Source organism: Phyllobates terribilis, unplaced genomic scaffold, assembly GCF_046119375.1.
Source record: "Phyllobates terribilis strain yellow unplaced genomic scaffold, ASM4611937v1 Scaffold_9__5_contigs__length_417890890, whole genome shotgun sequence".
NCBI classification, from domain to species: domain Eukaryota; kingdom Metazoa; phylum Chordata; class Amphibia; order Anura; family Dendrobatidae; genus Phyllobates; species Phyllobates terribilis.
In genome coordinates, this window is record NW_027362769.1 from 94694508 (window position 1) to 94838686 (window position 144179).

The window sequence follows — 144179 nt, forward strand, 5'->3', positions numbered from 1 at the left end:
CGCCATTTCAAAACTGTGCAGAAGGGTGCATAGGTCCCTGATGAGACCACTCCTCCAGCGTGATTTGCCCCACCTCTGAATCTCGTTGGCCCAGGCTATACGTCAGAACGTATTGCACCAGGGCTTGTCGGTGCTGCCACAGTCGCTGCAACATGTGCAGAGTTGAATTCCACCGGGTAGGCACATCGCATTTTAGCCGGTGAAGTGGCAGGCCCAACGACTTCTGTAGAGATGTAAGTCGCTGAGCTGCGGGATGCGAACGGCGGAAGTGAGCACACAGCGACCGTGCCCTCTGCAGAAGGCCATCTAGTCTGGGATAGTGGGCTAAAAATTGCTGGACAACCAGGTTCAACACGTGAGCCATACAAGGCACGTGTGTGACATTGCCCCGGCGAAGGGCCGAACCCAGGTTTGCAGCATTGTCGCACACGGCCTTCCCTGGTTTCAGGTCCAGTGGAGACAACCATTCATGAAATTGGTTCTCCAGAGCTGACCACAACTCCTCAGCTGTGTGACTCACATTTCCCAGACATTTCAATGTAAAAACCGCCTGATGACGTTGAGCCCTACTGCCAGCATAGTAAGGAGGTGTGCAGGATCCCTTCTGCGCAGTTAGAAAGCTTGTGGCATGACCAGACAGGCTTTGGGTGCAGGTGGAAGACCGAGAGGAGGTTGAGGAGGCAGAAGCAGTGGAGGAACTTTGACATAAAGAGGATTGACGCACAACTCGTGGGGACGGCAAGACTTGGACAGCAGCCCCTTGTCCTGCTGTCACCATAGTTACCCAGTGCCCAGTCAGCGACATGTAACGCCCCTGTCCATGCCTACTCGTCCAAGTGTCTGTGGTGAAATGCACCCTGTCACACACAGAGTTTCTCAAAGAAGCGGTGATGTTGTGTGCGACATGCTGGTGGAGCGCAGGCACACCTTTCTTTGAGAAGTAGTGCCGACTGGGCATCTGGTACTGGGGCACTGCGACGGACATAAGGTCTCGAAAATCCTCTGTGTCCACCAGGCGGAAAGGCAGCATTTCTGTAGCCAAGAGCTTGCAGATGGTGAAATTCAACCTCTTAGCTTTCTCATGGCTAGGAGGAAATGGTCTTTTACTTGTCCACATCTGAGGGACCGAGGGCTGGCTATTGTGCTTAGACGGGGTTGATAAGGGTGTCCCCGGCAAACTGCCGGTCTGTGAGGAAGATGCAGGCGGACATGTTAGGTTGCCTTGATCCAAAGGTGGTGCTATCGATGTCGGACAGCGCTCAACACCAGCTGGTGTTACCACCTCCAAAGAAAATGATGACCTGCCAATCACGCTGGCTGTTGCGGGTAAAGAGGTGGCAGGTCTGCGCCCCAAAACAGGTGTGACTGCTGTCCCCCCAGTCACAGAGGATGAAGAGGCCGCGGATGCACAAGATATGGCAGACGGTGATTGGCCCGGCCGGCTAGGCCGCATTGTAGCACACTGAGCTTCCCACTGCAACTTATGCTTCATGTCCATGTGCCGGTTCATGCATGAAGTACTCAAACTATGTATTTTTTGGCCTCTACTTAGCTTTTGCTGACAAATGTTACAGATAACACGAGTTGGGTCATCTTTATCGATCTGAAAAAATGCCCAGGCTATGTAAGGCTTAGCACCCATGCGACCTGAAGAGCCACCACGACTTGTGGTGAGAGGCAGAGTTGTGTTTGAGGATGCAGTTGTTGACGTGCTTCCAGTACTACGTGTCTGTCCAGGAAGGCGCAACCTGACCTCGTCGTCACTAGCATCTTCCTCCACCTCCTCTGCTGACCTCATCTCTTGGCTGACTGTGGGTTGACAGTAAGTGGGATCTCCGACCTCATCATCATCACCCTGTGCGTTATCACACCCGTCGTCCTCAGAGCCAACCTGTTCCTGCCCTGACAAAAAACTAAAGTTGTCGCTCCAATCAGGTATTTGAGTCTTATCATCGTCTTCCTCATTGTCTCCACCAACAGGAGTTACAGTTTGGGAATGAGGGTCTACATTATGGTCAGAACCTTCTGCGTCTGGTCCTGGATCCGACTCATAAAGATTCTGGGCATCAGTGCAGATCATTTCCTCGTCTGGATTCACAGAAGCGCTGGAGTCGACCTCTGATTCCCAGGCTATAGTATGAGTAAACAGCTCTGCAGACTCAACCATCTGTTCTACCTCATACTCAGACGGGCAGCTGGAGATTTGGGAGCTGTGAGGAAGCAAGTGCGATTTGGGTGACACCTTTGAGGACTGGAGTATTTGTGATGTTGAAGTTGATGTGGAGGAGAGCCCACTTAAAGGAGCACTTGATATCCGTTGAAGCACCTGCTGTTTTTGTGCCTCATCTGGAATTTGTAGCGATTGGCGTGGCCGTAAGAAAGGGATCTTATCACATTGTCCGCTAAAAGAAGTAGACATTTTAGTTTGGCTGGAAGATGGTCTTTCTTCTGCAGATGTTACTGTTGCTTTAACACCTACCCCACGGACACAACCTTTTTTCCCCTTCCCAACACGCCTATTCCCCTTTCCACCAGCAGCAGGCCTTTTTCCACTCATTTTGGTGGTTAACTAATTCACAACTCTGGAGTTGTTTGCACAAAAAAACAATGGATGGTAACTGAGCAGAGCTGAGTGGCCAAACTGTGGTATTAGGCCAAAACTATTGGCTGGGTTAGATGCAGAAAAAAATTATTTTGAATTTGCAACCTGATGGAGGTCAGTATAGATGGACTAATACAAATAGTCCCACACACTGCTAGAAGCCCAAATATTTTTTCAGAGGTACTGTAGATGCAGATAAAAATTATTTTTAATTTGCAACCTGATGGAGGTCAGTATAGATGGACTAATAGACCAAGTCCCACACATTGCTAGAAGCCCAAATATTTTTTCAGAGCTAGATGCAGAAAAAAATTATTTTTAATTTGCAACCTGATGGAGGTCAGTATAGATGGACTAATAGACCAAGTCCCACACACCGCTAGAAGCCCAACTATTTTTTCAGAGCTAGATGCAGAAAAAAATTATATTCAATTTGCAACCTGCTGGAGGTCAGTATAGAAGGACTCATACAACAAGTCCCACACACTGCTAGAAGCCCAAATATTTTTTCAGAGCTAAATGAAGAAAAAAATTATTTTTAATTTGCAACCTGATGGAGGTCAGTATAGATGGACTACTAGACCAAGTCCCACACACTGCTAGAAGCCCAAATATTTTTCAGAGCTAGATCCAGAAAATAATTATTTTTAATTTGCAACCTGATGGAGGTCAGTATAGATGGACTAATAGACCAAGTCCCACACACCGCTAGAAGCCCAAATATTTTTTCAGAGCTAGATGCAGAAAAAAATTATTTTTAATTTGCAACCTGATGGAGGTCAGTATAGATGGACTAATAGACCAAGTCCCACACACTGCTAGAAGCCCAAATATTTTTTCAGAGCTAGATGCAGAAAAAAATTATTTTTAATTTGCAACCTGATGGAGGTCAGTATAGATGGACTAATAGACCAAGTCCCACACACTGCTAGAAGCCCAAATATTTTTCAGAGCTAGATCCAGAAAATAATTATTTTTAATTTGCAACCTGATGGAGGTCAGTATAGATGGACTAATAGACCAAGTCCCACACACTGCTAGAAGCCCAAATATTTTTTCAGAGCTAGATGCAGAAAAAAATTATTTTTAATTTGCAACCTGATGGAGGTCAGTATAGATGGACTAATAGACCAAGTCCCACACACCGCTAGAAGCCCAACTATTTTTTCAGAGCTAGATGCAGAAAAAAATTATATTCAATTTGCAACCTGCTGGAGGTCAGTATAGAAGGACTAATAGAACAAGTCCCACACACTGCTAGAAGCCCAAATATTTTTTCAGAGCTAAATGAAGAAAAAAAATATTTTTAATTTGCAACCTGATGGAGGTCAGTATAGATGGACTAATAGACCAAGTCCCACACACTGCTAGAAGCCCAAATATTTTTTCAGAGCTAGATGCAGAAAAAAATTATATTCAGTTTGCAACCTGATGGAATTCAGTATAGATGGACTAATAGAATGATGCTATGCCCAAAAGATTTTACTTCACTAGGTGCAGTAAAAAAATTGGTATTCTATACACAGGTGTTATATCTTGCAACACAGATAGGCTACTCCACTGACTAACACACTCTGCAATAGGCCAAAAAGGATTAGCTTTGCTAGATTCAGCCAAATGCTGTGAAAAAAACTTGCACAGCACTGGCACAGACCTGCCTGGCAAAAACTGATAGGAACTCATGTAACCTAGTCCTGAAAAGGACTCCAATTACAATTAGTCTTTACTCCCACAATCTATCTATTTAAGAGCACAGACCTCCCTGATAAAAGTCGTAGGAAATGCTGTAACCTAGTCCTTAAAAGGACTGCAATCACAACTATTCCCTACTCCCAAGCTATCTGTATATTTGTGCGAAAATTGGCTTGAAATTAACAAGGTATAGCGCACACAGCAACAGCGGTGCCGTCTAACACGCAGCTGCAGCAGTGAGAAAATGGTGGCGACGGGGAAAATGGCTTGGTCTTATAGGGCAAGGACATGTGACATACACTGCCAATGACACATGCCCTTGCTTGTGTGAAAAAAAGCACTTCGCTCCGTGTGTGCGCTGCTGATAGGCTGACAGATTGCACCTCCCCACTGCAAATGCGGGAAAGAGAAAAAAAAATGGAGATCTTCATTGTTCCTGCAGAGATCCATCCCCTGCCCCTCCCCCCACCCCGCTGTACACTCAAACTGCGTATTAACATTAATTTTCATCATTACTGAGAAAAAATCCAGTTATGATTTTGGTGCACGAACAGTTATCGAACATAACCTCGAACAGCCGAATTTTTCTCAAATTGTTCGTGTTCGCCGAACGGCTCGAACACCGCCCAAAACAGCTCGAATTTGAGATTGGCGAACAGTTCGAATAGAACAACGCTCATCTCTAGCAGCTAGCTCTGAAAAAATATTTCGACTTGTAGCATTATGTGGGGCTTGTTCTATTAGTCCATCTATACTAACCTCCAAAAGGTTGCAAATTCAATATAATTTTTATCTGCATCTAGCTCTGGAAAAATATTTCGGCTTGTAGCAGTGTGTGGGACTTGTTCTATTAGTCCATCTTTACTAACCTCCACCAGGTTGCAAATTCAATATAATTTTTTTCTGCATCTAGCTCTGAAAAAATATTTCGGCTTGTAGCAGTGTGTGGGACTTGTTCTATTAGTCCATCTATACTAACCTCCACAAGGTTGCAAATTCAATATAATTTTTATCTGCATCTAGCTCTGAAAAAATATTTCGGCTTGTAGCAGTGTGTGGGACTTGTTCTATTAGTCCATCTATACTAACCTCCACCAGGTTGCAAATTCAATATAATTTTTATGTGCATCTAGCTCTGAAAAAATATTTCGGCTTGTAGCAGTGTGTGGGACTTGTTCTATTAGTCCATCTATACTAACCTCCACCAGGTTGCAAATTCAATATAATTTTTTCCTGCATCTAGCTCTGAAAAAATATTTCGGCTTGTAGCAGTGTGTGGGACTTGTTCTATTAGTCCATCTATACTAACCTCCACCAAGTTGCAAATTCAATATAATTTTTTTCTGCATCTAGCTCTGAAAAAATATTTTGGCTTGTTTCAGTGTGTGAGACTTGTTCTATTAGTCCATCTATACTAACCTCCACCAGGTTGCAAATTCAATATAATTTTTATCTGCATCTAGTTCTGAAAAAATATTTCGGCTTGTAGCAGTGTGTGGGACTTGTTCTATTAGTCCATCTTTACTAACCTCCACCAGGTTGCAAATTCAATATAATTTTTATCAGCATCTAGCTCTGAAAAAGATTTTGGCTTGTAGCAGTGTGTGCGACTTGTTCTATTAGTCCATCTATACTAACCTCCACCAGGTTGCAAATTCAATATAACTTTTATCCGCATCTAGCTCTGAAAAAATATTTCGGCTTGTAGCAGTGTGTGGGACTTGTTCTATTAGTCCATCTATACTAACCTCCACCAAGTTGCAAATTCAATATAATTTTTTCCTGCAACTAGCTCTGAAAAAATATTTCGGCTTGTAGCAGTGTGTGGGACTTGTTCTATTAGTCCATCTATACTAACCTCCACAAGGATGCAAATTCAATATAATTTTTATCTGCATCTAGCTCTGAAAAAATATTTCAGCTTGTAGCAGTGTGTGGGACTTGTTCTATTAGTCCATCTATACTAATCTCCACCAGGTTTCAAATTCAATATAATTTTTTTCTGCATCTAGCTCTGAAAAAATATTTCGGCTTGTAGCAGTGTGTGCGACTTGTTCTATTAGTCCATCTATACTAACCTCCACCAGGTTGCAAATTCAATATCATTTTTTTCTGCATCTAGCTCTGAAAAAATATTTCGGCTTATACCAGTGTGTGGGACTTGTTCTATTAGTCCATCTATACTAACCTCCACCAGGATGCAAATTCAATATAATTTTTTTCTGCATCTAGCTCTGAAAAAATATTTCAGCTTCTAGCAGTGTGTGGGACTTGTTCTATTAGTCCATCTATACTAACCTCCACCAGGTTGCAAATTCAATATAATTTTTATATGCATCTAGCTCTGAAAAAATATTTTGGCTTGTAGCAGTGTGTGGGACATGTTCTATTAGTCCATCTATACTAACCTCCACCAGGTTGCGAATTCAATATAATTTTTTCTGCATCTAGCTCTGAAAAAATATTTCGGCTTGAAGCAGTGTGTGGGACTTGTTCTATTAGTCCATCTATACTAACCTCCACAAGGTTGCAAATTCAATATAATTTTTATCTGCATCTAGCTCTGAAAAAATATTTTGGATTGTAGCAGTGTGTGGGACTTGTTCTATTAGTCCATCTATACTAACCTCCACCAGGTTGCAAATTCAATATAATTTTTATCTGCATCTAGCTCTGAAAAAATATTTAGGCTTGTAGCAGTGTGTGGGACTTGTTCTATTAGTCCATCTATACTAACATCCACCAAGTTGCAAATTCAATATCATTTTTTCCTGCATCTAGCTCTGAAAAAATATTTTGGCTTGTTTCAGTGTGTGAGACTTGTTCTATTAGTCCATCTATACTAACCTCCACCAGGTTGCAAATTCAATATGATTTTTATCTGCATCTAGCTCTGAAAAAATATTTTGGCTTGTAGCAGTGTGTGTGGGACTTGTTCTATTAGTTCATCTATACTAACCTCCACCAGGTTGCAAATTCAATATAATTTTTATCTGCATCTAGCTCTGAAAAAATATTTCGGCTTGTAGCAGTGTGTGGGAATTGTTCTATTAGTCCATCTATACTAACCTCCACCAGGTTGCAAATTCAATATAATTTTTTTCTGCATCTAGCTCTGAAAAAATATTTCGACTTGTAGCAGTGTGTGGGACTTGTACTATTAGTCGATCTATACTAACCTCCACCAGATTGCAAATTCAATATAATTTTTTTCTGCATCTAGCTCTCAAAAAATATTTTGGCTTGTAGCAGTGTGTGGGACTTGTTCTATTAGTCCATCTATACTAACCTCAACCAGGTTACAAATTCAATATAATTTTCATCTGTATCTAGCTCTGAAAAAATATTTCGACTTGTAGCATTATGTGGGACTTGTTCTATTAGTCCATCTATACTAACCTCCACCAGATTGCAAATTCAATATAATTTTTTTCTGCATCTAGCTCTGAAAAAATATTTCGGCTTGTAGCAGTGTGTGGGACTTGTTCTATTAGTCCATGTATACTAACCTCCACCAGGTTACAAATTCAATATAATTTTTATCTGCATCTAGCTCTGAAAAAATATTTCGGCTTGTAGCAGTGTGTGGGACATTTTCTATTAGTCCATCTATAATAACCTCCACCAGGTTGCAAATTCAATATAATTTTTTTCTTCATCTAGCTCTGAAAAAATATTTTGGCCTGCAGCAGTGTGTGGGACTTGTTCTAATAGTCCATCTAAACTAACCTCCACCAGGTTGCAAATTCAATACAATTTTTTTCTGCATCTAGCTCTGAAAAAATATTTCGGCTTGTATCAATGTGTGGGACTTGTTCTATTAGTCCATCTATACTAACCTCCACCATGTTGCAAATTCAATATAATTTTTTTTCTACATCTAGCTCTGAAAAAATATTTCGGCTTGTAGCAGTGTGTGGGTCTTGTTCTATTAGTCCATCTATACTAACCTCCACCAGATTGCAAATTCAATATAATTTTTTTCTGCATCTAGCTCTGAAAAAATATTTCGGCTTGTAGCAGTGTGTGGGACTTATTCTATTAGTCCATGTATACTAACCTCCACCAGGTTACAAATTCAATATAATTTTTATCTGCATCTAGCTCTGAAAAAATATTTCGGCTTGTAGCAGTGTGTGGGTCTTGTTCTATTAGTCCATCTATACTAACCTCCACCAGATTGCAAATTCAATATAATTTTTTTCTGCATCTAGCTCTGAAAAAATATTTCGGCTTGTAGCAGTGTGTGGGACTTATTCTATTAGTCCATGTATACTAACCTCCACCAGGTTACAAATTCAATATAATTTTTATCTGCATCTAGCTCTGAAAAAATATTTCGGCTTGTAGCAGTGTGTGGGACATTTTCTATTAGTCCATCTATAATAACCTCCACCATTTTGCAAATTCAATATAATTTTTTTCTTCATCTAGCTCTGAAAAAATATTTTGGCCTGCAGCAGTGTGTGGGACTTGTTCTATTAGTCCATCTAAACTAACCTCCACCATGTTGCAAATTCAATATAATTTTTTTCTGCATCTAGCTCTGAAAAAATATTTCGGCTTGTAGCAGTGTGTGGGTCTTGTTCTATTAGTCCATCTATACTAACCTCCACCAGGTTGCAAATTCAATATAATTTTGTTATGCATCTTGCTCTGAAAAAATATTTCGACTTGTAGCAGTGTGTGGAACTTATTCTATTAGTCCATCTATACTAACCTCCACCCGGTTGCAAATTCAATATAATTTTTATCTGCATCTAGCTCTGAAAAAATATTTATACTTGTAGCAGTGTGTGGGACTTGTTCTATTAGTCCATCTATACTTACCTCCACCATGTTGCAAATTCAATATAATTTTTTTCTGCATCTAGCTCTGAAAAAATATTTCGGCTTGTAGCAGTGTGTGGGACTTGTTCTATTAGTCCATCTATACTAACCTCCACCATGTTGCAAATTCAATATAATTTTTATCTGCATCTAGCACTGAAAAAATATTTTGGCTTGTAGCAGTGTGTGGGACTAGTTCTATTAGTCCATCTATACTAACCTCCACCAGGTTGCAAATTCAATATAATTTTTATCTGCATCTAGCTCTGAAAAAATATTTCGGCTTGTAGCAGTGTGTGGGACTTGTTCTATTAGTCCATCTATACTAACCTCCACCAGGTTGCAAATTCAATATAATTTTTCCTGCATCTAGCTCTGAAAAAATATTTCGGCTTGTATCAATGTGTGGGACTTGTTCTATTAGTCCATCTATACTAACCTCCACCATGTTGCAAATTCAATATGATTTTTTTCTGCATCTAGCTCTGAAAAAATACTTCGGCTTGTAGCAGTGTGTGGGTCGTGTTCTATTAGTCCATCTATACTAACCTCCACCAGGTTGCAAATTCAATAGAATTTTGTTATGCATCTTGCTCTGAAAAAATATTTCGACTTGTAGCAGTGTGTGGAACTTATTCTATTAGTCCATCTATACTAACCTCCACCCGGTTGCAAATTCAATATAATTTTTATCTGCATCTAGCTCTGAAAAAATATTTATACTTGTAGCATTGTGTGGGACTTGTTCTATTTGTCCATCTATACTTACCTCCACCATGTTGCAAATTCAATATAATTTTTTTCTGCATCTAGCTCTGAAAAAATATTTTGGCTTGTAGCAGTGTGTGGGACTTGTTCTATTAGTCCATCTATACTAACCTCCACCATGTTGCAAATTCAATATAATTTTTTTCTACATCTAGCTCTGAAAAAATATTTCGGCTTGTAGCAGTGTGTGGGTCTTGTTCTATTAGTCCATCTATACTAACCTCCACCAGATTGCAAATTCAATAGAATTTTTTTCTGCATCTAGCTCTGAAAAAATATTTCGGCTTGTAGCAGTGTGTGGGACTTATTCTATTAGTCCATGTATACTAACCTCCACCAGGTTACAAATTCAATATAATTTTTATCTGCATCTAGCTCTGAAAAAATATTTCGGCTTGTAGCAGTGTGTGGGTCTTGTTCTATTAGTCCATCTATACTAACCTCCACCAGATTGCAAATTCAATATAATTTTTTTCTGCATCTAGCTCTGAAAAAATATTTCGGCTTGTAGCAGTGTGTGGGACTTATTCTATTAGTCCATGTATACTAACCTCCACCAGGTTACAAATTCAATATAATTTTTATCTGCATCTAGCTCTGAAAAAATATTTCGGCTTGTAGCAGTGTGTGGGACATTTTCTATTAGTCCATCTATAATAACCTCCACCATTTTGCAAATTCAAAATAATTTTTTTCTTCATCTAGCTCTGAAAAAATATTTTGGCCTGCAGCAGTGTGTGGGACTTGTTCTATTAGTCCATCTAAACTAACCTCCACCATGTTGCAAATTCAATATAATTTTTTTCTGCATCTAGCTCTGAAAAAATATTTCGGCTTGTAGCAGTGTGTGGGTCTTGTTCTATTAGTCCATCTATACTAACCTCCACCAGGTTGCAAATTCAATATAATTTTGTTATGCATCTTGCTCTGAAAAAATATTTCGACTTGTAGCAGTGTGTGGAACTTATTCTATTAGTCCATCTATACTAACCTCCACCCGGTTGCAAATTCAATATAATTTTTATCTGCATCTAGCTCTGAAAAAATATTTATACTTGTAGCAGTGTGTGGGACTTGTTCTATTAGTCCATCTATACTTACCTCCACCATGTTGCAAATTCAATATAATTTTTTTCTGCATCTAGCTCTGAAAAAATATTTCGTCTTGTAGCAGTGTGTGGGACTTGTTCTATTAGTCCATCTATACTAACCTCCACCATGTTGCAAATTCAATATAATTTTTATCTGCATCTAGCACTGAAAAAATATTTTGGCTTGTAGCAGTGTGTGGGACTAGTTCTATTAGTCCATCTATACTAACCTCCACCAGGTTGCAAATTCAATATAATTTTTATCTGCATCTAGCTCTGAAAAAATATTTCGGCTTGTAACAGTGTGTGGGACTTGTTCTATTAGTCCATCTATACTAACCTCCACCAGGTTGCAAATTCAATATAATTTTTCCTGCATCTAGCTCTGAAAAAATATTTCGGCTTGTATCAATGTGTGGGACTTGTTCTATTAGTCCATCTATACTAACCTCCACCATGTTGCAAATTCAATATGATTTTTTTCTGCATCTAGCTCTGAAAAAATATTTCGGCTTGTAGCAGTGTGTGGGTCGTGTTCTATTAGTCCATCTATACTAACCTCCACCAGGTTGCAAATTCAATAGAATTTTGTTATGCATCTTGCTCTGAAAAAATATTTCGACTTGTAGCAGTGTGTGGAACTTATTCTATTAGTCCATCTATACTAACCTCCACCCGGTTGCAAATTCAATATAATTTTTATCTGCATCTAGCTCTGAAAAAATATTTATACTTGTAGCATTGTGTGGGACTTGTTCTATTAGTCCATCTATACTTACCTCCACCATGTTGCAAATTCAATATAATTTTTTTCTGCATCTAGCTCTGAAAAAATATTTCGGCTTGTAGCAGTGTGTGGGACTTGTTCTATTAGTCCATCTATACTAACCTCCACCATGTTGCAAATTCAATATAATTTTTATCTTCATCTAGCTCTGAAAAAATATTTTGGCTTGTAGCAGTGTGTGGGACTAGTTCTATTAGTCCATCTATACTAACCTCCACCAGGTTGCAAATTCAATATAATTTTTATCTGCATCTAGCTCTGAAAAAATATTTCGGATTGTAGCAGTGTGTGGGACTTGTTCTATTAGTCCATCTATACTAACCTCCACCAGGTTGCAAATTCAATATTTTTTTCTGCATCTAGCTCTGAAAAAATATTTCGGCTTGTAGCAGCGTGTGGGACTTGTTCTATTAGTCCATCTATACTTACCTCCACCAGATTGCAAATTCAATATAATTATTTTCTGCATCTAGCTGTGAAAAAATATTTCGGCTTGTAGCAGTGTGTGGGACTTGTTCTATTAGTCCTTCTATAGTAACCTCAACCAGGTTACAAATTCAATATAATTTTCATCTGCAGCTAGCTCTGAAAAAATATTTCGACTTGTAGCATTATGTGGGGCTTGTTCTATTAGTCCATCTATACTAACCTCCAAAAGGTTGCAAATTCAATATAATTTTTATCTGCATCTAGCTCTGGAAAAATATTTCGGCTTGTAGCAGTGTGTGGGACTTGTTCTATTAGTCCATCTTTACTAACCTCCACCAGGTTGCAAATTCAATATATATTTTTTCTGCATCTAGCTCTGAAAAAATATTTCAGCTTGTAGCAGTGTGTGGGACTTGTTCTATTAGTCCATCTATACTAACCTCCACAAGGTTGCAAATTCAATATAATTTTTATCTGCATCTAGCTCTGAAAAAATATTTCGGCTTGTAGCAGTGTGTGGGACTTGTTCTATTAGTCCATCTATACTAACCTCCACCAGGTTGCAAATTCAATATAATTTTTATCTGCATCTAGCTCTGAAAAAATATTTCGGCTTGTTTCAGTGTGTGAGACTTGTTCTATTAGTCCATCTATACTAACCTCCACCAGGTTTCAAATTCAATATAATTTTTATCTGCATCTAGTTCTGAAAAAATATTTCGGCTTGTAGCAGTGTGTGGGACTTGTGATATTAGTCCATCTTTACTAACCTCCACCAGGTTGCAAATTCAATATAATTTTTTTCTGCATCTAGCTCTGAAAAAATATTTCGGCTTGTAGCAGTGTGTGGGACTTGTTCTATTAGTCCATCTATACTAACCTCCACAAGCTTGCAAATTCAATATAATTTTTATCAGCATCTAGCTCTGAAAAAGATTTTGGCTTGTAGCAGTGTGTGCGACTTGTTCTATTAGTTCATCTATACTAACCTCCACCAGGTTGCAAATTCAATATAACTTTTATCCGCATCTAGCTCTGAAAAAATATTTCGGCTTGTAGCAGTGTGTGGGACTTGTTCTATTAGTCCATCTATACTAACCTCCACCAAGTTGCAAATTCAATATAATTTTTTCCTGCAACTAGCTCTGAAAAAATATTTCGGCTTGTAGCAGTGTGTGGGACTTGTTCTATTAGTCCATCTATACTAACCTCCACAAGGATGCAAATTCAATATAATTTTTATCTGCATCTAGCTCTGAAAAAATATTTCGGCTTGTAGCAGTGTGTGGGACTTGTTCTATTAGTCCATCTATACTAATCTCCACCAGGTTTCAAATTCAATATAATTTTTTTCTGCATCTAGCTCTGAAAAAATATTTCGGCTTGTAGCAGTGTGTGCGACTTGTTCTATTAGTCCATCTATACTAACCTCCACCAGGTTGCAAATTCAATATCATTTTTTTCTGCATCTAGCTCTGAAAAAATATTTCGGCTTATACCAGTGTGTGGGACTTGTTCTATTAGTCCATCTATACTAACCTCCACCAGGATGCAAATTCAATATAATTTTTTTCTGCATCTAGCTCTGAAAAAATATTTCAGCTTCTAGCAGTGTGTGGGACTTGTTCTATTAGTCCATCTATACTAACCTCCACCAGGTTGCAAATTCAATATAATTTTTATATGCATCTAGCTCTGAAAAAATATTTTGGCTTGTAGCAGTGTCTGGGACATGTTCTATTAGTCCATCTATACTAACCTCCACCAGGTTGCGAATTCAATATAATTTTTTCTGCATCTAGCTCTGAAAAAATATTTCGGCTTGAAACAGTGTGTGGGACTTGTTCTATTAGTCCATCTATACTAACATACACCAAGTTGCAAATTCAATATCATTTTTTCCTGCATCTAGCTCTGAAAAAATATTTTGGCTTGTTTCAGTGTGTGAGACTTGTTCTATTAGTCCATCTATACTAACCTCCACCAGGTTGCAAATTCAATATGATTTTTATCTGCATCTAGCTCTGAAAAAATATTTTGGCTTGTAGCAGTGTGTGTGGGACTTGTTCTATTAGTTCATCTATACTAACCTCCACCAGGTTGCAAATTCAATATAATTTTTATCTGCATCTAGCTCTGAAAAAATATTTCGGCTTGTAGCAGTGTGTGGGAATTGTTCTATTAGTCCATCTATACTAACCTCCACCAGGTTGCAAATTCAATATAATTTTTTTCTGCATCTAGCTCTGAAAAAATATTTCGACTTGTAGCAGTGTGTGGGACTTGTACTATTAGTCCATCTATACTAACCTCCACCAGATTGCAAATTCAATATAATTTTTTTCTTCATCTAGCTCTGAAAAAATATTTTGGCCTGCAGCAGTGTGTGGGACTTGTTCTATTAGTCCATCTAAACTAACCTCCACCAGGTTGCAAATTCAATATAATTTTTTTCTGCATCTAGCTCTGAAAAAATATTTCGGCTTGTATCAATGTGTGGGACTTGTTCTATTAGTCCATCTATACTATCCTCCACCATGTTGCAAATTCAATATAATTTTTTTCTGCATCTAGCTCTGAAAAAATATTTCGGCTTGTAGCAGTGTGTGGGTCTTGTTCTATTAGTCCATCTATACTAACCTCCACCAAATTGCAAATTCAATATAATTTTTTTCTGCATCTAGCTCTGAAAAAATATTTCGGCTTGTAGCAGTGTGTGGGACTTATTCTATTAGTCCATGTATACTAACCTCCACCAGGTTACAAATTCAATATAATTTTTATCTGCATCTAGCTCTGAAAAAATATTTCGGCTTGTAGCAGTGTGTGGGTCTTGTTCTATTAATCCATCTATACTAACCTCCACCAGATTGCAAATTCAATATAATTTTTTTCTGCATCTAGCTCTGAAAAAATATTTCGGCTTGTAGCAGTGTGTGGGACTTTTTCTATTAGTCCATGTATACTAACCTCCACCAGGTTACAAATTCAATATAATTTTTATCTGCATCTAGCTCTGAAAAAATATTTCGGCTTGTAGCAGTGTGTGGGACTATTTCTATTAGTCCATCTATAATAACCTCCACCAGGTTGCAAATTCAATATAATTTTTTTCTTCATCTAGCTCTGAAAAAATATTTTGGCCTGCAGCAGTGTGTGGGACTTGTTCTATTAGTCCATCTAAACTAACCTCCTCCAGGTTGCAAATTCAATATAATTTTTTTCTGCATCTAGCTCTGAAAAAATATTTCGGCTTGTATCAATGTGTGGGACTTGTTCTATTAGTCCATCTATACTAACCTCCACCATGTTGCAAATTCAATATAATTTTTTTCTGCATCTAGCTCTGAAAAAATATTTCGGCTTGTAGCAGTGTGTGGGTCTTGTTCTATTAGTCCATCTATACTAACCTCTACCAGGTTGCAAATTCAATATAATTTTGTTATGCATCTTGCTCTGAAAAAATATTTCGACTTGTAGCAGTGTGTGGAACTTATTCTATTAGTCCATCTATACTAACCTCCACCCGGTTGCAAATTCAATATAATTTTTATCTGCATCTAGCTCTGAAAAAATATATATACTTGTAGCAGTGTGTGGGACTTGTTCTATTAGTCCATCTATACTTACCTCCACCATTTTGCAAATTCAATATAATTTTTTTCTGCATCTAGCTCTGAAAAAATATTTCGGCTTGTAGCAGTGTGTGGGACTTGTTCTATTAGTCCATCTATACTAACCTCCACCATGTTGCAAATTCAATATAATTTTTATCTGCATCTAGCTCTGAAAAAATATTTTGGCTTGTAGCACTGTGTGGGACTAGTTCTATTAGTCCATCTATACTAACCTCCACCAGGTTGCAAATTCAATATAATTTTTATCTGCATCTAGCTCTGAAAAAATATTTCGGCTTGTAGCAGTATGTGGGACTTGTTCTATTAGTCCATCTATACTAACCTCCACCAAGTTGCAAATTCAATATAATTTTTTTCTGCATCTAGCTCTGAAAAAATATTTCGTCTTGTAACAGTGTGTGTGACTTGTTCTATTAGTTCATCTATACTAACCTCCACCAGGTTGCAAATTCAATATAATTTTTATCTGCATCTAGCTCTGAAAAAATATTTCGGCTTGTAGCAGTGTGTGGGAATTGTTCTATTAGTCCATCTATACTAACCTCCACCAGGATGCAAATTCAATATTTTTTTCTGCATCTAGCTCTGAAAAAATATTTCTTCTTGTAGCAGCGTGTGGGACTTGTTCTATTAGTCCATCTATACTTACCTCCACCAGATTGCAAATTCAATATAATTATTTTCTGCATCTAGCTGTGAAAAAATATTTCGGCTTGTAGCAGTGTGTGGGACTTGTTCTATTAGTCCATCTATACTAACCTCAACCAGGTTACAAATTCAATATAATTTTAATGTGCAGCTAGCTCTGAAAAAATATTTCGACTTGTAGCATTATGTGGGGCTTGTTCTATTAGTCCATCTATACTAACCTCCAAAAGGTTGCAAATTCAATATAATTTTTATCTGCATCTAGCTCTGGAAAAATATTTCGGCTTGTAGCAGTGTGTGGGACTTGTTCTATTAGTCCATCTTTACTAACCTCCACCAGGTTGCAAATTCAATATAAATTTTTTCTGCATCTAGCTCTGAAAAAATATTTCAGCTTGTAGCAGTGTGTGGGACTTGTTCTATTAGTCCATCTATACTAACCTCCACAAGGTTGCAAATTCAATATAATTTTTATCTGCATCTAGCTCTGAAAAAATATTTTGGCTTGTAGCAGTGTGTAGGACTTGTTCTATTAGTCCATCTATACTAACCTCCACCAGGTTGCAAATTCAATATAATTTTTATCTGCATCTAGCTCTGAAAAAATATTTCGGCTTGTAGCAGTGTGTGGGACTTGTTCTATTAGTCCATCTATACTAACCTCCACCAGGTTGCAAATTCAATATAATTTTTTCCTGCATCTAGCTCTGAAAAAATATTTCGGCTTGTAGCAGTGTATGGGACTTGTTCTATTAGTCCATCTATACTAACCTCCACCAAGTTGTAAATTCAATATAATTTTTTTCTGCATCTAGCTCTGAAAAAATATTTTGGCTTGTTTCAGTGTGTGAGACTTGTTCTATTAGTCCATCTATACTAACCTCCACCAGGTTGCAAATTCAATATAATTTTTATCTGCATCTAGTTCTGAAGAAATATTTCGGCTTGTAGCAGTGTGTGGGACTTGTTCTATTAGTCCATCTTTACTAACCTCCACCAGGTTGCAAATTCAATATAATTTTTATCTGCATCTAGCTCTGAAAAAATATTTCGGCTTGTAGCAGTGTGTAGGACTTGTTCTATTAGTCCATCTATACTAACCTCCACCAGGTTGCAAATTCAATATAATTTTTATCTGCATCTAGCTCTGAAAAAATATTTCGGCTTGTAGCAGTGTGTGGGACTTGTTCTATTAGTCCATCTATACTAACCTCCACCAGGTTGCAAATTCAATATAATTTTTTCCTGCATCTAGCTCTGAAAAAATATTTCGGCTTGTAGCAGTGTATGGGACTTGTTCTATTAGTCCATCTATACTAACCTCCACCAAGTTGTAAATTCAATATAATTTTTTTCTGCATCTAGCTCTGAAAAAATATTTTGGCTTGTTTCAGTGTGTGAGACTTGTTCTATTAGTCCATCTATACTAACCTCCACCAGGTTGCAAATTCAATATAATTTTTATCTGCATCTAGTTCTGAAGAAATATTTCGGCTTGTAGCAGTGTGTGGGACTTGTTCTATTAGTCCATCTTTACTAACCTCCACCAGGTTGCAAATTCAATATAATTTTTTTCTGCATCTAGCTCTGAAAAAATATTTCGGCTTGTAGCAGTGTTTGGGACTTGTTCTATTAGTCCATCTATACTAACCTCCACAAGGTTGCAAATTCAATAAAATTTTTATCAGCATCTAGCTCTGAAAAATATTTCGGCTTGTAGCAGTGTGTGCGACTTGTTCTATTAGTCCATCTATACTAACCTCCACCAGGTTGCAAATTCAATATAATTTTTATCCGCATCTAGCTCTGAAAAAATATTTCGGCTTGTAGCAGTGTGTGGGACTTGTTCTATTAGTCCATCTATACTAACCTCCACCAAGTTGCAAATTCAATATAATTTTTTCCTGCAACTAGCTCTGAAAAAATATTTCGGCTTGTAGGAGTGTGTGGGACTTGTTCTATTAGTCCATCTATACTAACCTCCACAAGGATGCAAATTCAATTTAATTTTTATCTGCATCTAGCTCTGAAAAAATATTTCGGCTTGTAGCAGTGTGTGCGACTTGTTCTATTAGTCCATCTATACTAACCTCCACCAGGTTGCAAATTCAATATCATTTTTTTCTGCATCTAGCTCTGAAAAAATATTTCAGCTTCTATCAGTGTGTGGGACTAGTTCTATTAGTCCATCTATACTAACCTCCACCAGGTTGCAAATTCAATATAATTTTTATATGCATCTAGCTCTGAAAAAATATTTTGGCTTGTAGCAGTGTGTGGGCCATGTTCTATTAGTCCATCTATACTAACCTCCACCAGGTTGCGAATTCAATATAATTTTTTCTGCATCTAGCTCTGAAAAAATATTTCGGCTTGTAGCAGTGTGTGGGACTTGTTCTATTAGTCCATCTATACTAACCTCCACAAGGTTGCAAATTCAATATAATTTTTATCTGCATCTAGCTCTGAAAAAATATTTTGGATTGTAGCAGTGTGTGGGACTTGTTCTATTAGTCCATCTATACTAACCTCCACCAGGTTGCAAATTCAATATAATTTTTATCTGCATCTAGCTCTGAAAAAATATTTCGGCTTGTAGCAGTGTGTGGGACTTGTTCTATTAGTCCATCTATACTAACCTCCACCAAGTTGCAAATTCAATATCATTTTTTCCTGCATCTAGCTCTGAAAAAATATTTTGGCTTGTTTCAGTGTGTGAGACTTGTTCTATTAGTCCATCTATACTAACCTCCACCAGGTTGCAAATTCAATATGATTTTTATCTGCATCTAGCTCTGAAAAAATATTTTGGCTTGTAGCAGTGTGTGTGGGACTTGTTCTATTAGTTCATCTATACTAACCTCCACCAGGTTGCAAATTCAATATAATTTTTATCTGCATCTAGCTCTGAAAAAATATTTCGGCTTGTAGCAGTGTGTGGGAATTGTTCTATTAGTCCATCTATACTAACCTCCACCAGGTTGCAAATTCAATATTTTTTTCTGCATCTAGCTCTGAAAAAATATTTCGAATTGTAGCAGTGTGTGGGACTTGTACTATTAGTCCATCTATACTAACCTCCACCAGATTGCAAATTCAATATAATTTTTTTCTGCATCTAGCTCTCAAAAAATATTTCGGCTTGTAGCAGTGTGTGGGACTTGTTCTATTAGTCCATCTATACTAACCTCAACCAGGTTACAAATTCAATATAATTTTCATCTGCATCTAGCTCTGAAAAAATATTTCGACTTGTAGCATTATGTGGGACTTGTTCTATTAGTCCATCTATACTAACCTCCACCAGATGGCAAATTCAATATAATTTTTTTCTGCATCTACCTCTGAAAAAATATTTCGGCTTGTAGCAGTGTGTGGGACTTATTCTATTAGTCCATGTATATTAACCTCCAACAGGTTACAAATTCAATATAATTTTTATCTGCATCTAGCTCTGAAAAAATATTTCGGCTTGTAGCAGTGTGTGGGACATTTTCTATTAGTCCATCTATAATAACCTCCACCAGGTTGCAAATTCAATATAATTTTTTTCTTCATCTAGCTCTGAAAAAATATTTTGGCCTGCAGCAGTGTGTGGGACTTGTTCTATTAGTCCATCTAAACTAACCTCCACCAGGTTGCAAATTCAATATAATTTTTTTCTGCATCTAGCTCTGAAAAAATATTTCGGCTTGTATCAATGTGTGGGACTTGTTCTATTAGTCCATCTATACTAACCTCCACCATGTTGCAAATTCAATATAATTTTTTTCTGCATCTAGCTCTGAAAAAATATTTTGGCTTGTAGCAGTGTGTGGGTCTTGTTCTATTAGTTCATCTATACTAACCTCCACCAGGTTGCAAATTCAATATAATTTTGTTATGCATCTTGCTCTGAAAAAATATTTCGACTTGTAGCAGTGTGTGGAACTTATTCTATTAGTCCATCTATACTAACCTCCACCCGGTTGCAAATTCAATATAATTTTTATCTGCATCTAGCTCTGAAAAAATATTTATACTTGTAGCAGTGTGTGGGACTTGTTCTATTAGTCCATCTATACTAACCTCCACCATGTTGCAAATTAAATATAATTTTTATCTGCATCTAGCTCTGAAAAAATATTTTGGCTTGTAGCAGTGTGTGGGACTAGTTCTATTAGTCCATCTATACTAACCTCCACCAGGTTGCAAATTCAATATAATTTTTATCTGCATCTAGCTCTGAAAAAATATTTCGGCTTGTAGCAGTGTGTGGGACTTGTTCTATTAGTCCATCTATACTAACCTCCACCATGTTGCAAATTCAATATAATTTTTATCTGCATCTACCTCTGAAAAAATATTTTGGCTTGTAGCAGTGTGTGGGACTAGTTCTATTAGTCCATCTATACTAACCTCCACCAGGTTGCAAATTCAATATAATTTTTATCTGCATCTAGCTCTGAAAAAATATTTCGGCTTGTAGCAGTGTGTGGGACTTGTTCTATTAGACCATTTATACTAACCTCCACCAGGTTGCAAATTCAATATAATTTTTCCTGCATCTAGCTCTGAAAAAATATTTCGGCTTGTATCAATGTGTGGGACTTGTTCTATTAGTCCATCTATACTAACCTCCACCATGTTGCAAATTCAATATAATTTTTTTCTGCATCTAGCTCAGAAAAAATATTTCGGCTTGTAGCAGTGTGTGGGACTTGTTCTATTAGTCCATCTATACTAACCTCCACCATGTTGCAAATTCAATATAATTTTTATCTGCATCTAGCTCTGAAAAAATATTTTGGCTTGTAGCAGTGTGTGGGACTAGTTCTATTAGTCCATCTATACTAACCTCCACCAGGTTGCAAATTCAATATAATTTTTATCTGCATCTAGCTCTGTAAAAATATTTCGGCTTGTAGCAGTGTGTGGGACTTGTTCTATTAGTCCATCTATACTAACCTCCACCAGGTTGCAAATTCAATATAATTTTTCCTGCATCTAGCTCTGAAAAAATATTTCGGCTTGTAGCAGTGTGTGGGACTTGTTCTATTAGTTCATCTATACTAACCTCCACCAAGTTGCAAATTCAATATAATTTTTTTCTTCATCTAGCTCTGAAAAAATATTTCGGCTTGTTTCAGTGTGTGAGACTTGTTCTATTAGTCCATCTATACTATCTTCCACCAGGTTGCAAATTCAATATAATTTTTATCTGCATCTAGCTCTGAAAAAATATTTCGGCTTGTAGCAGTGTGTGGGACTTGTTCTATTAGTTCATCTATACTAACCTCCACCAGGTTGCAAATTCAATATAATTTTTATCTGCATCTAGCTCTGAAAAAATATTTCGGCTTGTAGCAGTGTGTGGGACTTGTTCTATTAGTCCATGTATACTAACTTCCACCAGGTTGCAAATTCAATTTTTTTTTCTGCATCTAGCTCTGAAAAAATATTTCGGCTTGTAGCAGGGTGTGAGACTTGTTCTATTAGTCCATCTATACTAACCTCCACCAGGTTACAAATTCAATATAATTTTCATCTGCATCCAGCTCTGAAAAAATATTTCGGCTTGTAACAGTGTGTGGGACTTGTTCTATTAGTCCATCTATACTAACCTCCACCAGGTTGCAAATTCAATATAATTTTTTCCTGCATCTAGCTCTGAAAAAATATTTCGGCTTGTAGCAGTGTGTGGGACTTGTTCTATTAGTCCATTTATACTAACATCCACCAAGTTACAAATTCAAAATAATTTTTTTCTGCATCTAGCTCTGAAAAAATATTTCGCCTTGTTTCAGTGTGTGAGACTTGTTCTATTAGTCCATCTATACTAACTTCCACCAGGTTGCAAATTCAATATAATTTTTATCTGCATCTAGCTCTGAAAAAATATTTCGGCTTGTAGCAGTGTGTGGGACTTGTTCTATTAGTCCATGTATACTAACCTCCACCAGGTTGCAAATTCAATTTTTTTTTCTGCATCTAGCTCTGAAAAAATATTTCGGCTTGTAGCAGGGTGTGGGACTTGTTCTATTAGTCCATCTATACTAACCTCCACCAGGTTACAAATTCAATATAATTTTTATCTGCATCTAGCTCTGAAAAAATATTTCGGCTTGTAGCAGTGTGTGGGACATTTTCTATTAGTCCATCTATAATAACCTCCACCAGGTTGCAAATTCAATATAATTTTTTTCTTCATCTAGCTCTGAAAAAATATTTTGGCCTGTAGCAGTGTGTGGGACTTGTTCTATTAGTCCATCTATACTAACCTCCACCAGGTTGCAAATTCAATATAATTTTTTTCTGCATCTAGCTCTGAAAAAATATTTCGACTTGTAGCAGTGTGTGGGACTTGTTCTATTAGTCCATCTATACTAACCTTCACCAGGTTGCAAATTCAATATAATTTTTATCTGTATCTAGCTCTGAAAAAATATTTCGGCTTGTATCAATGTGTGGGACTTGTTCTATTAGTCCATCTATACTAACCTCCACCATGTTGCAAATTCAATATACCGTAATTTTTTTCTGCATCTAGCTCTGAAAAAATATTTTGGCTTGTAGCAGTGTGAGGGTCTTGTTCTATTAGTCCATCTATACTAACCTCCACCAGGTTGCAAATTCAATATAATTTTGTTATGCATCTTGCTCTGAAAAAATATTTCGGCTTGTAGCAGTGTGTGGAACTTATTCTATTAGTCCATCTATACTAACCTCCACCCGGTTGCAAATTCAATATAATTTTTATCTGCATCTAGCTCTGAAAAAATATTTATACTTGTAGCAGTGTGTGGGACTTGTTCTATTAGTCCATCTATACTTACCTCCACCATGTTGCAAATTCAATATAATTTTTTTCTGCATCTAGCTCTGAAAAAATATTTCGGCTTATAGCAGTGTGTGGGACTTGTTCTATTAGTCCATCTATACTAACCTCAACCAGGTTGCAAATTCAATATAATTTTTTTCTGCATCTAGCTCTGAAAAAATATTTTGGCTTGTAGCAGTGTGTGGGACTTTTTCTACTAGTCAATCTATAATAACCTCCACAAGGTTGCAAATTCAATATAATTTTTATCTGCATCTAGCTCTGAAAAAATATTTTGGCTTGTAGCAGTGTGTGGGACTAGTTCTATTAGTCCATCTATTCTAACCTCCACCAGGTTGCAAATTCAATATAATTTTTATCTGCATCTAGCTCTGAAAAAATATTTCGGCTTGTAGCAGTGTGTGGGACTTGTTCTATTAGTCCATCTATACTAACCTCCACCAAGTTGCAAATTCAATATAATTTTTTTCTGCATGTAGCTCTGAAAAAATGTTTCGGCTTGTTTCAGTGTGTGAGACTTGTTCTATTAGTCCATCTATACTAACTTCCACCAGTTTGCAAATTCAATATAATTTTTATCTGCATCTAGCTCTGAAAAAATATTTCGGCTTGTAGCAGTGTGTGGGACTTGTTCTATTAGTCCATGTATACTAACCTCCACCAGGTTGCAAATTCAATTTTTTTTCTGCATCTAGCTCTGAAAAAATATTTCGGCTTGTAGCAGGGTGTGGGACTTGTTCTATTAGTCCATCTATACTTGCCTCCACCAGGTTACAAATTCAATATAATTTTCATCTGCATCCAGCTCTGAAAAAATATTTCGGCTTGTAACAGTGTGTGGGACTTGTTCTATTCGTTCATCTACACTAACCTCCACCAGGTTGCAAATTCAATATAATTTTTTCCTGCATCTAGCTCTGAAAAAATATTTCGGCTTGTAGCAGTGTGTGGGACTTGTTCTATTAGTCCATCTATACTAACCTCCACCAAGTTGCAAATTCAATATAATTTTTTTCTGCATCTAGCTCTGAAAAAATATTTCGGCTTGTTTCAGTGTGTGAGACTTGTTCTATTAGTCCATCTATACTAACTTCCACCAGGTTGCAAATTCAATATAATTATAATCTGCATCTAGCTCTGAAAAAATATTTCGGCTTTTAGCAGTGTGTGGGACTTGTTCTATTAGTCCATCTATACTAACCTCCACCAGGTTGCAAATTCAATTTTTTTTTCTGCATCTAGCTCTGAAAAAATATTTCGGCTTGTAGCAGGGTGTGGGACTTGTTCTATTAGTCCATCTATACTAACCTCCACCAGGTTACAAATTCAATATAATTTTCATCTGCATCCAGCTCTGAAAAAATATTTCGGCTTGTAACAGTGTGTGGGACTTGTTCTATTAGTCCATCTATACTAACCTCCACCAGGTTGCAAATTCAATATAATTTTTTCCTGCATCTAGCTCTGAAAAAATATTTCGGCTTGTAGCAGTGTGTGGGACTTGTTCTATTAGTCCATCTATACTAACCTCCACCAAGTTGAAAATTCAATATAATTTTTTTCTGCATCTAGCTCTGAAAAAATATTTCGGCTTGTTTCAGTGTGCGAGACTTGTTCTATTAGTCCATCTATACTAACTTCCACAAGGTTGCAAATTCAATATAATTTTTATCTGCATCTAGCTCTGAAAAAATATTTCGGCTTGTAGCAGTGTGTGGGACATGTTCTATTAGTTCATCTATACTAACCTGCACCAGGTTGCAAATTCAAAATAATTTTTATCTGCATCTAGCTCTGAAAAAATATTTAGGCTTGTAGCAGTGTGTGGGACTTGTTCTATTAGTCCATGTATACTAACCTCCACCAGGTTGCAAATTCAATTTTTTTTTCTGCATCTAGCTCTGAAAAAATATTTCGGCTTGTAGCAGGGTGTGGGACTTGTTCTATTAGTCCATCTATACTAACCTCCACCAGGTTACAAATTCAATATAACTTTCATGTGCATCTAGCCCTGAAAAAATATTTCGGCTTGTAGCAGTATGTGGGACTTGTTTTATCAGTCCATCTATACTAACCTCCACCAGATTGCAAATTCAATATAATTTTTTTCTGCATCTAGCTCTGAAAAAATATTTCTTCTTCTAGCAGTGTGTGGGACTTGTTCTATTAGTCCATGTATACTAACCTCCACTAGGTTACAAATTCAATATAATTTTCATCTGCATCCATCTCTGAAAAAATATTTCGGCTTGTAGCAGTATGTGGGACTTGTTCTATTAGTCCATCTATACTAACCTCCACCAGGTTACAAATTCAATATAATATTTATCTGCATCTAGCTCTGAAAAAATATTTCGGCTTGTAGCCGTGTGTGGGACTTGTTCTATTAGTCCATCTATATTAACCTCCACCAGGTTGCAAATTCAATATAATTTTAATCTGCATCTAGCTCTGGAAAAATATTTCGGCTTGTAGCAGTGTGTGGTACTTGTTCTATTAGTCCATCTATACTAACCTCCACCAGGTTGCAAATTCAATATAATTTTTTTCTGCATCTAGCTCTGAAAAATATTTCAGCTTGTTTCAGTGTGTGAGACTTGTTCTATTAGTCCATCTATACTAACCTCCACCAGGTTGCAAATTCAATATAATTTTTATCTGCATCTAGCTCTGAAAAAATATTTCGGCTGGTAGCAGTGTGTGGGACTAGTTCTATTAGTTCATCAATATTAACCTCCACCGGGTTGCAAATTCAATATAATTTTTATCTGCATCTAGCTCTGAAAAAATATTTCGGCTTGTAGCAGTGTGTGGGACTTGTTCTATTAGTCCAACTATACTAACCTCCACCAGGTTGCAAATTTAATATTTTTTTCTGCATCTAGCTCTGAAAAAATATTTCGGCTTGTAGCAGTGTGTGGGACTAGTTCTATTAGTCCATCTATACTAACCTCCACCAGATTGCAAATTCAATATAATTTTTTTCTGCATCCAGCTCTGAAAAAATATAAAAATATTTCGGCTTGTAGCAGTGTGTGGGACTTGTTCTATTAGTCCATCTATACTAACCTCCACCAGGTTACAAATTCAATATAATTTTCATCTGCATCTAGCTCTGAAAAAATATTTCGGCTTATAGCAGTATGTGGGACTTGTTCTATTAGTCCATCTATACTAACCTCCACCAGATTACAAATTCAATATAATTTTTTTCTGCATCTAGCTCTGAAAAAATATTTCGGCTTGTAGCAGTGTGTGGGACATTTTCTATTAGTCCATCTATACTAACCTCCACCAGGTTACAAATTCAATATAATTTTTATATGCGTCTAGCTCTGAAAAAATATTTTGGCTTGTAGCAGTGTGTGGGACTTTTTCTTTTAGTCCATCTATTCTAACCTCCACCAGGTTGCAAATTCAATATAATTTTTTTCTACATCTAGCTCTGAAAACATATTTCAGCTTGTAGCAGTGTGTGGGACATGTTCTATTAGTCCATCTATACTAACCTCCACCAGGTTGCAAATTCAATATAATTTTTATCTGCATCTAGCTCTGAAAAAATATATCGGCTTGTAGCAGTGGGTGGGATTGTTCTATTAGTGCATCTATGCTAACCTCCACCAGATTACAAATTCAATATAATTTTTTTCTGCATCTAGCTCTGAAAAAATATTTCGGCTTGTAGCAGTGTGTGCGACTTGTTCTATTAGTCCATCTATACTAACCTCCAACAGGTTACAAATTCAATATAATTTTTTTCTGCATCTAGCTCTGAAAAAATATATCTGCTTGTAGCAGTGTGTGGGACTTGTTCTATTAGTGCATCTATACTAACCTCCACCAGATTACAAATTCAATATAATTTTTTTCTGCATCTAGCTCTGAAAAAATATTTCGGCTTGTAGCAGTGTGTGCGACTTGTTCTATTAGTCCATCTATACTAACCTCCACCAGGTTACAAATTCAATATAATTTTTAAATGCATCTAGCTCTGAAAAAATATTTCGGCTTGTAGCAGTGTGTGGGACTTTTTATATTAGTCCATCTATACTAACCTCCACCAGGTTGCAAATTCAATATCATTTTTTTCTACATCTAGCTCTGAAAAAATATTTCGGCTTGTAGCAGTGTGTGGGACATGTTCTATTAGTCCATCTATACTAACGTCCACCAGGTTGCAAATTCAATATAATTTTTATCTGCATCTAGCTCTGAAAAAATATATCGGCTTGTAGCAGTGTGTGGGACTTGTTCTATTAGTCCATCTATACTAACCTCCACCAGGTTACAAATTCAATATAATTTTTAAATGCATCTAGCTCTGAAAAAATATTATGGCTTGTAGCAGTGTGTGGAACTTTTTCTATTAGTCCATCTATACTAACCTCCACCAGGTTGCAAATTCAATATAATTTTTTTCTACATCTAGCTCTGAAAAAATATTTCGGCTTGTAGCAGTGTGTGGGACAAGTTCTATTAGTCCATCTATACTAACCTCCAACAGGTTGCAAATTCAATATAATTTTTTTCTTCATCTAGTTCTGAAAAAATATTTTGGCTTGTAGCAGTGTGTGGGACTTGTTCTATTAGTCCATCTATACTAACCTCCACCAGGTTGCAAATTCAATATAATTTTTATCTGCATCTAGCTCTGAAAAAATATATCGGCTTGTAGCAGTGTGTGGGACTTGTTCTATTAGTTCATCTATACTAACCTCCACCACGTTGCAAATTCAATTTTTTTTTCTGCATCTAGCTCTGAAAAAATATTTCGCCTTGTAGCAGTGTGTCGGACTTGTTCTATTAGTCCATCTATACTAACCTCCACCAGATTGCAAATTCAATATAATTTTTTCTGCATCTAGCTCTGAAAAAATATTTCAGCTTGTAGCAGTGTGTGGGACTTGTTCTATTAGTCCATCTATAGTAACCTCCACCAGGTTACAAATTCAATATAATTTTCATCTGCATCTAGCTCTGAAAAAATATTTCGGCTTGTAGCAGTATGTGGGACTTGTTCTATTAGTCCATCTATACTAACCTCCACCAGATTACAAATTCAATATAATTTTTTTCTGCATCTAGCTCTGAAAAAATATTTCAGCTTGTAGCAGTTTGTGGGACTTGTTCTATTAGTCCATCTATACTAACCTCCACCAGGTTGCAAATTCAATATAATTTTTTTCTTCATCTAGCTCTGAAAAAATATTTCGGCTTGTAGCAGTGTGTGGGACATGTTCTATTAGTCCATCTATACTAACTTCCACCAGGTTGCAAATTCAATATAATTTTTATCTGCATCTAGCTCTGAATAAATATTTCGGCTTGTAGCAGTGTGTGGGACTTGTTCTATTAGCCAATCTATACTAACCTCCACCAGATTACAAATTCAATATAATTTTTTTCTGCATCTAGCTCTGAAAAAATATTTCGGCTTGTAGCAGTGTGTGGGACTTGTTCTATTAGTCCATCTATAATAACCTCCACCAGGTTGCAAATTCAATATAATTTTTTCCTGCATCTAGCTCTGAAAAAATATTTTGGCTTGTAGCAGTGCGTGGGACTTGTTCTATTAGTCCATCTATACTAACCTCCACCAAGTTGAAAATTCAATATAATTTTTTTCTGCATCTAGCTCTGAAAAAATATTTCGGCTTGTTTCAGTGTGTGAGACTTGTTCTATTAGTCCATCTATACTAACTTCCACAAGGTTGCAAATTCAATATAATTTTTATCTGCATCTAGCTCTGAAAAAATATTTCGGCTTGTAGCAGTGTGTGGGACATGTTCTATTCGTTCATCTATACTAACCTGCACCAGGTTGCAAATTCAATATAATTTTTTTCTTCATCTAGCTCTGAAAAAATATTTCGGCTTGTAGCAGTGTGTGGGACTTGTTCTATTAGTCCATCTAAACTAACCTCCACCAGGTTACAAATTCAATATAATTTTTATATGCATCTAGCTCTGAAAAAATATTTCGGCTTGTAGCAGTGTGTGGGACTTTTTCTGTTAGTCCATCTATTCTAACCTCCACCAGGTTGCAAATTCAATATAATTTTTTTCTACATCTAGCTCTGAAAACATATTTCAGCTTGTAGCAGTGTGTGGGACATGTTCTATTAGTCCATCTATACTAACCTCCACCAGGTTGCAAATTCAATATAATTTTTATCTGCATCTAGCTCTGAAAAAATATATCGGCTTGTAGCAGTGGGTGGGACTTGTTCTATTAATGCATCTATGCTAACCTCCACCAGATTACAAATTCAATATAATTTTTTTCTGCATCTAGCTCTGAAAAAATATTTCGGCTTGTAGCAGTGTGTGCGACTTGTTCTATTAGTCCATCTATACTAACCTCCAACAGGTTACAAATTCAATATAATTTTTATCTGCATCTAGCTCTGAAAAAATATTTCGGCTTGTAGCAGTGTGTGGGACATGTTCTATTAGTCCATCTATACTAACCTCCACCAGGTTGCAAATTCAATTTTTTTTTCTGCATCTAGCTCTGAAAAAATATTTCGCCTTGTAGCAGTGTGTCAGACTTGTTCTATTAGTCCATCTATACTAACCTCCACCAGATTGCAAATTCAATATAATTTTTTTTGCATCTAGCTCTGAAAAAATATTTCGGCTTGTAGCAGTGGGTGGGACTTGTTCTATTAGTCCATCTATACTAACCTCCACCAGGTTACAAATTCAATATAATTTTCATCTGCATCTAGCTCTGAAAAAATATTTCGGCTTGTAGCAGTATGTGGGACTTGTTCTATTAGTCCATCTATACTAACCTCCACCAGATTACAAATTCAATATAATTTTTTTCTGCATCTAGCTCTGAAAAAATATTTCAGCTTGTAGCAGTTTGTGGGACTTGTTCTATTAGTCCATCTATACTAACCTCCACCAGGTTACAAATTCAATATAATTTTTATATGCATCTAGCTCTGAAAAAATATTTCGGCTTGTAGCAGTGTGTGGGACTTTTTCTATTAGTCCATCTATACTAACCTCCACCAGGTTGCAAATTCAATATAATTTTTTTCTACATCTAGCTCTGAAAAAATATTTCGGCTTGTAGCAGTGTGTGGGACATGTTCTAATAGTCCATCTATACTAACCTCCACCAGGTTGCAAATTCAATATAATTTTTTTCTTCATCTAGCTCTGAAAAAATATTTTGGCTTGTAGCAGTGTGTGGGACATGTTCTATTAGTCCATCTATACTAACTTCCACCAGGTTGCAAATTCAATATAATTTTTATCTGCATCTAGCTCTGAATAAATATTTCGGCTTGTAGCAGTGTGTGGGACTTGTTCTATTAGTCCATCTATACTAACCTCCACCAGATTACAAATTAAATATAATTTTTTTCTGCATCTAGCTCTGAAAAAATATTTCGGCTTGTAGCAGTGTGTGGGACTTGTTCTATTAGTCCATCTATACTAACCTCCACCAAGTTGAAAATTCAATATAATTTTTTTCTGCATCTAGCTCTGAAAAAATATTTTGGCTTGTTTCAGTGTGTGAGACTTGTTCTATTAGTCCATCTATACTAACTTCCACAAGGTTGCAAATTCAATATAATTTTTATCTGCATCTAGCTCTGAAAAAATATTTCGGCTTGTAGCAGTGTGTGGGACTTGTTCTACTAGTTCATCTATACTAACCTCCACCAAGTTGCAAATTCAATATAATTTTTTTCTGCATCTAGCTCTGAAAAAATATTTCGGCTTGTTTCATTGTGTGAGACTTGTTCTATTAGTCCATCTAAACTAACTTCCACCAGGTTGCAAATTCAATATAATTTTTATCTGCATCTAGCTCTGAAAAAATATTTCGGCTTGTAGCAGTGTGTGGGACATGTTCTATTAGTTCATCTATACTAACCTGCACCAGGTTGCAAATTCAATATAATTTTTATCTGCATCTAGCTCTGAAAAAATATTTCGGCTTGTAGCAGTGTGTGGGACTTGTTCTATTAGTCGATCTATACTAACCTCCACCAGGTTGCAAATTCAATATAATTTTAATCTGCATCTAGCTCTGAAAAAATATTTCGGCTTGTAGCAGTGTGTGGGACTTGTTCTATTAGTCCATCTATACTAACCTCCACCAGGTTGCAAATTCAATATAATTTTTTTCTGCATCTAGCTCTGAAAAATATTTCAGCTTGTTTCAGTGTGTGAGACTTGTTCTATTAGTCCATCTATACTAACCTCCACCAGGTTGCAAATTCAATATAATTTTTATCTGCATCTAGCTCTGAAAAAATATTTTGGCTGGTAGCAGTGTGTGGGACTAGTTCTATTAGTTCATCAATACTAACCTCCACCAGGTTGCAAATTCAATATAATTTTTATCTGCATCTAGCTCTGAATAAATATTTCGGCTTGTAGCAGTGTGTGGGACTTGTTCTATTACTCCAACTATACTAACCTCCACCAGGTTGCAAATGTAATATTTTTTTCTGCATCTAGCTCTGAAAAAATATTTCGGCTTGTAGCAGTGTGTGGGACTTGTTCTATTAGTCCATCTATACTAACCTCCACCAGATTGCAAATTCAAAATAATTTTTTTCTGCATCTAGCTCTGAAAAAATATTTCGGCTTGTAGCAGTGTGTGGGACTTGTTCTATTAGTCCATCTATACTAACCTCCACCAGGTTACAAATTCAATATAATTTTCATCTGCATCTAGCTCTGAAAAAATATTTCGGCTTGTAGCAGTATGAGGGACTTGTTCTATTAGTCCATCTATACTAACCTCCACCAGATTACAAATTCAATATAATTTTTTTCTGCATCTACCTCTGAAAAAATATTTCGGCTTGTAGCAGTGTGTGGGACTTGTTCTATTAGTCCATCTATACTAACCTCCACCAGGTTACAAATTCAACATAATTTTTATATGCATCTAGCTCTGAAAAAATATTTCGGCTTGTAGCAGTGTATGGGACTTTTTCTATTAGTCCATCTATTCTAACCTCCACCAGGTTGCAAATTCAATATAATTTTTTTCTACATCTAGCTCTGAAAACATATTTCAGCTTGTAGCAGTGTGTGGGACATGTTCTATTAGTCCATCTATACTAACCTCCACCAGGTTGCAAATTCAATATAATTTTTATCTGCATCTAGCTCTGAAAAAATATATCGGCTTGTAGCAGTGGGTGGGACTTGTTCTATTAGTGCATCTATGCTAATCTCCACCAGATTACAAATTCAATATAATTTTTTTCTGCATCTAGCTCTGAAAAAATATTTCGACTTGTAGCAGTGTGTACGACTTGTTCTATTAGTCCATCTATACTAACCTCCAACAGGTTACAAATTCAATATAATTTTTATCTGCATCTAGCTCTGAAAAAATATATCGGCTTGTAGCAGTGTGTGGGACATGTTCTATTAGTCCATCTATACTAACCTCCACCAGGTTGCAAAATTCAATTTTTTTTTCTACATCTAGCTCTGAAAAAATATTTCGCCTTGTAGCAGTGTGTCGGACTTGTTCTATTAGTCCATCTATACTAACCTCCACCAGATTGCAAATTCAATATAATTTTTTCTGCATCTAGCTCTGAAAAAATATTTCGGCTTCTAGCAGTGTGTGGGACTTGTTCTATTAGTCCATCTATACTAACCTCCACCAGGTTACAAATTCAATATAATTTTCATCTGCATCCATCTCTGAAAAAATATTTCGGCTTGTAGCAGTGTGTGGGACTTGTTCTATTAGTCCATCTATACTAACCTCCACCAGGTTGCAAATTCAATATAATTTTAATCTGCATCTAGCTCTGAAAAAATATTTCGGCTTGTAGCAGTGTGTGACTTGTTATATTAGTCCATCTATACTAACCTCCACCAGGTTGCAAATTCAATATAATTTTTTTCTGCATCTAGCTCTGAAAAATATTTCAGCTTGTTTCAGTGTGTGAGACTTGTTCTATTAGTCCATCTATACTAACCTCCACCAGGTTGCAAATTCAATATAATTATTATCTGCATCTAGCTCTGAAAAAATATTTCGGCTGGTAGCAGTGTGTGGGACTAGTTCTATTAGTTCATCAATACTAACCTCCACCAGGTTGCAAATTCAATATAATTTTTATCTGCATCTAGCTCTGAAAAAATATTTCGGCTTGTAGCAGTGTGTGGGACTTGTTCTATTAGTCCAACTATACTAACCTCCACCAGGTTGCAAATGTAATATTTTTTTCTGCATCTAGCTCTGAAAAAATATTGCAGCTTGTAGCAGTGTGTGGGACTTGTTCTATTAGTCCATCTATACTAACCTCCACCAGATTTCAAATTCAATATAATTTTTTTCTGCATCTAGCTCTGAAAAAATATTTCGGCTTGTAGCAGTATGTGGGACTTGTTCTATTAGTCCATCTATACTAACCTCCACCAGATTACAAATTCAATATAATTTTTTTCTGCATCTAGCTCTGAAAAAATATTTCGGCTTGTAGCAGTGTGTGGGACTTGTTCTATTAGTCCATCTATACTAACCTCCACCAGGTTACAAATTCAATATAATTTTTATATGCATCTAGCTCTGAAAAAATATTTCGGCTTGTAGCAGTGTGTGGGACTTTTTCTATTAGTCCATCTATTCTAACCTCCACCAGGTTGCAAATTCAATATAATTTTTTTCTACATCTAGCTCTGAAAACATATTTCAGCTTGTAGCAGTGTGTGGGACATGTTCTATTAGTCCATCTATACTAACCTCCACCAGGTTGCAAATTCAATATAATTTTTATCTGCATCTAGCTCTGAAAAAATATATCGCTTGTAGCAGTGGGTGGGACTTGTTCTATTAGTGCATCTATGCTAATCTCCACCAGATTACAAATTCAATAAATTTTTTTTCTGCATCTAGCTCTGAAAAAATATTTCGGCTTGTAGCAGTGTGTGCGACTTGTTTTATTAGTCCATCTATACTAACCTCCAACAGGTTACAAATTCAATATAATTTTATCTGCATCTAGCTCTGAAAAAATATATCGGCTTGTAGCAGTGTGTGGGACATGTTCTATTAGTCCATCTATACTAACCTCCACCAGGTTGCAAATTCAATTTTTTTTTCTACATCTAGCTCTGAAAAAATATTTCGCCTTGTAGCAGTGTGTCGGACTTGTTCTATTAGTCCATCTATACTAACCTCCACCAGATTGCAAATTCAATATAATTTTTTCTGCATCTAGCTCTGAAAAAATATTTCGGCTTGTATCAGTGGGTGGGACTTGTTCTATTAGTCCATCTATACTAACCTCCACCAGGTTACAAATTCAATATAATTTTCATCTGCATCTAGCTCTGAAAAAATATTTCGGCTTGTAGCAGTATGTGGGACTTGTTCTATTAGTCCATCTATACTAACCTCCACCAGATTACAAATTCAATATAATTTTTTTCTGCATCTAGCTCTGAAAAAATATTTCAGCTTGTAGCAGTTTGTGGGACTTGTTCTATTAGTCAATCTATACTAACCTCCACCAGGTTACAAATTCAATATAATTTTTATATGCATCTAGCTCTGAAAAAATATTTCGGCTTGTAGCAGTGTGTGGGACTTTTTCTATTAGTCCATCTATACTAACCTCCACCAGGTTGCAAATTCAATATAATTTTTTTCTACATCTAGCTCTGAAAAAATATTTCTGCTTGTAGCAGTGTGTGGGACATGTTCTAAAAGTCCATCTATACTAACCTCCACCAGGTTGCAAATTCAATATAATTTTTTTCTTCATCTAGCTCTGAAAAAATATTTCGGCTTGTAGCAGTGTGTGGGACTTGTTCTATTAGTCCATCTATACTAACCTCCACCAGATTACAAATTCAATATAATTTTTTTCTGCATCTAGCTCTGAAAAAATATTTCGGCTTGTAGCAGTGTGTGGGACTTGTTCTATTAGTCCATCTATACTAAACTCCACCAGGTTGCAAATTCAATATAATTTTTTCCTGCTTCTAGCTCTGAAAAAATATTTCGGCTTGTAGCAGTGTGTGAGACTTGTTCTATTAGTCCATCTATACTAACTTCCACAAGGTTGCAAATTCAATATCATTTTTATCTGCATCTAGCTCTGAAAAAATATTTTGGCTGGTAGCAGTGTGTGGGACTAGTTCTATTAGTTCATCAATACTAACCTCCACCAGGTTGCAAATTCAATATAATTTTTATCTGCATCTAGCTCTGAAAAAATATTTCGGCTTGTAGCAGTGTGTGGGACTTGTTCTATTACTCCAACTATACTAACCTCCACCAGGTTGCAAATGTAATATTTTTTTCTGCATCTAGCTCTGAAAAAATATTTCGGCTTGTAGCAGTGTGTGGGACTTGTTCTATTAGTCCATCTATACTAACCTCCACCAGATTGCAAATTCAATATAATTTTTTTCTGCATCTAGCTCTGAAAAAATATTTCGGCTTGTAGCAGTGTGTGGGACTTGTTCTATTAGTCCATCTATACTAACCTCCACCAGGTTACAAATTCAATATAATTTTCATCTGCATCTAGCTCTGAAAAAATATTTCGGCTTGTAGCAGTATGTGGGACTTGTTCTATTAGTCCATCTATACTAACCTCCACCAGATTACAAATTCAATATAATTTTTTTCTGCATCTAGCTCTGAAAAAATATTTCGGCTTGTAGCAGTGTGTGGGACTTGTTCTATTAGTCCATCTATACTAACCTCCACCAGGTTACAAATTCAACATAATTTTTATATGCATCTAGCTCTGAAAAAATATTTCGGCTTGTAGCAGTGTATGGGACTTTTTCTATTAGTCCATCTATTCTAACCTCCACCAGGTTGCAAATTCAATATAATTTTTTTCTACATCTAGCTCTGAAAACATATTTCAGCTTGTAGCAGTGTGTGGGACATGTTCTATTAGTCCATCTATATTAACCTCCACCAGGTTGCAAATTCAATATAATTTTTATCTGCATCTAGCTCTGAAAAAATATATCGGCTTGTAGCAGTGGGTGGGACTTGTTCTATTAGTGCATCTATGCTAATCTCCACCAGATTACAAATTCAATATAATTTTTTTCTGCATCTAGCTCTGAAAAAATATTTCGACTTGTAGCAGTGTGTGCGACTTGTTCTATTAGTCCATCTATACTAACCTCCAACAGGTTACAAATTCAATATAATTTTTATCTGCATCTAGCTCTGAAAAAATATATCGGCTTGTAGCAGTGTGTGGGACATGTTCTATTAGTCCATCTATACTAACCTCCACCAGGTTGCAAATTCAATTTTTTTTTCTACATCTAGCTCTGAAAAAATATTTCGCCTTGTAGCAGTGTGTCGGACTTGTTCTATTAGTCCATCTATACTAACCTCCACCAGATTGCAAATTCAATATAATTTTTTCTGCATCTAGCTCTGAAAAAATATTTCGGCTTCTAGCAGTGTGTGGGACTTGTTCTATTAGTCCATCTATACTAACCTCCACCAGGTTACAAATTCAATATAATTTTCATCTGCATCCATCTCTGAAAAAATATTTCGGCTTGTAGCAGTGTGTGGGACTTGTTCTATTAGTCCATCTATACTAACCTCCACCAGGTTGCAAATTCAATATAATTTTAATCTGCATCTAGCTCTGAAAAAATATTTCGGCTTGTAGCAGTGTGTGACTTGTTCTATTAGTCCATCTATACTAACCTCCACCAGGTTGCAAATTCAATATAATTTTTTTCTGCATCTAGCTCTGAAAAATATTTCAGCTTGTTTCAGTGTGTGAGACTTGTTCTATTAGTCCATCTATACTAACCTCCACCAGGTTGCAAATTCAATATAATTATTATCTGCATCTAGCTCTGAAAAAATATTTCGGCTGGTAGCAGTGTGTGGGACTAGTTCTATTAGTTCATCAATACTAACCTCCACCAGGTTGCAAATTCAATATAATTTTTATCTGCATCTAGCTCTGAAAAAATATTTCGGCTTGTAGCAGTGTGTGGGACTTGTTCTATTAGTCCAACTATACTAACCTCCACCAGGTTGCAAATGTAATATTTTTTTCTGCATCTAGCTCTGAAAAAATATTGCAGCTTGTAGCAGTGTGTGGGACTTGTTCTATTAGTCCATCTATACTAACCTCCACCAGATTTCAAATTCAATATAATTTTTTTCTGCATCTAGCTCTGAAAAAATATTTCGGCTTGTAGCAGTGTGTGGGACTTGTTCTATTAGTCCATCTATACTAACCTCCACCAGGTTACAAATTCAATATAATTTTCATCTGCATCTAGCTCTGAAAAAATATTTCGGCTTGTAGCAGTATGTGGGACTTGTTCTATTAGTCCATCTATACTAACCTCCACCAGATTACAAATTCAATATAATTTTTTTCTGCATCTAGCTCTGAAAAAATATTTCGGCTTGTAGCAGTGTGTGGGACTTGTTCTATTAGTCCATCTATACTAACCTCCACCAGGTTACAAATTCAATATAATTTTTATATGCATCTAGCTCTGAAAAAATATTTCGGCTTGTAGCAGTGTGTGGGACTTTTTCTATTAGTCCATCTATTCTAACCTCCACCAGGTTGCAAATTCAATATAATTTTTTTCTACATCTAGCTCTGAAAACATATTTCAGCTTGTAGCAGTGTATGGGACATGTTCTATTAGTCCATCTATACTAACCTCCACCAGGTTGCAAATTCAATATAATTTTTATCTGCATCTAGCTCTGAAAAAATATATCGCTTGTAGCAGTGGGTGGGACTTGTTCTATTAGTGCATCTATGCTAATCTCCACCAGATTACAAATTCAATAATTTTTTTTTCTGCATCTAGCTCTGAAAAAATATTTCGGCTTGTAGCAGTGTGTGCGACTTGTTTTATTAGTCCATCTATACTAACCTCCAACAGGTTACAAATTCAATATAATTTTATCTGCATCTAGCTCTGAAAAAATATATCGGCTTGTAGCAGTGTGTGGGACATGTTCTATTAGTCCATCTATACTAACCTCCACCAGGTTGCAAATTCAATTTTTTTTTCTACATCTAGCTCTGAAAAAATATTTCGCCTTGTAGCAGTGTGTCGGACTTGTTCTATTAGTCCATCTATACTAACCTCCACCAGATTGCAAATTCAATATAATTTTTTCTGCATCTAGCTCTGAAAAAATATTTCGGCTTGTATCAGTGGGTGGGACTTGTTCTATTAGTCCATCTATACTAACCTCCACCAGGTTACAAATTCAATATAATTTTCATCTGCATCTAGCTCTGAAAAAATATTTCGGCTTGTAGCAGTGTGTGGGACTTGTTCTATTAGTCCATCTATACTAACCTCCACCAGATTACAAATTCAATATAATTTTTTTCTGCATCTAGCTCTGAAAAAATATTTCAGCTTGTAGTAGTTTGTGGGACTTGTTCTATTAGTCAATCTATACTAACCTCCACCAGGTTACAAATTCAATATAATTTTTATATGCATCTAGCTCTGAAAAAATATTTCGGCTTGTAGCAGTGTGTGGGACTTTTTCTATTAGTCCATCTATACTAACCTCCACCAGGTTGCAAATTCAATATAATTTTTTTCTACATCTAGCTCTGAAAAAATATTTCTGCTTGTAGCAGTGTGTGGGACATGTTCTAATAGTCCATCTATACTAACCTCCACCAGGTTGCAAATTCAATATAATTTTTTTCTTCATCTAGCTCTGAAAAAATATTTCGGCTTGTAGCAGTGTGTGGGACATGTTCTATTAGTCCATCTATACTAACCTCCACCAGGTTGCAAATTCAATTTTTTTTTCTACATCTAGCTCTGAAAAAATATTTCGCCTTGTAGCAGTGTGTCGGACTTGTTCTATTAGTCCATCTATACTAACCTCCACCAGATTGCAAATTCAATATAATTTTTTCTGCATCTAGCTCTGAAAAAATATTTCGGCTTGTATCAGTGGGTGGGACTTGTTCTATTAGTCCATCTATACTAACCTCCACCAGGTTACAAATTCAATATAATTTTCATCTGCATCTAGCTCTGAAAAAATATTTCGGCTTGTAGCAGTATGTGGGACTTGTTCTATTAGTCCATCTATACTAACCTCCACCAGATTACAAATTCAATATAATTTTTTTCTGCATCTAGCTCTGAAAAAATATTTCAGCTTGTAGCAGTTTGTGGGACTTGTTCTATTAGTCAATCTATACTAACCTCCACCAGGTTACAAATTCAATATAATTTTTATATGCATCTAGCTCTGAAAAAATATTTCGGCTTGTAGCAGTGTGTGGGACTTTTTCTATTAGTCCATCTATACTAACCTCCACCAGGTTGCAAATTCAATATAATTTTTTTCTACATCTAGCTCTGAAAAAATATTTCTGCTTGTAGCAGTGTGTGGGACATGTTCTAATAGTCCATCTATACTAACCTCCACCAGGTTGCAAATTCAATATAATTTTTTTCTTCATCTAGCTCTGAAAAAATATTTCGGCTTGTAGCAGTGTGTGGGACTTGTTCTATTAGTCCATCTATACTAACCTCCACCAGATTACAAATTCAATATAATTTTTTTCTGCATCTAGCTCTGAAAAAATATTTCGGCTTGTAGCAGTGTGTGGGACTTGTTCTATTAGTCCATCTATACTAAACTCCACCAGGTTGCAAATTCAATATAATTTTTTCCTGCTTCTAGCTCTGAAAAAATATTTCGGCTTGTAGCAGTGTGTGGGACTTGTTCTATTAATCCATCTATACTAACCTCCACCAAGTTGAAAATTCAATATAATTTTTTTCTGCATCTAGCTCTGAAAAAATATTTCGGCTTGTTTCAGTGTGTGAGACTTGTTCTATTAGTCCATCTATACTAACTTCCACAAGGTTGCAAATTCAATATAATTTTTATCTGCATCTAGCTCTGAAAAAATATTTCGGCTTGTAGCAGTGTGTGGGACTTGTTCTATTAGTTCATCTATATTAACCTCCACCAAGTTGCAAATTCAATATAATTTTTTTCTACATCTAGCTCTGAAAAAATATTTCGGCTTGTTTCATTGTGTGAGACTTGTTCTATTAGTCCATCTAAACTAACTTCCACCAGGTTGCAAATTCAATATAATTTTTATCTGCATCTAGCTCTGAAAAAATATTTCGGCTTGTAGCAGTGTATGGGACATGTTCTATTAGTTCATCTATACTAACCTGCACCAGGTTGCAAATTCAATATAATTTTTATCTGCATCTAGCTCTGAAAAAATATTTAGGCTTGTAGCAGTGTGTGGGACTTGTTCTATTAGTCCATGTATACTAACCTCCACCAGGTTGCAAATTCAATTTTTTTTTCTTCATCTAGCTCTGAAAAAATATTTTGGCTTGTAGCAGGGTGTGGGACTTGTTCTATTAGTCCATCTATACTAACCTCCACCAGGTTACAAATTCAATATAACTTATATCTGCATCCAGCCCTGAAAAAATATTTCGGCTTGTAGCAGTATGTGGGACTTGTTTTATTAGTCCATCTATACTAACCTCCACCAGATTGCAAATTCAATATAATTTTTTTCTGCATCTAGCTCTGAAAAAATATTTCGGCTTCTAGCAGTGTGTGGGACTTGTTCTATTAGTCCATGTATACTAACCTCCACCAGGTTACAAATTCAATATAATTTTCATCTGCATCCATCTCTGAAAAAATATTTCGGCTTGTAGCAGTGTGTGGGACTTGTTCTATTAGTCAATCTATACTAACCTCCACCAGGTTGCAAATTCAATATAATTTTAATCTGCATCTAGCTCTGAAAAAATATTTCGGCTTGTAGCAGTGTGTGGGACTTGTTCTATTAGTCGATCTATACTAACCTCCACCAGGTTGCAAATTCAATATAATTTTTTTCTGCATCTAGCTCTGAAAAATATTTCAGTTTGTTTCAGTGTGTGAGACTTGTTCTATTAGTCCATCTATACTAACCTCCACCAGGTTGCAAATTCAATATAATTTTTATCTGCATCTAGCTCTGAAAAAATATTTCGGCTGGTAGCAGTGTGTGGGACTAGTTCTATTAGTTCATCAATACTAACCTCCACCAGGTTGCAAATTCAATATAATTTTTATCTGCATCTAGCTCTGAAAAAATATTTCGGCTTGTAGCAGTGTGTGGGACTTGTTCTATTAGTCCAACTATACTAACCTCCACCAGGTTGCAAATGTAATATTTTTTTCTGCATCTAGCTCTGAAAAAATATTTTGGCTTGTAGCAGTGTGTGGGACTTGTTCTATTAGTCCATCTATACTAACCTCCACCAGATTGCAAATTCAATATAATTTTTTTCTGCATCTAGCTCTGAAAAAATATTTCGGCTTGTAGCAGTGTGTGGGACTTGTTCTATTAGTCCATCTATACTAACCTCCACCAGGTTACAAATTCAATATAATTTTCATCTGCATCTAGCTCTGAAAAAATATTTCGGCTTGTAGCAGTATGTGGGACTTGTTCTATTAGTCCATCTATACTTACCTCCACCAGATTACAAATTCAATATAATTTTTTTCTGCATCTAGCTCTGAAAAAATATTTCGGCTTGTAGCAGTGTGTGGGACATGTTCTATTAGTCCATCTATACTAACCTCCACCAGGTTACAAATTCAATATAATTTTTATATGCATCTAGCTCTGAAAAAATATTTCGGCTTGTAGCAGTGTGTGGGACTTTTTCTATTAGTCCATCTATTCTAACCTCCACCAGGTTGCAAATTCAATATAATTTTTTTCTACATCTAGCTCTGAAAACATATTTCAGCTTGTAGCAGTGCGTGGGACATGTTATATTAGTCCATCTAAACTAACCTCCACCAGGTTGCAAATTCAATATAATTTTTATCTGCATCTAGCTCTGAAAAAATATATCGGCTTGTAGCAGTGGGTGGGACTTGTTCTATTAGTGCATCTATGCTAATCTCCACCAGATTACAAATTCAATATAATTTTTTTCTGCATCTAGCTCTGAAAAAATATTTCGGCTTGTAGCAGTGTGTGCGACTTGTTCTATTAGTCCATCTATACTAACCTCCAACAGGTTACAAATTCAATATAATTTTTATCTGCATCTAGCTCTGAAAAAATATATCGGCTTGTAGCAGTGTGTGGGACATGTTCTATTAGTCGATCTATACTAACCTCCACCAGGTTGCAAATTCAATTTTTTTTTCTACATCTAGCTCTGAAAAAATATTTCGCCTTGTAGCAGTGTGTCGGACTTGTTCTATTAGTCCATCTATACTAACCTCCACCAGATTGCAAATTCAATATAATTTTTTCTGCATCTAGCTCTGAAAAAATATTTCGGCTTGTATCAGTGGGTGGGACTTGTTCTATTAGTCCATGTATACTAACCTCCACCAGGTTACAAATTCAATATAATTTTCATCTGCATCTAGCTCTGAAAAAATATTTCGGCTTGTAGCAGTTTGTGGGACTTGTTCTATTAGTCAATCTATACTAACCTCCACCAGGTTACAAATTCAATATAATTTTTATATGCATCTAGCTCTGAAAAAATATTTCGGCTTGTAGCAGTGTGTGGGACTTTTTCTATTAGTCCATCTATACTAACCTCCACCAGGTTGCAAATTCAATATAATTTTTTTCTACATCTAGCTCTGAAAAAATATTTCTGCTTTTAGCAGTGTGTGGGACATGTTCTAATAGTCCATCTATACTAAACTCCACCAGGTTGCAAATTCAATATAATTTTTTTCTTCATCTAGCTCTGAAAAAATATTTCGGCTTGTAGCAGTGTGTGGGACATGTTCTATTAGTCCATCTATACTAAAGTCCACCAGGTTGCAAATTCAATATAAGTTTTATCTGCATCTAGCTCTGAATAAATATTTCGGCTTGTAGCAGTGTGTGGGACTTGTTCTATTAGTCCATCTATACTAACCTCCACCAGATTACAAATTCAATATAATTTTTTTCTGCATCTGGCTCTGAAAAAATATTTCGGCTTGTAGCAGTGTGTGGGTCTTGTTCTATTAGTCAATCTATACTAACCTCCACCAGGTTACAAATTCAATATAATTTTTATATGCATCTAGCTCTGAAAAAATATTTTGGCTTGAAGCCGTGTGTGGGATTTTTCTATTAGTCCATCTATACTAACCTCCACCAGGTTGCAAATTCAATTTAATTTTTTTCTACATCTTGCTCTGAAAAAATATTTCGGCTTGTAGCAGTGTGTGGGACATGTTCTATTAGTCCATCTATACTAACCTCCACCAGGTTGCAAATTCAATATAATTTTTTTCTTCATCTAGCTCTGAAAAAATATTTTGGCTTGTAGCAGTGTGTGTGACTTGTTCTATTAGTCCATCTATACTAACCTCCACCAAGTTGCAAATTCAATATAATTTTTTTCTTCATCTAGCTCTGAAAAAATATTTTGGCTTGTAGCAGTGTGTGTGACTTGTTCTATTAGTCCATCTATACTAACCTCCAACAGATTGAAAATTCAATATAATTTTTTTCTGCATCTAGCTCTGAAAAAATATTTCGGCTTGTAGCAGTGTGCGGGACTTGTTCTATTAATCCATCTATACTAACCTCCACCAGGTTGCAAATTCAATTTTTTTTTCTGCATCTAGCTCTGAAAAAATATTTCGGCTTGTAGCAGTGTGTGGGACTTGTTCTATTAGTCCATCTATACTAACCTCCAACAGATTGCAAATTCAATATAATTTTTTTCGGCATCTAGCTCTGAAAAAATATTTCGGCTTGTAGCAGTGTGTGGGACTTGTTCTATTAGTCCATCTATACTAACCTCCACCAGGTTACAAATTCAATATAATTTTCATCTGCGTCCAGCTCTGAAAAAATATTTCGGCTTGTAGCAGTTTGTGGGACTTGTTCTATTAGTCCATATATACTAACCTCGACCAGATTGCAAATTCAATATAATTTTTTTCTGCATCTAGCTCTGAAAAAATATTTCGGCTTGTAGCAGTGTGTGGGACTTGTTCTATTAGTCCATCTATACTAACCTCCACCAGGTTACAAATTCAATATAATTTTTATCTGCAACCAGCTCTGAAAAAATATTTCGGCTTGTAGCAGTGTGTGGGACTTTTTCTATTAGTCCATCTATACTAACCTCCACCAGGTTGCAAATTCAATATAATTTTTTTCTACATCTAGCTCTGAAAAAATATTTCGGCTTGTAGCAGTGTGTGGAACATGTTCTATTAGTCCATCTATACTAACCTCCACCAGGTTGCAAATTCAATATAATTTTTTTCTTCATCTAGCTCTGAAAAAATATTTTGGCTTGTAGCAGTGTGTGGGACTTGTTCTATTAGTCCATCTATACTAACCTCCACGAGGTTGCGAATTCAATATAATTTTTATCTGCATCTAGCTCTGAAAAAATATGTCGGCTTGTAGCAGTGTGTGGGACTTGTTCTATTAGTCCATCTATACTAACCTCCACCAGGTTGCAAATTCAATATAATTTTTATCTGCATCTAGCTCTGAAAAAATATTTTGGCTTGTAGCAGTGTGTGGGACTTGTTCTATTAGTCCATCTATACTAACCTCCACCAGGTTGCAAATTCAATTTTTTTTTCTGCATCTAGCTCTGAAAAAATATTTCGGCTTGTAGCAGTGTGTGGGACTTGTTCTATTAGTCCATCTATACTAACCTCCCACAGATTGCAAATTCAATATAATTTTTTTCGGCATCTAGCTCTGAAAAAATATTTCAGCTTGTAGCAGTGTGTGGGACTTGTTCTATTAGTCCATCTATACTAACCTCCACCAGGTTACAAATTCAATATAATTTTCATCTGCGTCCAGCTCTGAAAAAATATTTCGGCTTGTAGCAGTGTGTGGGACTTGTTCTATTAGTCCATCTATACTAACCTCCACCAGGTTGCAAATTCAATATAATTTTAATCTGCATCTAGCTCTGAAAAAATATTTCGGCTTGTAGCAGTGTGTTGGACTTGTTCTATTAGTCCATCTATACTAACCTCCACCAGGTTGCAAATTCAATATAATTTTTTTCTGCATCTAGCTCTGAAAAATATTTCAGCTTGTTTCAGTGTGTGAGACTTGTTCTATTAGTCCATCTATACTAACCTCTACCAGGTTGCAAATTCAATATAATTTTTATCTGCATCTAGCTCTGAAAAAATATTTCGGCTGGTAGCAGTGTGTGGGACTTGTTCTATTAGTCCAACTATACTAACCTCCACCAGATTACAAATTCAATATAATTTTTTTCTGCATCTAGCTCTGAAAAAATATTTCAGCTTGTAGCAGTTTGTGGGACTTGTTCTATTAGTCAATCTATACTAACCTCCACCAGGTTACAAATTCAATATAATTTTTATATGCATCTAGCTCTGAAAAAATATTTCGGCTTGTAGCAGTGTGTGGGACTTTTTCTATTAGTCCATCTATACTAACCTCCACCAGGTTGCAAATTCAATATAATTTTTTTCTACATCTAGCTCTGAAAAATATTTCGGCTTGTAGCAGTGTGTGGGACATGTTCTAATAGTCCATCTATACTAACCTCCACCAGGTTGCTAATTCAATATAATTTTTTTCTTCATCTAGCTCTGAAAAAATATTTCGGCTTGTAGCAGTGTGTGGGACATGTTCTATTAGTACATCTATACTAACGTCCACCAGGTTGCAAATTCAATATAATTTTTATCTGCATCTAGCTCTGAATAAATATTTCGGCTTGTAGCAGTGTGTGGGACTTGTTCTATTAGTCCATCTTTACTAACCTCCACCAGATTACAAATTCAGTATATAATTTTTTTCTGCATCTAGCTCTGATAAAATATTTCGGCTTGTAGCAGTGTGTGGGTCTTGTTCTATTAGTCCATCTATACTAACCTCCACCAGGTTACAAATTCAATATAATTTTTATATGCATCTAGCTCTGAAAAAATATTTTGGCTTGAAGCCGTGTGTGGGATTTTTCTATTAGTCCATCTATACTAACCTCCACCAGGTTGCAAATTCAATATAATTTTTTTCTACATCTTGCTCTGAAAAAATATTTCGGCTTGTAGCAGTGTGTGGGACATGTTCTATTAGTCCATCTATACTAACCTCCACCAGGTTGCAAATTCAATATAATTTTTTTCTTCATCTAGCTCTGAAAAAATATTTTGGCTTGTAGCAGTGTGTGGGACTTGTTCTATTAGTCCATCTATACTAACCTCCACCAGGTTGCAAATTCAATATAATTTTTATCTGCATCTAGCTCTGACAAAATATATCGGCTTGTAGCAGTGTGTGGGACTTGTTCTATTAGTCCATCTATACTAACCTCCACCAGGTTCCAAATTCAATATCATTTTTATCTGCATCTAGCTCTGAAAAAATATTTCGGCTTCTAGCAGTGTGTGGGACTTGTTCTATTAGTCCATCTATACTAACCTCCACCAGGTTGCAAATTCAATTTTTTTTTCTGCATCTAGCTCTGAAAAAATATTTCGGCTTGTAGCAGTGTGTGGGACTTGTTCTTTTAGTCCATCTATACTAACCTCCAACAGATTGAAAATTCAATATAATTTTTTTCTGCATCTAGCTCTGAAAAAATATTTCGGCTTGTAGCAGTGTGTGGGACTTGTTCTATTAGTCCATCTATACTAACCTCCACCAGGTTACAAATTCAATATAATTTTCATCTGCGTCCAGCTCTGAAAAAATATTTCGGCTTGTAGCAGTATGTGGGACTTGTTCTATTAGTCCACATATACTAACCTCGACCAGATTGCAAATTCAATATAATTTTTTTCTGCATCTAGCTCTGAAAAAATATTTCGGCTTGTAGCAGTGTGTGGGACTTGTTCTATTAGTCCATCTATACTAACCTCCACCAGGTTACAAATTCAATATAATTTTTATCTGCAACCAGCTCTGAAAAAATATTTTGGCTTGTAGCAGTGTGTGGGACTTTTTCTATTAGTCCATCTATACTAACCTCCACCAGGTTGCAAATTCAAAAAAATTTTTTTCTACATCTAGCTCTGAAAAAATATTTCGGCTTGTAGCAGTGTGTGGGACATGTTCTATTAATCCGTCTATACTAACCTCCACCAGGTTGCAAATTCAATATAATTTTTTTCTACATCTAGCTCTGAAAAAATATTTCGGCTTGTAGCAGTGTGTGGAACATGTTCTATTAGTCCATCTATACTAACCTCCACCAGGTTGCAAATTCAATATAATTTTTTTCTTCATTTAGCTCTGAAAAAATATTTTGGCTTGTAGCAGTGTGTGGGACTTGTTCTATTAGTCTATCTATACTAACCTCCACCAGGTTGCAAATTCAATATAATTTTTATCTGCATCTAGCTCTGAAAAAATATATCGGCTTGTAGCAGTATGTGGGACTTGTTCTATTAGTCCATCTATACTAACCTCCACCAGGTTGCAAATTCAATATAATTTTTATCTGCATCTAGCTCTGAAAAAATATTTTGGCTTGTAGCAGTGTGTGGGACTTGTTCTATTAGTCCATCTATACTAACCTCCACCAGGTTGCAAATTCAATTTTTTTTACTGCATCTAGCTCTGAAAAAATATTTTGGCTTGTAGCAGTGTGTGGGACTTGTTCTATTAGTCCATCTATACTAACCTCCACCAGGTTACAAATTCAATATAATTTTTATCTGCATCCAGCTCTGAAAAAATATTTCGGCTTGTAGCAGTATGTGTGACTTTTTCTATTAGTCGATCTATACTAACCTCCACCAGGTTGCAAATTCAATATAATTTTTATCTGCATCCAGCTCTGAAAAAATATTTCGGCTTGTAGCAGTGTGTGGGACTTTTTCTATTAGTACATCTATACTAACCTCCACCAGGTTACAAATTCAATATAATTTTTATCTGCATCTAGATCTGAAAAAATATTTCGGCTTGTAGCAATGTGTGGGACATGTTCTATTAGTCCATCTATACTAACCTCCACCATGTTGCAAATTCAATATAATTTTTTTCTGCATCTAGCTCTGAAAAAATATTTCAGCTTGTAGCAGTGTGTGGGACTTGTTCTATTAGTCCATCTATACTAACCTCCAAAAGGTTGCAAATTCAATATAATTTTTATCTGCATCTAGCTCTGAAAATTTTTTTCAGCTTGTAGCAGTGTGTGGGAATTGTTCTACTAGTCCATCTATACTAACCTCCACCAGGTTGCAAATTCAATATAATTTTTATCTGCATCTAGCTCTGAAAAAATATTTTGGCTTGTAGCAGTGTGTGGGACTTGTTCTATTAGTCCATCTATTCTAACCTCCACCAGGTTGCAAATTCAATATAATTTTTTCCTGCATCTAGCTCTGAAAAAATATTTTGGCTTGTAGCAGTGTGTGGCACTTGTTCTATTAGTCCATCTATACTAACCTCCACCAGGTTGCAAATTCAATATAATTTTTTTCTGCATCTAGCTCTGAAAAAATATTTCGGCTTGTAACAGTGTGTGCGACTTGCTCTATTAGTCCATCTTTACTAACCTCCACCAGGTTGCAAATTGAATTTAATTTTTTTCTGCATCTAGCTCTGAAAAAATTTTTGGGCTTGTAGCAGTGTGTGGGACTTGTTCTACTAGTCCATCTATACTAACATCCACCAGGTTGCAAATTCAATATAATTTTTTTCTGCATCTAGCTCTGAAAAAATATTTCGGCTTGTTTCAGTTTGTTAGACTTTTTCTATTAGTCCATCTATACTAACCTCCACCAGGTTGCAAATTCAATATAATTTTTATCTGCATCTAGCTCTGAAAAAATATATCGGCTTGTAGCAGTGTGTGGGACTTGTTCTATTAGTCCATCTATACTAACCTCCACCAGGTTGCAAATTCAATATAATTTTTATCTGCATCTAGCTCTGAAAAAATATTTTGGCTTGTAGCAGTGTGTGGGACTTGTTCTATTAGTCCATCTATACTAACCTCCACCAGGTTGCAAATTCAATTTTTTTTACTGCATCTAGCTCTGAAAAAATATTTTGGCTTGTAGCAGTGTGTGGGACTTGTTCTATTAGTCCATCTATACTAACCTTCCCCAGGTTACAAATTCAATATAATTTTTATCTGCATCCAGCTCTGAAAAAATATTTCGGCTTGTAGCAGTATGTGTGACTTTTTCTATTAGTCGATCTATACTAACCTCCACCAGGTTGCAAATTCAATATAATTTTTATCTGCATCCAGCTCTGAAAAAATATTTCGGCTTGTAGCAGTGTGTGGGACTTTTTCTATTAGTACATCTATACTAACCTCCACCAGGTTACAAATTCAATATAAGTTTTATCTGCATCTAGATCTGAAAAAATATTTCGGCTTGTAGCAATGTGTGGGACATGTTCTATTAGTCCATCTATACTAACCTCCACCATGTTGCAAATTCAATATAATTTTTTTCTGCATCTAGCTCTGAAAAAATATTTCGGCTTGTAGCAGTGTGTGGGACTTGTTTTATTAGTCCATCTTTACTAACCTCCACCAGGTTGCAAATTCAATTTAATTTTTTTCTGCATCTAGCTCTGAAAAAATATTTCGGCTTGTAGCAGTGTGTGGGACTTGTTCTATTAGTCCATCTATACTAACCTCCAAAAGGTTGCAAATTCAATATAATTTTTATCTGCATCTAGCTCTGAAAATTTTTTTCAGTTTGTAACAGTGTGTGGGAATTGTTCTACTAGTCCATCTATACTAACCTCCACCAGGTTGCAAATTCAATATAATTTTTATCTGCATCTAGCTCTGAAAAAATATTTTGGCTTGTAGCAGTGTGGGGGACTTGTTCTATTAGTCCATCTATTCTAACCTCCACCAGGTTGCAAATTCAATATAATTTTTTCCTGCATCTAGCTCTGAAAAAATATTTCGGCTGGTAGCAGTGTGTGGCACTTGTTCTATTAGTCCATCTATACTAACCTCCACCAGGTTGCAAATTCAATATAATTTTTTTCTGCATCTAGCTCTGAAAAAATATTTCGGCTTGTAACAGTGTGTGCGACTTGCTCTATTAGTCCATCTTTACTAACCTCCACCAGGTTGCAAATTGAATTTAATTTTTTTCTGCATCTAGCTCTGAAAAAATATTTGGGCTTGTAGCAGTGTGTGGGACTTGTTCTACTAGTCCATCTATACTAACATCCACCAGGTTGCAAATTCAATATAATTTTTTTCTGCATCTAGCTCTGAAAAAATATTTCGGCTTGTTTCAGTTTGTTAGACTTTTTCTATTAGTCCATCTATACTAACCTCCACCAGGTTGCAAATTCAATATAATTTTTATCTGCATCTAGCTCTGAAAAAATATTACGGCTTTTAGCAGTGTGTGGGACTTGTTCTATTAGTACGTCTATACTAACCTCCACCAGGTTGCAAATTTAATATTTTTTTCTGCATCTAGCTCTGAAAAAATATTTCGGCTTGTAGCAGTGTGTGGGACTTGTTCTATTAGTCCATCTATACTAACCTCCACCAGATTGCAAATTCAATATAATTTTTTTCTGCATCTAGCTCTGAAAAAATATTTCGGCTTGTAGCAGTGTGTGGGACTTGTTGTATTAGTCCATCTATACTAACCTCCACCAGGTTACAAATTCAATATAATTTTCATCTGCATGTAGCTATGAAAAAATATTTCGGCTTGTAGCAGTATGTGGGACTTGTTCTATTAGTCCATGTATACTAACCTCCACCAGATTACAAATTCAATATAATTTTTTTCTGCATCTAGCTCTTAAAAAATATTTTGGCTTGTAGCAGTGTGTGGGACTTGTTCTATTAGTCCATCTATACTAACCTCCACCAGGTTACAAATTCAATATAATTTTTATATGCATCTAGCTCTGAAAAAATATTTTGGCTTGTAGCAGTGTGTGGGACATTTTCTATTAGTCCATCTATACTAACCTCCACCAGGTTGCAAATTCAATATAATTTTTTTCTACATCTAGCTCTGAAAAAATATTTCGGCTTGTAGCAGTGTGTGGGACATGTTCTATTAATCCGTCTATACTAACCTCCACCAGGTTGCAAATTCAATATAATTTTTTTCTACATCTAGCTCTGAAAAAATATTTCGGCTTGTAGCAGTGTGTGGAACATGTTCTATTAGTCCATCTATACTAACCTCCACCAGGTTGCAAATTCAATATAATTTTTTTCTTCATCTAGCTCTGAAAAAATATTTTGGCTTGTAGCAGTGTGTGGGACTTGTTCTATTAGTCCATCTATACTAACCTCCACCAGGTTGCAAATTCAATATAATTTTTATCTGCATCTAGCTCTGAAAAAATATATCGGCTTGTAGCTTTGTGTGGGACTTGTTCTATTAGTCCATCTATACTAACCTCCACCAGGTTGCAAATTCAATATAATTTTTATCTGCATCTAGCTCTGAAAAAATATTTTGGCTTGTAGCAGTGTGTGGGACTTGATCTATTAGTCCATCTATACTAACCTCCACCAGGTTGCAAATTCAATTTTTTTTACTGCATCTAGCTCTGAAAAAATATTTCGGCTTGTAGCAGTGTGTGGGACTTGTTCTATTAGTCCATCTATACTAACCTCCACCAGGTTACAAATTCAATATAATTTTTATCTCAATCCAGCTATGAAAAAATATTTCGGCTTGTAGCAGTATGTGGGACTTGTTCTATTAGTCCATCTATACTAACCTCCACCAGGTTACAAATTCAATATAATTTTTATCTGCATCCAGCTCTGAAAAAATATTTCGGCTTGTAGCAGTATGTGGGACTTTTTCTATTAGTCGATCTATACTAACCTCCACCAGGTTGCAAATTCAATATAATTTTTATCTGCATCCAGCTCTGAAAAAATATTTCGGCTTGTAGCAATGTGTGGGACTTTTTCTATTAGTCCATCTATACTAACCTCCACCAGGTTACAAATTCAATATAATTTTTATCTGCATCTAGATCTGAAAAAATATTTCGGCTTGTAGCAATGTGTGGGACATGTTCTATTAGTCCATCTATACTAACCTCCACCATGTTGCAAATTCAATATAATTTTTTTCTGCATCTAGCTCTGAAAAAATATTTCGGCTTGTAGCAGTGTGTGGGACTTGTTTTATTAGTCCATCTTTACTAACGTCCACCAGGTTGCAAATTCAATTTAATTTTTTTCTGCATCTAGCTCTGAAAAAATATTTCGGCTTGTAGCAGTGTGTGGGACTTGTTCTATTAGTCCATCTATACTAACCTCCAAAAGGTTGCAAATTCAATATAATTTTTATCTGCATCTAGCTCTGAAAATTTTTTTCAGCTTGTAGCAGTGTGTGGGAATTGTTCTACTAGTCCATCTATACTAACCTCCACCAGGTTGCAAATTCAATATAATTTTTATCTGCATCTAGCTCTGAAAAAATATTTTGGCTTGTAGCAGTGTGTGGGACTTGTTCTATTAGTCCATCTATTCTAACCTCCACCAGGTTGCAAATTCAATATAATTTTTTCCTGCATCTAGCTCTGAAAAAATATTTTGGCTTGTAGCAGTGTTTGGCACTTGTTCTATTAGTCCATCTATACTAACCTCCACCAGGTTGCAAATTCAATATAATTTTTTTCTGCATCTAGCTCTGAAAAAATATTTCGGCTTGTTTCAGTTTGTGAGACTTGTTCTATTAGTCCATCTATACTAACCTCCACCAGGTTGCAAATTCAATATAATTTTTATCTGCATCTAGCTCTGAAAAAATATTACGGCTTGTAACAGTGTGTGGGACTTGTTCTATTAGTCCGTCTATACTAACCTCCACCAGGTTGCAAATTTAATATTTTTTTCTGCATCTAGCTCTGAAAAAATATTTCGGCTTGTAGCAGTGTGTGGGACATGTTCTAATAGTCCATCTATACTAACCTCCACCAGGTTGCTAATTCAATATAATTTTTTTCTTCATCTAGCTCTGAAAAAATATTTCGGCTTGTAGCAGTGTGTGGGACATGTTCTATTAGTACATCTATACTAACGTCCACCAGGTTGCAAATTCAATATAATTTTTATCTGCATCTAGCTCTGAATAAATATTTCGGCTTGTAGCAGTGTGTGGGACTTGTTCTATTAGTCCATCTTTACTAACCTCCACCAGATTACAAATTCAATATAATTTTTTTCTGCATCTAGCTCTGATAAAATATCTCGGCTTGTAGCAGTGTGTGAGTCTTGTTCTATTAGTCCATCTATACTAACATCCACCAGGTTACAAATTCAATATAATTTTTATATGCATCTAGCTCTGAAAAAATATTTCAGCTTGAAGCCGTGTGTGGGATTTTTCTATTAGTCCATCTATACTAACCTCCACGAGGTTGCAAATTCAATATAATTTTTTTCTACATCTTGCTCTGAAAAAATATTTCGGCTTGTAGCAGTGTGTGGGACATGTTCTATTAGTCCATCTATACTAACCTCCACCAGGTTGCAAATTCAATATAATTTTTTTCTTCATCTAGCTCTGAAAAAATATTTTGGCTTGTAGCAGTGTGTGGGACTTGTTCTATTAGTCCATCTATACTAACCTCCACCAGGTTGCAAATTCAATATAATTTTTATCTGCATCTAGCTCTGACAAAATATATCGGCTTGTAGCAGTGTGTGGGACTTGTTCTATTAGTCCATCTATACTAACCTCCACCAGGTTCCAAATTCAATATCATTTTTATCTGCATCTAGCTCTGAAAAAATATTTCGGCTTGTAGCAGTGTGTGGGACTTGTTCTATTAGTCCATCTATACTAACCTCCACCAGGTTGCAAATTCAATTTTTTTTTCTGCATCTAGCTCTGAAAAAATATTTCGGCTTGTAGCAGTGTGTGGGACTTGTTCTTTTAGTCCATCTATACTAACCTCCAACAGATTGAAAATTCAATATAATTTTTTTCTGCATCTAGCTCTGAAAAAATATTTCGGCTTGTAGCAGTGTGTGGAACTTGTTCTATTAGTCCATCTATACTAACCTCCACCAGGTTACAAATTCAATATAATTTTCATCTGCATCCAGCTCTGAAAAAATATTTCGGCTTGTAGCAATATGTGGGACTTGTTCTATTAGTCCATATATACTAACCTCGACCAGATTGCAAATTCAATATAATTTTTTTCTGCATCTAGCTCTGAAAAAATATTTCGGCTTGTAGCAGTGTGTGGGACTTGTTCTATTAGTCCATCTATACTAACCTCCACCAGGTTGCAAATTCAATATAATTTTTTTCTACATCTAGCTCTGAAAAAATATTTCGGCTTGTAGCAGTGTGTGGGACATGTTCTATTAATCCGTCTATACTAACCTCCACCAGGTTGCAAATTCAATATAATTTTTTTCTACATCTAGCGCTGAAAAAATATTTCGGCTTGTAGCAGTGTGTGGTACATGTTCTATTAGTCCATCTATACTAACCTCCACCAGGTTGCAAATTCAATATAATTTTTTTCTTCATCTAGCTCTGAAAAAATATTTTGGCTTGTAGCAGTGTGTGGGACTTGTTCTATTAGTCCATCTATACTAACCTCCACCAGGTTGCAAATTCAATATAATTTTTATCTGCATCTAGCTCTGAAAAAATATATCGGCTTGTAGCAGTGTGTGGGACTTGTTCTATTAGTCCATCTATACTAACCTCCACCAGGTTGCAAATTCAATATAATTTTTATCTGCATCTAGCTCTGAAAAAATATTTTGGCTTGTAGCAGTGTGTGGGACTTGTTCTATTAGTCCATCTATACTAACCTCCACCAGGTTGCAAATTCAATTTTTTTTACTGCATCTAGCTCTGAAAAAATATTTTGGCTTGTAGCAGTGTGTGGGACTTGTTCTATTAGTCCATCTATACTAACCTCCACCAGGTTACAAATTCAATATAATTTTTATCTGCATCCAGCTCTGAAAAAATATTTCGGCTTGTAGCAGTATGTGTGACTTTTTCTATTAGTCGATCTATACTAACCTCCACCAGGTTGCAAATTCAATATAATTTTTATCTGCATCCAGCTCTGAAAAAATATTTCGGCTTGTAGCAGTGTGTGGGACTTTTTCTATTAGTACATCTATACTAACCTCCACCAGGTTACAAATTCAATATAATTTTTATCTGCATCTAGATCTGAAAAAATATTTCGGCTTGTAGCAATGTGTGGGACATGTTCTATTAGTCCATCTATACTAACCTCCACCATGTTGCAAATTCAATATAATTTTTTTCTGCGTCTAGCTCTGAAAAAATATTTCGGCTTGTAGCAGTGTGTGGGACTTGTTTTATTAGTCCATCTTTACTAACCTCCACCAGGTTGCAAATTCAATTTAATTTTTTTCTGCATCTAGCTCTGAAAAAATATTTCGGCTTGTAGCAGTGTGTGGGACTTGTTCTATTAGTCCATCTATACTAACCTCCAAAAGGTTGCAAATTCAATATAATTTTTATCTGCATCTAGCTCTGAAAATTTTTTTCAGTTTGTAGCAGTGTGTGGGAATTGTTCTACTAGTCCATCTATACTAACCTCCACCAGGTTGCAAATTCAATATAATTTTTATCTACATCTAGCTCTGAAAAAATATTTTGGCTTGTAGCAGTGTGTGGGACTTGTTCTATTAGTCCATCTATTCTAACCTCCACCAGGTTGCAAATTCAATATAATTTTTTCCTGCATCTAGCTCTGAAAAAATATTTTGGCTTGTAGCAGTGTGTGGCACTTGTTCTATTAGTCCATCTATACTAACCTCCACCAGGTTGCAAATTCAATATAATTTTTTTCTGCATCTAGCTCTGAAAAAATATTTCGGCTTGTAACAGTGTGTGCGACTTGCTCTATTAGTCCATCTTTACTAACCTCCACCAGGTTGCAAATTGAATTTAATTTTTTTCTGCATCTAGCTCTGAAAAAATATTTGGGCTTGTAGCAGTGTGTGGGACTTGTTCTACTAGTCCATCTATACTAACATCCACCAGGTTGCAAATTCAATATAATTTTTTTCGGCATCTAGCTCTGAAAAAATATTTCGGCTTGTTTCAGTTTGTTAGACTTTTTCTATTAGTCCATCTATACTAACCTCCACCAGGTTGCAAATTCAATATAATTTTTATCTGCATCTAGCTCTGAAAAAATATATCGGCTTGTAGCAGTGTGTGGGACTTGTTCTATTAGTCCATCTATACTAACCTCCACCAGGTTGCAAATTCAATATAATTTTTATCTGCATCTAGCTCTGAAAAAATATTTTGGCTTGTAGCAGTGTGTGGGACTTGTTCTATTAGTCCATCTATACTAACCTCCACCATGTTGCAAATTCAATTTTTTTTACTGCATCTAGCTCTGAAAAAATATTTTGGCTTGTAGCAGTGTGTGGGACTTGTTCTATTAGTCCATCTATACTAACCTCCACCAGGTTACAAATTCAATATAATTTTTATCTGCATCCAGCTCTGAAAAAATATTTCGGCTTGTAGCAGTATGTGTGACTTTTTCTATTAGTCGATCTATACTAACCTCCACCAGGTTGCAAATTCAATATAATTTTTATCTGCATCCAGCTCTGAAAAAATATTTCGGCTTGTAGCAGTGTGTGGGACTTTTTCTATTAGTACATCTATACTAACCTCCACCAGGTTACAAATTCAATATAATTTTTATCTGCATCTAGATCTGAAAAAATATTTCGGCTTGTAGCAATGTGTGGGACATGTTCTATTAGTCCATCTATACTAACCTCCACCATGTTGCAAATTCAATATAATTTTTTTCTGCGTCTAGCTCTGAAAAAATATTTCGGCTTGTAGCAGTGTGTGGGACTTGTTTTATTAGTCCATCTTTACTAACCTCCACCAGGTTGCAAATTCAATTTAATTTTTTTCTGCATCTAGCTCTGAAAAAATATTTCGGCTTGTAGCAGTGTGTGGGACTTGTTCTATTAGTCCATCTATACTAACCTCCAAAAGGTTGCAAATTCAATATAATTTTTATCTGCATCTAGCTCTGAAAATTTTTTTCAGTTTGTAGCAGTGTGTGGGAATTGTTCTACTAGTCCATCTATACTAACCTCCACCAGGTTGCAAATTCAATATAATTTTTATCTGCATCTAGCTCTGAAAAAATATTTTGGCTTGTAGCAGTGTGTGGGACTTGTTCTATTAGTCCATCTATTCTAACCTCCACCAGGTTGCAAATTCAATATAATTTTTTCCTGCATCTAGCTCTGAAAAAATATTTTGGCTTGTAGCAGTGTGTGGCACTTGTTCTATTAGTCCATCTATACTAACCTCCACCAGGTTGCAAATTCAATATCATTTTTTTCTGCATCTAGCTCTGAAAAAATATTTCGGCTTGTAACAGTGTGTGCAACTTGCTCTATTAGTCCATCTTTACTAACCTCCACCAGGTTGCAAATTGAATTTAATTTTTTTCTGCATCTAGCTCTGAAAAAATATTTTGGCTTGTAGCAGTGTGTGGGACTTGTTCTACTAGTCCATCTATACTAACATCCACCAGGTTGCAAATTCAATATAATTTTTTTCTGCATCTAGCTCTGAAAAAATATTTCGGCTTGTTTCAGTTTGTTAGACTTTTTCTATTAGTCCATCTATACTAACCTCCACCAGGTTGCAAATTCAATATAATTTTTATCTGCATCTAGCTCTGAAAAAATATTACGGCTTTTAGCAGTGTGTGGGACTTGTTCTATTAGTCCGTCTATACTAACCTCCACCAGGTTGCAAATTTAATATTTTTTTCTGCATCTAGCTCTGAAAAAATATTTCGGCTTGTAGCAGTGTGTGGGACTTGTTCTATTAGTCCATCTATACTAACCTCCACCAGATTGCAAATTCAATATAATTTTTTTCTGCATCTAGCTCTGAAAAAATATTTCGGCTTGTAGCAGTGTGTGGGACTTGTTGTATTAGTCCATCTATACTAACCTCCACCAGGTTACAAATTCAATATAATTTTCATCTGCATGTAGCTATGAAAAAATATTTCGGCTTGTAGCAGTATGTGGGACTTGTTCTATTAGTCCATGTATACTAACCTCCACCAGATTACAAATTCAATATAATTTTTTTCTGCATCTAGCTCTGAAGAAATGTTTTGGCTTGTAGCAGTGTGTGGGACTTGTTCTATTAGTCCATCTATACTAACCTCCACCAGGTTACAAATTCAATATAATTTTTATATGCATCTAGCTCTGAAAAAATATTTTGGCTTGTAGCAGTGTGTGGGACATTTTCTATTAGTCCATCTATACTAACCTCCACCAGGTTGCAAATTCAATATAATTTTTTTCTACATCTAGCTCTGAAAAAATATTTCGGCTTGTAGCAGTGTGTGGGACATGTTCTATTAATCCGTCTATACTAACCTCCACCAGGTTGCAAATTCAATATAATTTTTTTCTACATCTAGCTCTGAAAAAATATTTCGGCTTGTAGCAGTGTGTGGAACATGTTCTATTAGTCCATCTATACTAACCTCCACCAGGTTGCAAATTCAATATAATTTTTTTCTTCATCTAGCTCTGAAAAAATATTTTGGCTTGTAGCAGTGTGTGGGACTTGTTCTATTAGTCCATCTATACTAACCTCCACCAGGTTGCAAATTCAATATAATTTTTATCTGCATCTAGCTCTGAAAAAATATATCGGCTTGTAGCTTTGTGTGGGACTTGTTCTATTAGTCCATCTATACTAACCTCCACCAGGTTGCAAATTCAATATAATTTTTATCTGCATCTAGCTCTGAAAAAATATTTTGGCTTGTAGCAGTGTGTGGGACTTGTTCTATTAGTCCATCTATACTAACCTCCACCAGGTTGCAAATTCAATTTTTTTTACTGCATCTAGCTCTGAAAAAATATTTCAGCTTGTAGCAGTGTGTGGGACTTGTTCTATTAGTCCATCTATACTAACCTCCAACAGATTGCAAATTCAATATAATTTTTTTCGGCATCTAGCTCTGAAAAAATATTTCGGCTTGTAGCAGTGTGTGGGACTTGTTCTATTAGTCCATCTATACTAACCTCCACCAGGTTACAAATTCAATATAATTTTCATCTGCGTCCAGCTCTGAAAAAATATTTCGGCTTGTAGCAGTATGTGGGACTTGTTCTATTAGTCCATCTATACTAACCTCCACCAGGTTACAAATTCAATATAATTTTTATCTCAATCCAGCTCTGAAAAAATATTTCGGCTTGTAGCAGTATGTGGGACTTGTTCTATTAGTCCATCTATACTAACCTCCACCAGGTTACAAATTCAATATAATTTTTATCTGCATCCAGCTCTGAAAAAATATTTCGGCTTGTAGCAGTATGTGTGACTTTTTCTATTAGTCGATCTATACTAACCTCCACCAGGTTGCAAATTCAATATAATTTTTATCTGCATCCAGCTCTGAAAAAATATTTCGGCTTGTAGCAATGTGTGGGACTTTTTCTATTAGTCCATCTATACTAACCTCCACCAGGTTACAAATTCAATATAATTTTTATCTGCATCTAGATCTGAAAAAATATTTCGGCTTGTAGCAATGTGTGGGACATGTTCTATTAGTCCATCTATACTAACCTCCACCATGTTGCAAATTCAATATAATTTTTTTCTGCATCTAGCTCTGAAAAAATATTTCGGCTTGTAGCAGTGTGTGGGACTTGTTTTATTAGTCCATCTTTACTAACGTCCACCAGGTTGCAAATTCAATTTAATTTTTTTCTGCATCTAGCTCTGAAAAAATATTTCGGCTTGTAGCAGTGTGTGGGACTTGTTCTATTAGTCCATCTATACTAACCTCCAAAAGGTTGCAAATTCAATATAATTTTTATCTGCATCTAGCTCTGAAAATTTTTTTCAGCTTGTAGCAGTGTGTGGGAATTGTTCTACTAGTCCATCTATACTAACCTCCACCAGGTTGCAAATTCAATATAATTTTTATCTGCATCTAGCTCTGAAAAAATATTTTGGCTTGTAGCAGTGTGTGGGACTTGTTCTATTAGTCCATCTATTCTAACCTCCACCAGGTTGCAAATTCAATATAATTTTTTTCTGCATCTAGCTCTGAAAAAATATTTGGGCTTGTAGCAGTGTGTGGGACTTGTTCTACTAGTCCATCTATACTAACATCCACCAGGTTGCAAATTCAATATAATTTTTTTCTGCATCTAGCTCTGAAAAAATATTTCGGCTTGTTTCAGTTTGTTAGACTTTTTCTATTAGTCCATCTATACTAACCTCCACCAGGTTGCAAATTCAATATAATTTTTATCTGCATCTAGCTCTGAAAAAATATTACGGCTTTTAGCAGTGTGTGGGACTTGTTCTATTAGTCCGTCTATACTAACCTCCACCAGGTTGCAAATTTAATATTTTTTTCTGCATCTAGCTCTGAAAAAATATTTCGGCTTGTAGCAGTGTGTGGGACTTGTTCTATTAGTCCATCTATACTAACCTCCACCAGATTGCAAATTCAATATAATTTTTTTCTGCATCTAGCTCTGAAAAAATATTTCGGCTTGTAGCAGTGTGTGGGACTTGTTGTATTAGTCCATCTATACTAACCTCCACCAGGTTACAAATTCAATATAATTTTCATCTGCATGTAGCTATGAAAAAATATTTCGGCTTGTAGCAGTATGTGGGACTTGTTCTATTAGTCCGTGTATACTAACCTCCACCAGATTACAAATTCAATATAATTTTTTTCTGCATCTAGCTCTGAAAAAATATTTTGGCTTGTAGCAGTGTGTGGGACTTGTTCTATTAGTCCATCTATACTAACCTCCACCAGGTTACAAATTCAATATAATTTTTATATGCATCTAGCTCTGAAAAAATATTTTGGCTTGTAGCAGTGTGTGGGACATTTTCTATTAGTCCATCTATACTAACCTCCACCAGGTTGCAAATTCAATATAATTTTTTTCTACATCTAGCTCTGAAAAAATATTTCGGCTTGTAGCAGTGTGTGGGACATGTTCTATTAATCCGTCTATACTAACCTCCACCAGGTTGCAAATTCAATATAATTTTTTTCTACATCTAGCTCTGAAAAAATATTTCGGCTTGTAGCAGTGTGTGGAACATGTTCTATTAGTCCATCTATACTAACCTCCACCAGGTTGCAAATTCAATATAATTTTTTTCTTCATCTAGCTCTGAAAAAATATTTTGGCTTGTAGCAGTGTGTGGGACTTGTTCTATTAGTCCATCTATACTAACCTCCACCAGGTTGCAAATTCAATATAATTTTTATCTGCATCTAGCTCTGAAAAAATATATCGGCTTGTAGCTTTGTGTGGGACTTGTTCTATTAGTCCATCTATACTAACCTCCACCAGGTTGCAAATTCAATATAATTTTTATCTGCATCTAGCTCTGAAAAAATATTTTGGCCTCTAGCAGTGTGTGGGACTTGTTCTATTAGTCCATCTATACTAACCTCCACCAGGTTGCAAATTCAATTTTTTTTACTGCATCTAGCTCTGAAAAAATATTTCGGCTTGTAGCAGTGTGTGGGACTTGTTCTATTAGTCCATCTATACTAACCTCCAACAGATTGCAAATTCAATATAATTTTTTTCGGCATCTAGCTCTGAAAAAATATTTCGGCTTGTAGCAGTGTGTGGGACTTGTTCTATTAGTCCATCTATACTAACCTCCACCAGGTTACAAATTCAATATAATTTTCATCTGCGTCCAGCTCTGAAAAAATATTTCGGCTTGTAGCAGTATGTGGGACTTGTTCTATTAGTCCATCTATACTAACCTCCACCAGGTTACAAATTCAATATAATTTTTATCTCAATCCAGCTCTGAAAAAATATTTCGGCTTGTAGCAGTATGTGGGACTTGTTCTATTAGTCCATCTATACTAACCTCCACCAGGTTACAAATTCAATATAATTTTTATCTGCATCCAGCTCTGAAAAAATATTTCGGCTTGTAGCAGTATGTGTGACTTTTTCTATTACTCGATCTATACTAACCTCCACCAGGTTGCAAATTCAATATAATTTTTATCTGCATCCAGCTCTGAAAAAATATTTCGGCTTGTAGCAATGTGTGGGACTTTTTCTATTAGTCCATCTATACTAACCTCCACCAGGTTACAAATTCAATATAATTTTTATCTGCATCTAGATCTGAAAAAATATTTCGGCTTGTAGCAATGTGTGGGACATGTTCTATTAGTCCATCTATACTAACCTCCACCATGTTGCAAATTCAATATAATTTTTTTCTGCATCTAGCTCTGAAAAAATATTTCGGCTTGTAGCAGTGTGTGGGACTTGTTTTATTAGTCCATCTTTACTAACGTCCACCAGGTTGCAAATTCAATTTAATTTTTTTCTGCATCTAGCTCTGAAAAAATATTTCGGCTTGTAGCAGTGTGTGGGACTTGTTCTATTAGTCCATCTATACTAACCTCCAAAAGGTTGCAAATTCAATATAATTTTTATCTGCATCTAGCTCTGAAAAATTTTTTCAGCTTGTAGCAGTGTGTGGGAATTGTTCTACTAGTCCATCTATACTAACCTCCACCAGGTTGCAAATTCAATATAATTTTTATCTGCATCTAGCTCTGAAAAAATATTTTGGCTTGTAGCAGTGTGTGGGACTTGTTCTATTAGTCCATCTATTCTAACCTCCACCAGGTTGCAAATTCAATATAATTTTTTCCTGCATCTAGCTCTGAAAAAATATTTTGGCTTGTAGCAGTGTTTGGCACTTGTTCTATTAGTCCATCTATACTAACCTCGACCAGGTTGCAAATTCAATATAATTTTTTTCTGCATCTAGCTCTGAAAAAATATTTCGGCTTGTAGCAGTATGTGGGACTTGTTCTATTAGTCCATGTACACTAACCTCCACCAGATTACAATTTCAATATAATTTTTTACTGCATCTAGCTCTGAAAAAATATTTCGGCTTGTAGCAGTGTGTGGGACATTTTCTATTAGTCCATCTATACTAACCTCCACCAGGTTGCAAATTCAATATAATTTTTTTCTCCATCTAGCTCTGAAAAAATATTTTGGCTTGTAGCAGTGTGTGGGACATGTTCTATTAGTCCATCTATACTAACCTCCACCAGGTTGCAAATTGAATATAATTTTTATCTGCATCTAGCTCTGAAAAATTATTTGGGCTTGAAGCAGTGTGTGGGACTTGTTCTATTAGTCCATCTATACTAACCTCCACCAGGTTGCAAATTCAATATAATTTTTTTCTGCATCTAGCTCTGAAAAAATATTTCGGCTTGTTTCAGTGTGTGAGACTTGTTCTATTAGTCCATCTATACTAACCTCCACCAGGTTGCAAATTCAATATAATTTTTATCTGCGTCTAGCTCTCAAAAAATATTTCGGCTTGTAGCGGTGTGTGGGACTTGTTCTATTAGTTCATCAATACTAACCTCCACCAGGTTGCAAATTCAATATAATTTTTATCTGCATCTAGCTCTGAAAAAATATTTCGGCTTGTAGCAGTGTGTGGGACTTGATCTATTAGTCCATCTATACTAACCTCCACCAGGTTGCAAATTTAATATTTTTTTCTGCATCTAGCTCTGAAAAAATATTTCGGCTTGTAGCAGTGTGTGGGACTTGTTCTATTAGTCCATCTATAGTAACCTCCACCAGATTGCAAATTCAATATATTTTTTTTCTGCATGTAGCTCTGAAAAAATATTTCGGCTTGTAGCAGTGTGTGGGACTTGTTCTATTAGTCCATCTATACTAACCTCTACCAGGTTACAAATTCAATATAATTTTTATATGCATCTAGCTCTGAAAAAATATTTTGGCTTGTAGCAGTGTGTGGGACTTGTTCTATTAGTCCATCTATACTAACCTCCACCAGGTTGCAAATTCAATATAATTTTTTTCTTCATCTACCTCTGAAAAAATATTTTGGCTTGTAGCTGTGTGTGGGACTTGTTCTATTAGTCCATCTATACTAACCTCCACCAGGTTGCAAATTCAATATAATTTTTTTCTGCATCTAGCTCTGAAAAAATATTTCGGCTTGTAGCAGTGTGTGGGACTTGTTCTATTAGTCCATCTATACTAACCTCCACCAGGTTGCAAATTCAATATAATTTTTATCTGCATCTAGCTCTGAAAAAATATTTCGGCTTGTAGCAGTGTGTGGGACTTGTTCTATTAGTCCATCTATACTAACCTCCACCAGATTGCAAATTCAATATAATTTTTATCTGCATCTAGCTCTGAAAAAATATTTCGGCTTGTAGCAGTGTGTGGGACTTGTTCTATTAGTCCATCTATACTAACCTACACGAGGTTGCAAATTCAATATAATTTTTTTCTGCATCTAGCTCTGAAAAAATATTTCGGCTTGTAGCAGTGTGTGGGACTTGTTCTATTAGTCCATCTATACTAACCTCCACCAGGTTGCAAATTCAATATAATTTTTATCTGCATCTAACCCAGCCAATACTTTTGGGCTAATACCACAGTTTGGCCACTCAGCTCTGCTCGGTTCTCATCCATTGTTTTTTGTGCAAACAACTCCATAGTTGTCAATTAGTTAACCACCAAAATGAGTGGAAAAAGGCCTGCTGCTGGTGGAAAGGGGAATAGGCGTGTTGGGAAGGGAAAAAAAGTTTGTGTCCTTGGGGTAGGTGTTAAAGCAACAGTAACATCTGCAGAAGAGAGACCATCTTCCAGCCAAACTAAGATGTCTTCTTCTTTTAGCGGACAATGTGATAAGATCCCTTCTTACGGCCACGCCAATCGCTACAAATTCCAGATGAGGCACAAAAACAGCAGTTGCTTCAACGGATATCAAGTGCTCCTTTAAGTGGGCTCTCCTCCACCTCAACTTCAACATCACAAATACTCCAGTCCTCAGAGGTGTCACCCCAATCGCACTTGCTTCCTCACAGCTCCCAAGTCTGCAGCTGCCCATCTGAGTATGGGGTAGAACAGATGGTTGAGTCTTCAGAGCTGTTTACTCATACTATAGCCTGGGAATCAGAGGTCAGCTCCAGAGCTTCTGTGAATCCAGACGAGGAAATGATCTGCACTGATGCCCAGAATCTTTATGAGTCAGATGCAGGACCAGACGCAGAAGGTTCTGACCATAATGTAGACCCTCGTTCCCAAACTGTAACTCCTGTTGGTGGAGACAATGAGGAAGACGATGATGAGACTCAAATACCTGATTGGAGCGACAACTTGAGTTTTTTGTCAGGGCAGGAAGAGGTTGGCTCTGAGGACGATGGTTGTGATAACACACAGGGTGATGATGACGAGGTTGGAGATCCCACTTACTGTCAACCCACAGTCAGCCAGTCGATGAGGTCAGCAGAGGAGGTGGAGGAGGATGCTAGTGACGACAAGGTCAGGCTGCGCCTTCCTGGACAGAGACGTAGTACTGGAAGCACGTCAACAACTGCATCCTCAAACACAACTCTGCCTCTGACCACAAGTCGTGGTGGCTCTTCAGGTCGCATGGGTGCTAAGCCTTGCATAGCCTGGGCATTTTTTCAGATTGATAAGGATGGCCCAACTTGTGTTATCTGTAACATTTGTCAGTAAAAGCTAAGTAGAGGCCAAAAAATACATAGTTTGAGTACTTCATGCATGAACCGGCACATGGATATGAAGCATAAGTTGCAGTGGGAAGCTCACTGTGCTACACTGCGGCCTAGCCGGTCGGGCCAACCACCGTCTGCCACATCTTGTGCATCCGCGGTCTCTTCATCCTCTGTGACGGGGGGGACAGCAGTCACACCTGTTTTGGGACGCAGACCTGCCACCTCTTTACCCGCAACAGCCAGCGTGATTGGCAGGTCATCATTTTCTTTGGAGGTGGAAACACCAGCTGGTGTTCAGCGCTGTCCGACATTGATAGCACCACCTTTGGATCAAGGCAACCTAACATGTCCGTATGCATCTTCCTCACAGACCGGCAGTTTGCTGGGGACACCCTTCTCAACCCCGTCTAAGCACAACAGCCAGCCCTCGGTCCCTCAGATGTGGACAAGTAAAAGACCATTTCCTCCTAGCCATGATAAAGCTAAGAGGTTGAATTTCACCATCTGCAAGCTCTTGGCTACAGAAATGCTGCCTTTCCACCTGGTGGACATAGAGGATTTTCGAGACCTTATGTCCGTCGCAGTGCCCCAGTACCAGATGCCCAGTCGGCACTGCTTCTCAAAGAAAGGTGTGCCTGTACTCCACCAGCATGTCGCACACAACATCACCGCTTCTTTGAGAAACTCTGTGTGTGACAGGGTGCATTTCACCACAGACACTTGGATGAGTAGGCATGGACAGGGGTGTTACATGTCGCTGACTGGGCACTGGGTAACTATGGTGACAGCAGGACAAGGGGCTGCTGTCCAAGTCTTGCCGTCCCCACTAGTTGTGCGTCAATCCTCTTTATCTCGAAGTTCCTCCACTGCTTCTGCCTCCTCAACCTCCTCTCGGTCCTCCACCTGCACCCAAAGCCTGTCTGGTCATGCCACAAGCTTTCTAACTGCGCAGAAGGGATCCTGCACACCTCCTTACTATGCTGGCAGCAGGGCTCAATGTCATCAGGCGGTTTTTACTTTGAAATGTCTGGGAAATGTGAGTCACACAGCTGAGGAGTTGTGGTCTGCTCTGGAGAACCAGTTTCATGAATGGTTGTCTCCACTGGACCTGAAACCAGGGAAGGCCGTGTGCGACAATGCTGCAAACCTGGGTGCGGCCCTTCGCCGGGGCAATGTCACACACGTGCCTTGTATGGCTCACGTGTTGAACCTGGTTGTCCAGCAATTTTTAGCCCACTATCCCGGACTAGATGGCCTTTTGCAGAGGGCACGGTCGCTGTGTGCTCGCTTCCGCCGTTCGCATCCCGCAGCTCAGCGACTTACATCTCTACAGAAGTCGTTGGGCCTGCCACTTCACTGGCTAAAATGCGATGTGCCTACCCGGTGGAATTCAACTCTGCACATGTTGCAGCGACTGTGGCAGCACCAACAAGCCCTGGTGCAATACGTTCTGACATATAGCCTGGGCCAGCGAGATCCAGAGGTGGGGCAAATCACGCTGGAGGAGTGGTCTCAGATCAGGGACCTATGCATCCTTCTGCACAGTTTTGAAATGGTGACGAAGATGTTTAGTGCTGATGATGCCATTATCAGCATGACTATCCCGGTGATTTACATGCTGGAGCACATGTTAAACAGAATTCGGAGTTAGGTGGTGGCACAAGAGGAGGTGGAGGAAGTAGAGGAGGAGGAGTTGTATGCGTAAGGGCTAACACCTGCAAGGTCCAGACGGTCGGCAGCACCAAGGCGGCAGGCATGTGAGGGTGGGGGAGACGGTTTTACCAGGGCGCATGGTAGCAGCCAAACTAGTGAGGAAGGTGCAGGAGCCCAGGAAGAAGTGGAGGACGAACTGATGGAAGACTCATCAGATGAGGGAGAACTTGATCACATTTCTGTTGTGCGAGGTTGGGGGGAGAGGGCAGAGGAAGGAAGCATGATTGTTACCTCGCCACCAACACAACAGGGACTTGGTGCTCCTGGATGCGCAAGACACATGAGTGCCTTCTTGCTGCACTACCTGCAACATTACCCTCGAATTGTGAGAATTAGAAATAATCCTGACTACTGGGTTGCCACACTCTTAGATCCCGGGTACAAAAGTACATTTGCAGAAATTGTTCCTGCCATAGAAAGAGATGCACGCATGCAGGAGTATCAGCAGAGACTGTTGCAGAATCTTACATGTGCTTTTCCACAAAACACTAGTGGTGCACGTAGTGAATCTCACAGTTCCAACTTGCCAACCGTGGGACCGTCAAGTGTTCAGCACTCAAAACGTAACAGAAACACAGTATCTGCTGGTAACATCAATTTTGCGGAATAATTTCACCACTTTTTTAGCCCATCCTTTGCAAGGCCACAGGAGACAAGAAGTCTGACACATAGTCAACGCCTAGAGACAATGGTAAAGGAGTATCTCCAAGTAAACATTGAAGCCATGACTGTGTCACTGGACCCTTGCTCTTTTTGGGCTTCCAATCTGGATAAATGGCCGGAGCTCGCCACTTACGCCTTGGAGATCTTGTCATGCCCCGCAGTCAGCGTTCTGTCTGAACGTGTGTTCTGAGCTGCTGGTGGTGTGCTGACAGATAAGCGCATGCGGCTCTCCACTGATAATGTAGACAGACTCACGTTCCTAAAGATGAACAAATCATGGATCCGAAAGGACTTTTCTACCCCTGTGTCATCCTGGGGAGAGTAAAAGTTTGATGATTTGTTAAAATCACCTCACCAACCGTTTTAAGCTTTCAAATTACTAATCATGTTTATCTGTATCTTGGCTGGAAAATAATTTGGGCCTTGTCGCAGTGTGCAGTACTGATTCTATTAGGCCATCTATACTAAACTCCACCAGATTTAAAATTGCTAATCATGTTTATCTGTATCTTGGCTGGAAAATAATTTGGGCCTTGTCGCAGTGTGCAGTACTGATTCTATTAGGCCATCTATACTAAACTCCACCAGATTTAAAATTGCTAATCATGTTTATCTGTATCTTGGCTGGAAAATAATTTGGGCCTTGTAGCAGTGTGCAGTACTGATTCTATTAGGCCATCTATACTAAACTCCACCAGATTTAAAATTACTAATCATGTTTATCTGTATCTTGGCTGGAAAATAATTTGGGCCTTGTAGCAGTGTGCAGTACTGATTCTATTAGGCCATCTATACTAAACTCCACCAGATTTAAAATTACTAATCATGTTTATCTGTATCTTGGCTGGAAAATAATTTGGGCCTTGTAGCAGTGTGCAGTACTGATTCTATTAGGCCATCTATACTAAACTCCACCAGATTTAAAATTACTAATCATGTTTATCTGTATCTTGGCTGGAAAATAATTTGGGCCTTGTAGCAGTTTGCAGTACTGATTCTATTAGGCCATCTATACTAAGCTCCACCAGCCTTCAAATTAATAATAATTTTTAGCTGCATCTAGCCCGGAAAATAATTTTGGGGCTCCTAGATGCTCAAGACACATGAGTGCCTTCTTGCTGCACTACCTGCAACATGACCCTCAGATTGTCAGAATTCAAAATAATCCTGACTAGTGGGTGTCCACACTCTTATATCCCCCACACTCTTCGATCAACCTTTTCATTTTAATAAAGAACAAAAAAATGGTCAGTTTTGAAATTATAAGCATTAGCAGGTTATTAGAAACTGAAATCAAACAGTTTTCCACTCAAAACTTTATTCTAGGTGATGTTACATTTGCACATAGGACCCCTTGTTCGAAAGGAGCTTCTGAACTCTCTCTTCCATTGAATTTGTCAGGTTTTGGATGGTTTCTGCTTCAATTGTTTTGCATGAGGACAGAATACCCTCCCAGAGCTGTTGCTTAGATGTGAACTGCCTCCCGCCATCATAGACACTCCTTTTGATGATGCTCCAGAGGTTCTCAATGGGGTTGAGGTCAGGGGAGCATGGGGGTCACACGATAAGTTTGTCCCCTTTTATGCCCATATCAGCCAGAGATGCAGATGTGTTATGTGCACCATGAGACGGTGCATTATCATGCATGAAAATGATCTTGCTGCGGAATACATGGCTCTTCTCCTTGAACCATGGCAGGAAGTGCTGTTTGAGAAACTCCACATACATTATGGAGTTCATCTTTACCCCTTCAGGGATCCTAAAAGGGGCCAACAATCTCTCTCCCCATGATTCCAGCCCAAAACATTACTCCACCTCCTCCTTGTGGGCGCCGTAGCCGTGTTTGCATGGGGTGTCCATCAACCAGCCATCCTCCACTCCATCCATCTGGACCATCGAGCGTTGCACGGCACTCATCGGTGAACAAAACAGTTTTGAAGTCAGTCTTCATGTATTGTTTGGCCCACTGGAGCCGTTTCTACTTGTGTACAGTGGATAGAGGAGGTCGACAGGATGGCTTACGCACAGCTGCAAACCTCTGAAGGACCCTGCATCTTGTTGTTCGGGGGACGTTGGAGGCACCAGCAGCTTCAAAAACTTGTCTGCTGCTATGACAAGGCTTTTTTGCCGCTGCTCTTTTAACCTGACGTAATTGCCTGTAGGAAAGAGTCCTCAATTTTCCCTTATCAGCACGCACACGTGTGTACTGTGAATCAGCTACATACTTCTTGATTGTGCGATGATCAGGATGAAGTGTCTTGGCAATGTTGATTGTAGTCATGCCTTGACCTAAAGACTCCACAATTTGTTGCTTCTCAGCAGCCGACACATCCTTTTTCTTTCCCATTTTGGCAGAAAATGTAGGCTGCTTAATAATGTGGGACAGCCTTCTTAAGTAGTCTTGCCTTTCATTGGACACACCTGCCAAACTAATTAGCACAGGTGTCTGCAATTGCTTACAGTGATATAAAGAGCCCTGACACACATCACCATCAATGAGTTTAACTGACAAACAAAAAAATTCTTACCTTATCACTCCTAAACACTTTTTGCATAATAATTTGGAACACAGTGTACATGTGCTTTTCCACAAAACACCAGTGGTTCACGTAGTGAATCTAACAGTTCAAACTTGCCAACCGTGGTCTGTATGGAGTTGTTCAATAAAGGGCCCAAAATTAAGATAACATAGACGGGAGAGGTCTCTATGAATAGGAATTCCTAAGTATTTGATACCCTGTGAGGGCCAGGCAAAGGGAAAGTTGGACTGGATGGAATCCTGTATGGATTTGGGGAGGGAGACATCGAGGGCCTCAGACTTCGCTGCATTGATTTTAAAATTTGACCATGTAACAAAGTGATCTATTTCAGCCATAACAGCAGGGATGGATATATGTGATTGAGCGATATATACTAGGACATCATCAGCAAATGCAGAGCACTTGTACTCGGTGCCTCCCACCTCAATCCACCTAATATTGGGGTTATGGCGAATTGATGAGAGCAGGTGCTCCGTCACTAGGATATATAAGAGAGGGGACAGAGGACATCCCTGCCTTGTCCCATTGGTGATTATGAAAGGTGATGAAAATGTTCCATTTATCTTCAGCCTAGGTGATGTATTGCGATACAGGGCCGTGATTTTGCCTATAAAAGGGTCCCCTAGACCCCTACCCCAAGCTTTTTAAGAGCATAATATATGGCTTGCCAGGAGACTCTATGGAATGCTTTCTCAGCATCCAACGAGAGTATCTAATTACAAATTTTTAACTGCATCTAGCCCAGGAAATACTTTGTGCCTAGTAGCAGTGTCTGCTAGTCAGCGGATTATCCCAGCTGTTAAGCAAGCTACACCACCTGTAGTTTGGACACTTAATTTTTTCAAAGGAAATGGTTCGGGCCCTCGGGAAACTCAGTTAAGAGCATTGGGGAGGCACCCCAAGGCACAGGGGCTGGGAGTGGCGGTAGGACGCCTTGCGGTGGACCGCCAAGCTCGATCCTTATAAAAGCTTTTTAACTGCAGCAGCTTTAGTGAACGCTACTGGAGCTGGAATTACGTGGCTGCTGGCATGAGACTTGCCCTCCAATAGATCCTTGTAAAAGGATTTAAAGTGTACTCATTCAAATTAGAGAGACAATTTAAATTAAAAAGCTTAGACCTGCCTCCACCGCAGGGGGGCTCGCTCGACCCACCAGCGGACAGGCACCAGTATTGGGAGAGGGGGGCTGGCCGTCAGGGTCCACTGCGGCTCTGGCACAAACCCGGCGACACGGAGGTTGCACAGGCAGGAACGGACTGACCGTGTTGGCTTCGCACTTTTTTGGTTTTAGAAGGGCATGACATGCCTATATCTGTGTCTCCCCCTCCTTTTACTCCTCCACCTCTTTTCTTTTCGCATGACTATATGTACTTGTCACTTTTCCATGTGTTAGTTGTGTCTTCTGAGCAGTTTGTCAGCTTTTGGACACCTTTGAAGGTGTTTTCTATGTGTTTCTATGTGTTTTTGTTTGCCTGCCATTGGTTTTAACGGTGTTCGAAGGTGTTCGACGAACAGTTCGGCGAACATACGGGTGTTCGACGAACCGAACTCAAACACTACCGGGGTGGCTCAACACTAGTTAAGGCCCTCTGACCTCCATGTCACTTCCAAGGGGCATTGGAGTGCCTTGAAATTTTTGGTAGGCATTGCACTCACTGTATGCCGTATAACTGTGTAGCCGACCTCTCCTTTTGGTATAGAAACATATCCTACAAGACATGTGTGGTTGACTGGCCTGATATTGATGAGAATGGTCCCTGTTCCTCCTGCTCTTTCTCCTTTGCCACCACCTCATCCATCATTCATCACCTGAAGCTTTGTTTTAACGGGAGTCATAGAACTGGGATAGTAGCAGGAAAACATCCAGCAATCCTCGGAGGAGGTAGGATATGCACCAAAACGCTGACCACCTCAGGCCTAGCCGCTACTACATACATGCGCTTGCATTCCAATGAACAGAAAGCTAAGGAGAAGGCTGGTCTCATGATCATGAATAATTTACTCGTTGTGTAGGAGGCCGACCATTGCTGCTGTCTACCTTCTGAACTTTGTGTTGAAGCCTGATTGACCCAGGACCCGCAATCCTCTATGTCTGGAGGACGTGTTGCATCCCAGTGTCCAACTGTGTCCCGGCTTCCACAATATTAACCCAGTGTAAAGGTTTCAGTGAGATGGACCATCCCTGGCCACATTCACTTGTCCACATGTTTGTGGTTAGGCTGTCCTTCAAATAGGGGCGGCTGGGGACCATTTATGGACACCCGGCCGCCCCCTGGTGGCTGGGGACTAAGCTTGGACACCCGGCCGCCGGGCGGCTGGGGACTGAGTATGGATACCAGGCTGCTGACGCAGCCATGACGTGGTGGCCGGCGTCTACCTCCACATGCCTTGGAGGAGTCTGGTTGTCTGGTGGGCTCGGCCAATGCTGCCCTAAAGCAGGCCAGGCTAAGATAAGTGTGGGGAAGGTTACCGGGACAAATAGGGGCGGCTGGGGACCGAGTGTGGACACCCAGCCCCGGGGCGGCTGGGGACCAAGTATGGACACCCGGCCGCCCCCTGGCGGCTGGGGACCAAGCGTGGACACTCAGCCGCCGGGCGGCTGGGGACTGAGTATGAATACCAGGCCGCCGCCGTAGCCATGATGTGGTGGCCGGCGTCTGCCTCCACAAGCCTAAAAGGCCTCATTTCAAGTGCAAGCAAGCTAGCAGTATGGTATTGCAGCCTGGGGGTGGTTGGGTGGCAGGCTGCACACTTACGCTTGCATTCCAAGAAAACAAAGCAGATGCTAACTTCTATCATCATCATCATGCTCCTCTCCTTGGCACTCTCAACTCCCCTGATGGAGAAGCCAGGGCCCATCCGAGGAGTCTGGTTGTCTGTTGGGCTCGGCCAATGCTGCCCTAAAGCAGGTCAGGCTAAGAAAAGTGTGGGGAATGTTACCGGGACAAATAGGGGCGGCTGGGGACCGAGTATGGACACCCGGCCGCCCCCTGGTGGCTGGGGACCAAGCGTGGACACCCGGCCGCCAGGCGGCTGGGGACTGAGTTTGGATACCAGGCCGCCGACGCAGCCATGACGTGGTGGCCAGATTCCGCCTCCACATGCCTAAAAGGCCCAATTTCAAGTGCAAGCAAGCAGTATGGTATTGCAGCCTGGGAGTGGGTGGGTGGGTGGGTGGCAGGCTGCATACTTGCGCTGGCATTGCAAGGAATGGGGGAGGTATAATTGAACACTGCCCTGGGACAAGGACTTGGACGGGGATAGTTGCAAGTCTGCATCTTCTGATGCGGCAAGGATCACTTCTAATGGGCACACTTTTAGGCAGTGACCTGAATGTCAGAGATGCTTCCAGGGGTCTTCCCCATGCTGTTCCCATGTCTTTTCAGCACTGTATGCATGTGTCACACAGCACATGGCCAGATAAGGTTGTAAAATGTTAAAATGACATTTCCCGGTGAATGCATTTGTCACGGTTGAAAGCAATACAAAAGTGCAAAAACGCATAAAAAATGCTACTTGTGAACATAGCCCAAGGTGTGGAGGAGTATTTTTGTTTTTGGTTATTTATTTTACCTTATACACAAGTCTTTACCCTGGAAAAGAAGTTCCTCAATATATTTCACAGGAAAACCATTTCAGTTTCGTTTTTGAATGTTTTATTGTGAGCCCGTAAAAGTGGCTTAATACCTCTGACCACGTTGTTGACAGCACTGACCTGGGGGTCTGAAATGCTTCCTGGGGCGATCCCCATGCTGTCCCCATGTAATTTGAGCACTGTCACTGTCGTTTTGGGAACTTTTTAGGTTTTCTACAGACTGCCGGGGGTGCCGCCACAAAAATGCTCGGGTCTCCCATAGACTAACATTGGGCTCGTTGCTCGGGTCGAGCACCCGAGTATCACGGTGAGCTCAGCCAGAGCTTCGAGCACCCGAGCATTTTAGTGCTCGCTCAACACTACTCCGTACATTACATGGTAACATGAATGTTGTCAATGAAAGCTACGACTATTTTTTTTGTGGACCCAGCAGTCCATGCAAAATCACAGAGACATGTCTGACATTGATCCGAGAATTGGATCAGAATCTACAATGCAAATCTATGGGTCCATGAAAAAATGGGACTGCACTCTGATGGCATCTTAGTGCCGTCTAATTCTCACCGACTGAGAGTAAGGAGAAGGTGGAGAAACTATTATTTTTCTTCACGTAAAAGAAAAAATTATGACACTCGGACCAAACTCTGATCAAACTTTAATCAAAATAATCAGTATATTTTTCTTGTTTGTGAGAAAAACAAAAGCATGAAGGAGGTCTTACTGAAAGCGCAGCTATCGGGAGAAAATGAACTTTATTCCTTCCAGGAGCTGCTGGTTTTCAGTTGTAGAGGCGTGCAGGGAGCGGCAATGGTCATTAGAAATGAGCGAACCCAAATTGTGAAGTTCGGGGTTCGTAGCGGACACCTAGTGTCTGGTGCTGAACTCCAAACACAGATATCTCCCGGAAGTCTGTTTTAGTGTTGGGAGTTCGGATGGAGAGATAGAGAGATATATTCTGTTGGGGAACTCTGCTTCCTTTAGCAGCTGCCTAGCCCTTACTATGACCATTTTACGGCCCTTTTACAGCACCAAAGTTGATATCTATGGGGTTCGGGTTCACGTTTGGGTAGACTACTGGCACCTGAATCGAAGTTTGGACTAAAGTTCGGATGAAACCGAACATCCACAGGTCTGCTCATGCCTAATGGTCATTGCTCATAGCATTGTGATCGGCGGGAGTAAGCACCCGTCGGCACTTTGTTAGCTCACTCTGCACAGATGTGCTGCAGACCGAGCTGTCAATCAAAGTGCCGGTGTGTGCTTACTCTCACTGTGTAGTGAGCGGTGACTGAACCCGTCTGGCCTCGCCTCTACGACTGAAAGCTATTAACCAGTAGTGCTGGCAAAGAACTTGAAATGCAGACTAGTGTAGCCACTCCAACCTGTCAAAGGCAGTTTTACTCATATAGTGAGCTTTGCTCACTCCTATGGTCTCTCTCCCATTTTCTCCGCTACATCCACATGCATTCCTCTTCATCCCACCACATGGGGGTCTATATGAGTAACACTGCCTTTGACAGGTTGGAGTGGCTACACTAGTCTGCATTTCAGGTTCTTTGCTCGCACACTTGATTTGTATAGATATATATGTGTTATATGAGCCATTATATAGGTGCTATACTGAGGTTAAATATTTTCTCCAGGGACACCTGGTTTTGAGTTCTATATCTTTATTATACTATATACCTACATGTTTCTGCCTATATGATCCTCTATACCTGCCATTTTGTTCATCCAAACTGCAGTATTTGATGTATGGCGGTTATTTGTAACATGTTCTTATGGGAGAGTGTACCTAGCAATTGATCTATGTCATTATCTGTACCTTCAGGTTATTGATTACTTGTGGACATGGTCTTTTTGTATGGTTTCTGTTTTTAATTGGTTTTAGCATGTTTGTGTCAGTGCACATTAATACATTTTGGAATTTTTTGATTTAACACTATTGACTCATAGGTGTGCATTTCCATATTACATTGTCTCTTTCTTCTTTTTTTTTTTTTTTGCTTCAGATTATCTTGTCAATGTAGGTATTTTGCACCCGGTCATTTTTTGCCCTATGATTGGCACTGGTGCACCCCTATTTACATATATCTATCAGTGCTTTTTCAGTCTTTGACCAAACTTTATCGATACAGTCATATGCAGATTACATGGAATTTTTATGCGTTTCTGTTATAGAAATACACTAAAAACATGTGTGTGTTTTTTACTTGCAGATTTTCTGCATCTAATGCAAGTCTGTGGGAAAAATTTGCACAGAAAACTCAGCGTATCCGCAAGAGAAATTGACATTTTGCGGACTTGAAACAGCTAAAAAGAAGCACAGCGGGCTTGAGATTTCTATAAATCATATCCCCTTTGCTCAAACTGTAAGACTCTTAATTTTTGGCGCTGTGAAAATACAAAGCGCACACAGCCTTACAATGTAGGAATGCAAGTGTGTAAATATAGCAATTTTTATGGGTCTTGGTGGCACTACCATGTGGGGGGTTTTGCAATTATCCATCTCATAATGAAAAAGTAGTATAGTTTTCTAGCTACACCTGTAAAGTGATATCTTGTAAGCTAAACATACCAGTTAGACAATGGCTTTGAGACTACGTGCCTCTCTTTTCCTCTTTACTGGGCACACAATCATTGTATTATGTAATGTCTATTATGCAAATCTTTGCCACAGCCGCTGTTATTCTTCAGAATGTCATTTACATGTTTGTCCTTTGAAACAATGTTTCACCCAAGGAACATGTAAGGATCTGGGACAGGAGCCAAGAATAATTACAATATCTTCAAATTGTAACCATTGTTTTCATTCCAATTATAATATTTCATATGTACCGCAAGTTTGTTAAAACATCCCTACCATTATATTTCGTTTTGCACCATAGGACTTCTTAAAAAAAACAATATTCTAAAATGTTACCTGGTTTTATTTAGCGTATGTATGATATATATGAGGATCCCTTAGTTTGCTAAAGAAAGTTGGCTTTTAACTAGAATAATTAGAAGTAATCTTATGTAGAAACTCTAACTTTGTCACTTTTAACACCTACAAGGAACAAAATGATCATCATATAAGAGGTCCAACACAAAGTGAAGTTGTGGCCTTACAGTAAGTCCCCATGCACATTAGATAGTTGTTGGTCCACAGCTCTCTCCCCCTTCCCCATACGCTGAGCTCTTATTTTGCCCGAGCGCTCCTGTTTTCTCTATGAGAGCACTAAATTTCAACAGGCTGGATACATTTCTCCCCCAATATCATCTCTCGAAGGAGAGTTGGGAGGTCCCCATGCACATAAGATGTTCTACCGATCACAACAAATTCGGCATGTTTGGCCACCTTTCATCTGCTGTGTATGGGAGTCTCTAACATCACAGGAAGCTGAAGACAAAAAATTTTTTTTTCAATGCAAAATATATTAAAAACTCCAAGTATCATATAAGCCACCGATACAGTATATATCAGGTAGAAAGAAGAAAGAGGAGCCGATCAGAGGACAGGTGATGCGGGACAGGTCTGGGAAGAGCTGTTGAGAGGTGAGTTTTTTTTCTAAAATTAATATTATTGGCAAGGGTTCTCTCCTAGTGCAGCAATGCGAGGGTAGGTAAGGTGGGCAGAAAGGCAGATAGAGAGTGAGAGGCTGCCTGTGTTTGGTAAGAAGAGAACCCAGTTCTCCTCTGCAAATAGTAGACATGGAACCATTCTCCATTATCATTGCAGGCACATCCTCTGCTTAGTCTGCTGTAGTAGAGTAGGGGAGAAATGCAGTACAATCCAATACTCCAAGTCCAGCCAAGGTTTTAACATGATTTTTTTTACCGCCACCTTGAGATAATTCTTCAAACACCACTAGACATTTACGCCTCATTCAGATGTCAGTTTTTTCTCGTACAAGTTTTATCCATGATTTCCATGAATATCACTAGTACCAATTATAGCCTATGGGGCTGTTCACATATTCTTGTAGTTTTGCAGACTGAGTGATCCACACAAAATCATGGAGACATGTCTGATTTTGATCTGAGTCTCGGATCAAACTTACCAGTGCAAGTCTATGAGACCAGGTTCGGACTGGTGCACCGGGACACCGGAGAATTCTACAGTAGACCCGGGTCCTCGGCGGTCCCCTGAGCAGGTCGCACGAGGCCCGACGGTTAACATGGCCGCCGGTGCACCTGCACCAGGGCCCGAAGATGCAGGAGGACCCTTGCAGTGTGGCTGATCAGAGCAATCTGAGCTGCTTCTCGGACCCCCAGGCTCTGGGGGGCCCATGGCCAGATTGCCCTCATCGTGTGCGGCGGGCAGGGAGCGATCCCTCCAGCTCCGCTACCGACAGGAGGAAAATGGCAGCTGAGCTGAGAGATCCGTCCTCTGCTTCCTGCCTTGTGTTTCCTCCATGACACAGGCTCATGCAGCTTGACGACGTCATCAATCAGTGCGGGCCTGTGTCAGAGAGAATGTTGCAGACAACGAGGATGCTGCGGGGGGAGCGGGCTGAGAAGTAAGTGTTGTTTTTTTGTTTTTTAAATAATGCACTGGGATCTGGGGATGAGGGAGAGCAATAATGATGCAGGAGGTTGGGGGGAGATATGGCAATGATGATGGAGGAGGTGGGGGGAAATATGGCAATGATGATGATGGAGGAGGTGGGGGGAGATATGGCAATGATGATGGAGGAGGTGGGGGGAGATATGGCAATGATGATGATGGAGGAGGTGGGGGATATGGCGATGATGGTGGAGGAGGTGGGGGGAGATATGGAAATGATGATGATGGAGGAGGTGGGGGGAGATATGTGATGATGGAGGAGGTAGGGGGGAGATATGGCAATAATGATGATGGAGGAGGTGGGGGAGATATGGCAATGATGATGGAGGAGGTGGGGGGATATGCAACGATGATGATGGAGGAGGTGGGGAGAGATATGGCAATGATGATAGAGGAGGTGGGGGGAGATATGGCAATAATGATGATGGAGGAGGTGGGGGAGATATGGCAATGATGATGATGGAGGAGATGAGGGGAGATATGGCAATGATGATAATGGAGATGATGTGGGGGAGATATGGCAATGATGATGGAGGAGGTGGGGGGAGTTATGGCAATGATGATGATGGACGAGGTGGGGGAGATATGGCAATGATGATGATGGAGGAGGTGGGAGAGAGATATGGCAATGATGATGATGGAGGAGGTGGGGGGAGATATGACAATGATGATGGTGGAGGAGGTGGGGGGGAGATATGGCAATGATGATGATGAGGAGGTGGGGGAGATATGGCAATGATGATGATGGGTGGGGGAGATATGGCAATGATGATGATGGAGGAGGGGGGGAAATATGGCAATGATGATGATGGAGGAGGTGGGGGAGATATGGCAATGATGATGATGGAGGAGGTGGGGGGAGATATGGCAATGATGATGATGGAGGAGGTGGGGAGAGATATGGCAATGATGATGGTGGAGGAGGTGGGGGGGATATGGTAATGATGATGATGAGGAGGTGGGGGGAGATATGGCAATGATGATAGAGGAGGTGGGGGAGATATGGCAATAATGATGATGGAGGAGGTGGGGGGAGATATGGCAATGATGATGATGGAGGAGGTGAGGGGAGATATGGCAATGATGATGGAGGATGTGGGGGGGATATACAACGATGATGATGGAGGAGGTGGGGGGAGATATGGCAATAATGATGATGGAGGAGGTGGGGGGAGATATGGCAATGATGATGATGGAGGAGATGAGGGGAGATATGGCAATGATGATAATGGAGAAGGTGTGTGGGAGATATGGCAATGATGATGGAGGAGGTGGGGGGAGATATGGCAGTGATGATGATGGAGGAGGTGGGGGAGATATGGCAATGATGATGATGGAGGAGGTGGGGGAGATATGACAATGATGATGGAGGAGGTGGGGGAGATATGGCAATGATGATGATGGAGAAGGTGTGGGGGAGATATGGCAATGATGATGAAGGAGGTGGGGGGAGATATGGCAATGATGATTATGGGTGGGGGAGATATGGCAGTGATGATGATGGAGGAGGGGGGGATATGGCAATGATGATGATGGAGGAGGTGGGGGAGATATGGCAATGATGATGATGGAGGAGGTGGGGGGGAGATATGGCAATGATGATGATGGAGGAGGTGGGGGGAGATATGGCAATGATGATGGTGGAGGAGGTGGGGGGGAGATGTGGCAATGATAATGATGAGGAGGTGGGGGGAGATATGGCTATAATGATAGAGGAGGTGGGGGGAGATATGCCAATAATGATGATGGAGGAGGTGGGGGGAGATATGGCAATGATGATGATGGAGGAGGTGAGGGGAGATATGGCAATGATGATGGAGGATGTGGGGGGATATACAAAGATGATGATTGAGGAGGTGGGGAGAGATATGGCAATGATGATAGAAGAGGTGGGGGGAGATATGGCAATGATGATGATGGAGGAGGTGAGGGGAGATATGGCAATGATGATGTTGGAGGAGGAGGGGGGAGATATGGCAATGATGATGGAGGAGGTGGGGGGAGATATGGCAATGATGATGGAGGAGGTGGAGGGAGATATGGCAATGATGATGTTGGAGGAGGTGGGGGAGATATGGCAATGATGATGATAGAGGAGGTGGGGGGAGATATGGCAATGATAATGGAGGAGGTGGGGGGGAGATATTGCAATGATGATGATGGAGGAGGTGGGGGATATGGCAATGATGATGGTGGAGGAGGTGGGGGGGAGATATGGCAATGATGATGATGGAGGTGGGGGGAGATATGGCAATGATGATGATGGAGGAGGTGGGGGAGATATGGCAATGATGATAGAGGAGGTGGGGGGAGATATGGCAAAAATGATGATGGAGGAGGTGGGGGAGATATGGCAGTGATGATGATAGAGGAGGTGAGGGGAGATATGGCAATGATGATGGAGGAGGTGGGGGGAGATATGGCAATGATGATGATGGAGGAGGTGGGGGGAGATATGGCAATGATGATGATGGAGGAGGTGGGGGGAGATATGGCAATGATGATGATGGAGGAGGTGGGGGATATGGCAATGATGATGGTGGAGGAGGTGGGGGGGAGATATGGAAATGATGATGATAGAGGAGGTGGGGGGAGATATGTGATGATGGAGGAGGTAGGGGGGAGATATGGCAATGATGATGGAGAAGGTGGGGGGATATGCAACGATAATGATGGAGGAGGTGGGGAGAGATATGGCAATGATGATAAAAGAGGTGGGGGGAGATATGGCAATAATGATGATGATGATGGAGGAGGTTGGGGGAGATATGGCAATGATGATGATGGAGGAGATGAGGGGAGATATGGCAATGATGATGTTGGAGGAGGTGGGAGGAGATATAGCAATGATGATGGAGGAGGTGGGGGGAAATATGACAATGATGATAATGGAGAAGGTGTGGGGGAGATATGGCAATGATGATGGAGGAGGTGGGGGGAGATATGGCAATGATGATGATGGAGGAGGTGGGGGAGATATGGCAATGATGATGATGGAGGAGGTGGGGGAGATATGGCAATGATGATGGAGGAGGTGGGGGAGATATGGCAATGATGATGATGGAGAAGGTGTGGCGGAGATATGGCAATGATGATGGAGGAGGTGGGGGAGATATGGCAATGATGATGATGGGTGGGGGAGATATGGCAATGATGATGATGGAGGAGGTGGGGGAGATATGGCAATGATGATGATGGAGGAGGTGGGGGGGATATGGCAATGATGATGATGGAGGAGGTGGTGGGGGGATATGGCAATGATGATGGAGGAGGTGGGGGGAGATATGGCAATGATGATGGTGGAGGAGGTGGGGGGAGATATGACAATGATGATAGAGGAGGTGGGGGGAGATATGGCAATAATGATGATGGAGGAGGTGAGGGGAGATATGGCAAAGATAATGATGGAGGAGGTGAGGGGAGATATGGCAATGATGATTGAGGATGTGGGGGGATATGCAACGATGATGATGGAGGAGATGGGGAGAGATATGGCAATGATGATAGAGGAGGTGGGGGGAGATATGGCAATAATGATGATGATGGAGGAGGTGAGGGGAGATATGGCAATGATGATGTTGGAGGAGGAGGGGGGAGATATGGCAATGATGATGGAGGAGGTGAGGGGAGATATGGCAATGATGATGGAGGATGTGGGGGGATATGCAACGATGATGATGGAGGAGATGGGGGAGATATGGCAATAATGATGATGGAGGAGGTGGGGGGAGATATGGCAATGATGATGATGGAGGAGGTGAGGGGAGATATGGCAATGATGATGGAGGATGTGGGGGGATATGCAAAGATGATGATTGAGGAGGTGGGGAGAGATATGGCAATGATGATAGAGGAGGTGGGGGGAGATATGGCAATGATGATGATGGAGGAGGTGAGGGGAGATATGGCAATGATGATGTTGGAGGAGGAGGGGGGAGATATGGCAATGATGATGGAGGAGGTGGGGGGAGATATGGCAATGATGATGGAAGAGGTGGAGGGAGATATGGCAATGATGATGTTGGAGGAGGTGGGGGAGATATGGCAATGATGATGATAGAGGAGGTGGGGGGAGATATGGCAATGATAATGGAGGAGGTGGGGGGGAGATAAGGCAATGATGATGATGGAGGTGGTGGGGGATATGGCAATGATGATGGTGGAGGAGGTGGGGGGGAGATATGGCAATGATGATGATGGAGGTGGGGGGGAGATATGGCAATGATGATGATGGAGGAGGTGGGGGAGATATGGCAATGATGAAGGAGGTGGGGGGGAGATATGGCAATGATGATAGAGGAGGTGGGGGGAGATATGGCAATAATGATGATGGAGGAGGTGGGGGAGATATGGCAGTGATGATGACAGAGGAGGTGAGGGGAGATATGGCAATGATGATGGAGGAGGTGGGGGAGATATGGTAATGATGATGATGGAGGAGGTGGGGGGGATATGGCAATGATGATGATGGAGGAGGTGGGGGGAGATATGGCAATGTTGATGGAGGAGGTGGGGGGAGATATGGCAATGATGATGATGGAGGAGGTGGGGGATATGGCAATGATGATGGTGGAGGAGGTGGGGGGGAGATATGGAAATGATGATGATAGAGGAGGTGGGGGGAGGTATGTGATGATGGAGTAGGTAGGGGGGAGATATGGCAATGATGATGGAGAAGGTGGGGGGATATGCAACGATGATGATGGAGGAGGTGGGGAGAGATATGGCAATGATGATAGAGGAGGTGGGGGGAGATATGGCAATAATGATGATGATGGAGGAGGTGAGGGGAGATATGGCAATGATGATGATGGAGGAGGTGAGGGGAGATATGGCAATGATAATGGAGGATGTGGGGGGATATGCAACGATGATGATAGAGGAGATGGGGAGAGATATGGCAATGATGATAGAGGAGGTGGGGGGAGATATGGTAATAATGATGATGATGGAGGAGGTGAGGGGAGATATGGCAATGATGATGGAGGAGGTGGGGGACATATGGCAATGATGATGATGGGTGGGGGAGATATGGCAATGATGATGATGGAGGAGGTGGGGGAGATATGGCAATGATGATGATGGAGGAGGTGGGGGGGATATGGCAATGATGATGATGGAGGAGGTGGTGGGGGGATATGGCAATGATGATGTAGGAGGTGGGGGGATATATGGCAATGATGATGGTGGAGGAGGTGGGGGGAGATATGACAATGATGATAGAGGAGGTGGGGGTAGATATGGCAATAATGATGATGGAGGAGGTGGGGGGAGATACGACAATGATGATGATGGAGGAGGTGAGGGGAGATATGGCAATGATGATGATGGAGGAGGTGAGGGGAGATATGGCAATGATAATGGAGGATGTGGGGGGATATGCAACGATGATGATGGAGGAGATGGGGAGAGATATGGCAATGATGATAGAGGAGGTGGGGGGAGATATGGCTATAATGATGATGATGGAGGAGGTGAGGGGAGATATGGCAATGATGATGGAGGATGTGGGGGGATATGCAACGATGATGATGGAGGAGATGGGGAGAGATATGGCAATGATGATAGAGGAGGTGGGGGGAGATATGGCAATAATGATGATGATGGAGGAGGTGAGGGGAGATATGGCAATGATGATGATGGAGGAGGTGAGGGGAGATATGGCAATAATGATGGAGGATGTGGGGGGATATGCAACGATGATGATGGAGGAGATGGGGAGAGATATGGCAATGATGATAGAGGAGGTGGGGGGAGATATGGCAATAATGATGATGATGGAGGAGGTGATGGGAGATATGGTAATGATGGTGATGGAGGAGGTGAGGGGAGATATGGCAATGATGATGCTGGAGGAGGAGGGGGGAGATATGACAATGATGATGGAGGAGGTGAGGGGAGATATGGCAATGATGATGGAGGAGGTGGGGGGAGATATGGCAATGATGATGATGATAGAAGAGGTGGGGGGAGATATGGCAATAATGATGGAGGAGGTGGGGGGGAGATATGGCAATGATGATGATGGAGGAGGTGGGGGATATGGCAATGATGATGGTAGAGGAGGTGGGGGATATATGGCAATGATGATGGAGAAGGAGGAGGTGGGGGGGAGATATGGCAATGATGATGATGGAGGAGGTGGGGGAGATATGGCAATGATGATAGAGGAGGTGGGGGGAGATATGGCAATAATGATGATGGAGGAGGTGGGGAGATATGGCAGTGATGATGATGGAGGAGGTGAGGGGAGATATGGCAATGATGATGATGGAGGAGGTGGGTGGAGATGTGGCAATGATGATGATAGAGGAGGTGGGGGGAGATATGGCAATGATGATGTTGGAGGAGGTGGGGGGAGATATGGCAATGATGATGATGGAGGAGGTGGGGGGAGATATGGCAATGATGATGATGGAGGAGGTGGGGGGAGATATGGCAATGATGATGATGGAGGAGGTGGGGGAAATATGGCAATGATGAAGATGGAGAAGGTGGGGGGAGATATGGCAATGATGATGATGGAGGAGGTGGGGAGAGATATGGCAATGATGGAGGAGGTGGAGTTGAGCTATGGCAATATAATAATAATAATCTTTATTTATATAGCGCCAACATATTCCGCAGCGCTTAACAATTCACAGGTTCATGTACAACAGTGATAAGTAACATAGCTAAAGATAATACAATAATTACAGCAAAAATAATGACGACCCTGCTCCTAAGAGCTTACAATCTACAATGAGGTGGGGGTGACACAAAGTACAATGGCTTATTTACAAGGATGGTCCGGCCATCTTGAGGGGATGAGGGATAGATAAAGGCTGCATGGCAATGATGATGATGGAGAAAGTGGAGAGAGATATGACAATGATGATGGAGGAGGTGGGAGGGGATATGGCAATGATGATGGAGGAGGTGGGGGAGATATCACAATGATGATGGAGGAGGTGGGGGGAGATATGGCAAAGATGGAGGAGGTGGGGGGAGAGCAATGATGGGGATGGGTGAGAGTAATGATGGAGGAGGGGGAGAGCAATGATGGAAATTTTTTTGGACTCTATATACTGTTAATATCTGGTCTGGTCACGGTGTGGTGGTATTTCTCCCTTGTACAGTATGTGGTATTATTCGGTCACTATGTGTTGGTAATATGTGGTCTGGTCACGGTGTGGTGGTATTTCTCCCTAGTATGCGGAATTATTTGGTCATTATATGCTGATAATATCTGGTCTGGTCACGGTGTGGCGGTATTTGTCCCTAGTATGTGGAATTATTTGGTGGCTATATGCTGGAAATATGTAGTCCAGTCATGGTGTGGCGGTATTTCTCCTTTGTATGTGGTACTGTTGGTGTTGGTATAGTGAATTGTGTTATGTATGGCGGTTATTTGTTCTCTCTGATATTAATTAGGAGAAGATTCTTTATTTCCATTAGTGATTAAATACTTGGAACACAGCGGCAGAGATGCTCTTACAGGGGTTCTTTGGGGAAAATAAGTAATCACCTCTCCACAGGATAAGTGATAAATTATTGATTAGTGGGGGTCTGAATGCAGGGACCTGCACTGATTGGTAGAATGTGGAGTTTTTATCCCCTTTAGACTGGAGCTCATGTGCGACTTGACCACTGATCCATTCATTCCCTCAGTGGCTGTTCTGGTTTTTTTCTGGAAGCCCCAAAGAGAATGAATAGAGCTGCGGTCAGACGTCCCACCTGCTGCTCCATTTTAAAATGGGCATAAGTGTCCTGTCAGGGATAAAACTTCCCCATTCTTCCAATAGGTGCGTTTTCCAATGTTCAGACCCAAACGATCAATAAGTGATCACCGATCCTGTGGAGCCCATGGATAGGTGATAACTTGTTTTAACCAAAGAACCCCTTTAATGCAAAATGCCATAATTGTACATCCCAGTTATAGTGATGCACAGTATATGTGCAAGAGCCCCCTGTGATTTACAGTCGACGCTCCACTATAACAAGGATAACGGCTAACAGGTATTTACATATAGCTGTAGGGTGGGCCCCGAGGATCAATTCCTCCTGTGGGCCCCAGACACCCCAGTCCGACAATGCATGGGTCTATGAAAAAAAATCCAAGAAGACTCGAATGCCATCTATGTGCCATCTGTTTTTCATGGACTGATTGATAAGAAAAGCTTCAGAAACTTCCATCAGTTTTTCTTTTAAAGAAAAACTGATGAAACTCTGACCAAACTCTGATTGTAAAAACTGACACTCTCACCAAACTCTGATGAAACTCTGATAAGGAGCACTGATGAATCTCCGACTGTTTTTGGGTACAAGCAAAATCACTGATGTCTGTGTAGGCAGGTTACTTGGATGCAACAGCGCGGACAATGAGGACACAGTGGTACTTAACCAACACTACACTGTGTTCCAAATTATTATGCAAATAATATTTTCTCAGATTTTCCCAAATTAACTATATGAATTGCAGTCATTGTAATTTTCCAGTCAAATAACTATTAGAGTACAATTGAAAGTTTTTTTGTACAAACTGCCTATGATAATAGTATATTTAAAAAAAAATTAAAAACTCAAACTGCACTCAAAATGCATGTTCCAAATTATTATGCACAGCAGAGTTTTCAACCTTTTCATTTTAATAAAGAACAAAAAAATGGTAATTTTTGAAATTATAAGCATTAGCAGGCTATTACAAACTGAAATAAAACAGTTTTCAACTCAAAACTTTATTCTAGGTGATGTTACATTTGCACATAGGACCGCTTGTTCGAAAGGAGCTTCTGAACTCTCTTGTCCATTGAATTTGTCAGGTTTTGGATGGTTTCTGCTTCAATTGTTTTGCATGAGGACAGAATACCCTCCCAGAGCTGTTGCTTATATGTGAACTGCCTCCCACCATCATAGACACTCCTTTTGATGATGCTCCAGAGGTTCTCAATGGGGTTGAGGTCAGGGGAGCATGGGTGCCACACCATAAGTTTGTCCCCTTTTATGCCCATAGCAGCCAGAGATGCAGATGTGTTATGTGCAGCATGAGACGGGGCATTATCATGCATGAAAATGATCTTGCTGCGGAATGCACGGTTCTTCTTCTTGAACCATGGAAGGAAGTGCTGTTTGAGAAACTCAACATACATTATGGAGTTCATCTTTACCCCTTCAGGGATCCTAAAAGGGCCGACAATCTCTCTCCCCATGATTCCAGCCCAAAACATTACTCCACCTCCTCCTTGCTAGCGCCGTAGCCGTGTTTGCATGGGGTGTCCATCAACCAGCCATCCTCCACTCCATCCATCTGGACCATCGAGATCATTTCATGCATGATAATGACCCGTCTCATGCTGCACATAACACATCTGCATCTCTGGCTGCTATGGGCATAAAAGGGGACAAACTTATGGGGTGGCACCCATGCTCCCCTGACCTCAACCCCATTGAGAACCTCTGGAGCATCATCAAAAGGAGTGTCTATGATGGTGGGAGGCAGTTCACATCTAAGCAGAGGGATGAAGTGGGCCATTTTAGAAAAGCGGTCGGCGACCACCCAAATAACTGTACAACCGGCAGAAACAGGGAGATCTGTAATAAAGTCCATAGCAATGTGCTGCCACGGGGCAGCAGGTACGGGAAGGGGCAAGAAGTGACGGGCTGGAAGATGTCTGGGAACTTTGTTGCGGGCACAAGAAGAACCGGCCGAGACAAAGTCTACCGCATCCTTGCGCAGGGTAGGCCACCAGTAATGCCGGGTAATGAGCAGGAAGGTCTTCTTCTGACCGGCGTGGCCAGCTAGTTTAGATGAATGACCCCAGTGAAGAATCTTCTCTCGATCTGAAACCGCTACAAAGGTCTTACTGAGTGTGACACGAGTCAAATCCAAGGGGGCTATACTCATCACTTTGGAGGGGTCGATGATGTGCATAGGCTCCTCCTCTAGATCGGAGGACAGCAAGGATAGGGACAAGGCGTCAGCTTTAACATTCTTGTCCGCCGGGCGGTAATGTAGGATAAAGTCGAAGCAAGTGAAGAACAGAGACCACCGGGGCTGACACGGGTTGAGTCTTTGGGCATTCTGAAGATATGCTAGGCTCTTGTGATCAGTATAGATGATCACCGGGTATAGAGCCCCTTCAAGCAGGTAACGCCACTCCTCCAGTGCCAATTTGATGGCTAGCAGTTCTCGGTCTCCTATGGAGTAGTTGCGTTCAGATGAGGAGAAGAGTTTGGAGAAGAAGCCGCAGGTTACCATTCTCCCGGATGAAGATTTTTGGGTGAGCACCGCTCCAGCTCCTGAGGAGGAAGCATCAACCTCTAGGAAGAACTGTTTGTCGCAGTCCGGACGGTGCAGCACTGGGGCAGAAGAGAAGGCTTGCTTTAAGGAAAGGAAGGCCTCCTCAGCTTTGGGCGGCCATTCCTTGGGATTTGCTCCCTTACGAGTGAGCGCAGAGATGGGAGCAGTCTGGGAAGAGAAGTGCGGGATGAAGAGACGGTAGTAGTTGGCGAAGCCCAGGAATCGCTGAATAGCCTTCAACCCCTCCGAACGGGGCCACTTTAAGACAGCAGAGAGCTTCTCGGGGTCCATTCGTAGACCTGTCTGGGAGATAATATAGCCCAGGAACAGAAGGGAGGTCTGCTCGAAGAGGCACTTCTCAAATTTGGCATAGAGGTGATTCTGCCTGAGCCTAAGCGGGACCTGACGAACATCCCTCCGGTGTGTGGGAAGGTCCGGAGAGAAGACCAAGATGTCGTCCAGGTACACCACCACACAGGAATATAGAAGGTCACGGAAGATGTCATTGACTAATTCTTGGAAGACGGCGGGAGCATTGCAGAGACCGAAGGGCATTACACGGTATTCATAGTGACCATCCCGGGTATTGAATGCCGTCTTCCACTCGTCTCCCTGACGGATCTGGACCAGGTTATACGCCCCACGTAGATCCAGCTTGGAAAAGATCCTAGCACCCTTAAGGCGGTCAAACAACTCGGAGATGAGCGGCACGGGGTATTTGTTTTTGACCGTGATTTGGTTGAGTCCTCTATAGTCTATACAGGGACGTAGTGAACCATCATAGTAACATAATAACATAGTAACATAGTTTGTAAAGCCGAATAAAGACTTGCGTCCATCAAGTTCGACCTGTTAGTTCTGTAATTGCTAAAGTTGATCCAGAGGAGGGCAAAAACCCCAAATGATTTGGCCAATCTTCACCTGAGGAAAAATTCCCTCCCGACTCTGAAACCAGCAGTCAGAATAAATCCCTGTATCAACCTACTATTTTATTTTACTTTTAAGTATACGCTGAAATCTGCCTGGTATCTAGAAATGCATCCAGTCCCCGCTTGAACATCCTTCTTCTTGACGAAGAAGAATCCGGCTCCAGCCGGGGAGGTAGATTTCCGGATGAATCCCCTAGCCAGATTCTCCTTAATGTATTCCGACATGGCCCGGGTTTCGGCCGACGACAACGGGTAAATACGCCCACGGGGTGGAGTGGCACCGGGTACCAGGTTGATCGGGCAATCATATGGCCTATGAGGTGGCAGTGTCTCTGCTTCCTTTTTGTTGAAGACATCTGCATAGGACCAGTAAGGTGCCGGTAAACCACGTAGATTAGCCGGGGTGGGTGGCGGACGAACCGGGCGGACCGGGACCTGACAGGTCTTATGGCAATCCTGCCCCCAACAGAGAACTTCACCGGATTGCCAGTTCAGCACGGCTTCATGTCTCTGAAGCCAGGGTAGACCTAGCAATAGGGAGTGAGAGAGGCCGGAAAGCACATGGAAGGTGATCCTCTCAGAGTGCAGCATTCCCACCTGCAGGGTTATAGGTTCTGTGACAAGCAGGATGGTCACCGGAAGGAGTCTTCAATTCACGGAGGCGACTGACAATGGTTCAGCCAGAGGTTTGGTGGGAATGTGATATTTCTCTACCAGGGACTGGGAAATGAGGTTCCCAGCAGCTCCGGAATCCAGGTGTGCAATTTCAAAGTAGCGGTTCTCTCCCCAGGAGATAGAGACGGATAAAGTCAAGGACGAAGAGGATTTACTTTTGACTAGCATGACCTCTCTGAGCGGTCCTAGACTCTGGAGTTTCCTGGCTTCACCGGGCAGGAACGGATCAGGTGCTCCTTACTACCACAATAGAAACAGCTCCCCTCGGTTCGGCGAGTTTCTAGGCGAGACTTGACCATCTCGGTCTGGTCAATCTGCATAGGTTCGGGCGAGCGCGCCCGGGGAATTGCTGGTTGTGAAACCGGTTTCTGAAAAACAGGAGCAAGACGAGGAAATCTTCTCTCCCGGGCAACTTCCTTGGTACGTTCTTGGAAACGGATGTCAATCCGGGTAGCTAGTGACACCAGGTCATCCAGGGTGGTAGGAATGTCCCGACCGGCTAACTCGTCCTTAATCCGACCGAAAAGACCCTCCCAGAAGACGGACACCAGAGCCTCATTGTCCCAGGCAAGCTCAGAAGCAAGGGTACGAAACCATATGGCATATTGGCCCACAGTGAGACTCCCTTGGCGGAGACGTAGCAGAGAGGAGGCTGAAGAGGATTTTCGTCCTGGTTCATCGAAGACTCTTCGGAAAGCAGCGAGGAAATATGATAGATCGGACACCAGGGGATCCCCTCTCTCCCACAGGGGATTTAGCCATGCCAGTGCTTCTCCGGTGAGGTGAGACATGATGAACGCCACCTTGGCCCGGTCGGAGAGAAACTGATGTGCCAAAAGTTCAAAGTGCAGCGTGCACTGGTTCAGAAAGCCCCAGCATGAGACGGGGTCACCTCCAAAACGAGGAAGTGCAAAAAGCCGGGGACCTGGGTTGGATGCCTTGGTATTAGTGGGTAGCGGCGCTGCCGGAGCGGGAGTCGCACAACTCGGGGCGGACACAGGTGGGACAGACAGTGTGTCCAGGCAGGAGTTGACATTCCGCAGGAAGTTCAGGATGGTTTCCTGTTGGGATCTCTTACGAGAAACCTCCTGGTACAGGTCAGAGAGCGAAGGGGCTTGGGGGCCACTGGGTTCCATGGCCCGAGCAAACTGTAACGGATCCGGATGGTGGAACCTCTGTGCTGCGGTGCAAGGAGGGACCCAGAGGGGCGTAACTAGGTATCAACTCGGAGCGACCTAGGTCGTACGGCGGCTAACGACTCCGTGACCAGGGAGGATCCAAGCAGAGGCACCAGGTGCTACTCTGGGGACGACCTTGTAGGGGAGCAGGTGACTCCCACGGTACAGATGGCAGGGACTGATCCGGGTGAATGGACTGCTAGACACGGCAGGTGACAGGCAGGAGCCTCTAGGTAGGCTGTCAGGTGGTCACGGCAAGTGACGGGCAGGAGCTTCCAAGTAGGCTGACAGGTGGTCATGGCAAGTGACGGGCAGGAGCCTCTAGGTAGGCTGTCAGGTGGTCATGGCAAGTGACAGGCAGGAGCCTCCAGGTAGGCTGACAGGTGGTCACGGCAAGTGACGGGCTGGAGCCTCCAGGTAGGCTGTCAGGTGGTCACGGCAAGTGACGGGCAGGTGCTTCCAGGTAAGCAGGCGGGCAGAGCCCATAGACAGACTGGTGGACTGAACGGAAGACAGACTGTCGGGCTGAAGAGTAGTCAGGCTGGCGGATTGGACTCTTAGTCAGGCTAGCGGGCAGGACTAGTAGTCAAGCTAGCAGCGGGACCTGAGGGCTGAAGCAGAGGTAAGTACACTGTGCATCAACTATTGCTCGGGCACCTCCATTTTGGAGGAGGTGCCTTATATATGGGAGGACCTCCGGCAATTGGCCGGGGACTCCTTAGGGCGGCGCGTGCTGCCCCATTAAGAGGGAGGGAGCAAGAGCGCGCCCTAATCACAGTGCCTGGGAAGCTGCACGCGCCGGCAGCAGCAGGAAGAGGAGCCCTGGAGAACACCGGGCGGGGAGCGCGGCGGTGAGAGGGACGGCGTCTCTGCCTGGCAGGGGGCAGAGACGCCGATGCTACACACGGGGTACGAATCTTCCACTCAGCTCAGGCCTTCTCCGGCATCTAGCAGCCACACGACCTGTCCTGGTACTGGTTCTGGAGCCAACTGCCTCTTTTCGGCCTGGCCAGGTCTTTTACAATTAGTTACTGTGACACAGGAATCACCTGTCCTGGTGTCATCTTCAAAATCTTCCTGTGGGAACATGGTTCCCACTATTAGGTTCCCAGTACTGTAATTCTTTCTTTACTTTCACTTTTGTCTATGACCAACAGATGGCGGTGCTCTCTTGCAGTTACTCAGCTAGGCATCAACTCTACTCATCTTCTCTCTTGTTCACTTCCTTACATCTGAAAGAGTTACAGTATTTCCTCAGTCATTCCGACACTATACTTGAAATGTATTTTTCGTCCTCAATATTAGCTTCCGTTAACATTATGCACAATATAAGCAATGACTTTATGCTTGTTTTTTTTAATTATTTGTCTTGTCTTTTTGCTTATCTATTTAATAAGAATGTATCCAAATTCACTATTTCCATGATGTATAAAAACTGTTGTTTTATTTTTTTAAAGCCCTTCAACAATTTAAAGGAGAAGAATAAGCCACATGGAATAATATATAATCACTTGTCATTTTTAGTGCAGGCTTCCATAATAATCATTGCCAAGTTACGGTACTCATTCACCCATGTTTCACGTCAGTTAATACACTTGCACATTCACAATATTTCAACAAATGCACTTAGGAAAGACATGGATATCCTGCCCTGCTTAGGTTTTTGGCTTTAAGTCTGGCAGTTGAAATGTAATATTTAAGCATTTCAGCCCAGTACATTTTTTTAGTTTACTTTTTATGTAACAGACAAGAAACATAATTCATGCAGTAAATTGGGTAAAAAGGAAGCTCTGCTATGTTCTTGCATGTTCGGAAAAAAGGAACAAACGGAAGAAGGGCAGGAGAAAAAATCTACATTGTACACTGTGGGCAGCATCTGAAACAACGGATACTGGAAGCCTGTGCTAGCATTTCTTCTGCGGTGCTGCTATCAGGGTGTCAAGAGTGGGAGAAGAGGGTTGCATTGACAATCCAACACAATGGGCAGCACTTTGAACACATTTTATAAGTGGTCATAAACTTGTAAAAAACTCATGAAAGAATAAAGTTACGTTAAAACCAAGCACACCATTGTTTGTTTTTCTTATGAAATGCTCAATAAGTTTGATGTGTCACATGACCCTCTTCCCATTGAAAAAAATAAAGTTGGATCCAAAACAGCCAACTTCAAAATGGCCGACATGGTCACCACCCATCTGGAAAAGTTCCCCCTCCCATATACTAATGTGCCATAAACAGGAAGTTGATATCACCAACCATTCCCATTTAATTTAGATGTATCCATATAAATGGCCTACCCTGTACATCATATTCCTTATACATCAAATTCTTCATAAAATTGTTGCGTAATCACAACATTTTTGCTTTACTTCACAAAATAGAATTCGGAAAAAAATCAACTTGTTTTAAAATATTTATTTAAAAACAACATTTATAATTTGCTACTTAATAACATTACAAAAAAGTGACAGGGATGGCTGTGGTGCTGACAAATCACAGACACGAATTTGCGATCAGATCAGAGCCCAGTTTTCATTGTTACATTATCGCCACTTTTTTCCATGTATTTTCTTTATTTTGCGTTTGTTCACATTTATCATGTACTAGTTTATCTCACTTATCTAGTGATCTATGATGTTATAAGGACAGTGGGCAAAGTTAATGGCAACATACTGGGTTTACTTGGTTTAAAGAGAACCTGTCACATTAGAAATGCAGGCTGCATATTATAAAGCAGGAGTGTCATGCGTCTGGGTTCGAACTCTTGAGCCTGTGCTTTTTGGTTGGCTTCTCTGTCCGCCGAGCTACAGCTGTTACCTCTTTTCTTCAGGAGTTTAGTTTTAGTTAACCTAACAAGACTGAAGCAAGGATAACAGGTGTTTTCATTTACTCATTTGTCTGCCCTATCACCTTTTGGGTGCGGCTTTATATTCTTTCCCCCTGCTGGTGATAGTCTCATTTGGATGTCCAGCCATACCGCTATAGTTTAAGCCAGTTGTAGCGCCGGCGTCCCTGTCCTCTGCTAGGCACGGACGATGTTCCCCTCACCTCTCTGCTCCGTGCCCAGCGTCCTCCTCCCGCTCTGCTGGCAGCGCGCGCTCCTTCCCGGCCACTGTGCTTAGGGCGCGCGCGCTCTCCCTCCCTCTTAAAGGGGCCGGAGGACTTCACCATATATAAGGCACCTCCTCCAAAATGAAGGTGCCCGAGCAATGTTGTTGCACTGTTCACTACTCTGCTTCAGCCCTCAGGTCCCGTTGCCAGTTACCTGCCAGATATCTGCCAGATTCCTGCCAGCTTGCTGTCTTATTCCTGCCTGATATTCTGCTACCTGCCTGCTAGCCTGAGGTCCGACGGTCTGCCTTACTACTCCTGTCAGTCTGTCTAAGGACCAGCTTGCCCGCTCACCTGGGAGCGCACATCAACTACCTGCCTGCTTGCCTGAGGTCCGACGGTCTGCCTTTCAACTCTTGTCAGTCTGTCTATGGACCAGCTTGCCCGCTCACCTGGGAGCGCACATCTGCTACCTGCCTGCTAGCCTACCTGGAGGCTCTGCCGTCACGTGCTGTGACCACCTGCCTGTCCAGTGACTCCTGCCCGCTCACCTGGGAGCGCTCATCTGCTGCCTGTCTGCTAGCCTACCTGGAGGCTCTGCCGTCACGTGCTGTGACCACCCGCCTGTCCAGAGACTTCTGCCCGCTCACCTGGGAGCGCTCATCTGCCGCCTGTCTGTTGGTCTTCCTGGAGGCTCCGCCGTCACATGCTGTGACCACCCGTTTATCCAGAGACTCTCGCCTGCTCACCTGGGAGCTCACGTCTACCATCAGCCGCCACAGGTCGTACCAACCCTTTACCCAGAGACTGCCCCGGTCACTTGCCGTGACCATCTGCCCATTCACCCAGAGACTGCCCCGGTCACTTGCCGTGACCATCTGCCCGTTCACCCAGAGACTGCCCCGGTCACTTGCCGTGACCATCTGCCCGTTCACCCAGAGACTGCCCCGGTCACTTGCCGTGACCATCTGCCCGTTCACCCAGAGACTGCCCCGGTCACTTGCCGTGACCATCTGCCCGTTCATCCAGAGACTGCCCCGGTCACTTGCCGTGACCTCCTGCCCGTTCTTCTAGAGACTGTCCCGGTCACCTGCTGTGACTGCCTGCCTGGTCGCCACCCGCTCCCTTACAAGGACCGCCCCCTTGTATAGTAGCTCAGAGGTTCCGCCTCCCAGACCCGTTACAGTTTGCTCGGGCCATGGAACCCGGTGGCACCCAAGCTCCCTCGCTCTCGGACCTGTGTCATGAACTGTCCCGTCAGAGGTCCCAACAGGAGTCCATCCTGGGTCACCTGCGGAATGTCAATTCTCGCCTGGACACTCTGACTGCTCCGCCAGCAACCTCCGCCAGTGCCATGACTCGCAATCCGGCAGCTCCGCTGCCCACTAATACCATGGTATCCTACCCCGGACCCCGGCTTTCTGCACCTCCTCGCTTCGGAGGCGACTCCGCCCAGGCTCGGGGCTTCATAAATCAGTGCACCCTGCACTTTGAACTATTGTCCCACCAGTTTAACTCCGACCGGGCCAAAATTGCCTTCATCATGTCCCATCTCACCGGGGAGGCCCTGGCCTGGCTAAATCCTCTATGGGAGAGAGGAGACCCCTTGGTGTCCGACTTGCCTGCCTTTCTCACGGCTTTCCGGAAAGTCTTCGACGAACCCGGACAGAAGACCTCATCCGCATCATCTCTGCTACGCCTCCGTCAGGGAAGTCTCACCGTGGGCCAATATGCCATACGGTTCCGTACTCTTGCCTCGGAGCTGGCCTGGGATAACGACGCTCTGGTATCCGTCTTCTGGGAGGGTCTGTCCGGCCGTATTAAAGATGAACTTGCCGGTCGGGACATTCCTACCACTCTCGATGACCTAATAACTCTTGCCACCCGGATTGACCTACGGTTCCAGGAGCGTGCCAAAGAGGTCACCCGTGAGAGGAGGGTTCCACGTCTAGCTCCTACTTTTCAGAAACCCGTCACTCCCTCCGTCTCTCCCCAGGTACATTCTCCTGTGCCTATGCAGGTCGAACAGACCAAGGTGGTCAAAACCCGTCAGGACTTACGCCGTGCCGAGGGGAGCTGCTTCTACTGTGGCAGTAAGGAGCACCGGATCCGTGCCTGCCCGGAGAGGTCAGGAAACGCCTGTGTCTAGGTTCGCTCAGAGAGGTCGACCTAGACAAGAATAAATCCTCTCCATCTCTGCTGCTGTCAGTCTCAATCGTCTGCGGGGAGAACCGTTATTTCGAACTAGCCCAACTTGACTCTGGAGCAGCCGGGAATCTTATTTCACAGTCCCTGGTAGAGAAATACCGCATCCCCACCAAACCTCTGGCTGTACCCTTGTCTGTTGCTGCCGTGGATGGGGGTCTCTTACCACGCCCCATCCAACTCATCACCGAATCCATTACTCTGCAGGTGGGAATGCTGCATTCTGAGAGTATCTCCTTTCATGTTCTGCCTGGACTCTCTCACGCCCTCTTGCTAGGTCTACCTTGGCTCCAGAGACATGCACCCGTGCTTGACTGGCAGACCGGAGAGGTCCTTCGCTGGGGACAGGACTGCCATAAGACCTGTCTGGTTCCCGTCCATCCCGTCCGTCCTTCTCCTACCCCAGCTAATCTACCTGGACTTCCGATTCCTTATTGGTCTTATGCTGATGTCTTTAATAAAAAGGAGGCAGAGACACTACCCCCTCATAGACCATACGACTGCCCTATCGACCTGTTACCCGGTACTACTCCTCCCCGTGGGCATATTTATCCATTATCCGCTGCTGAGACCCGGTCGATGTCCGAATATATTGAGGAGAATCTGGCCAGGGGATTCATCCGGAAATCTACCTCCCCGGCGGGAGCAGGCTTCTTTTTCGTCAAAAAGAAGGACGGCTCTCTCCGTCCCTGTATAGACTATAGAGGCCTTAACCAGATCACGGTGAAGAATAAGTACCCCCTTCCGCTCATTCCGGAGTTATTTGATCGTCTGAGGGGGGCTAGAATCTTCACCAAACTGGACCTCCGTGGGGCGTACAACCTGGTTCGTATCCGTCAGGGGGATGAATGGAAGACGGCATTCAACACCCGGGACGGCCACTATGAATATATGGTAATGCCCTTTGGTCTCTGTAACGCTCCTGCCGTCTTTCAAGAGTTGGTCAATGACATCTTCCGGGACCTTCTCTACTCCTGCGTAGTGGTGTACCTGGACGACATCTTGGTCTTCTCTCCGGATCTCCAGACTCACCGGAGGGACGTTCGTCAGGTCCTGCTCAGGCTCAGGCAGAATCACCTCTTCGCTAAATATGAGAAGTGCCTCTTTGAGCAGACCTCGCTTCCGTTTTTGGGCTACATTATTTCTCAGACCGGCCTACGAATGGATCCAGAGAAACTGTCTGCCATCGAGAAATGGCCTCGACCGGAGGGGTTGAAGGCCATTCAGCGGTTCCTGGGCTTCGCCAACTACTACCGCCTCTTCATACCACACTTCTCTTCCCGGACTGCCCCAATTTCCGCGCTCACCCGTAAGGGTACTAATCCCAAAGAGTGGCCGCCCGAAGCAGAGGAGGCCTTTCTTTCCTTAAAACAGGCCTTCTCTTCCGCCCCAGTGCTGCATCGCCCGGACGGCAACAAGCAGTTCTTCCTGAAGTTGACGCCTCCTCCTCTGGAGCCGGAGCGGTACTTACTCAAAAATCATCTTCCGGGAGGATGGTAACTTGCGGCTTCTTCTCTAAACTCTTCTCCTCCTCAGAGCGCAATTATTCCATAGGAGACCGAGAGTTATTGGCCATCAAACTGGCATTGGAGGAGTGGCGTTACCTGCTCGAGGGGGCTCTTCACCTGGTAATAATTTACACTGACCACAACTTGGCTTACCTCCAGCATGCCCAGAGACTTAACCCGCGCCAAGCCCGGTGGTCCTTGTTTTTTGCTCGCTTTGATTTTGTTCTTCATTTTCGCCCGGCTGACAAAAACGTCAAGGCGGACGCCTTGTCTCGATCCTTTCTGGTGTCTGATCTCGAGGAAGATCCGAAACACATCATCGATCCCGCCAGAGTAATGCAGGTGGCTCCCGTGAGTCTAAATCGTCTCCCTCCCGGAAAGACGTTCGTATCAGTACCTGATCGGGAGAAGATCCTTCACTGGGGTCACTCGTCTAAACTGGCTGGCCATGCCGGTCAGAAAAAGACCCTCCAGCTTATTACCCGGCACTACTGGTGGCCTACCCTGCACAAGGACGTAATAGACTTTGTTTCTGCCTGTGTGTCCTGCGCCCGCAACAAGGTTCCGAGACATCTGCCAGCCGGTCGCCTCCTTCCGCTTTCTGTACCTGCTGCCCCCTGGCAGCATATAACAATGGACTTTATAACTGACCTTCCAGTCTCTGCCGGTTGTACGGTCATTTGGGTGGTCGCTGACCGCTTCTCCAAGATGGCTCATTTCGTTCCCCTGCCAGGCCTCCCGTCTGCACCCGAGCTAGCTAAAGACTTTATTCGTCACATCTTTCGTCTTCATGGCCTGCCCCTCCACATCGTGTCGGATTGTGGGGTACAGTTCACCTCACGCTTCTGGAGAGCCACTTGTAAACTGCTAGACGTCACCCTGGACTTCTCTTCCGCTTACCACCCACAGTCCAATGGTCAAGTGGAGCGGATCAATCAGAACCTGACCAGTTACCTCCGGCACTTCGTTAATGTCCATCATTCAGACTGGGTGGATCTCCTACCATGGGCCGAGTTCTCTTATAACAATCACGAGAGCGAATCCTCCTCCAAATCCCCGTTTTTTGTAGTCTTCGGTCAGCATCCTCGGATTCCTTTTCCTGTCTCCACCTCTGTAGACAACCCGACTGCGGAATCTCTCGTTAGCAAATTTTCCTCCATTTGGGAGAGTACCCGATCCGCACTCCTTCAGTCGTCCGAACGGATGAAAAGACACGCTGACAAAAAACGCCTGGATCCTCCACAATTTCGTCCTGGAGATAAAGTCTGGCTCTCATCTAAATATGTCCGACTCAAGATACCTTCTTACAAGTTAGGGCCTCGGTTCATCGGTCCTCTGGAGGTCATCAGTCAGATCAACCCGGTGGCCTATAAATTGAAACTCCCGGCCAACTTACGGATCCCTAACTCCTTCCATGTATCTCTCCTCAAACCTGTGGTACTTAACTCTTTTTCCAAGTCTACAGGTACGCCTCCTGCTCCGGTTTCTGCTGAGGACGAGTTTGAGGTAGAGAACATTCTTGCCACCAAAAGGGTAAGAGGAAAGACCTTTTTTCTAGTAGATTGGAAGGGGTTTGGTCCTGAGGAGAGAACGTGGGAGCCCCGGGAGAACATCCATGCCCCGCTCATCCTTGCTAAATTTCTGTCTGGCCTAAAAAAGGGGGGGCCTAAAGGGGGGGGTACTGTAGCGCCGGCGTCCCTGCCCTCTGCTAGGCAGGGACGCTGTTCCCCTCACCTCTCTGCTCCGTGCCCGGCGTCCTCCTCCCGCTCTGCTGGCAGCGCGCGCTCCTTCCCGGCCACTGTGCTTAGGGCGCGCGCGCGCGCTCTCCCTCCCTCTTAAAGGGGCCGCGCGCGCCGTCCTAAGGAGTCCCCGGCCAATGGCCGGAGGACTTCACCATATATAAGGCACCTCCTCCAAAATGGAGGTGCCCGAGCAATGTTGTTGCACTGTTCACTACTCTGCTTCAGCCCTCAGGTCCCGTTGCCAGTTACCTGCCAGATATCTGCCAGATTCCTGCCAGCTTGCTGTCTTATTCCTGCCTGATATTCTGCTACCTGCCTGCTAGCTTGAGGTCCGACGGTCTGCCTTACTACTCCTGTCAGTCTGTCTAAGGACCAGCTTGCCCGCTCACCTGGGAGCGCACATCAACTACCTGCCTGCTTGCCTGAGGTCCGACGGTCTGCCTTCCAACTCTTGTCAGTCTGTCTATGGACCAGCTTGCCCGCTCACCTGGGAGCGTACATCTGCTACCTGCCTGCTAGCCTACCTGGAGGCTCTGCCGTCACGTGCTGTGACCACCTGCCTGTCCAGTGACTCCTGCCTGCTCACCTGGGAGCGCTCATCTGCTGCCTGTCTGCTAGCCTACCTGGAGGCTCTGCCGTCACGTGCTGTGACCACCCGCCTGTCCAGAGACTTCTGCCCGCTCACCTGGGAGCGCTCATCTGCCGCCTGTCTGTTGGTCTTCCTGGAGGCTCCGCCGTCACATGCTGTGACCACCCGTTTATCCAGAGACTCTCGCCTGCTCACCTGGGAGCTCACGTCTACCATCAGCCGCCACAGATCGTACCAACCCTTTACCCAGAGACTGCCCCGGTCACTTGCCGTGACCATCTGCCCGTTCACCCAGAGACTGCCCCGGTCACTTGCCGTGACCATCTGCCCGTTCACCCAGAGACTGCCCCGGTCACTTGCCGTGACCATCTGCCCGTTCACCCAGAGACTGCCCCGGTCACTTGCCGTGACCATCTGCCCGTTCACCCAGAGACTGCCCCGGTCACTTGCCGTGACCATCTGCCCGTTCATCCAGAGACTGCCCCGGTCACTTGCCGTGACCTCCTGCCCGTTCTTCTAGAGACTGTCCCGGTCACCTGCTGTGACTGCCTGCCTGGTCGCCACCCGCTCCCTTACAAGGACCGCCCCCTTGTATAGTAGCTCAGAGGTTCCGCCTCCCAGACCCGTTACACCAGTGAGTGAAAGATCAGCTAAGATTTATCTTTCACCTGTTTATCTTCTTTACCCTGCACCTTTCTTATGTTTCTTTTTATGAAGCAGATGGCATATTCTCTAACAGTACATACTTAATCCTTTATTTTGTGTTTCGTGATTTGTTTTACTCACTCTGGGATCTCTTTCTATGTCAGCACGCTTTCCCTTCTATAGGTAATTTGCACTCTGCTCTGCCCTCTGGTTCTTTAGGAGGAACATTAAGCTCTCAAAGGTCTTTTAAGCCGCATAGGTCTGAGCTTCATCGTCTAGTCTGTGGTTAGTGCTAACTAGAGATGAGCGGTGTTCGACTAGAACTGTTCGCCAATCTCAAATTCGAGCTGTTTTGGGCGGTGTTCGAGTTGTTCCACGAACCCGAACGATTTGCAAAAAATTCGGCTGTTCGAGGTTATGTTCGATAACTGTTCGTGCACCAAAAGCGTGTCCTGCATGTCTGGCGCTATTTAGAGCACCAATCATGCAGGGATTGTCTGCCACTCACTGTAATGCCACAGCCATGGTGGTTGTGGCATTACAGTGATTGCCCAAATCGATGGGAACAGTGCCAACAGTGAAACATGAAAAGCCGGCAATTCAGCAGCGGCATACACCGGTACCCGACAATTTAGAACCGAAAGAATAGAGCTTCACACATAGATTAGATAGATAGATATAAACATGTCAGCCACATATATACGAAGTACAGTGAAAGTGCTGCTTACTGTACTTGTCATTTAGCGTAAAGGATTTATAAAAAAAAATAATAGTGTTTTCATGCACCGTCTCTTTAAAAAAGCCGGCCGGCAATTCAGCAGCGGTACCGGACAATTTATAACAGACAGAATAGAGCTTCACACATAGATTAGATAGATAGAAACATGTCAGCCACATATATACGAAGTACAGTGAAAGTGTTGCTTACTGTACTTGTCATTTAGCGTAAAGGATTTATCAAAAAAAATAATAGTGTTTTCATGCACCGTCTCTTTAAAAAAGCCGGCCGGCAATTCAGCAGCGGTACCCGACAATTTATAACAGACAGAATAGAGCTTCACACATAGATTAGATAGATAGAAACATGTCAGCCACATATATACGAAGTACAGTGAAAGTGTTGCTTACTGTACTTGTCATTTAGCGTAAAGGATTTATCAAAAAAAATAATAGTGTTTTCATGCACCGTCTCTTTAAAAAAGCCGGCCGGCAATTCAGCAGCGGTACCCGACAATTTATAACAGACAGAATAGAGCTTCACACATAGATTAGATAGATAGAAACATGTCAGTCACATATATATGAAGTACAGTGATAGTGTTGGTTACTGTACTTGTCATTTAGTATTAAAATAAAGGATTTATTATTAAAAAAATTGGCGTGGGGATCCCCTTAATTTTAGGCTCTAGCGGAGGTTAAGCAGACGGCTGGGGCAGATGTTTGAAGCCTGGGAAGGGGGTAATACCCACGGAGCTTCCCAGGCTACTAATATCAGCCCCCAGCTGAATACATAGCCTTTACTAGCTATTAAAATGGGGGACACCCCAAAAAAAATGACGTGGGGTCCCCCCTAATTTAATAGCTAGCAAAGGCTAGGCAGACAGCTGGGGGCTGATATTAATAGCCCAGGAAGGGAGCCATGAATATTGGCCCCCTCCCAGGCTAGAAACACCAGCCGTCAGCCGCCCCAGAAATGGCGCATTCATAGGATGCGCCAATTCTGGCACTTAGCCTCGCTCTTCCACGCTGCCCTGGTGCGGTGGCAGGGGGTAATAGGGTTGGGGTTGATGTCAGCTTATAATGTCAGCTGACATCAAGCCCAGGTTAGTAATGGAGAGGCGTCTATAAGACACCCCCATTACTAACCCCATAGTCAAAGTTAAAAAAAACACAAACACCCAGAATAAAGTCCTTTAATTGAAATAAAGACACAATCCTTTATTGTTCTAAATTAAACCATACTTACTGTCACGCCCATTCCAGCTGAAGCCAACGATCTCCTGCAATAAAAGAAAAATAATAAAGCAACCTCATCCTTACCTTTCCATGGTTCCCACGACAGCTTCAGCTCTGCTACATCGAGATGACAGGCTGGACCGCAGCAGAACGCTGCCATCTAGCCTCTCATCCCGCAGACACTGAGAAGCGCAGGCTTGCTTGCGCTGCTCAGCGTCTCTCTGTGACGACATCCAGATGAGCCGAGTTCATGTCCAATGAACTCGGCTCACCTCATGCACGTCACTGACAGCGTGGGAAAATTCTCACGCTGAAGCGGTGAGTGCAGGAGAATTCTCCCACGCTGTCAGTGACGTGCATAAGGTGAGCTCATGTCCAATGAACTCAGCTCACCTCCTGCACTTCACTGACAGCGTGGGAGAATTCTCCTGCACTCAGCGCTTCAGCGTGAGAATTCTCCCACGCTGAAGCGCTGAGTGCAGGAGAATTTTCCCACGCTGTCAGTGACGTGCATAAGGTGAGCTCATGTCCAATGAACTCAGCTCACCTCCTGCACGTCACTGACAGCGTGGGAGAATTCTCCTGCACTCAGCGCTTCAGTGTGAGAATTCTCCCACGCTGAAGCGCTGAGTGCAGGAGAATTTTCCCACGCTGTCAGTGACGTGCATGAGGTGAGCCGAGTTCATTGGACATTAACTCGGCTCATCTGGATGTCCTCACAGAGAGACACTGTGGAGCGCAAGCAAGCCTGCGCTTCTCAGTGTCTGCGGGATGAGAGGCTGGATGGCAGCGTTCTGCTGCGGTCCAGCCTGTCATCTCGATGTAGCAGAGCTGAAGCTGTCATGGGAACCATGGAAAGGTAAGGATGATGTTGCTTTATTATTTTTCTTTTATTTCAGGAGATCGTTGGCTTCAGCTGGAATGGGCGTGATGGTAAGTATGGTTTAATTTAGAACAATAAAGAATTGTGTGTTTATTTCAATTAAAGGACTTTTTTCTGGGTGTTGTGTTTTTTTTAAATACTTTACTAGAAATTTATGGTGGTCATGTCTAATATTGGCGTGACCTCATGAATTTCGGGCTTAGGGCCAGCTGATAATGCCAAGCTGGCCCTAACCCCTTTATTACCCAGTGAGCCACCGCACCAGGGCCCTGGATGAGTTGGGTACAGCGCCAGAAGATGGCGCTTCTATGAACGCGCCATTTTCCGGGGTGGCTGCGGACTGCAATTTGCAGCGGGGGTGGCCCAGAAAGCTTGGGTCTCCCTGCGCTGCAGATTCCAGCCCCCAGCTGCCTAGTTGTACCTGGCTGGACACAAAAATAGGGCGAAGCCCCACGTACTTTTTTTTTAATTATTTCATGAATTTCATGAAATAATTAAGAAAAAAAGGCCTTCCCTATATTGTTGTGTCCGGCCAGGTACAAATAGGCAGCTGGTGGTTGGGGGCAGCCCGTTCCTGCCTGCTGTACCTGGCTGGACACAAATATAGTGCGAAGCCCCACGTCAATTTTTTTTAAATTATTTCATGAATTTCCTGAAATAATTTTAAAAAATTGAAGTGGGGCTTCGCACTATATTTGTGTCCAGCCAGGTACAGCAGGCAGGAACGGGCTGCCCCCATCCACCAGCTGCCTATTTGTACCTGGCCGGACACAACAATATAGGGAAGCCCTTTTTTTCTTAATTATTTCATGAATTTCATGAAATAATTAAAAAAAATTGAAGTGGAGCTTCGCACTATATTTGTGTCCAGCCAGGTACAGCAGGCAGGAACGGGCTGCCCCCAACCACCAGCTGCCTATTTGTACCTGGCCGGACACAACAATATAGGGAAGGCCTTTTTTTCTTAATTATTTCATGAAATTCATGAAATAATTAAAAAAAAAGTACGTGGGGCTTCGCCCTATTTTTGTGTCCAGCCAGGTACAACTAGGCAGCTGGGGGCTGGAATCTGCAGCGCAGGGAGGCCCAAGCTTTCTGGCCCCCCCCCCGCTACAAATTGCAGTCCGCAGCCACCCCGGAAAATGGCGCGTTCATAGAAGCGCCATCTTCTGGCGCTGTACCCAACTCATCCAGGGCCCTGGTGCGGTGGCTCACTGGGTAATAAAGGGGTTAGGGCCAGCTTGGTATTATCAGCTGGCCCCAAGCCCAAAATTCATGGGGTCACGCCAGTATTAGACATGACCGCCATGAATTTCTAGTAAAGTATTTAAAAAAAACACAACACCCAGAATAAAGTCCTTTAATTGAAATAAAGACACAATTCTTTATTGTTCTAAATTAAACCATACTTACCATCACACCCATTCCAGCTGAAGCCAACGATCTCCTGCAATAAAAGAAAAATAATAAAGCAACCTCATCCTTACCTTTCCATGGTTCCCACGACAGCTTCAGCTCTGCTACATCGAGATGACAGGCTGGACCGCAGCAGAACGCCGCCATCCAGCCTGTCATCCCGCAGACACTGAGAAGCGCAGGCTTGCTTGCGCTGCTCAGCGTCTCTCTGTGACGACATCCAGATGAGCCGAGTTCATGTCCAATGAACTCAGCTCACCTCCTGCACGTCACTGACAGCGTGGGAAAATTCTCCTGCAATCAGCGCTTCAGCGTGAGAATTTTCCCACGCTGTCAGTGACGTGCATGAGGTGAGCCGAGTTCATTGGACATGAACTCGGCTCATCTGGATGTCGTCACAGAGAGACGCTGAGCAGCGCAAGCAAGCCTGCGCTTCTCAGTGTCTGCGGGATGACAGGCTGGATGGCGGCGTTCTGCTGCGGTCCAGCCTGTCATCTCGATGTAGCAGAGCTGAAGCTGTCGTGGGAACCATGGAAAGGTAAGGATGAGGTTGCTTTATTATTTTTCTTTTATTGCAGGAGATCGTTGGCTTCAGCTGGAATGGGCGTGATGGTAGGTATGGTTTAATTTAGAACAATAAAGGATTGTGTCTTTATTTCAATTAAAGGACTTTATTCTGGGTGTTTGTGTTTTTTTTAACTTTGACTATGGGGTTAGTAATGGGGGTGTCTTATAGACGCCTCTCCATTACTAACCTGGGCTTGATGTCAGCTGGCATTATAAGCTGACATCAACCCCAACCCTATTACCCCCTGCCACCGCACCAGGGCAGCGTGGAAGAGCGAGGCTAAGTGCCAGAATTGGCGCATCCTATGAATGCGCCATTTCTGGGGCGGCTGACGGCTGGTGTTTCTAGCCTGGGAGGGGGCCAATATTCATGGCTCCCTTCCTGGGCTATTAATATCAGCCCCCAGCTGTCTGCCTAGCCTTTGCTAGCTATTAAATTAGGGGGGACCCCACGTCATTTTTTTTGGGGGGTCCCCCATTTTAATAGCTAGTAAAGGCTATGTATTCAGCTGGGGGCTGATATTAGTAGCCTGGGAAGCTCCGTGGGTATTACCCCCTTCCCAGGCTTCAAACATCTGCCCCAGCCGTCTGCTTAACCTCCGCTAGAGCCTAAAATTAAGGGGAGCCCCACGCCAATTTTTTTAATAATAAATCCTTTATTTTAATACTAAATGACAAGTACAGTAACCAACACTATCACTGTACTTCATATATATGTGACTGACATGTTTCTATCTATCTAATCTATGTGTGATGCTCTATTCTTTCTGTTCTAAATTGTCGGGTACCGCTGCTGAATTGCCGGCCGGCTTTTTTAAAGAGACAGTGCATGAAAACACTATTATTTTTTTTGATAAATCCTTTACACTAAATGACAAGTACAGTAAGCAACACTGTCACTGTACTTCATATATATGTGACTGACATGTTTCTATCTATCTAATCTATGTGTGAAGCTCTATTCTTTCTGTTCTAAATTGTCGGGTACAGATGCTGAATTGCCGGCCGGCTTTTTTAAAGAGACGGTGCATGAAAACACTAATATTTTTTTTAATAAATCCTTTACACTAAATGACAAATGCAGTAACCAACACTGTCACTGTGCTTCTTATATGAGTGACTGACATGTTTCTATCTATCTAATCTATGTGTGATGCTCTATTCCTTCTTGTCTAAATTGTCGGGTACCGGTGTATGCCGCTGCTGAATTTGCCGGCCGGCTTTTTTAAACAGAGTGTCTTCTGAGCAGTTTGTCAGCTTTTGGACACCTTTGCAGGTGTTTTCTATGTGTTTCTATGTGTTTTTGTTTGCCTGCCATTGGTTTTAACGGTGTTCGACGGTGTTCTAAGGTGTTCGACGAACAGTTCGACGAACAGTTCCTCGAACATCCCGGTGTTCGACGAACCGAACCGAACCCGAACACTACGGGGGTGGCTCAACACTAGTGCTAACTCAGCTCACGCAGGAATCACTAGGGACTGCGGGTCAGGGTCTGTAGACTGTACAGGAACCGGCAGGGTCAGTTGCAGTTTTTAGCATGTTACCTATTTCCCCGAGTGAGTTGCTACACTATCATAACAAGGAGGAACTGAGCAGATTGATATATAGTTTTTATGGTGAAAGATTCAGTATGAACTGTGTTTTATTCCTTTAAATTTCTGCTCATTCTGGGCTCTCCAGTCAATTGAGTGGTCCTAATCAGTGACTGACATTCTCCCTTGTATAAGTGTACATAGATATCACTGTTAATCACAGATTAGGACCACCCACTTGACTAAAAATCCCAGAATGAGCAGAAATTTAAATGAATAAATCACAGGCCATACTAAATCTTTTCCCACAAAATTATATATCAATCTGCTCAGCTTCTCCTGCTCTGTATCAGGCTGCCTACTGTTACACACGTCTCGGGTATCCTGGCCTCCGCTTCCCTCCCCTGGGTCCGCTGCTCTCTGTTGGGCTCCATGTCAAGCTTCGCAAGTTGCCCGGCATGAATCAATGGTATCATCTCCTTAGACCTACCTAAGAACCATTTAGACAAACACCTGTGTCTTGGGATGAAGACTCCTAGTCCTATGTTAGGTGTGCTCCACCATCTGTGCTGTTTGTGTTTTGTGTTTATTCTTGCTTTCATCCCTGCTGAGTTCCTCTTAATCAGTCCTGCTTATTTTGAGATTACTGGTGAGCCTTTATAGTCCGCGTTGTCCACGTTCCCTCGTGTTTGGTGCTTTGACGTTCGGGGAATATGTGCCTATTGGAAATTCCATCTGGCGGTGCCTTGTACCCATAATTGTGAAAAAGAGATATCATGCACATTGTGAGGAACCAGTCTTGCTTGAGGTTAAACATATCTTAAAGCCAAAACCTGCAGCGAAATACCAAACTCACCTGTCTGCACATGTGCCCTGTGTCCCAGACACAAGCCATCATTAACTTTACTGGGAAAACTACTTTAATTCATTTTGCGAAAAATCATGCTTAATGGTACCGAAGACCAAAATTATTGTGGTGACTTGAGCTCATTATGTTCTAGCGTTTGTTGTGTAGCCAACTTTGTTTATTCAAATGAAACTGATATAAAAAATAAGATTCAGTGTTGCCACACAGCAGTGGTTTTATAATGGATCATGTAGAGAAACAGAGATAAGTACTTAAATCTATAAACAGAATAGTCATATTTTCCATTTTAGTCAATATAATAATATGAGAGCTCTAACAGAAACTTCATTTTCATACAACCTTTCATTGTTTTGGCTTTATTGGTTTAAATTACAGCTTGTGTGAATATGATAATAGGTGGAGATAAACATTTTGTCATATAAAGAATGACATGTACATATAAATGTTCACGACCTTGGACATATCCATACGTCCTGACTGGGAGGGGTTCCCGACATAGGACGTATGAATATGTCATGGCATTCAGGCGGGTACAGGAGCTGAGCCCACGCAATCACTGTCGTGAGTACAGCTAACATGACAGCTGACATCCGGCTCTCACTGCCAGGAGCAGTGCCAGCACCGCCCTGGACCATTTAACCCCCTAAATGCAGTAATCAATAGCGAGAGAGGGGGCTCCCTCTTCCCTCCGGTCGGCGGCCCTGCAAAGTTATCGCGAGGGCCTGATCGTTGTTATGGTGACCCGAGGTTGTCATAACGACATCCAGGTCACTGGGCTACTGAAAGCCTGTTAGACCATGCTCAGCACTGCTCAGTGCGGCACTGACAGGTATAAAGCATTGCAAAGTCATCAGAGTGCAAAAGAGAGTCCCATAGAGGGACTAAGTAAGAAAGTAAAAAAAAAATAGTTTAAAAAAATAATAGTCACAAAATAATAATAATAATAATAATAATAATATATATATATATATATGTATATATATATATATATATATATATATATATATATATATAACGATAATATATTATACCCATTAATGTGTACTTTTATGTAAAAAAAAAAAAAAGTACACATATTTGGTATCGCCACATCCGGAACTACTCGACCTATAAAACTGTCATACTGGTTAACTCTTTTAGTGAACACCGCAAAAAATAAAATAAAAAACAAGGTAGAAAACTATGCTTTTTCATCATATCGCTGAATAAAAAATAGTATAAAATGCGATCAAAAAGACAAATGTCAATAAAAATGTTATCTCTAAAACATTAAAAATGTCATCTTGTTCCGCAAAAACAAGGCACCATACAACTCCATCAGTGGAAATATAAAAAAGTTATAGCTCTCAAAATACAGTGATTTAAAAATAATTGTTTTTTCTATAAAATAGCTTTTATTGTGTAAAAGCGCCAAAACATAAAAAAGACGCACCAGACCATAAGACGCACCCCAAATTTTGGGGTGGAAAATAGGAAAAAAGATATTTTTTATAAGATGGTGGTCCGTCTTATAGTCTGAATAGGTATCTTACCTGGGGGGCGTTGGAGCGAGGGTCACAGGAGGCAGGGTCCTTCTGGAAGTCAGCGGAAGTGGGGCCTGGGCCTGTGGTGGGGCCTGGGGCCTGTGGTGGGGCCTGGGGCCTGGGCCTGTGGTGGGTCCTGGACCTGTGATGGGGCCTTTGGCCTGTGACCTGTGGCCTGTGGTGGGGCCTGGGCCTATGGTGGGGACTGGGCCTGTGATCGGGCCTTTGGCCTGTGGTGGGGCCTGGGGCTGTGGTGGGGCCTGAGCCTGTGCTGGGGCCTGTGCTGGGGCCTGGGGCCTGTGGTGGGGCCTGGACCTGTGGTGGAGCTGGAGCCCTGGGTCTGTGGTGGGGCCTGGGGCCTGGGCCTGTGCTGGGGCCTGTGCTGGGGCCTGGGCTGGAGCCTGGCTGGGGCTTGGCTGGAGCTGGAGCCTGACTGGGGCCTGGCTGGGGCCAGGTCCTGGGCCTGTGAGCGGCGTGCGCTGCTGTCTGGTGGCTGCGGCTGTGCAGCGGTTTGGCAGTGCGGTGCGGCTTTCCAGTGGCCGCGGCCATCTTCATGAAGCTGTGATCCACAGAAAAATGGCCGCCCAAGCTCCCAGACGGCGCATGCGCCGGCTCTGGTGGCCATTTTCCTGTAGATCACTGTGCACCCACCGCCGCTCTGCCTCGTCGCCGCAGCGCTGCACATCCACTCTGCCTAGCCGCACCCACCGCCGCTCTGCTTCATCGACCCTGCTGCCGCACCCACCACCGCAAGTATGTGGTAAGGTTCGGACCATAAGACGCACCCCCAATTTTCCTCCTAAATTTGGGGGGGGGGGGAAGTGCGTCTTATGGTCCGAAAAATACTGTAAATGTGGAATCGCTGTAATCGTACTGACCCGAAGAATAAAGCTGTCTTATCAATTTTGCCAAACGCGGAAGGGCATAAAAACTTTTTAAAAAAACAATTCCTGAATTGCTGGTTTTTGATCATTCTGCCTCGCAAAATTCAGAATAGAAAGAGACCAAAAAAACGTTATGTGACCGAAAATGCTACCAATAAAAACGTCAACTCATACTTCAAAAAACAAGTCTTCACATGACTCTGTTGACAGAAATATGGAAAAATTATAGCTCTCAATTATGGCGAAGCAAAAACTTTTTTTTTTTTTTTTTAAAAGCGTCTTTTAGTGTGTGACAGCAGCCAAACAGAAAATAGCAATATAAATCTGGTATAGCTGTAATCGCACCAACCTGAAGAATAAAGTTGTCTAATCACTTATACTGCACGAGGAACGGCGTAAAAAATGAATAGAACCATTTATTCACTTGCTGTGGATTTGTTCATTCTGCCTCCTAAAGATCGCAGTAAGGCTTAACTCACATTTATCCTGCGCTATACGCTGAGCGCTTATACCGGGTTTTCCGTGTAAATCTCTGAAATACATGATTCAGACAGAACCCCTGGCAGAAGATTCCCTATAATGAGGCAGATGGAGGCACTGTAGATGCCGTCTGGCCTATGATCTGGCATTGTCTGTCTTTTTAGGCGTGCATAAAAGCGCTGTCGGACACAGTTTTGTGCACCTATGAAAAGAAGAGTACCACTTAACATAGGTCAGATGGATTCCAGAGTAACTCTGCTGCCTCATTATAGTGAATGGATCCTTTGTGGGTTTCATCTCAATCACATCATTCTGAGATTTAGATGGAAACCCCAATGTAAGTACTCAGCCTAGAGCACAATAAACATGTAAAATGTTTCCAACAAAAGCTTCAAACTAATCCACAAAAAAAAAAGTCCCCACTCAAGTCCATCATATGTTAACGCAAATATAGGGGGCTTCCACGTTACTGCACAAAGGCTCTGGAAAATCTAAATGGCTCCTTACCCCCCAAAAGAAATTCAGCAAATTCTGTGCTCCCAATTACAAATGCCCCTCTCCCTTTTGAGCCCCAGTGTGCCTAAACCACATTTAGCATCCACATGTTTGGCATTTCTGTGGCGATGAGAGCCCACCTAATTTAGGGGTGCATGTCTCCAGGAACATAGCATAATACTCTGGGCACTACAATGTACGGGCACGACAATAGCAGATTTGCAATTTTCACTCAGTAACATTTACTGCTGCTTGTTTCTGGAAAACATCATGGAGTCAAATCATCACTACACGTGTAGTTAAATTCCCAAAGTGGAATAATTTCCAAAATGAGGTGACTTGAGGGGAGTATTCTGCTCTTCTAGCACTTAAGGGCTCTGTATATAGAGTCCACAAACTATTCTAGGAAAATCTATACTTCAGGAGGCAAATAGCGCTCCTTCCCTCCCGAGTCTCACCGTGTGGCTAAGCAGTACTGTACAGCCACATATGGGGTATTTCCATGTTCAGTAGAAATTGTGTGACAAATTTTGGTGCCATTTTTACCCATTTGCCCATGTGCATGTGAAAAAGTAAAATCTGGGACTTAAGCAAAATTTTTTAGGTAAAAATTTAATTATTTTTTCTTCACTGCCTAATGGTATAAAATTCTGTGACACACCCGTGGTGTCAATATGATCACTGCACCCTCAGATGAATTCATTAAGAGGTGTAGTTTGTAAAATGAGGTCACTTATTGGGGGTTTCTGCTGCTCTGCCACTTCAGTGGCTCTGTCAAAGTGACATGGCAACCTCAAACGATTCCAGCAAAATCTGAACTCCAATATGGTGCTTCTTCCCTCCTCAACTTTGCACTGTGCCTCAAAAGTAGTTTTCTACCACATATGTGGTATCAGTGTACCCAGGAGAACCTGCATAACAAATTGTGTGGTTCATTTTCTCCTGCTTTTCTTGTGAAAATGAAAAAAATTGGGGCTAAAACTACACTTCTGTGGGAAAATCAAATATTTTAATTTTAAGAGTTCAACATTGTAAAATTCTGTGAAGCACCTGTGGGTTCAAGGTGCTCACCACATATCTAGATACATTCCTTGAGCGGTCTAGTTTCCAAAATGGGGTCACTTGTGAGGGGTTTCCATTGTTTGGGCACATCAGGGGCTCTCCAAATGCGACATGATGTCCGCAGACCATTCCATCAAAGTCATCGTTCCAAAACGTCTCTCCTTCCTTTCCGAGTCCTGCCGTGCTTCCAAACTGTAGTTTTTCCCCACATATGGAGTATCTGTGTCCTCAGGAGAAATTGCACAACAAATGTTGGGTCCATTTCTCCTGTTACCCTGGTGAAAATAAAAACATTGGTGCTAAAACAACATTTTTGTGGGAAAAATCAGATTTTTTATTTTCACAGCTCAACGTTATAAACCTCTGTGAAGCACCTGGGGGTTCATCGTGCTCACCACATATCTAGATAAATATCTTGCGGGGTCTAGTTTCCAAAATGGGGACACTTGTGGGGGGTTTCCACTGTTTAGATACATCAGGGGCTCTCCAAACGCAACATGATGTCCGTTCTCGATTCCAGCCAATTTTGAGTTCAAAAAGTCAAATGGTGCTCCTTCCCTTACCACTCTGCCATGTGCCCAAACAGTAATTTTCCCCCACATATGGGTATCAGCGTACTCATGAGAAATTGCCCAACAAATTTTGGGTCCATTTTCTCCTGTTATTCTCGTGAAAATAAAAAATTTGGGGCTAAAGCAACATTTTTGTGAAAAAAAAGTAAAATAATCATTTTTTTCCTTCCATATTGCTTTAATTCGTATGGAGCACCTGAAGGTTTAATAAACTTCTTGAATGTAGTTTTGAGGACTTCGAGGGGTGCAGTTTTTAGAATGGTGTCACCTTTGGATATTTTATGTCAAATAGACCCCCTCAAAGTCACTTCAAATGTGATGTGGTCCCTAATAAAAATAGTTTTGTATACTTTGTTGGAAAAGTGAGAAATTGCTGATCAACTTTTAACCCTTCTAACTTCCTAACAAAAAAAAACTGATGTAAAGTAGATATGTGGTAAATGTTATTTATTAACTATTTTGTGTGACATAACTCTCTGCTTTAAGGGCATACAAATGAAAAGTTTGAAAATTTTACAATTTTCTAAATTTTTGCCAAATTTCTGATATTTTCACAAATAAATGCAAATCACATCGAACAAATTTTACCACTGTCATGAAGTACAATATGTGACGAAAAAACATTCTCAGAATCACTGGGATCCATTGAAGCATCCGAGAGTTATTATCACATAAATTAACACTGGTCAGAATTGTAAAATTTGGCCTGATCATGAAGGTGTAAACAGGCTGGGGGGGTGAAGTGGTTAATGATAATGTCACATAGTGTTCTTGCACTTTGTAATATACACCATATTACAATTCGCTGATGAAAATTGTTCTTAGGACTTTAACTTAACAAGGAGCAGGCATAGTGGTACTATAATATGAGAAACAAAAGTTCATCAGCTCACCATTTCAAGGTAACAATAGTAGACTGTTGGGTGCGGTGCATGGACAAGGGTGTGGGCTAGTTCCTATGACGTGTGTAAGGTAGAATGGATAATTCCAGCATCCGTAATAGAAAAAGTTAAAACAACATATTTATTTGACCACTCTAAAATTACAAAAAATATATAGAAAAAATTAAAAGAAACAGTTGCTTACGCTGCGTTTCAAGCCCATACAGGGCCCTTAATTGTAGAACTATACCAGTGTAAATGAACATCTTAAACAGCTATGGACCTAGCTATTTATGATTTTTTTACACTGTTATAGTTCTGTGACTAAGAACCATATGCGGACAAGGGTTTCTTTTAATTTTTTCTCTATATATTTTTTGACTTTTAGAGTGATCAAATAAATATGTTGTTTAAACTGTTTCTATTGCAGATGCTCGAATTATCCATTCTACGTTATTCACATAGTGGTATTATGCATGTGTAAATCAATGCAAGGAACTGTCAGCTCTCCTGGCTTGTATGTTTTACAAAAAAAATTGTATTCATTGTGAAATAACAATTTTGGAGCATTTTTTGTTATAGTTCTGTGTTTTGCCATTCCTCTTTTATTCCTCCTAGAAATGTATCAGTAAATGGACTACTGGGATTTACTAGTTGGGGGCGTAGTGTCAAACTGTGCGGAGACTCACACCCTTCAACAAGCCATACCATGCACCCAAACAGTAGTTTTCCCCCACACATGCATCCAATCCAATTTGAATGAATGATCAGTTCAGGAGGTGGGCCGGGGAGAGAAGTGTCTCATAAGTGGAGAAAGAGGCATTTTCTGCTGATAGTATATATTATACTTATTATATTCACATGTATTATTGATTTATACAAAGTTTGCCGAAATTACAGTGACCATTTAAGTTTTGTGGCTTTCAAATTGTGAAATTAAAATGTTCACCTTGTATCAGGAACCATTTTTTATTTTAATCTCAACAGTCCCAGGTGGTTATAGACATATTATCCAGCATATCGAGAGTCTTATCCATATTAAGACAAAGTAAAACACGGGGAAAAAAGCCAGAAGGAAAATATGCGTCACTTTTATGCTGCCTTTCATCCTGAACAAATGCAAATACTCTCCTTGGCTGCTTCCCATACAGAACAATACTCTCATACAAATATATTTTCTGTTGACCATATTATCACCATAGTAACTTTGGTAGCGCTACAACAGGTGTAATCGCTATTTCCTAGTCTAATCTGGAAGCTCAAATCCCAGGTTTAACCAGATTATATAACAGATAAACGAGTATTGGGTAATTCCCAGAAACAATGTTTATGATAAATATTAACAATGGTGATACAACCAGCCTCGGAAGCAAAGCCGCTTGTTATTTCAGAAACAACTGATAGTCCCTGTACCATAGTCCGCCATGTTAAAATATTATTCTCCTACAATGGGCCCTGCTTTCTGTAGAGAACGCCCCCTTATTACAACTAATGAAGCACAAGAATACTTGCCAACTTTTTAAAATTGCCATCTTGGAGAAAATAGTTGTTTTTATGTAGCCATACCTCCATTTTTTCTGCCACCCCTTTATTCCTCATCCTCACCCCCTCCGCACCTCTTCCACAAGTCTAAGGGTAGGTGCCCACGATTAGGAGCCGCTGCGGCCCCGATGCTGCAGAATAGCCGCATCACTTCCGCCTTCATTATGCTAATGAGCGGCAGCAATTTTTTTTTTCACATGTGGACTTTCCTCATTGATACAAGTCTATGGGAAAAGTCCACATGCGGACCCACATGAGAAATTGACATGCTGCGGTCCTGAAAGACACACCACATGTCAGTTCCCGCGGGTGATCCGCAGCCTCAGATGCACGCATAGTGGACATGGAATTTCTAGAAATCCCATCCACTATGCTGTAATATCTGGACATTGGAAACACACAAGCTGCCACTAAATCAGTTCAGCTTCAATAGGAAGATATAGAACTCATGAATTAAAAATATAATATTTTATTGAAGTCTACACATAAAAAAGTAACAAGAATATAAAATATACTTTAAAAAGCAGGAACCTTCAAATTCCCTACATCTAAGCTTACCCAAATGTGTGGTGATTGCACTTAGCCCAATGATTAGATATGTAGGTACAATCCTGGAAATAGTTACCATAAGCAGTATAACCATTAACTCAATTGATAGCAAAGTTAGGTGTCATTGAATAATATAAAGTGCTGGTGCATATAGAAACAAAACCTAACTAATGCAAAAAAAAAGTAAATTACGAGGCAACCATAAACCAGATGGCATACATTGATATTTGCAGACAATAGGACTAACTCAAAATCCCTCTATACATAGTGAATAGTAGGTAGAAATGCATAGGGAGATGAGATAGTGGTATACATAGAAGTGTAGGGATAAAGGCTAGTACTCACACGAATGGGAGCTTGTAGGGAACCAACCCCGATGACGCCGTTTCGCAAGTGCTTCTTCAGAGGGGGCGTGTTTGTGTGTATATCGTGTCCCCTTTTATATGTTCTCAAACAGCTGTTATGAATGCATATGGGTGATGGAGGGGTTCGGCGCATGCGTGCATTACTTGGGCAGCCGCAGAGATGAATGGACTTCCTGTTACAAGCGCCTGACACGCATGCGATAGAACGCATGACGTGTCCATTGCGCATGACAGGAAGTCCCGCGGGTCCGTTCAAGCGCATGCGCACTCTCCATAAAGGAATCCCCATATAGACGTGGCGATGTTGAAAAGGGGCGGGTACCAAACGCGAAGCAAGGAAAAAGAAGGATCAGCTAGAAGGTAACGAAGAGAGATATATGAAACGGGATAATTGATATAAGGGACACAATGATGACTGACATGATGAGATGAGGTGTATGGAGCAGCAAAAAAGGGGAAACTGAAATGTGGAGAGATAAAAGCAGCTGAGGAAAAAAATGAGTGTTATGAATATAGTGATATTAGTAAGAATGGTGGAGAAGAATGGGTGAAAGTGTATAGAATAAATTGATGTGTTAAAGTGTGAAGATAAGAAAATAGTGACAAAAAGGAAGAAAAACTGTGATGACAGAAAAAAAATTGCGAAAAAAGAGTGTAAAGAAGAAATAGTGTAAAAAGTGAATATGACCAAATGGAAAACATACTGGTAATGAAGGTAGGCAATAAAGTGGTCTATACAAGTTGTGATTATAGTGTACATAGATGTACATACTTATAAGTACTATTTTTTCTTTTTCCTTTTTAGTCCATAGTCAGCAATATCCATAAATGTCCATTTTCTATATAGTCCAAACACATAAGTAGAGTTTTTTTTTGTTGTTTGTTTTTTTTGTGCTTTCTTGTATATTTCTGTAAGTATATAGTTCATTCGCTTTTTCTTCCCTTACTTTGTCCTTTTTTCGGGTCCTCTGCAGTATAGTCCATCATACACAAAGGACGGGGAAGAAGTCAGATAGAACCAACGAACATCCAGCAATGCCCAGAAGAAAAAACAGCCCATCCGCCACGACAAAGCAAGGGACCATGGTGAGAACTAGATAAATAACACAACAATTAAAATCACATAAAAAAGTATAAAAACCGGACAGATAAAAAACATCCTGACAGGAAAAGTAAGAACTAAAGGGATAATTGATAAACACAATAAAATAGTCCAAGAAAGCAACAGAAGAATAAGAGTAATGGTATAGTCAAACGGATATAGGAAGTCATAGCCCAACATTATAAAAATGCAGAAAAGCCAAATTGCTCGTTTAGCCCTTGAGGAGAAACAGTACCTAGACGGAATATCCATCTGCTCTCCAATCCAGAAAGGGCCAGACCCAGATCACCACCCCTAATGCCCATGTCTACCTGATCAATACCCTTAATTATCAATCCTTTAGGGTCACTATTGTGATAAATTTTAAAATGTTTGGGAAGGGTTCTTAAGTTAGATGTCTCTTCAGTATGGAGCGATTTCTCAATGTCCAGTATATGCTCCCTAGTCCTTACCTTTAATTCCCGCGTGGTTAGCCCAATGTAGATTTTATTACATGGGCATTGTGCATGATAAATGACACCTTTCGAGTTACATGAAAGGGCTTTTCGGATTTCATATACTCTGCTATTATCAAAATTGCAGAATTCTTTGCTGTTGACCAAGTTTTTACAGGCTTTACATTTACCACACTTAAAAAAGCCCCACTTCTTACCATCAGGCATCAGACCAGATGAACTCCTTTCATTTATCTAGTTCTCACCATGGTCCCTTGCTTTGTCGTGGCGGATGGGCTGTTTTTTCTTCTGGGCGTTGCTGGATGTTCGTTGGTTCTATCTGACTTCTTCCCCGTCCTTTGTGTATGATGGACTATACTGCAGAGGACCTGAAAAAAGGACAAAGTAAGGGAAGAAAAAGAGAATGAACTATATACTTACATAAATATACAAGAAAGCACAAAAAAAAAAAAAACTCTACTTATGTGTTTGGACTATATAGAAAATGGACATTTATGGATATTGCTGACTATGGACTAAAAAGGAAAAAGAAAAAATAGTACTTATAAGTATGTACATCTATGTACACTATAATCACAACTTGTATAGACCACTTTATTGCCTACCTTCATTACCAGTATGTTTTCCATTTGGTCATATTCACTTTTTACACTATTTCTTCTTTACACTCTTTTTTTGCAATTTTTTTTCTGTCGTCACAGTTTTTCTTCCTTTTTGTCACTATTTTCTTATCTTCACACTTTAACACATCAATTTATTCTATACACTTTCACCCATTCTTCTCCACCATTCTTACTAATATCACTATATTCATAACACTCATTTTTTTCCTCAGCTGCTTTTATCTCTCCACATTTCAGTTTCCCCTTTTTTGCTGCTCCATACACCTCATCTCATCATGTCAGTCATCATTGTGTCCCTTATATCAATTATCCCGTTTCATATATCTCTCTTCGTTACCTTCTAGCTGATCCTTCTTTTTCCTTGCTTCGCGTTTGGTACCCGCCCCTTTTCAACATCACCACGTCTATATGGGGATTCCTTTATGGAGAGTGCGCATGCGCTTGAACGGACCCGCGGGACTTCCTGTCATGCGCAATGGACAGTCATGCGTTCTATCGCATGCGTGTCAGGCGCTTGTAACAGGAAGTCCATTCATCTCTGCGGCTGCCCAAGTAATGCACGCATGCGCCGAACCCCTCCATCACCCATATGCATTCATAACAGCTGTTTGAGAACATATAAAAGGGGACACGATATACACACAAACACGCCCCCTCTGAAGAAGCACTTGCGAAACAGCGTCGTCGGGGTTGGTTCCCTACAAGCTCCCATTCGTGTGAGTACTAGCCTTTATCCCTACACTTCTATGTATACCACTATCTCATCTCCCTATGCATTTCTACCTACTATTCACTATGTATAGAGGGATTTTGAGTTAGTCTTATTGTCTGCAAATATCAATGTATGCCATCTGGTTTATGGTTGCCTCATAATTTACTTTTTTTTTGCATTAGTTAGGTTTTGTTTCTATATGCACTGGCACTTTATATTATTCAATGACACCTAACTTTGCTATCAATTGAGTTAATGGTTATACTGCTTATGGTAACTATTTCCAGGATTGTACCTACATATCTAATCATTGGGCTAAGTGCAATCACCACACATTTGGGTAAGCTTAGATGTAGAGAATTTGAAGGTTCCTGCTTTTTACAGTATATTTTATATTCTTGTTACTTTTTTATGCGTAGACTTCAATAAAATATTATATTTTTAATTCATGAGTTCTATATCTTCCTATTGAAGCTGAACTGATTTAGTGGCAGCTTGTGTGTTTCTATTGCATTTTGGGAATTTACATTTTGACCGTTGTGTTATACACTAATTGTCTTGCTGTTTTCGGACAGATGGTCTTACTAACCGAAATGGATCTTAAAGCCAGGGAGTCAGCCTGGAGATCCAAAGCAAAGCTACCAATATTTTTAAGCAGGGCCCTTCTGGCATTCCGCAGGAGATAACAACAGAACATAAGGATTTAATGTCACAATATAAGCTTGAAGTCCAAAGAAAGCTGAGGGTCTGGTGGAATAAGACGACACTGGAGAAATACTGTGAACAACAAATTGTTCCAAGAGGCTTACGGGTGCAAGTGTACCCCTCTTTTGATCTAGAGGAAGTTGAACTCATTACTAGATGGAAAAATGCAGCTATTGAATTCCTAAAAATAATCATAGATAAAAATACAATGTCACTCGACCTTATTGACAAAAAAATTGAAGATCTCCACAAGAGCTTACAGAAAGCTATAAACCCGGAGAGATTGGACACATATCTCAGAACTATTGAGAATGATATGGACAAATGGGAAAACGACATTAGCAAAATTAAACATAAGAAATATACTCGAGATGTGCAGGACTATGAAAATAATAAAATTTTCAAATAGCAACTCCCTAAACGGAATAACTCTAATCGATTTAATATTACGTCCTCTTCAGTCTGTGAACCATCAGGATCTGAAAATAGCACTTTGTGTAGTGAATCTGAGGAGACAAGTACTAAGTACACCAGACCCAATACAAGATTTCAACAAAAATACCCTGAAATTTGTACGAAAAAGACCACCAAAAAGCAAAGTGACCGTCTTAAGGTAATAAATTTATCTAACCTTACTTTAACTGAAACCCAGGTAAGAATACTTGAAAAGGGATTAACATTCTCCCCATCGTCTTATCTAGACCCATTCACAGTGGTGAAAGATCTACACTTATTTTCAAGAAAAATTATCTTACAAAAACTTCACCATAAGCCTGAGTTGGACTCTCTCTTTCCCACTGAAATTGAAAAAAGAGCTTTAAAAGATCTGGAGGATCTAGAAGCGGAAAGCGAATCAAACATTAGAGGTAGGTTCCCTATGCACCTACTTCAAACTAGCAAAACCTTTCCCCCAATATCTACGGTTTCAGCAGTAGACATTTTTACGAAAGTTGTCACTGATGAAATTGAAAAGCTCCCACAGTGCCCTAAAAATAGACTTAATTTTAGTCAGGATGAAAAGCTGGCCCTGGAACAATTGAAAAGACTACCAAATGTTTTAATCAAACCAGCCGACAAGGGCGGTAATGTGGTTATCTGGCCTGAACACCTTTATGAGAAACAGGCTTATAAAATTCTGAACTATCCGGGTTGTTATCAAAAACTTACATTTAACCCTCTTTCTCAATTCCAGGCCCAACTTCTCTCTAACCTTGAAAAAGCATATGATGCTAACATCATCCCTAAAAGAGTGGTTGACCTTTTTAAAAAAACCCTACCTCGACTTCCGGCACTTTATTTGTTACCAAAGTTACATAAGGATCAGATTGATCCTCCTGGAAGACCGATTATTTCGGGCAACGGAAGTCTCTGTGAGAACATATGCACCATCATAGACTTCTTTCTACAACCTTTGGTCCACACTTTACCCTCCTTTATCAAAGACACTACCGAAGCCCTTAAAAGGATAAATTCCATACAATTAGAAACAGGGTCTGTGATGGTGACAGCAGATGTGGAGGCTCTCTACTCCTCCATCAGGCATGAAGATGGACTGAGAGCAGTCTCCGTCTTCTTACGATAGAGTAACTTGGATCCAGCCACGGTCAATTTGATAGTGGTTTTACTAAGGTTTATTTTGGAGCACAATGTGTTCATTTTCAACCAACAGATTTATTTGCAGAAACAGGGCACTGCTATGGGGGCGTCTTGTGCGCCCTCCTATGCAAATTTGTTTTTGGGGGCCTGGGAACGGAGCATCTTCCACAGTGATGTCATTGATGACATCCACCTTGTACAGGTGTGGATGAGATACATCGATGACATCTGGTTCATCTGGGAAGGTACCAACGAACAATTAGGAAGGTTTATGGAACAGTTAAATAACAATGATCTTAACATTAGACTCACTTTCCAGCAGGGAAGAGATGTCAACTTTTTGGATCTTCACATTCAAACTACCTTTGATGGCGATATCATGACTGATGTCTTTAGGAAAGAAACTGCGACTAATACCTTACTGCATAGTTCCTCCTCCCACCCCCCGTCCACTATTCGGGGCATCCCTATGGGACAGTTTTTTAGACTAAGAAGAATATGCTCTAATAAAGACTCCTTTCTTCAACAGTCACATGATCTTACGAGACGGTTTCAAAACCGAGGCTACAGTAAAAGGAACATCAAGATTGGATTTAAAAGAGCACTAAACTCTAACAGAGAGCAATTGCTTTATGGGAAAAAGGAGAATAGAGAGAACAATCAATATATAACCAGATTTATATCTGATTATAACACCCAATGGCCAGAACTCAGGGAGATCCTAAAAATATGTGTCACCCCAGGCCTGGATGCCACAAACTTGTAAGGCTGTGTCTGAGAGCAGGAGGGAGGTTCTCTGGTCATGGACCATTGGCATGCAGCACCTCCTGTCCCAGGCCAGTAGGGGGAGAAGGCTGCCCCTATAAAAGCTGGAACTGAGGGCAGGGTTGGAGAGACCAGGACCCGCTTCTGAAGCATCCAGAAGGGTTCCCAGAAGCAGAGGGACAGGTCAGCCGCAGCTGAGGAGTCCAGGAAGCATAGGAGGAACACCAAGCCAGGGACAGAGGCGACGAGAGCCGGTCCTGGCAGAGAGGAAACTGCATACCGGACACTGGGGTACGAGGCTGTCAGGGTTGCAGGTCCTGCAGCAGAAAACAAACCCGCAAGGGATTTCAGGTCCCTTGGCCAAGAAGCCCGGAGGCTCCGCCACACAGAGGGACCAGTACAGCACGGAGAAGCTACAGGTACCTAAGGCCCGAGTCGCAAGCTATACAGGCGTAGTACATGGCAAGCTCAGGGACGTGGGCTATCATACCACTAAAGGGGGAGATAGTCAGCAAGGGCAGAGAGAAAACGGTAGGCCTACCCACTCACCCTGACCAGCGGAGCTCGCCCGAATGCCCTCAGACACCCAGGTCCATTCCTACCCTGTACTCCTGGTGGGTCTGTGATAAGATCAGTAAAAGACCCTGGACTGCATTCTAGGACTCTGTGTGGTTACTGCTGCGCCTGCCCAATCACCCCCAGCATCCTATTACCTGCCCTGAGGCTACACTCCTCCCGTGGGGAGTCGTACTATTCCCTGCTGCATCCCCAACACCAGCCTCAGCGGTCTGCCTTGCAGCGGCGGTCCTCCCTGACCGCAATCCACGGGTGGCGTAGTCTGACATTACCTACAGCACATCATAGACTACCACTGGTCTGACCACCCTGAGCCACGGGACCGGGTCGCCACTACTACTCCCAGCATTGCCCTGAAGTCCGGTCTCGAGTGCCCCACGGCCCAGGGGGCGAGTCAGCTTTGGCGTAGTCGGCAGGATTGAGACCAACCCGCCACAAACGGGTATTGCTTGCCTGAAAAAGACTGTACACGTACCTGAAGAAGAGGTTTCCCGCCATCCGGAGCCTTTTCCCGCCATTTTCAGCCGTCTCCCGCCATCTTCCGTCGGTTCCCGCCATCTTCAGCCGTTTTCCCGCCATCGGACGCCATCTTCAGGACGCCGCGCGGGAAGAAGAGGGGCGTGGACGTCCAAACCGCGTGAGACCCGAAGCTCCGCCCCACGCACCGACGCTGCGCAAGGTCCTGGAAGAGAGAGAGAGCGACGCTGACGTCACCAGGACGCGACGCAAGGTCCTCGTCCGGAGCAGCATCAGTGGAGCCGCGGCCTACAGAAGAGGATCGTTGGAAGGTAGGCCACGCTTAACTAGGGGGGAGGAAGATGACGGACACGGAGGGGCCTTCTACAACCAGCGGGGCTGCAGCAGCGGTGATGCCGTTCTCTATGCCCTACATCCCCGGAGCAGCCTGGCTGCCCCAATACTCAGGGGGATCCCATACCTTAACTGACGTTAGGGAAAGACTGCACAGTTTGTTCAAAGTTTATCCCCTGACGAAAGAACAGAAAGTGAGCATTCTAACGGGGCAGCTTACCGGTGCAGCCCAGCGGGAAGTGAAATCATGGTCAGATGAAGAGAAAAAGACAGTAAAGGACATTCTGACCCGGCTGCGGAGTACCTTTGATACCCGTACCTCAGCAGAAATAAAAATGCGGTTCTATGGCTGTAAGCAGCGGGCCCAGGATAGTATCAGAGACTATGCCTTGAACCTGCAAGAAGCCCTGAGAGCTATCAAACAAGCTGACCCTGGTAGCGTGCAGAACTCTGATAAACTGTTGACTGACCAGTTCATAGAAGGTCTGCTGTCCAGCTCCCACAGAACCCAGCTGCGCCTCATGGCCCTACAGAACCCCGATTTGACTTTTGCGCAGTTCAAGGATCGGGCCATCCGAGTGCTCAGAGAACCCGCAGCAGGTGGCGCTGTAGCTTCCCGGCGCCCTGCCATCACTTACCACCAGGGGGTCGCGCCCTACCCTGCAGACCTTGTGGGGGCTGATGCACAGGCCCTAAATCCATCCCAGCCTGCAGACCTGCACCATCAGGTCCAGGAGCTAACAAAGAGTGTGGCTGCATTAACCAGGACCGTACAGTCGTTGCAGATGGAACCGTCAAGACCAATCGAGCTGGCTTCCAGTCCGGAGGATGTCCCGTGGCGTCAACAGAGGAGGATCCCGCCGTTCAGAGGGAGGCCCGCCGACCGCTACGCTGAGGATGGACAGCCGATTTGCCGCCGTTGCAGTCAGCCAGGACACATAGCAAGGTACTGTACTTTAAATGGGTCCGACCTGGGGCAGAGGGCCAACCCCCAGGCATAAGGTCATCAGGCCCGTCTAATTGGCGTGATAAGTATGTGGGAGGACGCCCGGTCTTACCCGTAGTGCTGGACGGTATCCCCATGAGTGCACTGCTGGACACTGGGTCTCAAGTGACTACCATCCCCTACGTACTTTTCAAGCGGTACTGGAGTGACGCTGACATAACCTGCTACCCAGACGATGACTTAAGCATCATTGCCAGCAATGGCCAACCCGTGCCGCAGGAGGGGTTCAGAGAGATGACCATCAAGATTGGTAAGGTGGAACTGCCGGCACAGGGAGTGATCATTGTGGACATTGATCGTCGTGAAAGTCACCCTAAAATAACTGTGGGTACTAATGTGATTGAAAACTTTCAGAAGTAATTGTGATTTTACAGCAGGTGGCGATGAATGCGAGCTCCAGCCAACAGAGGGTCCTCCAGAAAGAGATAAGAGCCCTGATGAGACGGCAGCAGGTAGAACTGTCTGGTGGTGAGATCGGTAGCGTAAGAATGAGTGACCCATTCCCCATTTCCATGCCTCCCAAAAGTGAAATGATGATCTGGCGTCGGACTGCAATCGGGTTGAGAAGCAGAGACTACCAAGCCATGGTAGAACCCGTGTACTAAGACAGCAGGCCCACCATTTTGACAGTCCGGGGGGTGGTTTATGTCTGTCATGGGAGGGTGCCCGTTCGCATTCTCAACATTGGGGAGAGGGAGGTACACTTACCCAGGTACGCTACACTTGCCAAATTGTTTGCCGTCCAACACAATGCTATCAGGGCCGTGGAACCGTTGCCTCCATCTCCTCAGGCGGAGGGTAATGGCTCCCAGAAACAAAAGGAGGACTGGTGCCAGAAACTCCATGTGTGTGCTGACTCCACTCCCCTGCACCAAAAACAAGGAGTCTACCGGTTGGTTCAGGAGTACGAAAGAATCTTTAGTAAGCACCCGCTAGACTTCGGCAGAGTAAAAGGGATAGAACACCATATCCCCACGGGGAACCACCCACCAATAAAAGAGAGACACAGGCCTGTACCCCCTGCACATTATCAGAACGCCAAGGGTATGCTGAGAGAAATGAAAGAAGCTGGGGTCATTAGAGATAGCTGTAGCCACTGGGCAGCTCCCTTAGTTTTGGTAAAAAAGAAAGATGGTACCATGAGAATGTGCGTGGACTATAGGCAGATCAATCGTATCACCCATAAAGATGCGTACCCGTTACCTAGGATAGAGGAGTCTTTAGCAGCTCTAAAATCAGCTAATTTCTTCTCTACTTTGGACCTTACTAGCGGGTACTGGCAGGTTCCTGTGGCAGAGGCTGACAAGGAGAAGACCGCCTTAACCACCCCATGGGACAGAGCGAGTTCAACTGTATGCCCTTCGGGCTCTGCAACGCACCAGGGACCTTCCAGAGGCTGATGGAATGCTGTCTAGGGCACCGAAACTTCGAGACGGTCCTCCTTTACCTGGACGACGTGATCGTCTATTCGAAGACTTACGAGGACCATCTAAAGTACCTGGCCGAGGTGTTCGAAGCCCTGGCAGGCTACGGCCTGAAAGTGAAGCCTTCAAAGTGCCACCTGTTAAAACCGAAGGTCCAATACCTAGGATACGTGGTGAGTGCAGAGGGAGTAGCCCCCGACCCCGACAAAGTTACAGCCATCAAGAGCTGGCCAAGCCCCTCTAACATCAAGGAAGTGAGGCAATTCCTCGGGTTGGTAGGCTACTACCGAAGGTTCATCCCCGGGTTCACTAAGATGGCAGCCCCTATGCAGGACCTCCTGATTGGGCAATCTAAATCCAGAAGTCACAAGCCACCCTTCAAGTGGGACAAGCCGGAAGAGGAGTCCTTCCGCCAGTTGAAGATGGCCCTCACGGGGGATGAGATCCTGGCCTACCCTGATTATGGTCAGCCTTTTATACTCCACACAGATGCCAGTAATGTGGGGCTGGGAGCCGTACTGTCACAGAACCAACAGGACAGAGAAAGGGTGATCGTCTATGCCAGTCGGAAGCTGAGGCCCACTGAAAGAAACCCGGAGAACTACAGCTCCTTCAAGCTAGAATTCTTGGCAGTGGTGTGGGCCGTCACAGAACGGTTTAAGCATTACCTGGCCTCCGCAAAGTTCACCGTGTACACGGACAACAACCCGTTGACACATCTGGACAATGCAAGACTAGGTGCCCTAGAACAGCGGTGGATGGCCCGGCTATCCAATTACGACTTCACAATCAAATACCGGGCAGGTAGAACCAACGCCAACGCAGACGCCCTATCAAGAATGCCCCACCTACCTGAAGGAGAAGACGACTCGGAAGAGCTGGAGGAAATAGAGCTCCCTGCGTTCCACCGGTATGGGGCCACTCAGTATTCTCACCGGGTAAGAGACAAAGACTTGACCACCGTCATGTTCAATCCCTTACCCCACCACGGCTGGGCTGAAACGCAAGATAGCGACCCTGCAATACGCCTGGTGAAAGACATGTTAACCCAGGAAGACGCTAGCCCTGGCCCGGACGCTCCAGAGGAAGCCAAGCAGATATGGAAGGAGAAAAGCAGGCTATTCCTCTATGAGGGTAAGCTGTGCAGAAGGCTTGTCAACCACCGGACGCACGAGCTGACCTGGCAGATAGTGGTCCCAAGGCGAGAAGCAGCAATGGTCCTGGAGGCCTACCATGACAGAGTGGGACACTTCGGGTGGAAGAAACTGGAGTTCCTACTGAGAGAGCGGTTCTACTGGGTCGGCATGAGAAGGGCCATCGAGAAGAGGAGCAGGGACTGCGGCCCATGCCACCTCAGAAGGAAGGACCGCACCAGCCAGCAGACACCCTTGAGGCCCATCGACACCAGGCAGCCTCTTGAGCTGGTAGCTCTGGACCATGTGAAATTGGCTCCAAGCCGGTCGGGCTACGTCTATGCCCTGACAATTGTGGACCATTACTCCCGGTTCCTGGTAGTGGTTCCTGTTAAAGACCTGACAGCCCAAACAGCGGCCAGAGCCTTCCAGCAACACTTCTGCCGTCCACATGGGTATCCAGAACAGGTCTTGACAGATCAAGGTCCAGCGTTTGAGGCTGAAGTATTCCAGGAGTTCTGCAACCTCTACGGCTGTAGGAAGATTTGGACAACGCCTTACCACCCGCAAACCAACGGGCTGTGTGAGAAAATGAACAATATCGTAATCGATCTCCTCAAGACGTTACCCCTAGAAGAATGCAGCCTGTGGCCGGAGAAGCTGCCAGACCTGATTGACTTGTACAACCACATCCCTGTGAATGCTACAAATTGCACCCCGGCAAGACCAGGTAAACTGCCGATAGACCTGGAGATGGGAGTCCTGACACCTGAAGACACCTCCCCAGACGCAGACTGGGATACAGAATGGCGGCTACAGTACAAGAAGGTACAGGAGAGTGTGGAGAGGAGTCTGGCTCAAGCGAGAGAAAAGCAAGAGAGTCTCTTCAACCAACATGCCCCTGCTGGTCCCCTGGAACCTGGTGAGCAGGTCCTGAAGCGGAAGAGAAGGTTACACAAGCTGGATGACCAGTGGGAGAGAGACCCGTACACAGTACTGCAATCCAACCACGACAACCCGAAGGTATGTGTGATTACCAAGGATGGAGGAGAAACCACTACCACCGTCTTAAGAGACCACCTAAAACGGTGCCCCGAGCAACTACAGAGTCCAAGTGAAGATCAAGATGACCTTGAACCCGCAGAGGACAAGGAAGAGATGATCAGCACAGTTCTCAGAGAGTTCTCCCGGACCTGGACTCAGATAAATGGTGCAATAGTGGTACCCGTCCTACACTTCCTTCAGCCTACCCAGCAGGAGCCTACAGGAGGACAGGAAGAACAAGAAGGGCAAATGGCCCCAGAGACGGAAGAACCCACGCCAGCAGCCCAGGAGAGTCAACCCTCCGCTGACAGTGAGCCTGCCATGCCTGCGGTGAGCCAAAGGACCCGCAGACAGCTGCCTGCCCTGCCTGTACAACCAGCTAGTAGCTGTACCCTCAATGATGTTGGGGAAAGCCAGGTTGGTCCACCACCAGACAGTGGGTTAAGGAGGTCAACCAGGAGCACAAGGGGTCAAATGCCAGCTCGCTGGAAGATCTAAATGTATAATGTACAGTGCCTACAAGTAGTATTCAACCCCCTGCAGATTTAGCTGGTTGACACATGCGGAATTAACTTGGCATTGTGACATTTGTACTGTAGATCAGCCTGGAAGTGGGAAATGCACTGCAGCAAATTTTTTTTTTTTTTTTTTTTTAAACGTTAAAAGTTAATTCAGAGTGTCATTTATTATTCAACCCCTCAAACCACAAGAATTCTGTTTGGTCCCCCTAAAGTATTAAGAAGTAGTTCAGGCACCAAGAATAATGAGCTTCACATGTGTGGATTAAAGATCTCTTTTGCCAGCCTTTTCTGACTATTTAAGACCCTCCCCAAACTTGTGAACAGCACTCAGACATGGTCAACATGGGAAAGACAAAGGAGCATTCCAAGGCCATCAGAGACAAGATCGTGGAGGGTCACAAGGCTGGCAAGGGGTACAAAACCCTTTCCAAGGAGTTGGGCCTACCTGTCTCCACTGTTGGGAGCATCATCCGTAAGTGGAAGGCTTATGGAACTACTGTTAGCCTTCCACGGCCTGGACAGCCTTTGAAAGTGTCCTCCCGTTCCGAGGCCAGGCTTGTCCGAAGAGTCAAGGCTAACCCAAGGACAACAAGGAAGGAGCTCCGGGAAGATCTCATGGCAGTGGGGACATTGGTTTCAGTCAATACCATAAGTAACGTACTCCACCGCAATGGTCTCCGTTCCAGACGAGCCTGTATGGTACCTTTACTTTCAAAGCGTCATGTCAAGGCTCGTCTACAGTTTGCTCATGATCACTTGGAGGACTCTGAGACAGACTGGTTCAAGGTTCTATGGTCTGATGAGACCAAGATCGAAATCTTTGGTGCCAACCACACACGTGACGTTTGGAGACTGGATGGCACTGCATACGACCCCAAGAATACCATCTCTACAGTCAAGCATGGTGGTGGCAGCATCATGCTGTGGGGCTGTTTCTCAGCCAAGGGGCCTGGCCATCTGGTTCGCATCCATGGGAAGATGGATAGCACGGCCTACCTGGAGATTTTGGCCAAGAACCTCCGCTCCTCCATCAAGGATCTTAAGATGGGTCGTAATTTCATCTTCCAACAAGACAACGACCCAAAGCACACAGCCAAGAAAACCAAGGCCTGGTTCAAGAGGGAAAAAGTCAAGGTGTTGGAGTGGCCTAGTCAGTCTCCTGACCTTAACCCAATTGAAAACTTGTGGAAGGAGCTCAAGAATAAAGTCCACATGAGACACCCAAAGAACCTAGATAACTTGGAGAAGATCTGCATGGAGGAGTGGGCCAAGATAACTCCACAGACCTGTGCCGGCCTGATCAGGTCTTATAAAAGACGATTATTAGCTGTAATTGCAAACAAGGGTTATTCCACAAAATATTAAACATAGGGGTTGTATAATAATTGACCCACACTTTTATGTTTAAAATTTAATAAAATTCAACTGAGCAACATAACTTTTTGGTTTGTAAGATTTATGCTTCTGTTCATAAAACCTACTCTCGCTTGCAGTTTGAAGGCTCTAACTTATTTGCATCTTATCAAACCAGCTAAATCTGCAGGGGGTTGAATACTACTTGTAGGCACTGTATATATTTAATGTGTTATGTTTGTACCCTGGTTATTAATACTGTTTTCCAGTTTTTCATAGTGACAAATGGACTAAAAGGTTATGAACTTTGAGTAACCGGGACTTCCTTGTAAATATGTTCGGAGCCTAACCAAAGGAAAGAATAAAGACTTTCAAGGACTCGGGGCAAGGACAGACCCCCACCTGGTTAAGGCTCCCGTTGTGCTGGTGAAATGGACACCCGGTCACGGATCATACTGTGACCCTCTTCTTGTGTTGGTAATATGGACATCCGGTCACAGGCCATACTGTGACCTAAAGAACTCAATATGTGGTGTTGTTTGTTGTTTTCTTCTCTGTTATGTTTATGTTATAATTTCTACCCTGTATCATGTTTCTTGTTTAGTCCCGGAGTACTAAGCTTTCCTAGGGGGGAATGTGTCACCCCAGGCCTGGATGCCACAAACTTGTAAGGTTGTGTCTCAGAGCAGGATTGAGGTTCTCTGGTCATGGACCATTTGCATGCAGCACCTCCTGTCCCAGGCCAGTAGGGGGAGCAGGCTGCCCCTATAAAAGCTGGAACTGAGGGCAGGGTTGGAGAGACCAGGACCCGCTTCTGAAGCATCCAGAAGGGTTCCCAGAAGCAGAGGAACAGGTCAGCCGCAGCTGAGGAGTCCAGGAGGCATAGGAGGAACACCAAGCCAGGGACAGAGGCGACGAGAGCCGGTCCTGGCAGAGAGGAAACTGCATACCGGACACTGGGGTCTGAGGCTGTCAGGGTTGCAGGTCCTGCAGCAGAAAACCAACCCTCAAGGGATTTCAGGTCCCTTGGCCAAGATGCCCGAAGGCTCCGCCACACAGAGGGACCGGTACAACACGGAGAAGCTACAGGTACCTAAGGCCCGAGTCGCAAGCCATACAGGCGTAGTACACGGCAAGCTCAGGGACGTGGGCTATCATACCACTAAAGGGGGAGAGAGAAAACGGTAGGCCTACCCACTCACCCTGACCAGCGGAGCTCGCCCGAATGCCCTCAGACACCCAGGTCCATTCCTACCCTGTACTCCTGGTGGGTCTGTGATAAGATCAGTAAAAGACCCTGGACTGCATTCTTGGACTCTGTGTGGTTACTGCTGCACCTGCACCCCCAGCATCCTATTACCTGCCCTGAGGCTACACTCCTCCCGTGGGGAGTCGTACTATTCCCTGCTACATCCCCAACACCAGCCTCAGTGGTCTGTCTTGCAGCGGCGGTCCTCCCTGACCACAATCCACGGGTGGCGTAGTCGGACATTACCTACAGCACATCATAGACTACCACTGGTCTGACCACCCTGAGCCACGGGACCGGGTCGCCACTACTACTCCCAGCATTGCCCTGAAGTCCGGTCTCGAGTGCCACACGGCCCAGGGGGCGAGTCACAAACACTGGGATATACTTCTCACTGACCCGGTATTACGTAAAATCTTACCTGAAAAACCTGCCCTTGTTGCTAGAAGATCAAAAAATCTTAAGGACTCCCTGGTACACAGCTATTATGAAAGGAGTTCATCTGGTCTGATGCCTGATGGTAAGAAGTGGGGCTTTTTTAAGTGTGGTAAATGTAAAGCCTGTAAAAACTTGGTCAACAGCAAAGAATTCTGCAATTTTGATAATAGCAGAGTATATGAAATCCGAAAAGCCCTTTCATGTAACTCGAAAGGTGTCATTTATCATGCACAATGCCCATGTAATAAAATCTACATTGGGCTAACCACGCGGGAATTAAAGGTAAGGACTAGGGAGCATATACTGGACATTGAGAAATCGCTCCATACTGAAGAGACATCTAACTTAAGAACCCTTCCCAAACATTTTAAAATTTATCACAATAGTGACCCTAAAGGATTGATAATTAAGGGTATTGATCAGGTAGACATGGGCATTAGGGGTGGTGATCTGGGTCTGGCCCTTTCTGGATTGGAGAGCAGATGGATATTCCGTCTAGGTACTGTTTCTCCTCAAGGGCTAAATGAGCAATTTGGCTTTTCTGCATTTTTATAATGTTGGGCTATGACTTCCTATATCCGTTTGACTATACCATTACTCTTTTTCTTCTGTTGCTTTCTTGGACTATTTTATTGTGTTCATCAATTATCCCTTTAGTTCTTACTTTTCCTGTCAGGATGTTTTTTATCTGTCCGGTTTTAATACTTTATTATGTGATTTTAATTGTTGTGTTATTTATCTAGTTCTCACCATGGTCCCTTGCTTTGTCGTGGCGGATGGGCTGTTTTTTCTTCTGGGCGTTGCTGGATGTTCGTTGGTTCTATCTGACTTCTTCCCCGTCCTTTGTGTATGATGGACTATACTGCAGAGGACCCGAAAAAAGGACAAAGTAAGGGAAGAAAAAGCGAATGAACTATATACTTACAGAAATATACAAGAAAGCACAAAAAAACCAAACAAACAAAAAAAAACTCTACTTATGTGTTTGGACTATATAGAAAATGGACATTTATGGATATTGCTGACTATGGACTAAAAAGGAAAAAGAAAAAATAGTACTTATAAGTATGTACATCTATGTACACTATAATCACAACTTGTATAGACCACTTTATTGCCTACCTTCATTACCAGTATGTTTTCCATTTGGTCATATTCACTTTTTACACTATTTCTTCTTTACACTCTTTTTCGCAATTTTTTTTCTGTCATCACAGTTTTTCTTCCTTTTTGTCACTATTTTCTTATCTTCACACTTTAACACATCAATTTATTCTATACACTTTCACCCATTCTTCTCCACCATTCTTACTAATATCACTATATTCATAACACTCATTTTTTTTCCTCAGCTGCTTTTATCTCTCCACATTTCAGTTTCCCCTTTTTTGCTGCTCCATACACCTCATCTCATCATGTCAGTCATCATTGTGTCCCTTATATCAATTATCCCGTTTCATATATCTCTCTTCGTTACCTTCTAGCTGATCCTTCTTTTTCCTTGCTTCGCGTTTGGTACCCGCCCCTTTTCAATTCGCCACGTCTATATGGGGATTCCTTTATGGAGAGTGCGCATCGCTTGAACGGACCCGCGGGACTTCCTGTCATGCGCAATGGACACGTCATGCGGTCCATCGCATGCGTGTCAGGCGCTTGTAACAGGAAGTCCATTCATCTCTGCGGCTGCCCAAGTAATGCACGCATGCGCCGAACCCCTCCATCACCCATATGCATTCATAACAGCTGTTTGAGAAGATATAAAACGGGACACGATATACACACAAACACGCCCCCTCTGAAGAAGCACTTGCGAAACGGCGGCGTCGGGGTTGGTTCCCTACAAGCTCCCATTCGTGTGAGTACTAGCCTTTATCCCTACACTTCTATGTATACCACTATCTCATCTCCCTATGCATTTCTACTTACTATTCACTATGTATAGAGGGATTTTGAGTTAGTCCTATTGTCTGCAAATATCAATGTATGCCATCTGGTTTATGGTTGCCTCGTAATTTACTTTTTTTGCATTAGTTAGGTTTTGTTTCTATATGCACTAGCACTTTATATTATTCAATGACACCTAACTTTGCTATCAATTGAGTTAATGGTTATACTGCTTATGGTAACTATTTCCAGGATTGTACCTACATATCTAATCATTGGGCTAAGTGCAATCACCACACATTTGGGTAAGCTTAGATGTAGGGAATTTGAAGGTTCCTGCTTTTTACAGTATATTTTATATTCTTGTTACTTTTTTATGTGTAGACTTCAATAAAATATTATATTTTTAATTCATGAGTTCTATATCTTCCTATTGAAGCTGAACTGATTTAGTGGCAGCTTGTGTGTTTATATTGCATTTTGGGAATTTACATTTTGACCGTTGTGTTATACACCAACATCTGGACATTGCAGGTTTGACGCTGCATAAGTCCGCAGCATCAAACCCGCAGCATTTCCTGATCATGAGCACATACCCATGGTGCTGCAAAAGCCTCTCAAATCCTGCTTTGTAGGACATTTTGGAAGGATTCAGTGTCAAAAGTGAGGATTTACCAAGTCCTCTAGAAGTCATGGAGGTGTTACCTTTTTCTGGCGGTGTTCCCAAGTGCAAAAATGCTGCTTTTTTTCAAAGCATTTTTTTCTGAAAGGTGTCCGGAACATAATACGCAATACTAATCTTTGTTGTTTTATCTCATTATTGCTTTTTTGCCGCATTCATTTATTGTGATTGTGAGGAGTTGCCCATTTACTAAAGACTTTTTCAGCACGGAGCACCCATTTTCGTCGATCTTATTGTTGTGTTTTGTTAGAAATTTGCTTGCTGTGTTTTATTAGTGATTTGTTTGCTCATCAGTTCAAACTCAGGTATCAATGCTTCCATTCAGTGACTCTATCTCAGGAGCCTTAAACCATTGTACTCTGAGAGAAGCCATCACCACAGGGGTCACCACTGAGGGGCCTCTGAAAGATTTTTCATTCTTAGGCTATGTGCCCACGATGCAGGAATGAAGCGGAAAATTTCCGCTTAATTTCTGCATGTCCTTGCCCGGAAAAACGCGTGCAGAATTTGACATGCGTTTTTCACGCGTTTTTGAAACGTTTTGCACATGCGGTATTGTCTTGCGTTTTCTAATGCATTGAGAAGGCAATTCCGCATGTGTAAATGCACAAATAATGGACATGCTGCGGAATTTTACGCACATCAAAAACGCTGCGGAAAATTCCGCAGCATGGGCATTGAAATTGCGGATTTACCTTGGGGACCATGGGAGAAGGATTACCAAGCGTTTTACAAGCGTTTACGCTTCAAAAATTCCGCAGCAAAAATGCTTGAAAAACGCATCGAGGGCACGGACCCTTACAGCTAAAAGCAAATGTCTAAGGGGGAAGGGGCTGATCCCAGAGAGGGAGAAAAGAGCAGCCACATGTTTAATCAAAGAGTTGGTGGAAGGATGCCGAAGGAATAGGATATATGGCTGTGGACATGGAGCTGATGGATGGATGACTTACGCAGTGTTGGAGATCAGTTACAGACTAAGCTTGATAAACGTGCTACAGTTGAGGATATGTCGTTTGGATTTAAACTTTCTTAAAGGACTGTTGCTAGTGTGCTACCTGTGCTTCCATCGTTTTATCTGTCGTCTGGAGGATCGTGGACTGTGGCTACAGACTATACTGGCTGGAGATACGAAATCTGTGGGCCAACCAAAATTTGGGAGACACTGAGTATGGCCTGATACAAAGTTTGTGGAACTATTTGATCCAAGGTTGGGAACTTAAGGACTGAGAGAACCATATTTTGGCCATTTACCTGGAATTGCTGTATTATTATTATTATTTATTTATATAGCGCCATTGATTCCATGGTGCTGTATATAAGGAGGGGTTACATACCAAATACAGATATCACTTACAGTAAACACCTAACAATGATAGACTGGTATGAGGGAAGAGGACCCTGCCCTTGTGGGCTTGCATTCTACAGGAACGGGAACGGAGACAGTAGGTTGGTAAAATAGTGTTGCATCGTTAACCTGCCTAGTGTAATGCACACACCCGGGCTGAGTGGCGTGTGCGTGTATATGTAGTGATTTCACTGGACCATGCCAGAGAGTGAATGCCTGGAGGGGCGTAACTAAGTATCCACCCGATCCGACCAGGGTCGCACGACGGCATACGACCCCAGTGCACCAAGGAGGAACCGAGCAGAGGGACCAGGTGCTACTCCAGGACAGACCCCGGACAGAGCTGTTGACCCACACAGGGGAATACAGGAACAGGCAGGTTAGGCTGGCACACAGACTGCTGGGTATAGGCAGACGGCTGGTATGCAGACTGGCGGATGCTGGTAAGCATGACTGGTATGCAGGCAGGGAGGTACTGGCAGGTACGACAGGTTGGAGCACCGAGTGGATAGGACCCAGTAAAGACTGGGACTCAGGAACAGAACCGCAGCCGCGGTGGACAAACACAGCAGAGTGAGGCCGCCCAGAGTGGCGAGCAAGAGCAGTACAAGACGAGGCCGCCTGGAGCGGTAAGCGAGAGAAGAGCAGGACAAGGCCACCTGAAGCGGTGAGCGAGTGAAGAGCAGGACAAGGCCGCCTGGAGCGGTGAGCGAGAGAAGAGCAGGACAAGGCCGCCTGGAGCGGTGAGCAAAGGGTCAGAGCAGAACGAGACTGCCAGAGCAGCGAGCAAGGGGTCAGAGCAGAGCGAGATTGCCGGAGCAGCGAGCAAAGGGTAAGAGCAGAGCGAGACTGCCGGAGCAGTGAGCAAAGGGTCAGAGCAGAGCGAGACTGCCGGAGCAGCGAGCAGAGGGTCAGAGCAGAGCGAGACTGCCGTAGCAGCGAGCAAAGGGTCAGAGCAGAGCGAGACTGCCGGAGCAGCGAGCAAAGGGTCAGAGCAGAGCGAGACTGCCGGAGCAGCGAGCAAAGGGTCAGAGCAGAGCGAGACTGCCGGAGCAGCGAGCAAAGGGTCAGAGCAGAGCGAGACTGCCGGAGCAGCGAGCAAAGGGTCAGAGCAGAGCGAGACTGCCGGAGCAGCGAGCAAAGGGTCAGAGCAGAGCGAGACTGCCGGAGCAGCGAGCAAAGGGTCAGAGCAGAGCGAGACTGCCGGAGCAGCAAGCAAAGGGTCAGAGCAGAGCGAGACTGCCGGAGCAGAGAGCAAAGGGTCAGAGCAGTGCGAGACTGCCAGAGCAGCGAGCAAAGGGTCAGAGCAGAGCGAGACTGACGGAGCAGCGAGCAAAGGGTCAGAGCAGAGCGAGACTTCCGGAGCAGCGAGTAAAGCAGCACAGGCTAGAACCGCCGGAGCGGTGAGCAAGGCAGAGCAGACTAGAACCGCCGGAGCGGTGAACAAGGCAGAGCAGGCTAGAACCGCCGGAGCGGTGAACAAGGCAGAGCAGGCTAGAACCGCCGGAGCGATGAACAAGGCAGAGCAGGCTAGAACCGCCGGAGCGGTGAGCAAGGCAGAGCAGGCTAGAACCGCCGGAGCGGTGAGCAAGGTACAGCAGAAGGGACAGGGCTCTGTTCACACGGAACAGACAGGAAGGGAAAGGCAGAACCAGATACACAAACGATACTTGCAATGAAGTAGCGAGTGAACTCTAAACTCACAAACAGAAGTACAGTGACAACGAGAAGGAGTTAGGTGCAGGTTCAGACTCTGCAGAAAAAGGGAAGGTACGGACATAGAGAAAAACAGGAGACAGGTTAGGAGACAGTTCAGACAGGAACTGTTACTGCGACAAATACAGGAATGAGCCAAGGTAAAGCCAAGTGCTGGTTCAGACAAAGCAGAAGAAAGGGAAGGTACGGACAGAGAAAAACAGGAAGCAGGTTAGGAGACTGTTCAGACAGGAACTGTTACTGAAGCGAGATACAGGAGCGAGTCTGGGTATGCGGCCCCCAGAGGGCGAGATGAACAGGCAAAGAGCGTGTTCACATGGGCCTGGAAATACAGCCTCCAGGAAAGGCAGCAGGCAAGAGAACACAGACAGGACTGAGTTCAGACACGGGAACTGATACCGCAAGGCAGGAAACATAGACAGGACCTGGCACGTCAGCGACCAGAAGCCAACTGACAGAACACAATGCTCAGGCAAGGATTCCAGGAAAGAGCTGGGTTAAATACCAGGTGACAGACAGCAATAGGCTGAGGACGCACAAGGGGTGTGCCCGCAGCAGCTACAAGAAGCAGGAAGTGATCGGGCGCCGCCCTTAAGCAGAAGAAACAGAGGCAAGCAGACAGCATGGAGGAAAGCCAGAGTGATAGTCTGGACTGGAAATCAAGTGCATGCTCTTGCACAGTGGGAGATGGACCACTATGCAAGGACGCCGCCAGGTATGTTACACCTAGGTGATTATTAAAACCCACAACAGCACATCTTCACAGTGATCTCTTCTCTTTTTGATGTGTTATAGTGCAGATTTTATACAGCAGTTTTAATACATTTTTTAGTGCAGAATTGCTGTGATTCTGCAGTTAAAAATGCTATTGCATTTTTAAATGCCTTGTCTTAGGCGCCACATTAAACCAACAGTGAAAAAACGCACAGTTTAACAGTGTCTTTTAATGCAAAATGGTCATCAGTTTTTATTAATTCTCATCATCTCTGTTTGAATGGTTAAACAGAGCAAATTTTTTGCACTAAAAACGTAGCATATCCACTACATGGGAACATAACTTCAAGAAGCATCCCTGACATTGCAGGAGAGTTGGGAAGTATGAGCATAAGGAAACCTACAGGAAAAACTCTGAAACAGGAGGCATGAAGTGTATAGTCACACAGAATTTATAGCGTTATTACATCTATAATACTCTGGTTGTTCACAGTAACCACTTTTTATGGTTTTATATGAGAAGTTGGGCTGAAACAACTTATTTGCTTAATAAGACCATCAGATAGGAGAAAAGTGTGCTGGACGGTGTTTTGAAACATTGAATGTCAAACCAGTCTCATTTTTTAGATTTGAGATTGTTTTTATTTAAATCTCTGATATAAGAAAAATGAATGTACCAAATATTACCTGAGTAGCCCAAGTTATAAGTGAAGCGTAACATATATAACACTACTGTATGGGCGATAAAACCCTTCCCTATTATGGCAGAATAATATAGTTACAAATTGTAATGAATTAGGGCAATTATTAATTTCTCTTGTATCCCTGGCCTTTTATTTGTGAACATACTAAACCTTCTTGTGCTATTGGAAATAACTGTTACAGCATGTTGTTGAGTCTTGAGTCTTTCATGGAGTCCTTCCAATTCTCACAAAAGATCCAGTTCAGTCTCTTGGCATAATAATCAAAGATTAATGAATAACTTTTTAATGGCAGCAATTAGAGGAAAACTTCCTATGACATCACTAACATAATGTGCCACATATCCTGTCTCATATGAAAATATACAAATACCATTATTTAAACCTGAGTAGTTTTGGCAACATTTACTGTCTGACTGCAGGTACTTATATATGGCAGGATCAAATTGGTCATTGTGACTTAAAATAAGCAACTACAAAAAAATATGAATTTTCTTTGAAATAGCCTAAAGAAGATACAGTATGTAGCATCGGCGTCTCTGCCTCCTGCCGGGCTGAGACGCCGTTCCACTCACCGCCGCTGCCCTGGTCTGGCGTCCTCCGGCACCCGTCCTGCAGCTACTGTGGCGCGCACTGCGCGCAGCTTCCCGGGCACCGTGCTTAGGGCGCGCGCACTCCCTCCCTCTTAAAGGGGCCGCGCGCGCCGTCCTAAAAAGTCTGTTTAAAGCACCTCCTCCAATATGGAGAACACTTGCTTCAGCCCTCAGGTCCCACTGCCTGTCAGTCCTGCCCGCCAGTCTGCCTGTCAGTCCTGCCCGCCAGTCTGCCTGTCAGTCCTGCCCACCTGTCTGCCTGTTAGTCCTGCTCGCCAGTCTGCCTGCCAGTTACCTGCCGTGCTCACTAGCCTGCTTACCTGGAAGCACCTGCCTGTTACCTGTTGTGCCCGTCAGCCTGCTTACCTGGAAGCACCTGTCTGTTACCTGTTGAGCCCGCCTGCCTGCCTACCTGGAGCACCTGCCTGTTAACTGTCGTGCCCACTAGGTTGTCTACCCGGACCACCCGTCCGCCTTCCAGCCGTGCTCATCCGCTGTACCGATCAGTTCCTGCCTTCTGACCCGTGGGAGTCACCTGCTCTCACACAAGGTCGGTCCTAGAGTGGCACCTGGTCCCCCTGCTCAGTCCCTCCCTGGTTCACAGAGTCGATTGAGCCGCCATGCGACCTTGGTCAGGCCGAGTAGGCACTTAGTCACGCCCCTCTGGTCCCTCCTTGCACCGAAGCACAGAGGTTCCACCACCCGGACCCATAACACAGTAGATGTGTATACTAATCCTCACACTTTAAAGGGATTGTCCACTGCAATTGATACATGTGGTAATGGGACTAGATTGGATGAAAAATAACAAAATAACACTTACCTACTAGACCGATGCCACTCCTCCATGTTCTGTAATAAGACCCCAGTCAGTCTCCTGGCTTCCTTTTCTGGCCGGGGGTGTCAGGTGGCTGCTGCAGACAAACAGCAACTACTGATTATCTGCAGTAGTCACCTGACATTCCTCACTGAAAGGGGAAAGCTAGGAGACCAGCAGGAATAAAGTTTGGAATATGGGGGGGTAGAGCTAGACCAGTATTTTAACACAGTATTTTAAAAATTCTCTGAGCCCATTACCATATTTATTCAATATAGTGGACAATCCCTTTGGGAAGCTATAGATGAAATGCCTCACTCAAAAAATGGGACCTTATTCCTGTTTGCACAAAGTACAAGAAACTACAGCAAAACTAAAGAAATGAGCCGGAGCATAAGTTAGTATACATGCAATGTGTAAGAGCGCGTTCACACTGTGGCTATTTAATGGCCAAAAACAAAAACAAAATGAGCATATATCCTGTAGTAAGAAAATAAATAAATAGTAATATTACATGTAAATAACATAGGGTACTTTGTAAACACTATTCTGATCAAAAATTGTAAAAGCCATATCAACAAGGTGTAGCCAATCAGGATGGTCCTATCTAACATTAAAACCTCACCTTATGTAAGCCGACCTCAATATAGATGGGGGTAGAATAGATCCGAGGTCCAACTGTGCAGACACCAGTCCATGGGAAGCTATATACAGTACAAACCAAAAGTTTGGACACACCTTCTCATTTAAAGATTTTTCTGTATTTTCATGACTATGAAAATTGTACATTCACACTGAAGGCATCAAAACTATGAATTAACACACGTGGAATTATATACTTAACAAAAAAGTGTGAAACATCAGAAAATATGTCTTATATTCTAGGTTCTTCAAAGTAGCCACCTTTTGCTTTGATGACTGCTTTGCACACTCTTGGCATTCTCTTGATGAGCTTCAAGAGGTAGTCACCGGAAATGGTTTTCACTTCACAGGTGTGCCCTGTCAGGTGTAATAAGTGGGATTTCTTGCCTTATAAATGGGGTTGGGACCATCAGTTGTGTTGTGCAGAAGTTTGGTGGGACCAAAGAAACTGTCTCACATGAGGACCGCCCCAGGAAAGGAAGACCAAGAGTCACCTCTGCTTCTGAGGATAAGTTTATCCGAGTCACCAGCCTCAGAAATTGCAGGTTAACAGCAGCTCAGATTAGAGACCAAGTCAATGCCACACAGAGTTCTAGCATCAGACACATCTCTACAACAACTGTTAAGAGGAGACTTTGTGCAGCAGGCCTTCATGGTAAAATAGCTGCTAGGAAACAACTGCTAAGCAGAAGAGACTTGTTTGGGCTAAAGAACACAAGGAATGGACATTAGACCAGTGGAAATCTGTGCTTCGGTCTGATGAGTCCAAATTTGAGATCTTTGGTTCCAACCACCGTGTCTTTGTGCGACGCAGAAAAGGTGAACGGATGGACTCTACATGCCTGGTTCCCACCGTGAAGCATGGAGGAGGAGGTGTGATGGTGTGGGGGTGCTTTGCTGGTGACACTGTTGGGGATTTATTCAAAATTGAAGGCATACTGAACCAGCATGGCTACCACAGCATCTTGCAGCGGCATGCTATTCCATCCGGTTTGCGTTTAGTTGGACCATCATTTATTTTTCAACAGGACAATGACCCCAAATACACCTCCAGGCTGTGTAAGGGCTATTTGACCAAGAAGGAGAGTGATGGGGTGCTACGCCAGATGACCTGGCCTCCACAGTCACCAGACCTGAACCCAATCGAGATGGTTTGGGGTGTGCTGGACCGCAGAGTGAAGGCAAAAGGCCCAACAAGTGCTAAGCATCTCTGGGAACTCCTTCAAGATTGTTGGAAGACCATTTCCGGTGACTACCTCTTGAAGCTCATCAAGAGAATGCCAAGAGTGTGCAAATCAGTCATCAAAGCAAAAGGTGGCTACTTTGAAGAAACTAGAATATAAGACATATTTTCAGTTGTTTCACACTTTTTTGTTAAGTATATAATTCCACATATGTAAAATTCATAGTTTTGATGCTCAGTGTGAATGTACAATTTTCATAGTCATGAAAATACAGAAAAATCTTAAAATGAGATGCTGTGTCCAAACTTTTGGTCTGTACTGTAGATGAAATGCTAGCTCAGAAAGGGTGGATCCACGACACCCCCCCCCCCTTTTTAATGAAACAAGTAGCTAAATATGTAAGGTCTTCGAATAAGCATGTAAAAAAAAAAACGGGATAAGAGTAAGTAATAATAAAATCATGAGTTTCTTAATCAATTAAAAAGGCCATAATGTTAAGACGAGAAGAAAACATGTACGGCACTGTGCATAAGTTTTAGGCTGATGTGGAAAAATGCTGAAAAGTAAGAATGCTTTAAAAAATAAAAGTGTTAATAAGTTGTTTTTTTTTCAATGAACAAAATGTATAGTAAATGAACAGAAGAGAAATCTAAATCCCATCAATATTTCGTGTGACCACTAGTGATGAGCGAGCACTAAAATGCTCGGGTGCTCGATGCTCGGGTGGAGCACAATGGAATACTCGGGTGCTCGACCCGAGCAACGAGGCCAATGTAAGTCTATGGGAAACTCAAGCATTTTTCAGGTGGCTCCCCCTGGTGGTCTGCAGAGGGCCTAAAAATAGCCCAAATCGATGGGAACAGTGCTCAAATGACATGGGTACAGCATGGGGAAGACCCCTAGAAGCATTTCTGACTCCCAGATCACTGCTGTCAACAACGTTGTCAGAGGTATTACGCCACTTTTATGGACTCACAATAAAACATACCAAAACGAAACCAAAATGGATTTTCCTGGGAAATATGGTAAGGAAC